Source organism: Hypomesus transpacificus, chromosome 21, assembly GCF_021917145.1.
Source record: "Hypomesus transpacificus isolate Combined female chromosome 21, fHypTra1, whole genome shotgun sequence".
In the NCBI taxonomy this organism is placed as follows: domain Eukaryota; kingdom Metazoa; phylum Chordata; class Actinopteri; order Osmeriformes; family Osmeridae; genus Hypomesus; species Hypomesus transpacificus.
Window position 1 is genome coordinate 7,989,442 of NC_061080.1, and position 123,911 is coordinate 8,113,352.

General features: G+C 41.1%; 2 protein-coding genes across 4 annotated transcripts; both read left to right on the top strand.

Annotated features, from left to right (window-relative positions):
* The first annotated feature begins 8,024 nt into the window (after positions 1-8,024).
* On the top strand, positions 8,025-76,902 carry LOC124483156 (spectrin beta chain, non-erythrocytic 1-like). 3 transcript variants are annotated; one of them, XM_047043444.1, is made up of 36 exons: positions 8,025-8,127; positions 40,969-41,170; positions 51,423-51,574; positions 53,392-53,565; positions 55,867-55,958; positions 57,575-57,655; positions 58,270-58,385; positions 58,502-58,614; positions 58,812-58,999; positions 59,125-59,242; positions 59,370-59,528; positions 59,895-60,197; positions 60,522-60,675; positions 60,912-61,782; positions 62,133-62,270; positions 62,518-63,274; positions 63,481-63,683; positions 63,847-63,937; positions 64,152-64,298; positions 64,600-64,863; positions 65,064-65,288; positions 65,429-65,518; positions 65,713-65,991; positions 66,674-66,804; positions 67,427-67,631; positions 67,753-68,127; positions 68,433-68,677; positions 69,048-69,186; positions 69,279-69,363; positions 69,998-70,194; positions 72,304-72,404; positions 72,618-72,669; positions 73,363-73,571; positions 74,632-74,805; positions 74,964-75,006; positions 75,549-76,902. In XM_047043444.1, exons 2-36 carry the CDS (start codon positions 41,026-41,028, stop codon positions 75,771-75,773), a joined length of 7,041 nt encoding a protein of 2,346 aa, XP_046899400.1. In that variant the 5' UTR covers positions 8,025-8,127; positions 40,969-41,025; the 3' UTR covers positions 75,774-76,902. The 3 variants fall into 3 exon arrangements, with proteins under 3 accessions (XP_046899400.1, XP_046899401.1, XP_046899402.1); XM_047043445.1 differs by lacking the exon at positions 8,025-8,127 and adding an exon at positions 44,469-44,597 and having other exon boundaries at positions 41,107-41,170; XM_047043446.1 differs by lacking the exons at positions 8,025-8,127; positions 40,969-41,170; positions 51,423-51,574 and adding an exon at positions 51,932-52,225.
* Positions 76,903-78,401: 1,499 nt separating this feature from the next.
* On the top strand, positions 78,402-111,191 carry LOC124483773 (echinoderm microtubule-associated protein-like 6). The gene is made up of 42 exons (XM_047044322.1): positions 78,402-79,397; positions 88,855-89,014; positions 89,135-89,233; positions 89,469-89,537; positions 89,879-90,064; positions 90,455-90,590; positions 91,669-91,870; positions 92,047-92,184; positions 92,457-92,713; positions 92,933-93,142; positions 93,368-93,535; positions 93,783-93,889; positions 94,040-94,140; positions 94,409-94,595; positions 96,900-97,005; positions 97,412-97,505; positions 97,974-98,074; positions 98,239-98,441; positions 98,654-98,765; positions 99,221-99,348; positions 99,519-99,660; positions 99,800-99,952; positions 100,105-100,236; positions 100,379-100,467; positions 100,570-100,737; positions 100,843-101,044; positions 101,172-101,298; positions 101,389-101,467; positions 102,045-102,174; positions 102,553-102,651; positions 102,985-103,005; positions 103,937-104,110; positions 106,535-106,743; positions 107,065-107,222; positions 107,422-107,536; positions 107,632-107,820; positions 108,180-108,352; positions 108,495-108,657; positions 108,778-108,881; positions 109,274-109,427; positions 109,660-109,760; positions 110,075-111,191. Exons 1-42 carry the CDS (start codon positions 79,201-79,203, stop codon positions 110,097-110,099), a joined length of 5,868 nt encoding a protein of 1,955 aa, XP_046900278.1. The 5' UTR covers positions 78,402-79,200; the 3' UTR covers positions 110,100-111,191.
* The last annotated feature ends 12,720 nt before the right edge of the window (positions 111,192-123,911 follow it).

Sequence of the window (123,911 nt, forward strand, 5' to 3'; positions counted from 1 at the left end):
TTGTGGGTCCAAATGCTGTGGGCTTGAAACATTGGTTCCTACTGAGTTCTAAAAGCTTGTCTAGGTCTGTCTACCACTTCATCCATGTTTGGCGTGGCTTGTCAAGGATTTCTTCATCCCAACCTTTCTTCTCTTTGCATAGATCTCTCAAATGAGCTTGGCAGATTAGAGCAGTGTTGCTAAAAAGCCCATCGGGTCATACACCGAACTGACAACGGATACCTAAATATGTCAGTGCTTGTGCACCATTGCACGCCTAAGGCCCGTTCCACTGGCACTTCATTGTGCTCCAAGTCTAGATTGTTGACTTCAGCTGCTCGTTCAGGGATGGAGCCCAGCAGGACTCGACTGTTGCTGACCCATTTGGTCAAATGGAAACCACCACTGGCACATAACGTCATTAGCTCCTACACAAGAACAACGGCTTGGTCTTCTGTAGCTACTGACTTCAGTTCTTCAGCACTGACTGTATGGCCTCTGTGCTTCTTGTTGTTGCATCTTCTGCTGTTCTTCTCAGTGCATATGACGCACAACTAGGGGATGATGTAGCTTCGAACAGATGCACACACATTCTATACTCCTCTACTTCCACATTCAGATTGCCGTCTTGCCACCAGAGAAAGTGTAGCAAATCTGCATCAGAGTCTGGAATCCGCACCTGGTAAAACATGGATTACATGTCCGCCATCATTGCGACAGGCTCCTGTCTGAATCTCAACAGTACTCCAATGAGGGTGTTTGTTAGGTCAGGTCCTTGCAACAACTGGTCATTCAGCGACACCCCTTGATACGTTTCCGCACAGTCAAAGACGACTTGCAATTTCGTATTTTTTGGATGGTATACCCCATGGTGTGGGATGAACCATACTCTTCCATCGCTGCGACTCAACTTCTCTTCTGGAACCCTCTTCTGGAACCCTTGTTGCATAACCTTTCTCCAGAATGTTGTTCATGAAAGTCTTGTACTCTTGAAAGAAGTCTGTATTCCTAATGAACGTACTTTTTAAGGAGGCAAGTCTCTGTTCAGCAATACCACGGTTGCATGGCATTTTCACCTTTTCATCTTTCAAAGGCAGCTTGAAACAAAAGTGACCATCCACGAGTTGCGCTGATGTAGTCACCGTATGCATGAACTGCTTGTCATGTTGAGAATGTTCTTGTCTTGTTTGAAAAATACACAAACTTTTTTCGGCCCCGGTATGATCATCTCTTCTACACTCTCCAGAGTTGACTTGTGACTTCTCTTGTGCCCTGTGAGCCATCATCTGCACCAATCTTCTCTGAGGCAGCATATTCCCTCACAATGTAGCTGGGTGCTTGAGTGAACAATCTGAGCATGACACTTTTTTCTTAAAGTCGTTGGACATATGACCTTCTGTCAGACCCCCACAGCAAAGGCCAATTGTTTTCAGGACCTGTATTCTTTCTTTCAGAGGCTGTTCTCGGATGTTGTTGCACATGTTCAGTGCATGGTTCTTCTGACAGTACAGACAAGCACTTTGGAAAACACGTACTGACTTAACTAAAAAAAGCTTTCTTCTCAGGCTGGTCTTTAATGACATATTTTTCGCTTGCAGACATGTTTACAGCGAAGCTGCTTTTCCTAGACACACCTTTTGTGCTGCTGAGTGGCTTCTTGAAGCTCTTCTGACTATCTGCAGGGGAGTCCAGGATGTCTCCAAACAATGGGTCAATTGCAACTGGCTTGATGATAGACAAACTCTACAAGATCAGGAAAGATCAGGAAATCTGGCTCTTCTTCCACTTTTTTCTTGGATGTTATATGCACAACTTCTCCATCTTTCCTTCAATTTGTATGGAAGTTTGGACAAGATGCACTTCATGTTGCTGGGATTGTTCATTTCGTACATGTTATCCACGTCATTCACTGTATTACTACATCCAATCAAGAACAATGCTGATTTTATCTGAGGCCATTCCATTGCTTTCTTGATGTAAGCTGTGGCGACGGTCAATTCATCTCCGTAGTGACAATCAAGCAAAGCTCTAGCTTCTTTGAAAGGTCTGTCAAGTCTCATGTGCTCACAGCTGCGAACGAGATCAAGTTGCTCCCCACTCGTGAACTGTTCGATGTAATACAACCGATCTTGATGGCTGTCTGTCTTACTGTCAATAGCATGCTTGAAGGCCCTTATGAAAGATCTGTAAGTCAGAGGATCTCCTGCAAACGTTGGTATGTCTCGGTGAGGCAATTGAGATAAACTGCTGTTTGATGAGGATCTCAGTGACTTCGTTCTGACGCTGTAGCACGTGTATGTGTATGAAACAGGCTGCCTGTTGATGTCTGTAGAATCATGACGATCAGGACGTGGAGTACTGCTGTCTGTGACGAGCGCTTCTATCTGAAGCATCAACTTGAACAAATGGCTTTCGATTTAACGTAGAAGAAGGCTTACCAGCTCCACGGCTGGCGTATCATCACTGTCAAGTTCTTCTTGTTTATGCATCACAGGTTCAGCTCTAGGTCTTGTAGTCATCTTTAACAAATCATCCACTGACTCATGAGGATCTTCAAATTCTTCATACACCCTTAGTTCTGTAGCAGCAAGCGCAGTTTCAATTTCCAATAGTTTCTTCTTTGACTTCAAGCAAATGTTTTGGACGCTTCACGTTCTGCTTTAATTCTCATCTTTGCAGAGTTAGTGCTTGAAGCACGACTCACTGCAGAAATAGCCTTTGAAACACTATCATGTGGACTAACTTCCTGAGGGTCTTTTATGACTTCTGCAATCCAATTATTAATTTCTTCAATAAACCTCTTGAATTCTGAATGTTTGCTGACGAAAACATCTTGATCCTCATTATTATCCACATCAATTATCAACTCACACAATTCTTCATGAATGCGGTCATACTCTCCTAAGCATCTTTCAAACATCAGTAATGCTTCATCTTTAATGACTTTAACGTTGTGTTCAATTTCCTTCAATATCTCTAAGTCATTCTTCTGTTTGGGTAACCGTGCTAACTTTCCCTTGCGTTCTCTTTTTAGCCATTTAATTTTCTCCTCTACAGCCTTTTCCGTGGGCTTTGGCCCCCTCTTTGAACGCGTAGCTCCACTACAATCTGCCATGTCATGTACTTCTAAAATCTTCACACACAAACTGTCACAATTCCTCGAATTATCCACAGCTTCTTACTCTTATGTAGTCAGATACACTTGTGAAGAGGGTTACTAGATGTGTAGGATTTCTTAAATTGAAGCTCCATGACTTTAACAGAAGATCTACTTTCCTTTTTAACGATGGCTAGCGTTAGCGTCGCCAAGAGGCTAATAGAGTCAAAAGAAAAATATCAGACCTGTTTCAGGAAAAGCTTCATTCATCCCACCGCTCACGCTGTAGTTTCACTTTTCTTGTAAAACTCCGATATCGTTTTAGCCGTCTCTTTATCTTCGCTAGCAACAGGTTTATCACAGTCGTTTCTTCACGAGTGTCGACAAGCAGCCCTTTCCAATATTCTACGACGTCTTCTAGCTTAACGCTAGCTAGGTTAGTCTTTTTACTTGAATGTGGGAGCAGCCTAGCTGACTCACTAGCCTAGGACCTAAAGTTATTTTGTACTCGATACAAATGTCAAAAATAAAAGTCCACAATCCAAAAAGTGTATATTATTGTTTGTTTACGTATTAATTTAGAAGAAACAAAAAGTCTGGTGCTTCAAGGTCCAAAAGCTTCTGACTGATTCTCGGGGATTCTTGGATTTTAAATGCAAATAAACAGCCAAACAAATTAGGTAGAAAATGGCTACAACAGTAGTGATACTCAGGCATATGTTGTATGCCCACGAGCACAAGCAAGCTAGCCTGACGTTGTCATACACATAATTCTAGTCAGAATATGAGTCTGAAAACTCTCCTTGGGCTGTGACTACGGGACGTGTTTCAACCGAACTCGTAAAACAAATGCCTCTTCGCTCAATTGGATAGACCTACAACCAATCAGAGCAACGTAATATGTTGTTTGTTGAAAACGAATTCAACCCAAGGGCTCTTTCGTGACGTTGTTGATTACGTTACTGTTGATCATCTGTCCATCATCGTATAAAGCCCGCCCTGGCAATTTCATTGGTCCGTCCGATCCTGGTTTTATGTAGTTGTTCCCAGAGCCATAGAAAAAGAGAGTTGCGACACGCTTTGATCTCGCCGACACGTGATCACGTGGTTCATGTAGCTCGCTGTAGTTCCAAAAAGCCCCACTGCTGTCAACTTTTTTGAATGGTTTTCAATGGAGCTGGCCAACGGAAGTCGCTTTCTCAGGCAAATTACGAATGAAACAGGCTCAGTTGAAGAAATCCGATATTCTGGCTATCTTCAGCTGACTCGTATCTACATAAGGCAGTCCTCGCTGATGTTTTTGGTGAAAAATGGAGTGAACTACAACATTGTGAACACTCACTGCCAGTGAAACGCAGGAAAAAAGCTAGAGCTTTTTTTTCACGCTGTTCCGGTAGCTCGCTGTAGTTAAAAGAAAACCCACTGCTGTCAACCTGTTTGAATGGTTTTCGGCGGGACCGATAGCAGCACCATCTCGATTCACGGATATTTTTGTAACACAATATCAATTGGTTACTGGTGTGTTGTATCATGTATGAATGCTACTTTATTAACATGTATGTATAACATTAACTTATAATGCATAACGCAATATTGTGAAGCAGAGCTGGAAATGGCTATGCTAGCCTATATTGTTCCACTTAACGTTTAACCTTCGACTGTTGAAGTAAGTGGGATTTGTTCAACTTTTTTTTTCTTCATCAGCCCACTTACAATTTACCACATTAACAATACGTTTGTAGTACTTGATGCAAGTTGAATCTAACCATGATCACCGACAACTGTTCAATAGAAAAAAATTGAACAGAATATACAAGGCAACCAACTGCAATTCAATAAAACATTTTATTGTACAATATGTCCAGTGTTCTTCCACTCCTTTTGTTTGTAGTGAGCAGGTGATCTTAATGTCTGCTTTTCACAAAACGTAGACAGCAGTAGTAGATGCATCTAGTTGAGCTAACTAACTAGCTAGCTATTGAGTGGACCTGAAATTCCTGCCAAGCGTTGCTGGACGATAGGGGACCCAAGGCTTTAATCTGCAATTCATTGTTGCTAGCTCTAATCAGATGTACTATAGGCTAATAAGAGCAGATTCTGTAAACTGTGTATGCCAAAGAACACCAATAACTAGAACTAATTTGACAGACTATAAACCAACGAACTTCTGGTTGATACACATGCTCTTTAGCTAGCTACAGTAAAAGTGCTGCATAGCTCTACTATAGTCTAGTGCAAACTGCATTTAGAATCTAACAAGCTATAATCTAACAAGCTATAATCTTACAATACATTTTCTCTACAGCTGGCTATATGAAATACTACTAATAACAATTGATATGTGGTGGTTGAAATATGAAAAAATGCTGGATTTTCATCAATTTACCAGCTCACTTGCTTCGGACCCCATATATGGCTCTAACAGCTCTAACTGCATTTAGAATCTAACAAGCTATAATCTTACGAAAATGTTTATCTTAAGTTGGCCATATGAAATACTACTCATAACAATTGATATGTGGTGGTTGAAATATGAAAAAATGCATGATTTTCATCAATTTACCAGCTAACTTACTTCGGAGACACTGAAAATAAATGGGGTTCAACGGTGGAAAATACAATGTTTGGAACTATAGGTTGCATGAGACACGCTTTACTTCCGCATTCCTCGATAACAATGGGAGTCTATGGAAGTGTCGCAACTCTCTTTTTCTATGGCTCTGGTTGTTCCCAATACGAGTAGCCTGGCTGCCAGCCCAACTTCTCCCCGCCCACAAAAAAATGTGGTCGGGAAGTTGGGTTTGGAGGGTCTAGTAATGGGGACAACTACAGAAAACCAGAATCGGGACGGACCAATGAAATTGCCAGGGCGGGCTTTATACGATGATGGACAGATGATCAACAGTAACGTAATCAACAACGTCACGAAAGAGCCCTCGGGTTGAATTCGTTTTCAACAAACAACATATTACGTTGCTCTGATTGGTTGTAGGTCTATCCAATTGAGCGAAGAGGCATTTGTTTTACGAGTTCGGTTGAAACACGTCCCGTAGTCACAGCCCAACAGAAAGTTTTCAGACTCATATTCTGACTAGAATTATGAGTATGACAACGTCAGGCTACAATACGAGACCCTCCAGACCCAACTTCCCGACCAAATTTCTTTGTGGGCGGGCGAGGTTGGGCTGGCAGCCAGGCTACAAGCAAGCCGAATATAAACACAAAATATTTTACATCTTGTTTTGTCCCTTTTTGTGAACATTAGAACCCTCATTTGCAATGGCATACCAAACACATAGCAACATAAAACAAAAATGTTGAATCAGAAGATACATCTTTGAAAACCACAAGGCTGATTGATCCAGGTCAGTCAGACAGGATTTAGTGTGGAACAAAAAGGCTTACACAAGGACATGAGTTTAAAGCCACTTTAGGGCCTGGCATTTCCCACTCAGTTGATTTGCTCCAAGTCATTTTGTGCCTTGCAGTGATTTTCAAGACTGTTGACCAAAAATATCACACAAAGAGGCCCTGCCTGACTTTGTAAGTACATTAAGTAAGGCAAATATCATGAAACAGTTGTTTTATTGACTAATCAAAAAACATTTAATTATTGATCCTGTATTCAAACAAAGAGGGAAGGGTCATTTATGAGTGCCATTTTGTCACAGACAGCAGATGCACACTGGAATATATACTGTCTTGGCAGCTTTTGAACCGTTCAGCAAACAAAAACAAAAGAACAGCTGCATCCGCCATCTTTACCCACCCTCTCCTTTTTTTCTCAAACCCTTTTTCCCCTCTTTCTCTCTAGCACCATGGAGCTTTTGTGTGGAGAGAAGTGAATCCTAAAGGAGCAAGCACATTCCTGAGCGTCTGAGGGTCACGTCCACCAGCAGAGGACGGAGGAAATGCTGTGACCTCACCCCAGCTTTCCACACTGTACCCCCAGCACACTGGGAATAGTGGTGGGGCCAGCTCAAGTTGGGATGAGTCCCAAAGTTAGAGGCCCCTTTGTCTGGGGGTCATCTCAGGGGAGTTAAAGCCAGCTGTTTCAAAGCTTAAAAAGATCCATTTCACCCAGAGTGGAGCACATTGTCCAGGGAGAAGTACCATGGATCTTCACAACCTTTAATGCAGTTGCCGAGGAGAGATAATGCATGCGGTAAGTGCATGTGAAAAGCAATGAAAATCATATCTAATGAGAGCAGGCGTTGAGCCACAGCACATCCAGTTGCTCCAAATCCAGATTTAATAAACCAAATGAGAAATATAATTTTGCACTGTGTATTTATTACCAATGGTAGAAATAAGAATATTATAGAATGCAACTTAAATCCCAGAAAACTTTTGAGAAACATCAGAAAAACATAATGGTTGATAATGGTTGAGAGGTCCCTCTTAATGGGGATCCAATATGATGTTCTTTGTACTTATGAATGGAATGCATTTTTGATAAGAACAAATATGCCTTGTATGGGCAACAAGAGGGATACTGCACTGTCCAGCAAAAAGTCAATTAAAATATTTTTTACGTGAAATGTATAACCTAGGTCTCTATAATGTAAGGCTCAGATACTTTGATGTCAGAACACGTCATTGTCATACCTTTACTTGTACCTATTCACCCTCACACTCACAGTCCATAGACATACACGTGTCACACAGTAGTCTATATGAATAAGATATACTTACAGTAATTAACTTAAAAAACGAGAGCACTTTTCTAACTGTGTGCAAAAAAATTGAAAGAAAATAAGTCAGATCTACCAATGGTCCCAATTTTTTTGATTTCTAATCTTCCGTATTACACATCAGAAGGAAGATGCCTTCTTAACGCGGTACACGCAGCTCAGACGATGTGCAAAGTGGGTTCGTGTTCTCTTCTTTAGTCTCCGCCCCTTTAAGGTTCAGTGCAGCAGTACGGCCTTTGTGGATTGGGGGGAGGCAGTGCGGATTCTTCCAGTCACTCCCAGCTTGTTGCCCGCCCAGCCTCTCGTTTGCCCATTGCGGACTCAAAGCGGTGAAGTTCGACACTTTCTAGTCGAGTGGTAAGTCCAATATGTGTCGTTTTAGAGAGAATTCGTTATTGGATATGTTTGCTGTGTTGAAGCGTATATGTTACAGTTAACCTTTGCGTAATCATGTGCCGAATGGGTAAAAGCACTGGTATTGTAATGCTGAAAGGTAAAAGGAACCAGGATGACGTGAACCAAGTCTATCGAATTAAGTCTGTGTTTGTTTTTAGTCGGATAGACGTATTTAATTAGTTATTTTCTAATTTATTGCAACTGCTTGTAGATTGATTTCAGAATAGCCTATAGTCCACATTTAATGTAAATTGCATAATAGAGGATAATAATTATATATGTCGATGTGATAGTATTGATTCCTTGACTACTTTCCTCAAATATGGATGGAGGTACCGGTACAGTGTAATGGATGCAAACAGGCGTGGTCGTGCAGTTCGGTGGTGCGGAGCGTTAAGGGTTGTGCTGATTTGACAGTCTAATATGACTTCTATTTTGCCCTTTCCTACACGAAAACCCACTGAAATGTCAAATGTTAATATTTTAAGTCAGGTTTACAAAAAAATGGGTGCTACTTGACACACTTTATATACCATTTGCAGGGTGCCCAATTGTTGATGCTTCGGGGATGTTGACATCCATGGTAGCGTTTTCCTCACATGATGAGAAACAGACTTATGGGCCCTGCTTCTGCCATTATATACAAACATTTGGGCCTCTATGCTTTGGCAGTGTCAATTTCCCATTTTAAGCAATTCACCTTAATTCATCAAATATTACCTCATAAATGTACGCATCTCAGCATTGTACATTCATTGTAATGTGTGAATAATAACATCATCAAAATATGCGTTGATTGCCTGTCCGTCGATATATTGTAACATTGTATTGAAATACTTTGATTTAAAGAGTTACGGTGATGCGGACCTTTCAACCTGAAAACATTTCAGCGCTGCAGTAATGCGGCCTAGTCGAGTCAAGTCCTCCCTTGTAGCATGTAAGATAAAATATGGGCAATATGACCGCGTTTACACGCCAACCATTTTAGCAGTTTGTCATAGAACAACGTTGATGCTACACTTCTGACACTCACAGTGCATGTGCCAGAAAAGATGCTCTTGAAGGATTTTCAAAAGGGACTCCACAGAGCCACTTCATATCCGACACAAATATAAGTGTTGAGGAAGTTAGAAAATTGATTGAATAGCATGTTATCATCCATTATATTATAGCATTATCTGTCTGTCTGTCTGTCCTAGTAAACTAGTAGAAAGTACAACCATATTGCTAAGTTGTGCAGTGCATGTAAATCTATGGTAAATCAAAGGTATTGGTCAAGACTAGACACGACACTGTACCTCAATGTATCCAGATTTGAGTATACTTATTTAAATGCACTTGCACACACACACAGAGACACCCATTACAGTACAAACAATACACAAAAACAGACAACTTAAACCCCACCGATGCCTCAATCAGCCAAGCGTCATCCAGCCAAACAATTTTCAGCCAAACACTGATTCCACGTAAATGGTCTTTCGCATCATTGTGTACGGTGTCTCTCACGTCACTAACCCCTCCCTGTAAGATGACTCCACCTTTTAGGTGCTTTCAGACATGTTAAGTGGGCAAGGCCAGACTGTGGGTCTCACTGAGGTAGTCTGGAGGGGGCTGATGCTACTGATAAAATAGATCCATCAAGCACTAATTGGAAAATGCTCTTGAGTGCCAAGCAGTTAGCACATACATATATGTTAGGGATGTTTAACTATCGATACTTTCATGTTTTAAAAGTACAAATGTTGCATTACCAGGGATAAGTGGATGTTAATGTAACATAATCTTCAACTGCCCCTGTACAACATCCTTCCTCCTTACTGTGCCTTTTGCAATTCTATGTACCTACAATGTTGTTACTATAGGTTTGCTATTTACACGGGAGTCAATGTAATCTTAATGTAAAGCCGATTTTGTACATGTTTTCAAATGTTTTACTGTCCGTGTGAACCCTAAACATGACTAACTTTACAGATTGTCAAACTGCCCTTTGAAATCATGACTGGTAATTTAGATTCGCACAACAGTGTGAACCTGTGTTACTATAGGTTAGGTGGTGGAGAGGGGTGGTATCCTAGGCATGGAAGGGAGGAGGACATTACAACTGTATGGGGTATGGGGGGCGGGCCAGGAAGCAGCTGTCACCAAAGGAGTGACAGGTGAGGGCCACATGGCCTTACTTTGCTGTGTGTGTGGATACACTTGTGTGAGTGTTTGTGTGAAGTGTAAAGTGTGAATGAGGAGGCTGTTTTGGGAGTGGTCAGCCATTTTGAGCATACCAGGGTCACCTCCCTCTTGCTGGACAGTCAAACATCTCAGCCATTGCAAGCATGTTTCCACAGCTGTGTCTTGTAGGCCAAGAGGAATTTATGGCCTTATTTCTGGGTCCAAGTGTCTGAGAATTCAAAGAAACCCAACTGTTTGTCTTGCAGCTATCTCAGTTAGGTCGATATCTACAAAATAATTGAATTACTAAGTGAGTGGATGGGAATTTATTTTACTGTAAGACTGCTTGCTTGTGTGTTGGTGTAATTCAACCACACAATGTGTCACCAAACCACTCAATATCTTTCAATCTTTCATCATATATACAGACGGTGTATTAAAAAGTATCTTTGACTAGAGAAGAATAAACATGGTGTTGAATAAAATCATAACAAAAATAAAATAAATAATCTTGTGCCTAAAAGTTGAGGCATAGGTTTTTTATTTAAAAAATTGATCTGACTGTAATTTTGCAAATCACAATATCCTCAAAGGCTGCTTTTTAATGGTCTACTGGAGTTCTAGTGGGAAGCACACAAATCTGCTAGCTCATGCCATGCTACTGGAGTTCTATAGTACACCTGAACTACAGTAGTAACAGCATGTTACAGTAAATTTAGGAATTTACATGAGTAGGATTAGACTCTTCATAACAAAATGTAACATATATTTCCAGCTACACAAGTTGACCCTTGATTAAAAAGTATTCAGAAACCACCACAGAAAAGCAGAGCAGAGAGAGAAAGAGAAATCGAAAGAGAGTGCTCCAATTGGAGAGTACTGTATGTTTTGCTCCGCTGAAGCACTTTTATTGTGCTCTCTGCTATCTAAACCCAAACAGAACATTTCAGCGGAAATGAGAGAGTGAGGAGCCCTTGGGACTGGGCGAGGGCACGGCCTCTCTTGAATACTTTTTCCTCTCTCTTCCCTCCTCTAACTTTTTCTCGATATTTGATACACTGTAGCTTGTGTGATATTCCCTCAGCTCGCTCTCTACGATACATGGCACAGTGCATAATGGAAGTCAGATGGCTGAGCGGTGAGGGAGTCGGGCTAGTATTCAGAAGGTTACCGGATCGATTCCCCAAATGTGTCAAATAATGTTGTGTCCTTGGGCAAGGCACTTCACCCTACTTGTCTCGGGGGTAATGTCCCTGTACTTACTGTAAGTCGCTCTGGATAAGACCGACTGCTAAATGACTAAATGTATAAAATAATAATGTAATGCAGGTGAAATGCACACTTTGTTGGGGTGATGTATCACTTTTGAGCCCACAGAGCAGCCCCAAAGCAATAGCCCTTCTCCACATAGTTTTTTAGTGAGAATGAGTTGCTGTGATATTTTAGCTTGCTATTCTGACACAGGCTCCCAGCTGTATTTGAGTCAGATCAATTACAGTTTCAACACATTAGTCATGGATGGGAACCAAAGGAATTTAGATGACCATGGCTACACAGCTGTGTCTCACACTCTGGAGTCTAACATTGCAGGGACAAGCCTGACAATTTTGGTAAAGAATTGGTTGGTTTGGAATGGTTGAATTTGAATTGACAGGAAAAAAAAATCTATATTTAGTTGATAAACAATGCATTCTTTTGGAAGTTCTTGATTCCCGATTTATCTACTTTTTCTTTGAGTGGAATTGAAGCAACCTATGTCCTATGTTGCAATATAGTATTGTAGTGGTTTTGGAAACAATGATGGAAAAGTAGACGGTTGAAGATGGTTCGGAGCCAAATACTTTATTATAAAGTATATAGCATTCAATATACTACTGTACATAGTTAATTACCTTCACATTCTTCTGTTTAACTTCAGGGGAAAATATTAGCATGAGTTGCTGGAAACGTTGAGCTCATGCTTTGTAAATACACTTCCAGTGCCATAGTACCATAAAAGCAGGAAGTGCTGACCTGATGTTGTTTACTTTTCATATGGCTTGTAACTCAGTTTGAAACATATTTCATATAAAAAACTAACAAAAAATATGTGTTGTGGACAAATTCATGTTTTATTACATTTCTAAACTGCTAAGTAAAGTATATAATCTACCAATCTATTGAGAGGAACAAGGTACATTTGTAATAGTAATGAGTAGTCAGAGGGGACTCAATGTGGCAGAATTATAGCCTGGCTGCCAGCCCAACTTATTCCCGCCCACAAAAAAGTTTGGTCGGGAAGTTGGGTCTGGGGTGGCTCGTTTGGGGAAAAACTATGTCCGAACAGGAGCTGTTCTGACCAATGAAATTGTCAGGGCGGGCTTTATACGATGATGGACAGATGATGAACAGTAACGTAATCAACCACGTCACCAAACAGCGCTTGGGTTGAATTCGTTTTCAACAAACAACATATTACGTTGCTCTGATTGGTTGTAGGTCTATCCAATTGAGCGAAGAGGCATTTGTTTGCCCCATACTCACAGCCCAACGGAGAGTTATCAGACTCATATTCTGACTACAATTGACAACGTCAGGCTAGCAGAATTAGGTATGACACTTAGTTTTGTAAGAATTGAATGACTGTGGGAGTGTTTTCTTGCCCTGTGTAAAACAGAGTGAGAGTATTATGACATCCAGACCTCAGCTCTGAGTACTGCACTTCAGTTTACACTGGTAGAATTCCAAGTGGATGTATTCTATTCTGGTTTTCACACCGCCAGATTGAGAATGAAAACAGGGATTTCGGTCCTTTCAAGGCCATGATTACACAAACATATTATTTTGGTGCCTGGCTATCTTTGAAAATGCCAAGACAAATACGAATGTGCCATTTCAAAAAAAAGAAATTCAGGTTTAACTCACACATTTATTGTATACCCATAGTTGCTTGACCTGGGTTAAATCGTTTTTCAGTTGTGTATACACAATGTTATGTAGCTATGGACCTCTTTTCACCTGTTAGCATTAATGTTTGGACGATAGATTATTCATCTGTTTTTGTCAGGAAGATGGGAGATCTGGGCTTCTACTTAGAATTGCTAGTACTCCACTTAGTATCGCTAGTTTATGTATCATTCCACTTAGTATTGCTAGTTTATATATCCTTAGTATAGTTAGACCACATTTAAATGTAAGATTCCTATATGTTTATTCTATGCACCTCCCTGCCATAGCAAATTCCTTGTCTGTGTAAACATTCATGGCGAATAAATCAATTTCTGATTCTGATTCTACATGAAAGTAGGATGAAAACTATCAATGGAAATTGTAAAGTGATTTCAAATTATGTGAAAGTGTACAGAACTGGTTAAGAATTGATAGTAGTGTTCAAGGGACACTTATTTGTCCTCTCAGTCAGGCCTAGCCCAATAGACTTCTCCCTGGTATGTGGTATATTCTCCTTGGGCTACTAATACCAGCCAGAGTAAGGAGGTGATAAGTCCATCTCTCTCCCTTCTCACACCACCATCATGTGGTCCAATAGGTTTCTCCACTCTGGCAGAGACAAGTGTGAAGCTCTGTAGCCTTTCACTGGAAGATACACTTTTTCGAGTTCAAGATTGTTATTCTTTTGATGTATTTATTACTTAACTTCTCTGGAAATGTCTGAAATGTTTACATTTGTTAAGTTTCAACTATTTATAAAGATTCACCTAAAGTTCAGACTTTAACCTTCCTTTAACTGGATAATGTCAAACTAAGAGTGCAGGACAATAGGGTGTGGAAAAGACATCTGTTTACTTGGTGAGAGCGACAAGTTTAAGGGAGGGACCCTGGCTAGAATTCTATTCTGCTCACAGTTGACCTCTTGCTGTCTGTGATGTCCCTCCAGGGCTGGCCTGCATGTGCACATACTCACAAAGCCTGCATGGGACTAGGAAAGAAAACGGCAGGCGTTTTCCAGGCTGTGGGTGCAGGAAATGAAGTAATGTTTCTCTGGAATGGTGACATTTTAAGCGCATGACATTGATGGGCCTCAACAGAAGACTGGAGTTGTCCCAGCCTCATTACTTATTGTCAGAGGCTGGTTGGACTGATTAGATTACAGTACAAATACACCCATAGAGGAGACACACTCTGCTTCATCTCAGTACAGTAGTCTCCAATGGCTTATTCTCCTTCCCGGACAGATTCTAGAGACCGCAGATAGAGTGCGGCCTGTCTGGGTTGTTATATGTGTGGAAACTGCAAGTGCAGCTCGGGTCTGAGACGGATTCGAGAGACCGCAGATAGAGTGCAGCTAGTCTGGTTTGTTATATGTTTTAGATCTATTACTTTTATCACTTGTATTATTGTTTTTGTTGATTTTATGTAAAGCACCTTGAGCTGCAATTCTTGTATGAAATGTGCTATATAAATAAAGTAGTGCTGTCAGTTTAACGCGTTAATTACGGCGTTGACGCAAACCCATTTTAACGGCGTCTGTTGCGAAGGACTGATGGTTTTGCCCCCTCAGACTGTACACGTGAATATCCCTTTTGCTGCTGTTGGGTCATGCCGTTAGTGCATGCACCCTTTATGGCTCTACGGGCACAGCCAATCGGAGTGCAGTTTTTGGGGATGCTCGCGCTGACGATACCCAGTGGCGGGAGTAGTGGACTGCCTTGTTTCTGGTGCGGACATTAGTTTATTGAGGAGAATACAATAATGTTGTATTGTGTGCGTTCATATACATGTAAGTATTTCTGATGCTTCTTGTTATGTCTAGTTATGTCATTATGAGTCTGTATTTGTAAGATACGGTATTGTAGCAGTTAAATGTGTTTTCTGATGCCGAAGTGGTGGTTACTGTAGCAAGGCTATGTAATCGTTGTTAGCCAGCAAACGACATGTTTACTTGCGCTGTTTAGCGGCTGATATTTACGTGATTGATACGTGGAACAACAGGCAGTATAGACAGTAGTGTCACTGCATTAACGTTGTTACAAGAATGTTATAATAATATGGCTATTATTGATGTGAGGTATTCACTAGCAATATATGTTGAAATGCCTATTATTGTATTATGCTAATCATCCGTTGTATGCTGTTTCTTTACAGAACCACATATACACACAGGCACACACAGGCACACACACACAGACACACACACACACGCAGAACCCATAAAGGCAAATATAACCAACACCATTTCTCTCAACTTTACAATAAAAAAACAACTTTGAATCTGTACATCATCTCCGGCATTTTAATCAGATGCACCACAGTGGCTTCTAAGCATTACTGACCAGAGAACATAGTCTCCACAACAAATAGGTGCCGAAACCCGGGAAGAGAAGTTGCTGTTGGGATAACCCAATGATGTACGCCGATCAGTCAAGCCACGCCGCCGATGCCCTGCCCAGCCGAGAGAGAAGGCCACCTGCCTGGTTCGCAGATTATGCTGTCTCACACCCCAACCACAATCAGTATCCTCCATCTGCTCAATCAGTGCCTTACCCAGTGGGAACCCAGGAGAGGGATTACAGGGCGGAGAGGTCAGCCGGGATGGTCCCTCTTGCCCTACAATCGCCTATACAGCAGTGGGCTGAAGATGCCAATGACGCATTAAGGAACCCAAGCCAGCCTGTGCCGTTCAGACCACAGTATCAAAGCACTCCTGCTCCCACTAGTGCACCAGCACCGGAGGTCACATCAGTCATTTTGGAGGCTATCAAGCAGCTCCAGGAGGACAATCAGAGACTGCACCTCACAGTCATACAGATGCAGAGACAGCTCAGCACCAGTGCTTCAGGACCAGTGTTGCACCATTCTGCCCCAGCAAGGCCACCTACCATGGACAGAAGCCCCTTGCTGCTTCCACCACCACCGCTGCAGCACCCAAGTATGCAGTATCGCGTGCCAAAGGAGGAGGAGGATGATTGGCCACTACCTCCACCCCACCTGCCGCAGCGTTCCAGTTCTCAGTATGGCCAGCCAAAGGAAGAGCAGGTTTATTTCCTACCACCGCCACCTCCACCAGAGTATGTAGTGCAGAGGCCAGCACATGCTGCAGTGGCACACAGTAACATGTTGGAGGAGCTCACAGAGCACATGAAGAGGATAGAAAAAACACCACAGAGCCATGGAGTGTCCACAGCCGAGTACTGCGAGCCATATGAAGGTTCTGAAAGCAATTCTGTCTTCAGCATCCCTGCCATACGCAGAGAGCCAGCGGCCCAACAGAACTCCAGAGGTTATCAGCAAGAGCGGGTGTATCGTGGACCTCAGCCCAATATTCCCCGCTTCACGAAAGCCGACCCAAGAGAGTTCGCCCGGCTAAAGATAGCGCTGGAAAACGTTTTGCCTGCTGATGCAACAGAGCGTTTTAAATATCAAATATTAGTGGACCATTTGAAGTTTGAAGAGGCTCTCTTGATTGCCGACTCCTACACCAACTCAAGGCAGCCATACACGGATACAATGGCGACCCTCACTGAACACTATGGGCAACCACATCAGCTGGCACTGAGACGCATCGCAGAACTGATGGAAGCCCCAAACATCCGCACCAATGACACTGGTGCCTTTAAGAGGTTTGCGCTGCAAGTGCGAGCGCTGGTGGGGATGCTCCACACATGGAAGCAGAATCTATCCATCCACTTGATGGCCAAGCACACAGCTGATACTAATTCTCCGCCCCCTTCTGATAGCCTACATCTCTTATTTTTGGGTGACATTTTCCTATCTACAAAGCACAAAAGGGTCAAAAATATAAATGCTGAGACCAAACGAAATACTAATATGAGGCTTTATTATTTCCTAGCGTATTTAGTAGTTTACCGTGTCAGACTACTGACAGCTCTCTTTCTGCAAGTCAAGATTGTTGTGTGTGGTGTTTCTGACTCTGCCACTTCAGCCAATTAAATGAACAAAATCTTGTCTCGCACGCTCGAGGGCGCATTGGTTAACTTTTTTCACTTTTTGGGCGACGGACAATAATAGGAAATTAGTTTTGAAAATATATTGTAAAAAATATTTTTTTGGAATACGCCCATGTTTGCCAAGTGTAACAGACGTGGCCACGCTCCATCACAAGGTCTACGAGCCGATGTTCGCCACTCGCTATGTTCAAACACGTTTCTGACTTGCCAAGCGCGACCACTACCAGCTACGCCAACGAAAAGCTAGCTCTTCGTTGTCGCAGGTGGCCTGTTATTTGAGGAGTGAGTTTCACCGATTCACACACAAGCATGCTCACAGCCGTATGTAAACATGTTGTTGGCGTGGGAGTTCTTCACTGTGAGTGAAGAAGACACGAAGTTCGCAATTTGTAAAAACTGTCAAGCTAAATTAACCCGTGGGGGAGCCACCTCAAAAACGTTAGACACAATAAAAAGTGGTTGAAGCTAGCCAGAGGCAGAGCTCAGAGGCAGCCGTAAGCAAGCAGCCTCGCTTATCTTTCCATGGTATGAGGGAGCGCCTAGCTCTAGTGATGTGTCGTTCGTGAACGATTCGTTCATTTTGAACGAATCCTTACAAGGACTCGGGAGTAATGAGTCCTCTCAAAGAGAGATTTTTTCATTTTCTCGTGGCCGCGCATCGGGAGAGGTAACCGTTTCCTCTACTAAACCAATGCAGGTCACGTTAAAAAGGACCCAAAGACTCATACAAAGACCCAGTCGGGAAATGGACAAATAATTTATGTTTCCTCTAGCTACCAGTGCAGGAGTCTCATTTATAAAACTGTGCGTAGGATTCTTACTAAAAGTGTATGTACGCCCAAAACAACCAGTATCTTTATTTTCGTTTGAAATGCGCCGACACAACTTCCCAAAGTTTTGTATGTCTGCGCCAAACATTTCAGCCACTACTGTATCCTCAACTTGAGCCAATACAAAGCTGGCCTTGCTGAAATAAAATTCTGGATCATTACTAACTGTCCTTGGTCAAGCTACAAACCTTGGACAAGTAAGTTAACTAACGCTATATCATTTTGTTGCTTTACTGTATATGGTTACCCAGCTTGCTACCCTTAGAATGTGGCTGTAACATTAGCTCTGCAGCTAACAGCTGAGTTACTGTTGCTAATGTAAAGGTAGATGGCATCAAGTGTGTGTGTGGATACAAACGCTGTAACGCCAGTGTTGTACACGTCTTTGTTATTTGGATAATCGTTCGGCTGTTGGTGTTATGGCGCGCGCGATATCCGCCTTTCCCCACATTGAAATTATTATGAGTGTGCACCTCTGCAAACCAGGGTGATCAGATGAGAATGGCTAAATTCGAGGCATCTTACAGCAACGGGGGCTACGAGCCACACATGCGACACATCCGTTGTAAACATTAGCGCATGTTTCCGCCCCTCTCCTCATTAGCATTTAAAGGTACAGACACAGAAACAGCGCGCTTTGAGGAAAGCTCATTGTGGGACTGCTCGTAGTGGCTGTATTTATGCACCAAGGCTGAATTTCTGGAAAGATACTTCAGATACAGTAAGAGGGAACCACTACGGCCTATATAAAAGCATCCAAAAACAGCATATCATGTGACCTTTAATATGGCGTACGCACACAAACATTTTATAAAAACGATTTATAAAACCGTGCGAACGCACACCTGTACGCCTTCATAAATCACAGATTACCCACAAGTGTGCATATGTGAGTCAGCATTGTACCCCGCCCTGAACACGCCCATTTTTAACCACAAATAGGCAATGCAAAGCACTTCATGAATGCTAATCTAGTATCTCATCATGACCCTGGCATGCGATTGTTATTTACAGTGAATCATAGCGCATGACAACTTCTTGGACACTGTTGGAGCTCGAAAATTCGGTGGCCGGTAGATCACCAATTAAAAAAAACTGTGCGAGTGGCGTCAACTGTGCCAGATAACGTGAGTCGAGATACAATTGGAAAACAAGTGTTTTGTTATGAACATTAATCTATTAAAGTCTGGACTGATAACGAGGACGTGGAGTGTAGCGATTGCGCAGGAGCTTAACGACTGTATTTCCAGTTTTTGACATATGATGATATATGCACAGTATTAAAGAAATATATTTAGTTATACACACTATTCTGCAGTTATTTCAAGGTAGGAAATGTGATGTTATCTGCATTCCATGCAGTTGGGCATTTCTCCCTCCTGCACTCTGGTAGTGGACAACATGATGGTGAGACAGCGCTAAATTTTGATACAAAATTTGAGTTGATAGTAAGGTGCTTATGGAACAATTATCACTCAGTACAAGCTAAAATAATACTGCTGTATTAAATCTTCATGATAATGATGAAATCGATTGAAAAAATCACAACCTTTGCGTGGAAAGTTGCGTACGCACAAAACGGGTCTGAAAATGTGTAAGCCTACGCACATTTTGGAAACAGTTGGAAGCTTTATAAATGAGACCCCTGGTCACGTGAAAAAGGATCGAAAGACTCGTACCCGGCAGATGAACGAATCATTGATCCGAAGACTCGGTTGGCAGAAGGACGAAACATTGATCCGAAAACACGGTCGGGAGGTGAACGATTCGTTCATCTGCCAGGTACGAGTCTTTGGATCGTTTTTCACGTGACCTGCATAGGCTCAGTGCTGGTAGCTACATAAAACAGAAATGATTCGTTCATTTTGACAGGGTCTTCGGATACGGATCTTTGGATCATTGTTGGAATGCTGCTTCAGCATTCCAAGTATTGTTCTTTGAATCTTTATTCAACTTCTTCCATGACACCATTCAGCGCCTTCAAATCTTCAGCTATTAAAACCGTTCAGCTATCAAAACATTCAGCAGTTTCAGGCCATGGGTGCTATGACTTTTCAGCTTTGTACCTCTTATGCTTGAATTAATATAAATCAATATTCATAAAAGAATTTAACATGGTTTTCCAATAGTTTTTTTTCAAATCCTCTCAAACTTCTTCAACTTCCGAATCCTTTTTTATTCCTCAATCTTTCAGCTATAGCCACCATTTAAACTTTAAGATGTTGACAAAAGCTTAAACAATCAAATACAAAAAAAGATACAGCTTTTTGATATCTATTCAAGTTTTTTTTAATATCACTGATTATGTTTCATGAGTTTTTCAAACTGTTCCTGAGATTTACATGGGTGTGTATGTGAGAGCCTAGAGTGCTGACTGAAACGCTTAGAGTGGAGGGGAGCTTCGAAATCTTCTTAAAAAAATATTTCTACTTTGCCACTATTGCCACAATTTTCGCTCTTCATGCTTCATTTTTGGATCAATAGATAGCTAATTTTGTGTTTGTCCTAGACAGTTGTCTCTGGAATCCAACAGACGTACACATTTGTTCAGAGCCCCACGAAAGCGAGACAAAGTCCAACTCTTGCCCCATAGAGTCCAATGCAAATCTGGTGACAAATTTGTCAGAGAAAGCAACAAGAACAAGATTTTGAAACTGCCGGTAGAGTCGTATTTCTGACCACACAGACATATAAAGGACAGAGTCTTGGGTCTCGGAAAATATCCTAATTTTTTGGATTGGACGTATAGTTTTGCGTCTAGGTTAACTTGTTTGAGGTGTGGATTCTGACTACATTTCTGTTATTCTCTGCCCTCAGCGAGTTTGCAATCATAGCTGCACCCTCACTGTGGCAACGACAGACTACTCAGTCTCTCACACAGGTGATTGGTATTAGCTGATTAGTGGTCACAAGACAGAGTTTGATAGTATTTCAACCTAATACAGTTTACAAGAGGTGACTCTGCAGGTGCTGCTAATATCTCTTTTACTACTATTGCTAATGTAACTTTTTTATTCTACTACGCCACTGAGTGCGTTTACTTTACCATGAGAAACCCGATTACTAGTAATTGTCGGTTTATGCCAATAATATGATTACTCCGTTTACATGTGTAGCTCTAATTAGTTATGCGATTACTCAATAAACGCGTCTGTTATTACTATCCCAACTATAATTTCAGCTGTTAAAACTATAATATTCTTGTTTCGACTAGCTAGATTACTTCTTCTGTTTAACAGTTCAGATTTCAGTTTCTCCCGCATTGTAGCCTATAGCTTTGTTAGATGATGCAGTTCAGCGTCCGCACTGCCTCTTGAAATTAAACTATTTATTTGATTACTTCACAACGTTCCAACTTATTCTCCCGCATTGTATTCTGTAGCCGCACGGCTACAGAAATGTAGCCGTGGCGGGCCGCATTCCTTTTCTAAATTAACTAAACTGTACAGTTCATGAAGCAGGGTACACAAGACTGTGCATTTTCCAGACTATAGACCGTAAAAATGGAATGTAAGGACTCAAGGAGCATTTTGGATTGTCAGCTCTGGGAATTCCTTAACTTGGATTTAAAGAACAGCCTAGATCTCAGGATCCCCTTAAAATCAGAAAATATTCTAAAACTTGTCCCCCTGTATGGTGCTTAGAGCCTATCGTGACTGATTGCCCCTGAAGGGGACGAGTGGTGGGGACTCCAGTTACATCATGACAAGCTCAGAGCTGGGGGGGGGGGCTTGTGTGAGCTTCTGTGTACATGTGTATTGGTTATGTGTAAAAATAAGATGTGAATTACAAAATACATTAAATACATTCAAAACTGGGCAAATTGTGGAGATTTTAAATCTATTCTATTCTTTTATAGTAGAATGTGCCACTTGGTTGGTAAATAATGTATGGTTCTCATGTGCAATCCTCTGCTCAACTTTAGTAAAGATAGTGTCAGAAAACTACCAAATCAAGCTAATGTTAAATGAAAGCTTGAAGTGTAATTAGTTAATGGCAGACGGTTGCTAGAAAAGGAACGTTTGTACCCCCTCTTCCAGACAGTTTTATGTGATATGGTGAAGAGATATGAAGCCTGGGTTCACACAGGCTGGGGCCACACAATAACGGCTACTGTTAGACAGCACAAAGGTTGCTGGGTACTCAAAGCTCCATGGTGATTTGCCAAGCTAGTATCCAAGCTGCTACAATTTCCGCTTTCACTTAGAGTGAGAGGGAGGATGAGGCAGACAGTAATAGCTGAACAAAAGGTTGTCTGCGAACTCTCCTTTTGGAGTCAAGTGTGAGCAGAGCGTTTTGTAAAAAAGTTGTATGTTCAGGTTCTGAACATGAACTTTCTCCAGATTCTTACCGAATTTGATTGATACCGTTTTGTTACAGAATTTTCTCCTAGAAGCCAGTCTGTTTTGTGTGTTTCTAAATGTTAAATGTATTGCCTCTGCAGTTCTGTTCCAAAACTGCACCTCAGGGCTAAAATTGTATTACTTTGGCCTTTGCTAAAGTAAGATGTATTATGACTACATCTCTCTAATAAAGCCAGGAATATCTGTGTGTGTGTGTACAAATTAGAATGGGTTTAGTTTACCATGATCAGTTCAAGAACCGGGCACTTTGCAAAGTTCATATTCAGCTTATGTTCTCTTTTTAATCCAACATTGTGCAGCGCTGCGATTGACGTTGTTTGGATAAGCATTTCGACATCAAATAATGAACAAATAATTTGCCGCCAGTTTGGCTTGCTCTCTTCGCATCCCAGCCCCTTAACTCTGATTGGTCCTGTAGTCTGGAGCGAGTTTCCTACGAAATATCAAGCACTCTTCTAAGTTAATATTTTGCAGGTGTCCTTCTTATAATCCATACAGAGTGAAGTACCGCAATTGAACTTTGATTAACAAAGGCATGTAATGTAATGACTTCTGTTATTAACTGTTAAGATGGACCAACTGGCTACTGGCTGGTGGACCCAAATGCACAACTCCACAGAAGGCACGGTTGACTGGTTTATTGGAATAAAGGTTAAGGAGAACGAAGGAAATCCGGTGGGGCAGGTGTGGCAGGCAGGCGAACAGGAGGATGTGGCACGGTCTGTAACAGGCAGAGACAAAACAGAATTATTAGGAGTGTACTAAGTTAGTTATATAAACATAGCATAGGAGCCAGTACTAACAACGTAGGAGAAGCGTTGAACTGGCGATAAGTGACTGGAAAACCAGGGTTGAAATACTGTGGTGCCGATGAGGGGATGAGGGGATGAGTTGCAGGTGTGTCAATTTCACAGGAGGGATGGAGTATGTGGCAAGAAACCTGGAGCCTGGAGCCAACACCTGTGACAACAGAACCTGGCCCGGATCAGGCCGGGGACATAACAATTAACTAGATGTTTGTGGTGGTAAGACAATTTAACACAGAACCAATATTGTACATTTTGATCAACATAACATAAGCAATTTATAATGTAGGAAACAGCAGACAAATTGAAACTATATAATCATATGCATGAATGTAGGCTACCACAGCATTGGCAATTTGATTAGAAATGTGGAGGTTGAACAAGTACTTCAGAGATGACAGAGTGATTTGTGATCTGAGAAATATAGGTACCAAAACCACTGAGAAGAACCGTCAGCACCAGCTGCATCACAGGCACTGCACTATCTATCTATAATTCCAGAAATCTGTGTGTGTCACTCACCGTGGTTACATGGATTCGAATTACTGGCTTATTTGGACTGAAATAGAATGATCCCTTTCTTGTAAACACCTTTGTTTGAATAATTGCGGTCCGACTACGATCCGATCGACACCCCGAGATGACTCGATCCGAGTCGGTTGATAATTCGGACATAGCATGCTTGTAAACGGTGAATTGGACTATAAACTGGGCTCTACGTCTTTGCGCATTCTTGAGATCCCGCCACCCTCTCTTCCAGGCCGTGACCTGGAAGTCGAAAAAGACGATAAGTTGTCGCTGCCGAGAGCCGGCCCGGCAGAAACAAACAAACAACGCGAGCCAATAGCGCAGTTTGCATCTGCAGTACTCCTATTGTCATCATGCACAAAATGTAGAGGGACGTAGCTTCACCTTGCTCTCCGTTCGCCGTCTTTCTCGAAATGTTGATGTTGTTGTTGTTGGTAGTGGTGAAGAGGTCAAGCGGAAATGGCTGTACCACCAGTAGTTGTAATGAAAACAGCGCCACGTATCGTACTGGGATATGACATGCTTTCGGCCAATGATTCGGTTTATTCACTGCCATATATATTAGGATAATAGCAGTTGCCCCAACAATTAGCATTATGCGAATAAAGCTAGATTTGAATTGATACCATCATCATGTAAACGTAGTGACTGACGTCATTGCGGGTACTGTGCCCTATCTATAATTCCAGGAATCTGTGTGCGTGTGCCACCTATTTTATCACGGGCAGTCGGCCACTATGCACTCTCTATAGTTCAAGGAATCTGTATTTGTGTGTTTCACTGACATCTTAATCACCAACTGCATCACGGCCACTGTGCACTAGTAATGTAAAGGCTAGACACTGAGATGTTGTTGTTATTGACATTGACAAAGTACAGCTTCTTTAATCCCCACACCAATCACTCCCATTCAGCTTGTTATAGTCATGGACTGGTAAACAACTGTGGGGAGGGTGGTGGCTCTATCTCAACAGCTGCAGCTTTAGCTTAAATCTTTTGGTGGAAAGGAAGTATCTAGCTAGGCACAAGGAAGCCAAGGAGATCTAGTGGTGAGGTGTAGTAGATGTTCCAAATGAAAAAAGGTGTTTACTGGAGAGCAGCAAACTTGAGACAAAACACATGGCATTAATGGCATTCAAATCCATTTTAATACCAATAATAAGGCAGTCTCTTCTAGGGTTGACTGTACACAGTTTTTATATTTTCAAGTAAAGCCTGGAGTTGCATAGATGGCTCATCTTACCTGATCCATTATAACTCATGTCCCTTAGGACTTCATTCCTTTCAAGGGAAAAAAGAACAACACTGTCCATATGCAAGCCTCCCCCATTTCCTTGTGGAGTAAATGATCTCAACACCACTCCTCTTACATCCAGTAAATGTTTGCACGGCTAATGCACCATAGCTTATCAACTTTCTGCTGAACCTGAAATACAAATTAGTAGTTTAGATGGACATGTTTTGATGACATTGCAAGTTTGACTGATTTGAAATGCGATTGGAACCATTTCCTTAGTTGGAGTGATTACTGAGTTACCTGAATCAGTTACCTGAATGACTTATCACTCTTCTGACTGATAAATTGTGACTCATATTTACGTGTTTTAACTGAAACTGACACCATGTAGAGCACATGTGTCAAACTCAAGGCCCGCAGGCCAAATGTGGCCCGCCACATCATGTTATGTGGCCCACGGAAGCTTAGATGGTGTGTTAAAATAAGGCCACGTTTACACATAGCCAGGTATTTACAGAAACAAATATTTCTGCCCCTCCGTTTTCTAAAATAACGTCGTACACACAAGTACGTTTTCAAAAATGTTTCTGTTTACATGAACCCGCATATACGCCCCCGAGCGCCATCATAACTATGCCAAACCTGTAGGCGGCAGTGTAATGTGAAGGATAAAGTACGGTGGCCCTGAAGTGCAAACCACACCCCCTAATATGATTACATCCCCCAAATGAAAATACTCCCCCCCAATACGAGTCAACTCCCCCCAAAACGGATGACTTGTTCACCTCCCCCCAATACAAAAACGCGCTCCCCCCCCAATACGAGTCAACTCCCCCCAAATCGGATGACTTGTTCACCTCCCCCCAATACAAAAACGCGCTCCCCCAAATGGAAAACGACATTACATTAACTCAAAAACACATTACATTAACTCTGAACGGAAAGGGTAGGTACTACACTTTAGCGCTGATTGGATGCAGTAGGCTAACAGTGCGTTCACACTGCAGCGACGCGATGCGAGCGACAACAGGTTTTCCATTCATTTTCTATGGAGCCAGGCGAATCGCTTGCGTGATTTTCGCTAGCGATGTCCAATCGGAGTGTTTGCTTGTTTCTCGTAACGTAGCAACCATGGTGAACATTTCTAGCTTTCTAGGTTTCAAGATGGAGGAGAAACTGATCGTTTGTGTGGCTGGGTACCCCGTACTGTAGGACTCGTCTCTGTATTCGTACAGAGATGTTAATATAAAAAATGATGCATGGCGCAAGGTTGCCGAAATTGTCGGTGCTCCTGGTGGGTATTTTGTACTTTCAAATTCAGTCTAGTCACATTACGTAACTTTGTTCTGTGATAACTAGAGCTAGCTAATTAGCCAGGCTGGGACTCCCTAGTTGTATCGACAGATTAGCAGACACTTCGAGTAATGTAATAGAACGTGTTTACACATGTCAACGTGTATGTCTATTAAACCGTTTTCAAATAATGTCTTTCTAGCTAAGGATTGCAAAAAAAAATGGAAAAATTTGAGAGACAGCTACAAGAGAGAGAAAACCAAGGAGAAAGAGTTGGGCAGGAGTGGAGCAGGCCTGAGTAATCACAAACCCTGGAAGTTTGCTGCTGTGATGGGGTTCCTGGCTCCATTTATGGAGTACAGGGACTCTAGCAGCAACTTCCCGAGGCCTGCTACCACATCCTCAGTCAGCCAGGTCAGTGAGGATGAAATAGGGCAGGCAGCCACACAGCCAGACAGCGAGCCAGGCGAGCCAGGAACACCTGCCAGTGAGGCCAGAGCAGCAGCAACCACCAGCCAGCCACCAGCATCCTCTGGCCGAAAGAGGGTGCGCAAAGAAAAGCTGTCGGCATTTGAGGAGAGGATGCTTGGTGCCTTGGAGCAGGCACAGACGCCTGCCGCAGCTCCTCTTCCACCACCTCAAGCAGAGGACGAGGATGAGCTTTTTTTTAAAAGCCTTCTCCCTGCCCTGAAAAGAGTGCCACCAACTAAGCGGGCAGAATTAAAACTTAATATTCACCGCTTGATTTTTGAGGCAGAGATGCAAGCCACACAGTGATGTAATAAACCAGAAATTGTCACTGACAGAACTTTGTGTTGCTTTTATTGAATTGGGCTGTTGGTGAATGGTTGGTAGTGAAAATTAATAATGATAAGAATTAAACATGACCACAGAAAGATTTAAGCTCATATTTTATGAAAAGAACATTCTGGAACTGTTTGCCTTTTGCTGATTAATGTGGGTGGCTCTTAAAAGAGCCTTTGTTTCTTGATGACATGGGCTACACAATTGATTGCTGCCAGGGCACTGCACCTTCTGCATTGAAATATGCAGTGAATGCATCCCTCACGTGAATTGCTGCACGCGCAGCGTTGTTGCAGCCCAGTCGTGGAGCCTCCTGGAGACCTGCTGACCTCTCCTGGCCAGGACTGGCTGCTGGAGATCCAGCGGCCCCTCTCCTGGACCTCCGGATGAAGTTGTGGAGGATGCAGGTGGCCTTCACACACGCCTCTGCTTTTGTCGGGTTGACACCGATGACACGCCGATACATTCTCCACTGGCTGGAGAGAATACCAAACGCACACTCGACTGTCAACCTGGCACGGCTGAGGCGGTAGTTGAACATCCTCTTCTCCCTGGCGAGGTTTGTCCCAGGGAAGGGGCGCATGAGGTTGCTCCGCAGAGGAAAGGCCTCATCACCTACGAAGACGTGTGGCAGTGGTCAACGTGGCTCTGCTCCAGGGATGATGGAGTTCTCTGGGAGGTCCAGGGTTCCATCTTTCAGGGCCTCACCAAATGCAGAGTTCCCCAGGGTCCCACCGTCACTGTTTCGTCCATAGCCACCGACATCGATGACCCGGAACATGCAGTCGGCGTCTACAACGGCAAGGAGGACGATGGAGAATGTCCCCTTGTAATTGTGGAACAGTGACCCTGAGTTGGAAGGGGCCTGGATGACTACATGCTTGCCATCGATGGAGCCCAGGCAGTTGGGGAAGTTCCACCTCTGAAGGAAACCTGCAGCAATGTCCCTCCAGTCCTGCTTGGTTGGCACAGGCATGTACTCCTCCACCAGGCAGTCCCAAATGGCCTGGGACACAGCCCCAACAACACCTGCCACAGTGCTTGCGCCCACACGGTAACTGAAGCTGATCGTCATGAACGAATCCCCCGTGGCAAGGTATCTACAAAGAAATACCATACATACAAACACTGAAATATTAACTGTTTACTATAAAGGCTATAAAAGCTTACCGTAGACAGGCGTTCAGCTGGGCTGATCGCCTCGCAGAAAGAGGTGTTTAGCCTCTTTATCCGGGGTCCCACTCTGGTCAGCAGGTCATCGAACTCGGCCCGGTTGAGCCTGAAGTACCGCTGGAACAAGTCGTCGTCCAGTCGCAGCTCCTGAACCAGGCGGTGATAAGCTCCGTTGGTTACCCGCAAACGGCGAATGGGATGAACCCAGCAGCGTCGGCGGGATCTTCTCCGGCAGTAGAGCAGGGCGACAAGAGCAATCCTCTGGACGTTATTCATGATGAATGAAAGAATATTGATGGAGAGCACCTGTATTTATACCAATGTATTCCCTCCAAAAATATATAAAGGGCGGGAGGGAATTTAATTTGTTTGTTCTGAATACAGGGTGTGGTTATCATTCAAAATCCAGCTAGGCCTATGCATACAATTATTTACAATGTTACTGGAAACATTATATATGGTGCTGGCTAGCTTGCAGAATTTGTACCTATTACAATAGCCTACATTAATAATACAAATTAGAGTAAACACTATAAATACAACATTGGACCATACTCTGTATTCCAGCCGGCACAATACCGGTTACATAGTGCGGGTGGCATTTAATCTTTCACTCTGCGTAAAACAAAGTGCTGAAAAAATAACATATTGTGTGCAATAGATAAGATCATGTCAGATCTAGAAAGCATATTGGATTTTTGCTTAATGTGTGTAAAAGTTGTATTTGTCTGCACACTTTGCCATGACATTATACGAACTACAGCAGTGACTTTAGAGAACTGCAACTCAGCATTATTCTGTCGACACGCCCCCGAGCGTGGTGCACTGTGGGAAGGCGAGCGATGGCAAGCGATTTGCGTCGCTGCAGTGTGAACGCACTGTAACTGACAAGAAATAAGAAATTGATTGACAGAAGCACAAAATGCAATAGCCTGACAGAGTTACGTGCACCAGAACATTTATTTGGGTATCGAAGCATGTAGCATAGGCTATGTATGCAAAAGCATAAATTGCAGTGTTAAACGTAAACATCGATAGCCAAACAACTAGTCCACGTAACTCTGTCATTATTATGAAATTAATCGTTTTGATTGGAAGGAAACATTAATGTTTACAATTCAGAGTCATTACACTACTCTTTATTTTAATCAGGGTCATTCCTATGATATAATCTTAGATCTGCTGTTAACGTTTCACAATATGTAGCTTATGTGCACGCTAAAAACGCAGTTGAAGGAAGCAGGACTTTTCAGAAGAAAAAACTAATAGTCCACTACAAAAGAATGAAATGCCACAATGACAGAGTAACATGGACCAGGATAGTTGTTTGGCTATCGATTTTTACATTTAACTCGAAATACTTTTGCCTAAGTAGCCTACTATTTGCTACATGCTTCGATAGCCAAACAAATGTTCTGGTGCACGTAACTCTGCCAGGCTATTGCATTTTATACTTCTGTCGATCAATTTCTTATTTCTTGTTAGTTAGCCTACTGCATCCAATCAGCGCTGAAGTGTAGTACCTACCCTTTCCGTTCAGAGTTAATGTAATGTGTTTTTGAGTTAATGTTATGTCGTTTTCCATTTGGGGGAGCGCGTTTTTGTATTTGGGGGAGGTGAACAAGTCATCCGATTTGGGGGGAGTTGACTCGTATTGGGGGGGAGCAGGTTTTTGTATTGCGGGAGCGCGTTTTTGTATTGGGGGGAGGTGAACAAGTCATCCGATTTGGGGGGAGTTGACTCGTATTGTGGGGGGAGTATTTTCATTTGGGGGATGTACTCATATTAGGGGGTGTGGTTTGCACTTCAGGGCCACCGTAATAAAGCCATGCAAACCAATCACAATTTTCAAAATCAACACCTACGAATAACACAACCAACTTCCTTTACCTTTCAGGCGCGAGGTTCATTTGTTTGAATGATTCACAAATGCGATGCACAAATGTATTTCGTGATTCAGAAATGTAACGCAATTTACAAATAAACGATCCCATTATGCTTGTTGTGTTCGACTTCATGCACCACCGGCGGTGCCGACAGCCGGCTGCGTTGAAGCTGAGAAAGCCATTGGCTGCTTCAAGTCAGCCGGGCAGCAGGCGACGCCGGCGCTGCATGAAGTCGAACGCACGTGTTACTATAAACAGGACGCTCTCATGACGTGATGCTTTTTTAGTCCCATACTGTGAGATTTGAGAACCTAAAACTCCGTTTGAGCTAGTGCACACGCAAACACAAAAACTGAGTTTTCAGAAATCTCCACTTTGGCCGGAGTTTTTAGAAATGATCTTTTTCCGTGATAAAACCTCCGTTTTCGTGTAAATGAAAGGCCAAACCGCATGAAAATATATGTTTCTCTTCCGTGTAAACGGGGCCTAAGTCTACGCTGCTTTACATCGTGCATTGACCATAAACTACAGCTCTCACAATGCATTTCGATTATGTTACGGCAAAGTGACGACATCCCACCTCTATCGTTCTCTATCGTTCTCGTTCTCTTGACTATTTGAATTTTTAGGTTAGATTGTAAATTTGGCTACTTATATTTTATATTGGCTACTTGCTATAGTAGCCAATATAGGAAATTGAAACTTAAATATGTGGACTAACTATAGTTAGTCCACATATTAGTCCACATATTTAAGTTTCAATTTCCTTTATGTTTAATGTATGCACCTCCCTGCCAAAGTAAATTCCTTGTTTGTGCAAACATTCATGGCGAAAAAAATCCCTTCTGACAGCACTCTAATGCAGCCGGTTCTGCAAACGTACCCCATGCGCATTTTCAGCCAAGGTCCCCGGGCATTCAACCCAAGTTGGTATCGCTATCGAACTTGGTTAGAGTACTCAGTCAAGCTAGCATGTTTCTGATTCCCCTGTCGACAATCTGGAGCCAAAAATTATGAAGACATCGCCTTCACGAGACACGGTTTTAACATTTGGAGAACGGCGATGTTTATTTTACATAGGCTAAAGCTCAAAAAGCTATTCCGCATTCAAATGAAGGTCAAAAAAATTAGCTCTCATTAAGCTTGCATTAAGTGTGTGAGTCCCAATCTAGCATCACAACAAACCCAGAATACGTTTTAGGTTTGGGCAAAATCCCCGAATGTTTACAACGCCTGGCTCCGTGAGTTTTTCTGGGAGTTTTTCCTTATCTTCTTTGAGGGTTTAGGTTGGTTGAGGAGTTCTATGGGCGTATGTGAAGCCCTCTGTGACATGCTTGCGTGTAAAAAGGCAGTAGGACCTAAATCTCTGAGAGCGTCATGGCCGTCCATATGGCCGTCCATAGACTGATGGCGATGGCTGCTGATCTGTGAATGGATGGACGGACGGCGATAATGTTCAGAGTGCCGTCCCTGATTAGCAGCGACGTCCAGCGATAGAGGGAGCATAGATCATGGACAGCAATGGATTAGCAGGGACGTATATATTTACGCCTTTATTTATTTATTTTTGTACATACAAAAGTAGGCCAGTCAATAAAATCTCATGACAATATAGATTTGAAAAACAATATATTTAGGGTTAGCCTAGATATAGCCTAGGCTACATATATTTTTATTATTTAGTGAATTGTTAATAAAGACTTATTTAAAGATTTAAACATTGTGTTATGACACTTTGATATACAGTGCCCTCCAAAAGTATTGGAACAGTGAGGCCAATTCCTTTATTTTTGCTGTAGACTGAAAACATTTGGGCTTGACATAAAACGATGAATGTGAAACCAGAGATCAACGTTTCAGCTTTTATTTCCAGGTATTTACATCAGGATCTGATGCACAAATTAGAAAATATCACCTTTTTGTTCGAACCCACCCATTTGTCACGTGAGCAAAAGTATTGGAACATGTGACTGACAGGTGTGTTTTGTTGCCCAGGTGTGTCCTATTACATACATTATTCAATCAATAAATACCACTGAATGTCTACACTCAGGTTCAGATTGGGTAAGATAGGTTTTGTCTATGCAGACTGTATTCAGAGGTGAAAACAACATGAAAACCAGAGCGCTGTCTTTGGGTGAAAAACAAGCAATTGTGAGTCTTAGAGAAGATGGAAAATCAATCAGAGCCATTGCAGAAACATTGGCCATAGCCAGTACAACCATTTGGAATGTCCTGAAGAAGAAGAAAACTACTGGTGTACTAAGTAACAGACGTCGAACAGGTAGACCAAGGAAAACATCAGCAGTTGATGACAGAAACATTGTAAGAGCTGTAAAGAAAGACCCTAAAACAACTGTTAGTGAGATCAGCAACAACCTCCAGATGGCAGGAGTGAAGGTATCACTATCTACTGTTCGCAGAAGACTTCATGAACAAAAGTACAAGGGCTACACCAGAAGATGCAAACCACTCATTAGCAAGAAGAATAGGAAGGCCAGGCTGGAATTTGCCAAAAAGTACAGAGATGAACCTCAAAAATTCTGGGACAAAGTTTTATGGACTGATGAGACAAAGATTAACTTTTACCAAAGTGATGGAAAGGCTAAAGTTTGGAGAAAGAAAGGAACTGCTCATGATCCCAAACACACAAGCTCATCTGTGAAACACGGTGGAGGTAATGTCATGGCTTGGGCTTGCATGGCTTCTTCTGGGACGGGCTCATTAATCTTCATTGAGGATGTAACACATGATGGCAGCAGCAAAATGAACTCGGAAGTCTACAGAAACATTTTGTCTGCCAATTTAAGGAAAGATGCAACCAAACTGATTGGCAGAGCCTTCATCATGCAGCAAGATAACGACCCAAAACACACTGCCAAAACAACAAAGGAGTTCATCAGGGGCAAGAAATGGAAGGTATTAGACTGGCCAAGTCAATCTCCAGACTTAAACCCTATAGAGCATGCATTTTACCTGCTTAAGAGGAGACTGAAGGGAGGAACCCCACAAAACAAACAACAACTGAAAGAGGCTGCAGTGAAAGCCTGGGAAAGCATCAAAAAGGAAGAATGCAAAAGTTTGGTGACGTCAATGGGTCACAGACTTGCTGCAGTTATTGAAAGCAAAGGATTTGCAACTAAATATTAAGTCTTATTCACTTAAATATGTTTTAAGTATATCTGTTCCAATACTTTTGATCACATGACAAATGGGTGGATTCAAACAAAATGTGATATTTTCTTAGTTGTGCATCAGATCCTGATGTAAATACCTGGAAATAAAAGCTGAAACGTTGATCTCTGGTCTCACGTTCATTATTTGATGTCAAGCCCAAATGTTTTCAGTCTACAGCAAAAATAAAGGAATTCGCCTCACTGTTCCAATACTTTTGGAGGGCACTGTACATTGCCCTTTAGGTCTTTTAAGCCGCCAATTTTTTGTTGTTGTGCGTTTTATTGTTTAATGGGTGGATTTGGAGCCACCAGTCAGTCGCTCCAATTTTGCGCACAAACCCCTAAAGCAGAAACAAATGCAATACCATGCTATGTGACAAGTCAAGTTTTGAAAATATTTATTTAGTCTTGTAGCACCAGCAAATGTCGTTTTTGACTATGGATCCGGCGACATGTTATCTTACACGGTAAAGTTAGCATTGAGCCAGAAGGTCTACAGTTATTAAAATATCATAAATTGACATGGCTGTTCAATTATGATAGTGCAGCATCCGAAGTGTAAGGCCTTAATATCTCGTAGCTTTAGACAAAAACTCATTGAACTGGTAACTCTTGGAGCTCATAACCATCTTCGTTTATTTTCTTTCTCCACACTTCTCCACTCCGTCCCTCTCTTCGCACGTCATCAACATGCCACCGGCCTTAGCAACAACTTAATAGACCAATTTTCACCATAGCCTGACCAAGTGATCGGGCAAAACCTAGCCTGGCTAACAAAGGTCGCTTTCTCAGGCAAATGACGAATGAAAAAGGCTTGGTAAAAAAAATCCAATATGCTGGCTATCTTCAGCAGGCTCGTATCTACAAAACTCAGTCCTCCCTGACGTTTCTGTTGTACAATGGAGTGAAGTACAACATTGTGCACATTGCCAGTGAGCGCCGAGTCTGACTGAGGCTAACGTCAAAAACAGTGTAACGGGGACGCAGTCTCACTCAGATTGCCAGTTTAAACAAATCACAAAAATTATCGGACCAGCTGGCTAAAAGCAGAATTCCCATATCTCTTGAAAGCTGTCCTGCTCAACTTTTTAGATGTAGAATTGACTGTAAAACTGTAAAATTATGAACTGTGACATGACGTGAAGACATGGCTGCCGCTCGACTATGCGGTCTCTACCGGGCAACAGTCTCACTCAAATTTCAAGACTTTCGTGACCCAAATCTAAATTTTTATGCGACAGATCAATGGGGAATCGCTTTCTCTCTTAAAGGCTGTCCTCCTCGACTTTTTTGGTCTTTTAAAATCTAACTATTTGTATGATCCGTGTGGTCCTTTTGCCTTTTAAATGCTATCCTTTCCCAGTTTTCTGCAGCCACATTGCGCGTGCATCCCGGATGTTTACAAACAAAAAATGGGTCTATTAATTCAGCAACAGTTGAATGACGGGAAGATAATACACTAGGTCGTTTTCAGAACTTCAATTTACAAATTAGTAAATACATTTAGGAATGCACCAAAATACTGCTTTCTGGTGTTGAGATAGCATTTTTTTCACGGGGGGGCATGCCCCCGGACCCCCCTAGCAAGGCTAGGATCTCGGAGCACAATACAGCCCCCCCTGGAAATAAATGCACCAGCCGCCACTGTCCCCTTCCATAATCATGAAAGGCTACCCACAAAAATGTTAACTGCACCCCCAGCCAAAGCAGGCTGCATCCGGCCCTGAATGGAAGGCCGTTTCAAAAAAGATGGGAAAGCGGATGTTTGTGCTTCAAGGAGAAAAAACAGTATGTATTTTGTGTTATAAGGCAATATCAGTCGTTAAAGAGTACAATGTCCGTCTGAATTTTGACACCATACACAGAGATAAATATGCCACATTTGTCCTCCAAGAAAAACAGCAGATTGTCCAATAACTAAAAGGCGGACTGGAATTGCAGTAGAATAGGCCCTATGTTCACAAAAGCTACAACTAAAACACTACGTTTTTACAGCGTTACTGACTTTACATCGTAGTTACAACTGGCCCTTTGAGGGCAACCATAATGCTGATGTGGCCCTCGGTGAAAATGAGTTTGACACCCCAGATGTAGAGCAATCTGAAAAGAGTTTATGACAGTATCAAAGAATGTCTGTTTAGTTGAGGCCTCCAACAACTTTAAAATAAACAGTATGACCAATAAATTCTAAGAAATTATCTTAAAAACATAACATAATTTTAAAAAGTAAGATAACACCAACATAAGATAATGCTATTGATAGCTTTATCTTATGATAATTCTTCAACAACTCAAAAAGAAAAGGTTGATATCCACTCTTTGCGAGCCAATGAAACAAAACAATTTTTTCAAAACATCAATAGCGATCAGAAATAGAAGCACTTTAGTGCCGTATTGACCAGCTAAGGAAGTAGGCAGGGGAGGAATACTTCCTGGCAGTAATGGTCCAGGAATGGGGGGGGGGGGGGTGATGCATCAGAAGGGGAGGAAATGTTGGCGTATGTTTCCACAGATAGATTTCTAAAGACATTAGCAACCTCACCTTTCTCTTATGCATGTGTATAGCCTTTGGTGAATACATAAAGCAGGGGTTCTCAAACTATTTGGGGCCAGGTATCCCTTACAGGGGAGAGAACCACTTTGAGAACCACTGACATAAAGGACACAAGTTCTGTGTCCTTGAGCATTTACAGCAATAACAATATTGTTGTTATTGTTGATATCTAAAATCTGTTATTTGCAATTGTGACGCAAATGCTTGATGATAAGATGGCACAGAATAACAAATTCATCTTTGAATATACAACTGCAACCTTATACAGTATTTTGGTCTGAATTTTCTTTAGTCAGCTGATATCGCTAACATAACAGTGTCTTTTGAAAGTTACTTGATTAGTGATTAGTGTTAAGGGGGGAGAGAGCAAGGGAGAGGGGGAGAGAGGAAGAGAAGGAGAGGTAGGTAAGGGTACACCCACATTGGTTCCAGTATTTGGTTGCAGTTTAAAATCAATAATGCTCCAGCAGACAAAGCTCTCAGGAACCTTTCATGGTTAATACGGTTCGGAGTCCTTCTCTCAATCTTTTGAAGTCATCAGTTTCTCGTTAAGAGTTAGAGTGGCCCTATGTAACTTCCTGTTTTCACAAATTGCATAGTCCCTCTGCCTTGGTAAACAGCCGGTCTGTGCATGTATTTCATATCACTGTAAAAAGTAACATCGTTGATGATATGGTAGCATAATCATTTAGTATGAAGTATGTCCTCTGTTGTTACTTTGTAGATAATGTATCCTTAATGTAAAGTGTTGCCACATTTAGTCAAGTTTGACAAATGTTTCATTTACAGCCAATAGCTAAGTCAGATCTGTTGTGTTTTCAGCAGGCAAGTTATGTTACTCAATGCATTGGCATAGTCTACCACTGTCTGCACATATATCTCATTAAATAAGCAACAGGATTAATGATCAAGTATTGGGCAGAATAATGGTTTATGGGTGATTTCTATACCTACAGAGCAATGCAATTCAATTTTCAACAATGAGACAGCAAATACGTTGTTATAAAGTTTGATCTAATCGCTGGCCATTGCCACTCAACATGTCTGTCTCCTTGAAAATCCTCTTGCCAGCAATATACTGTATCTATAACATTTCAATGCACTTAAAAAGCACTTAGGAACTGTAGCTCTTACGCGCACAGGTGCCCACATAACTGACTTAACCTCAGATTTAAAAGCAATCTGAGCAAGACGGTAAAGCTATTTATTGAAAAGGGTTGTTTTTACTTGCTCACAGATGGGTATGCTATTTAGTTAAGTGTATCATCTGTCTTGTTTTCACACATTTTAATACTGGGTTGTAGGGATGCTCCAATCCGATCGGCGCCAATCCATATCGGCCGATATTCCCATTATCGGTTTTGATTGGCGTTCTCAAAACGGCTGATCAAACATGGCTGATCAGATGACATAAAATCTGCGAGAACTAAACTACTATCAGAGACATTTCATAAAAACGTTATAGGCATTTCAAGCCGCCAATGGTTAGAAATTATTCTTTAACCTTTAGATGCGTGAGTTCTAAATATTTCCGACGCTTCCACAAGAGTTTTTTTTCCAAAACGGAAGCTAGCTAGCTTTAGTTAGCTTCCGTTACCTAGCAACCTAGCATAATACTCGTAGCAATGCTCCAACCTGCTAGTGTTACTTGTTAGCCTCCTAAATGTAAATTTGAAGCCATACTATAACGTTTGTCATAGTTTTTGTTTATCGGAAAATAGTCGGTTGGAATTTTCTCTCTGTTACTCTGTGAGACCCGCATTCGAACGAAAACAGTCACGGACAACCACTACTTTTTGGAAGGCCAATAAAGACCACTTTCCTGCTCTTGCACAAGCAGCACAAGTCTTCCTCTCCGCAACTTGTTTAAGTGTAGATAGCGAACAACTTTTCAGCACAGCAGGACATATTTTAGATGAGAAGAGGAACAGGTTGACTCCTCAAAATGCTGATATGCTTATATTTATCAAGGCAAATCTGCTAGTGATGCTGCTTAATCAGAAGTAAGGTTTGAATACTCTAGTATGCCCTTCTCCGAGTGAGTGAGTGAGTGAGTGCGTGCGTGAAGTGAGTGAAGTGAGTGAAGTGAGAGAGTGAGTGAAGAATGTGAGAGTGAGTGAGTGAGACACTATACAGATAGATATACATGTTTTGTTTTTTTGTTTAATTGCTAACTTCCTGTGCACCTTTAATCTTTATTCTGTGTGTTATCTCCTCCTAAATGCAGACAAATCGACTTGAAACTGACTGACTTGAAACATATTGGATATTTGGCTATAGCCTGTTTATGTTGCAGTTAAGTTTGTATTATTATTTTACCACAGGAAAGCTACTGTATAAGCTCCAAGTTCTCTTGAGAGTGGAATTTTGCACGTGATTCTAATGTTTGTTATTTTAATATGTATTATTATTTATACATTTTATAGTAAGCGAGGGAGCTTCAACACTGGAATGTTGCACGTTCCCTGCAATAGAACGGATGGTTGTCAATTCATGATACTCTATCGTCTCGTAATTTAAATACTTAAAATACAATACCAATGTTGTTAAGAATAATTAATTTCATAAATAAAGCATAAATAAAGCTGCACAATAAATAGAATCAACACAACAGGGAGTCAGGTGGCTGAGCGGTGGAGAATCGGACTAGTAATCAGAAGGTCGCCAGTTCGATTCCCGGCTGAGCCAAATGACGTTGTGTCCTTGGGCAAGGCACTTCCCCCTACTTGCCTCGGGGGGAATGTCCCTGTACTTACTGTAAGTCGCTCTGGATAAGAGCGTCTGCTAAATGACTAAATGTAATGTAAATGTAACACCATGATCGGTGATCGGTATTATCGGATCGGCAGATACTGATTTCAGTGATCGATGATCGGCAACAAAAATGATGGATGATTGGAGCATCCCTACTGGGTTGATACTGCCTTATTCATAGTTTTAACTTGTAGCCAAAAGACACATTTTATCTTTATACTTGCTGTTTTTGATGCCAAGCATAAGTGACATGGCACAGATTATTTCACTGGGGGAATTGTGGGTCCAGTATCTGCAACTGGAGTTGGGTGATAAATCCTTTTTTTATTACATATCTGTTCTAATTGTCAAAGATTTTACATGCAAAGCCCTGTGTTCTAAATCTACCCTATGTTCTAATTCTAACCTGTCTTAATGTAGATAATAATTACAGTTTTGTTTTTGACATACGTGTTCTGACTGTTTGCAAAAAGCCACCAGTGGATTGGAGGCATTTACATTCTGAAGCTTTCCTTGTTCAATTCCAAACGTTTTGGTGGAAACTAGAAATTAATACTCCCCATAGGAACCTTTTCTGTGCAATAAATCTGAATAAATGTTTCTTCTATAAACTCTATCTTACAAGATACAACATTCTTTTAGCGTTGTTGTGTGCTGCACATGAGACAGAATTAAGTTTTAGCATATCCGTCCCGTCCCATCCTTTTCTTGTGATGATTCAGTGTCTTTATGGACAGAGCTTAAAGAAAAACACCAGACCACACACACACACACACACAAATACATAATGTGATCCAATTTTGTGGATCAAATATTCTTGATAGAAAAATCAATAAAGACACTGTAGACAGACAGACAGTACTTTATTAATCTTCTAGGGGAAATTCCATTATTATAGCAATGTATCAAAAACAGTTAAACACAAATTATGCATATACACAAATTATACACAGCAGTGTGTCGAAACAATCTATTCAACAATTATACACAAAATATGTACAGAAGGACAAGTCTCATACATCAACCAATAATGAATCTGTTATATGATACAGGTGCGTGTGTGCAGTGTCAAAGCACTACAATGTACCTGGAATGTAGCTAAATTCAATAGCGCTGCAAGGACAGCAGTGCAATGTTCTGCTCACTGATTCGTTTTTTGTGAAACATTTTAAAGAAGGTAGAACCAGCAAGGTAGACATACAATATAATTACAATGTAGGCATAGTAATATTTCAACCCTTTCTTGGTTGCCTCTGATGTGTTTAGGGGACAGCAGAAACCTTGCAGATCTGAATGCCAAATTGTAACAGAAGATGGCGCTGTTTTTTAAATGTCATCCTCACAGAGGATTAAATGTCTTAACTCCTTGAAAAAATCAATGTCTTATTTCCTTAATGGTCTGAACTAATGTCAGAAATATTAATCTATCAAGCATTGCACAGTCAGTCGGTGAACAAGTTTAAAAACGTTTATTGCTTGCGGCCGGCCCACAAGGAGACAAAACATCACACGCCATTGTGCTACAAGTTTGTCTGCTAGCATGTTGTGCTAGCTAGCTATTTAAGCATCCCCACTCTTTACAGTCATTGGTTGAGACAAAGGCATGCAAATGTTCCATGGCTCTTCTTCATTGGCTCCTTGCGTAGACCTGGTGCGCGTGTGTGCATGCGTGTTTGAGTGTGTGCGTGTGTGTGCCTTTTGACCCCTGTAAGCTTGACCACATGATTCACCAAACACAGATAAGGCCAGACATCTTTTATGGCCTCTCCAGTAAGAGAGAGTGGTCAGCCCAGGTCACCTTGTTTACATATGCCTCATGTTACCTAAAGTTCAGATTTTGGGGTAGGCTTCTCTATACACACAAGGAATGCTGAACACAGAATCATTCTTATACAGGATAAATGTGTTACATCTAAATTTTTCAAGACAAGTGACACATTTCACGGTAGGTAGGTAGGTAGGTAGGTAGGTAGGTAGGTAGGTAGGTAGGTAGGTAGGTAGGTAGGTAGGAAAGTTCTTTAGTAATCCCAAAGAGAATAACAACAGAACAGAAGAGATTGAAGTGATTAGATCAGAGGTCTCCAACCCTGTTCCTGGAGAGCTACCTACCTATAGGTTTTTGCTCTAACCACACTAATTTGACCTGCTTCAACAATATTTCAACCAGCTAATTGTTAGAATCAGGTGTGCTAGATTAGTGTTGGAGCAAAAACCTAGACATTGCTCTCCTGGAACTGTATTGGAGACCTGGGACGTCTTGGTCTGCAGTCAATGCTCCACCACTGAGCTATAATTCTAAACGTGAATGTTCCTCCTTCCCTTTCAGGGCTTCAGTCGAAGCCGCTGATGTGGATGTGTCATCGGTGAAAGGTGAAAAGTCAGGATGACGACAGTAGCCGCTGAGTACGACCACATGGACCTCCAGCAGCAGTACAGTGAGACTGTCAACAACCGCTGGGATGACGAATGGGACAATGAGAACAGTTCAGCCCGCCTGTTTGAACGCTCACGTATCAAGGCACTGGCAGGTGAGGGAGAGGAACTTTGCTGTGAAAGCTGTGCGTGTGTGTTTGTGTGTGCGTGTGTGTGTGATTGTGTTCACATGCCTGAAAGAAGGAAATAAAACGTTAATATACAGACACAATGTCCATTTCACACAGGAAACTATTACAAATATAAATTAAAAGCAAATAAACCTCTGTCCATATGGTTCTTATATTGGCTACTGCTGAAAACTCCTATATAGAAATGGATTTAGCTTATGATCATTTAATAATGTATTTGTTTAGCAGACACTTTTTAAAACCTGTGATCTCTTGATTGTCAAGCAGTTGCTTTCGCACTGAGCTTTAACTATCCAGTTTCATGACAATCCATTCAGATTTATAAGACTGTGTAATCTCCAGTCAAACCTAATTTATGAATTTATTGCAGCCATCAAAATATTTGGTAAGGTATGTTTAAGCAATAAGCCCCGCGAGTCCGTGGTTTACGCTGATTTTAGAACAGGTAAGGGGAGTTGTTAGGCACGACGCGAAGCGGAGTTTCTAAAACTGTTACTACAAATATTTGATATGGTTTCATCAATAAAAACAAATAGAAAAACAAAATAGTTTAATAATAAACCGTCATTCTTCCACTACTACAAAGTATAGTTCCTACATAAATCATTGCCACGCAACAGCCAGATGGACATCTTTGCCGTCTTTTTCAATGAGAAATATTCGATGCGCAGTAATATGGAATGTTAAAGAATGTTATGAGGACAACCTGTGAGGTTATGCTGGATTTTACAACGGCATGGAATGATATATCCAATCACAATCAAGGATGGGAACAACCAGTTTTAGAAAATTGATTATGTACTGTAGTTTTAGACTACTGTGACCATTGAAATATTGAGCATACATTTACACGTAATTCTGTAGGAAAAAAAAGATTTTCTGCCCAACCAGCATTCTGTTCCAGAGTTTGGGAGTCAAATGAAAGAGAAAAAACTCAACAAAATTAAGATTGTAAAGTTTCGGCCTCTTTTTTTGTCAAAAACCACAAGCTTTGAGAGAACTCCCCCATAAAGCCCACAGCATTCCACAGTGCATCCTGCTTGTCACATGACTGTGTTTTTCTGCATACCTGACTTACGCCTCTACCCCAGCCTCTCTCATTGGCTGTCAGACTGGGGGATGAGAACAGTCAGTAGTGACTCAGATGAATGGAGAGTACCTTCTGCTCAGTAATGCTTGGGTAGGAGATCACTGTTTTTCAAATGTTTTTTAGGTCTTTATTTGAATTATATATGGGACACGTGCAGTAACAGTTGTTGCAGTTTACTCAAGAGCACTTGTGTGTGTGAGTTTTGAGTATTGTTTAGGGTAGGATTTCAACGTTTGTGTGTCATCCTCAAATTCAACAGGAAGTTTTTCTTGATATTACATTCCTATTTCCCAGTTGTCTTGTGAGTGTGCATTGGAGAAACAAGCTCCACACTACTACACACTCTTTCAACCCCTCATCCATGCTTAACCCATCGAATAAAGCAATATTTGCAGTGAGAATTTAGATTGGCGGTGGATTAATTAAAAAAAATGAATTGTTATGCGTTTACTGGTGTTTATAGAGTATTTTACATTGCCTTCGAGCCAATCAGAATCAGGGACTGGAACTTTCCATTTTATAAAAGCAGGTTAACTTATTTTGGTTATGTGTAAAACGTTCAATAGCAAAATAAATAAACTTACATTTCAGTCATAATGACTGTTTGTGTTGGTGTCGTTACATAGTTTTTGTGTTCAGAGGGACATTCCTTTTGCAGCTGTGTCCGTACTGTAGGGAGGAAGATGGGATAAAGAGGTTGTAGAAGAATGAGAGCCCTGAGGTCATGGCTACACCAATGTCCTGTGACAAACTCATGATATGAGTATCCATTCGTCTTTCAGTTTTTTTCAACACACACATACCACAAAGTCTTCTGCACATACACACATGTGCACACACACCCTGGTTGCAGTCATATAAAAACACCTAAAAACTAAAACAATGCCACAAAAATGTTGCTTTTTATACACTGAATATGACGTTTCACTCTCCATTCAGTTTTGTACTTATACAATGTGGATCAAAGCAGATGATGATGCATCATGATGTTTAATTAAATGATCATGAATCAAAAATTAAACATGAATGAAACATCTTTTGTAGTTTCAATGCATTCTATGGCTTCAGTTTAAATGGCACTTTCTTTTGGAGAAAAGAAAGTCAACTAACAAAATAAATTCCCAATACCACACCAGTCAAAATGTTCCAAAATACAGAATGAAAATAATAGTTTGGAGGACAATATGATGTCTAATAATGTTTGAATTTGTGTCACATGGAGCCTGCCCAAGGTTTTACAGGACTGGATGACTGTGCTCCCCTTTGTTAAGGAGGCAACCATAGAGGACACTGCATGCTTATCCAGCCCACTAAGCAATTGAAAATAAGGGGGGGAGGCAGCTGGATAGCCACTGAAACCATATGTTTGCAGACAGCTTTTGAAAGGAAGTTGGTTGTTCACATTATTTCAAAGCAGCATCTTAGGACTGGTAAATTTTTTTCTCTATCATTGAGTGAACAACAATGTGGGGAAATGGGGTGTTATCATGGTGGCTCCCTCCATACACCCCCCACTTCCTCTCTAGACTTGGTACAGCCCACCTCCTCCTCCCTTATTCTTCCCTACCGCTGTGGCCAACATGGAAATCAGGCGCTGACATCATCACTCAGCTCTCAGGCAGTGGCTATCCACTGATAAAATTACAACCTTGTGTTCCCCTCCCCTCTAGCCTCGCCTCCTCCCTCCAAACCGGAGAGAGGTGTACTGTGTGTGAGAGTTGCTTTCATTCTCTTTTTATTGCACAGCTCCATTCTCCTTGTTGTGCTGTTCCTGAGCTCTGGTGTTTTTGTACGGACCCATCAAATCCCATTCCTCAAAGTGTGCTCTGCTCAGTGTGAGCTCCCCTCCCCACCACTGGCAAGCAGAGGGAGGGGTGTGTTGGAGCGAGAGAGAAAAAAACCTGCTTTTGAATGGGATGGGAGGGAAAGACAATCAGCAAAAGAACCATGCGGAAAAAAAACTTTTCCTAGAGTTGCTGTTCTGGGCAAGGCTTCTTAAGATGAGAATTTCACTACTTATCTAAAGGCACAACATTCATTACTTTAAAGGATATTTTTGGTAGCCTGTGGTGAGGAGAGGGGGGAGGTAGAAAACCTTTCAACCCCTCTCTAACTTCCCTCCGTTTTTTCTTTGCGGTGTTCTCAGTGGATCTTTTTTTTTGCGTCTCCCAGTGCAGTAAATAAATATGGAGGTGGACTGGAACTCTGGTGCCCAGGATTCTTTTTACTTGGACCCTGGTTACCCTGCTCAGGTGCCTTTCAACTACAACCAGTTAGAAGGACGCTTTAAGCAGTTGCAAGGTAAGCCCAGGCTGGAAGGAAGAAGCCCATTGTTTATAGGCGTTGCTACGCTATGCACTGTCAGCAGACAGGCACACAGACGTCTGGTTAGGAGAGAAAAATTAAATCCACTGTGCTGAAGTTGGCAATATAGACTCTACTTTTTAATTTATTTATTTTATACAAAAAATAATTTAAGCAAAATCTGGCAAATATGGATGAAGTATTTTGGGGCAGAAATGATACAAAGATTATAATTTTTTATGGGTGGTTTCTGCATACCTATATCCTAAGCAACTGGCTCCCTCTATACAAAAACACAATTCACACTGCTATCTAAATGACATGGCTGCTGGCTCTTAATGGATAGTCATAGACAACAATAGCAAGAGGAATGGTAGGAGTGGTTGTTTTGTTCAGACATCTGTAGCCAAATGTGGTCTTGCAAGAAGTTGTGTAGTGAAGATTATTCAAAATCCTGTGAACTCTTGTGAAGATTATTCCAGAACAACGTATTTTCCCACACTCAAATAGGCTACTCTTATTATCTCTTATCTACATATTTTTGATGCTGACAAATAATTAAATGACCTGACATTATATGTGGTCTTAAATAATATTGTATTTGTTTACCTGATTAGCTTTTGGTTCATGTTTTTATTGTAAATAAACCTATGCTTAAGTCTAAAAAGGACAACCAGTAAACAAAACGTATAAAAAATATATTTCACCCATTTAAAGCATTATTTCATGTCGTTTTTTGCGGGATACCATTATTATTATTTTTATCTGCAGAACTCTACAGCAAGACAGTATGTAAATGACACTGCAATTTCAGTCATTTTCACAGTTTAAATGTGCTTGTGTTTGTTCATTTTTAAGACAATGGCCAAACTGACCCTTGGAACATGGTTGTCCTTTGTTAATATGTAGCATTTGAGTACACTACATCAACTGATGCAACCTAGACTAATGCTGTAAAAACACAAGTAAAAAGGATGTACCAGAAAAATACTCAACCTTTAACCTCATCTGAGGAATTACTCAGTACAAAAAAAAACCAAAGCAGCTGAGATTCAAATGGATGACGTTTGTTGTTTATTCATTGCTTTGAAAATATTCTGCAAGCATGGATAGTGTTATCCTTTGAACCATATTCTTATGTTGGCAAGAACTCTTTAGCTTAGGTCCATGTTTGCCATTCTTCCATGTTTTGAGCTTGAGCCTGACTGCTTTTCACCATTCAAACTGAATTGACGGATAAAAGCTGTTTCAGTGTTTAGCATTCTCAAATTCAACTGCCATGGTGACCTTGCAAACCCACGATGTATTCTATTTTTTCTTTTTGCTTCTGGAACCAGTCTGGGTTTCTCTGCACCACAGCAGCAGACAACTACTTCAGCTATGAGAGATCAGCATGCTGAAGTACTGCTTTTGTCTGTAACCAGAGTGGGCCCCTGCCAACCTCTACCCCCCACCGTCTGCCTCTAAATGACCCTCTGTTCAACTGCTGTCCAGAATAGGTTTCATGGGATGATGAAAGGGCAAGAGAAAGTCACACTTCCGAAAAATTATTTGAAGGGTACCATGAAAGAGTGTAGTTCTGGCCATTACAGGTCTGATTTACGTTACTTGATATACTATTCGACCCTCTAGTTGCCAGATACTATACATATGTATAAATGTACCGATGATCCACAACGATTGAGGGTATTTAGATGATTATTACATCCTGATTGTAATGACCAATTCTGGATATAGCTGGATTTAAAGGAAAGGATTGGTATTTTTCCTTTGTGTGAGTGTAACAGAACCAATCTTCAAAACCTCACACAATGTAATATTTACTGTAGACCCCCTCCAATTATGTTACAGTGATGGTGGAATTGGAGGTAGGGAGGTGAAAGAAAGTACAGTTTAGAGAAGGACAGGAAAAAAGATCCCCAAACCTTTCACATACTTCCTGGAATCATCCCTCTTATGTGTGATCAGACATTATCAAGTGTTGATTCAGGCTTCACTGGTGTGGCTGGGTTCTGCACACTGATCTATTGAATACACTGTGAAAAGCTAGCTTAACAGAGCTCAACCATATCAAATAATTATTTATTTATTTTTGTCAGAAGGGGAGTTTGCAAGGAGGTTGTTAACATTTTTGTTTTTATCATTAAAGTCCCCTCCCTTAACATGACTCTATGACCTCACCATGCAATCCACAAGGGACACACAGGAAGTCAGCAGAAATCTCATAATGTTAACTATACGCCACAGAATGTTAATTCAACAGAGAGGCAAGAAGGAAACAAGCTTTGTGCTGACTCGTTTGAAAGTCCAGTCGCAGAGTTGCATTATATTAAATAAAAATATAAGCTTTATGGATCCTCTCCATTGACTGCATGATTATAGGGCTGGCCTTGGTCAAGGACTGACACCATAGCTTGATGTTATAAAGTTATTTAAATATGTAGCTGCAAGGACGTAGCCATGGAGTCAACATTAGGGGAAATCTGCTGGGGAGTCTGAGGGTCCCCCCATGAAAACGTTATTTTCTTATTAATTATACATGGGATTCACTTTTTTAAAAATTGGACGGCGTGCGTGGTTGCAAAAAGGATCTTGAACTATGTTTGGGATGAAGGATGCTTTAATCAACTCTATTTTCCTGATACATCCTTGTCAAAACAAAATGATTTAAATTATATTGTGGTCTTTGTTAAATTGTATTGATATTGAGATCAGTGTTCACCCAACCCAGGAAATATGCTCACTCGATAGTAGATGGTGTTACAGAGCTACAAGGACGATCATTAAATCAATAGTTGCTAGTCTGACTGTCATTATGGTATACTCAAGTCCCATATTAGTCTCTTTGTTCCTGAAACTAAAGGCAAAGGACTGCGGTTAGTGGGTCAAGGTCATCGAATGTGAATGGTACTGAAATAAAATAATATCCTAGACATTTAACCCTGAAATACTGTATCTACATGAGGTAATTACCAGTGAATATTTTTTATTTCAAGAAATAATTTAAAAGTGGCCCTGTTCTTTTATTTAAGAGAGAGACCTCCTGTAGTTTGTATCAAAGCCAATAATTACCTCTGGTAAAATTACAATGGAAGCTCCAAATATTTTAAGTGTCAAAGTCACTTTGCACTATATTGTAGCATTTAAGTGAACACTGTGTAAATGGAAACTGTTTAAAAGCCTTGGAAGGGACATTCAGTGTTAACAGCGATATTATCATGCAGTTAAAAAAAAAAATTCATTTCCACAATAATTTGCATTTCACAATAATTTTCACTTGGGAGACATGCCTTTACTAATAATGACAATATATTTTTTTTAATACTTTTTACCCAATACCTCCCTCCCCCAAAAATATATTAATTAGTATTGATTGCATTTAACTTACTAAACGGCCTAAGGGTCCTAGAATTGACCTGCCAGAAATGGCATTGAGATGACTTTCTCATTTCTCAAAAAACACTACCATGAACAATCTTGGTTGTTATATTTTTCTCTCCTCCTCAACTTTTGTAGACTCCTTGCGGGATTTGTTTTGTGTCACCTCAGCTGTGAAAAGCTTTTAACACTTGCTCATATTCTGTTAATTGTTTGAGGCTTGTAGCCAGTTGCTTTATACAGTACACACCACACTTTTATCAATCCTACAATGTTCTCAAGGATGTCTGTGCTTTATAGTAAGGCCAAATGCTAGCTTTATGCAACATTCCTCAATCCTTCCCAAGATTCAGTTAGCTGGAAAGTTGTGGAAGACAGAAACACTGTTTCTATTGTTGCTTCGAGTTCTCCACTCCTCCTCTTCTCTCCTCAAATCCTAAAGGGGACTCTGAAAAGCAATCTAACGCTATGTTGCTCTGTTCATCTTTATGTTACCATGTTGCTATAAATCCACAGGAATGTATTGACAGATTAGATGTCTGTTCATAGTCCCTTCACCTACTGAAGTCAAAGGCAGGATGCAGGATCTGGAGCTAGGAAGAGGATATGAAGCAGGAAAAAGATTGTTAGCATTGATTGTTAGTGGGATTTGTGTTTAAACACATTGTTTAGGGCATTTAAGGGGCTAGACTGGCAATCATAGTTTGGTAAGATTTTTTTTTTGGGGTGATTCCAATTTTACCATACCATCTAATGGCAACAAATTACCAAAGGGTGGATGAGCTGATTGACAGCACAGTTGTTTGTGGTTGTAAAGATGGTTGTCTGTGTGCATTTACAGTGCCCTCCAAAAGTATTGGAACAGTGAGGCGAATTCCTTTATTTTTGCTGTAGACTGAAAACATTTGGGCTTGACATCAAATAATGAACGTGAGACCAGAGATCAACGTTTCAGCTTTTATTTCCAGGTATTTACATCAGGATCTGATGCACAACTAAGAAAATATCACATTTTGTTTGAATCCACCCATTTGTCATGTGAGCAAAAGTATTGGAACAGATATACTTAAAACATATTTAAGTGAATAAGACTTAATATTTAGTTGCAAATCCTTTGCTTTCAATAACTGCAGCAAGTCTGTGACCCATTGACGTCACCAAACTTTTGCATTCTTCCTTTTTGATGCTTTCCCAGGCTTTCACTGCAGCCTCTTTCAGTTGTTGTTTGTTTTGTGGGGTTCCTCCCTTCAGTCTCCTCTTAAGCAGGTAAAATGCATGCTCTATAGGGTTTAAGTCTGGAGATTGACTTGGCCAGTCTAATACCTTCCATTTCTTGCCCCTGATGAACTCCTTTGTTGTTTTGGCAGTGTGTTTTGGGTCGTTATCTTGCTGCATGATGAAGGCTCTGCCAATCAGTTTGGTTGCATCTTTCCTTAAATTGGCAGACAAAATGTTTCTGTAGACTTCCGAGGTCATTTTGCTGCTGCCATCATGTGTTACATCCTCAATGAAGATTAATGAGCCCGTCCCAGAAGAAGCCATGCAAGCCCAAGCCATGACATTACCTCCACCGTGTTTCACAGATGAGCTTGTGTGTTTGGGATCATGAGCAGTTCCTTTCTTTCTCCAAACTTTAGCCTTTCCATCACTTTGGTAAAAGTTAATCTTTGTCTCATCAGTCCATAAAACTTTGTCCCAGAATTTTTGAGGTTCATCTCTGTACTTTTTGGCAATTTCCAGCCTGGCCTTCCTATTCTTCTTGCTAATGAGTGGTTTGCATCTTCTGGTGTAGCCCTTGTACTTTTGTTCATGAAGTCTTCTGCGAACAGTAGATAGTGATACCTTCACTCCTGCCATCTGGAGGTTGTTGCTGATCTCACTCAACAGTTGTTTTAGGGTCTTTCTTTACAGCTCTCACAATGTTTCTGTCATCAACTGCTGATGTTTTCCTTGGTCTACCTGTTCGACGTCTGTTACTTAGTACACCAGTAGTTTTCTTCTTCTTCAGGACATTCCAAATGGTTGTACTGGCTATGGCCAATGTTTCTGCAATGGCTCTGATTGATTTTCCATCTTCTCTAAGACTCACAATTGCTTGTTTTTCACCCAAAGACAGCGCTCTGGTTTTCATGTTGTTTTCACCTCTGAATACAGTCTGCATAGACAAAACCTATCTTACCCAATCTGAACCTGAGTGTAGACATTCAGTGGTATTTATTGATTGAATAATGTATGTAATAGGACACACCTGGGCAACAAAACACACGTGTCAGTCACATGTTCCAATACTTTTGCTCACGTGACAAATGGGTGGGTTCGAACAAAAAGGTGATATTTTCTAATTTGTGCATCAGATCCTGATGTAAATACCTGGAAATAAAAGCTGAAACGTTGATCTCTGGTTTCACATTCATCGTTTGATGTCAAGCCCAAATGTTTTCAGTCTACAGCAAAAATAAAGGAATTGGCCTCACTGTTCCAATACTTTTGGAGGGCACTGTATGTGTGTACGTGTGGTATATAATTGTGTATGCGCATCTGTGATGTTCATTGTTTATTCTCACAATATTCAAATTGTTAATGTAGGGTTTCAAATTTGACACTACAGTATTCACTCTTCAATTCTTCAAACATGACTGTCCACAGTAAAAAGATGTATATCATTACTGAGATTACTAGACAAGCAGATCAGTAGAAACAGCCGTTTCTGAGAGTGACTAATCTGTCTTTACATGATCAGAATTACATTTATTTTTGTCATTTTGTTTAATTGGGTGTGTGTGTGAGAGAAAAAGACTGAGGTCAACTTTTTTATTATTTTAAATTGCTGATGGCTCTTCAGTCTTGTCAAACAAACCACTGTTAACTAAAAGTCCATGTGAAAAGCCTTGGAAGGGCACCCTTACACTCCTAGGCGTAGAAAAGTCTGCGTGCGGCCACCAAGGTCATTCTACAAGAGCGAAGCGAAGAACAATTGAATCCAATGCTTGCGTCTTTGTCTGGATAAGGAATGCAATAACAGGAAAATTGGGGAGGATTATAAATAAACCCATCATGTGTTCATGGAAGTGAACTCCAAGCCAGAGGGTGGGATATGCACTTCACCATGTGGCTGAATGTAAACAGGATAGCCCTTGCCCCCACTTAGATTTTTTAAACTTTGGACAAGTGTGAGAGCAGCCAAGAAGGTAGGGTATCAAAGTTTGATGCCAAATGTGGGCCTACTAATGGGGAGTAATGGGTATATTTGCAATAACTCAGATTTACGTAAAACTGTTGTTTTTTTATTATGTTGGTTAATGTATTCATGTGATCAATACCTATTCATCAACAATTATTTACTGATATCGGCACATTGATTTGTCTCTCGTTGAAAAAAGTTTTTAACAAAGATGATATCAAACAACATTTTAAAATGTAAAATTGTATTTTGTTTGCTTGCAGATGAGCGTGAGGCAGTGCAAAAGAAGACCTTCACCAAATGGGTCAACTCCCACCTGTCCAGGGTGTCCTGCCGCATCACGGACCTGTACATGGACCTGAGGGATGGACGCATGCTCATCAAACTACTGGAAGTGCTCTCCGGCGAGAGGCTGGTAGGTGCACATGCACATGCACACACAAACACACACACGTGGTCAGAGGGGATCTCTGAAGAGACTGGTGAGTATAGCACAGACTTGGGTTCAGTATTGATCACTTAGATGAGCATGATCCCTAACAGTTTTACTTTCAAAATGTCATGAAAAATAAAAATGTATGTGCATTCAAATCATAGCATCTGTTTTACCTGTATTTGCACAAGGCCTAATTTGAGGCTGTATAAATAGAAAATACCTAATTATCATATATATCTATTACGCAGTATTCAAAAACTATTGGTTCATGTGGTAGTGGCAACAGTTAAGTCAGCTTTTTGCTGTTTTTAGGTACTGCCTTTTCTGTTTCAGGGCAACCTGTCATGAAGAGCTGTGCCATCAGTCCACTATCATGGACAAGGCTCCTGATAAGATATCTCTCTCTATATATTCAAATACCCAACACAGAACTCATAGGCCCGTTTCCCCAAGGACACTCAAGTATTTGACTATGAGGTCATTGTTGTGTGGACCTTGAAACGAGTGTTTGTCAGTGTTGTATTCTGCTTGGCTGTATTTTCCTGTACAGTGTGCCCTCATTCTTCTTCCTCTTAGGAAAGAAACTCCTCTTTTGCATGAATTCCTTCTGACACACCTTCAGTGTGTAATGTGAGTTTGAGTTTCTGCACAGCAATTTGCCAGGTTGATGCAAAGTCCTCTACCAGATTAGGTTTCCAGGAAATTGTGAGAAACATGAGAATTGAGTGTACTATTCATGAACATTCTAATGTGTCTAGTATATCCCCCAGTGGACCCTAGTTTCATCTATTGGGATTTTTGGTCAGTACAGTACATTTAAATCGACTTAAAGATGTTAAGGATCATTCCAGTTAAATTGAGGTATTACACCCTGGTACAGTTGTGCTGTAATCATGCTTTACCAATATCCTAACAAATATTGATGTTCTCAATCAAGTGCCCCAAAAAATACTTTTAAATCCTTAGTACTATGGCCACAGGCATGCACACACACACACACACACACACACACACACACACACACAAACACACACACATACTCTTTTTACTACTTTTAGAGTACAGCCTTTTTCATAATGATATAAATCCAAAAGAGAAGTTTTATAACATGGCTGTGGGATCTGGTCATAGGACTGACAGCTGTAGCCAGCATCACCCTTTCCCCCTGCTGTAAAACCACACCTCAGTGCAAAGTCTCCACTCACACACCACAGGCCACACAGCTGCAAGTTATTCATTCACTTCCAACAGCATGAAATGGTGATAGGGAGACACTGTTCATAACAAACTGACAGTGACATGGACTGAGCACAAACCTGTTATCAATTAATTCAAACTGCGTACACCAGAGCAGAACTTGCAAATAAGTGTAATGCTCATAACTGTCCTTTCTATACCCATTGTCATTTATTAAGGAAACAGTTTAGAGAGTAAAAAAATAAATAATATATGATGTCATGAATAACTCCATTCCCACAACATGAAAGTGTACTTTAATTTGCTCACTTACTTTGGTTGTATTTATCTTTGAAACTCTTTGTGATAAATGAAAGGTAACCCCTTAACATAGTACATTGTATGGAATGTGAATGATATATACAGACACAGTTACTGATACAGTTCTTTTTTTTACATATCAATTTAATCAAATCATGTCATCCATAACATACCATACCAAGGCCATTCTGAAATGTTTTAATTGGACTATCAAGGCCATCATTCATCAACCATGTAAGGAGGCTGTAATATACATTTGTGTATATCTTAAGAAGTAAATATCTTTCTTCTCTCTCAAGCCCAAGCCCACCAAGGGGCGCATGCGCATCCACTGCCTGGAGAACGTGGACAAGGCCCTGCAGTTCCTCAAGGAGCAGAGAGTCCACCTGGAGAATATGGGCTCCCACGACATTGTGGACGGCAACCATCGCCTCACCCTGGGGCTCATCTGGACCATCATCCTCAGGTTCCAGGTACATAGGATTGAACACACTCACTTAACTGTAAGACAATCCATAACTGTTTCAAGCGCCTTTTATTATAACATACTTTTAGAGAACCAGAAAAAAAGACCAAAAACTTGCATGAAAGACCATATTCATAAAGTTTTTCCTAGTAACTTGGTATGTTGGGTTTTAATTTAAAATGATTTTAACTCTCATCAACATTAATTAATTGGAGATAAATGTACATAAAAGATCTAACGATTGAAAGTAGAAATCGCTACAATACCTTGAAGACTAAGGGCAACGGTTGAGGGGGACTTGGCATATTGGATACAATGTCCTGTCTTGATGTACTGTTGATGTGATAAGTTTCTTGATAAATAAGGAAATCTGTTGCCAAAATCTCCTAGATTCAATCAATCAATCTTTATTTATAAAGCACAACTAAACACAACTTTTGTTGACCAATGTGCTATACAGAGTGCTAAAATCAACATGACAACAGATACATACAGACATGATGTGACAACAAATACATACAGACAAACAACTGCATCAACACTCATCCCTATAGGACACATCAAATAAAAAACTCTTTAACCTCACTGAGTTTGGCTGCCAAGTATTGCATTTCAGATTGACCAGAAATGTCATAATTGAACATTGTATGTTAGTCTTAGTCAGTACTGTAGCGGGGTGTGGTCGTTTAAGAATAGATATACTTGATCTATAATCAAGTGTTGAATCATCGGGGCACCACCTTCATATCGTTTTCAGGAGATCAAGGAAACCTAGGTTATACATGTAATAATAATCAGTATTCTAAAGAAATTAATTTGTTCTAAGAGTAGAGTAGATCATAACAACAGTGAAAACGCACACGTCAAAATATATTTTACTAATAATTTATTAAATGGATATTATTAACAAGTTTATGAATCAAGATTATGAATGTGATATGAGAGATTGGTTTCAATGAACAGAATGAAATGGTCTAACTTAAAGAAAGACAACAATTGTACAGTCAATGATTACATCCTTACAAATCATAAACATAGCTCACGCCAATGCTACGGGGAGGAAAGAGCATTAGCCATAGTTAAGTTTGATCAGGGTTGATCAATGAGTTGAGGGCTCTTCGCAAATCCAAAGTCAAAACGCGGCTGCGCTGCAGGGATCATGAGACATAGTATGAGTATGCTTGATTTCAGTGAGGTCGCAATTAAAACTGTATTTTGGGTAGACTACATCTGCAGAGTCGTTCAGGTAATTGTTGCGATCACTAATCCTGTTAATCCCAGGAGAATCTTGGCGAGACCCTTTGGAACCCCAATCCTAATGTCGTTTACCATGCCATCGTTGGTATTGCTGGAATCAGAGACGATTGTCAACTTAGATTTTTATACAGTTCAGATTTAGGAGGAGTCCGTTTCTGAACTCAGAAGTTGATTGGGGGAAGCTGGGTTCTCAACTCCCCCTTCCTTCCTTCACAACTCCCAAAGGTTTGAAATGGTATCTGGCTGGTTCATAAGAGTGTACAAATATTGTTCTGGACATTTTTGTACAGTTACAAAATAGAATTGAATGATTGTTTAATAATGTCAGCTTTGTGTAGATACCATGGATTACTTGGTTATCTTTCAGGAAGAATAAGTAGGCCTAGTTACTAGAATCAAGATGACAGTAAACACAACATTATAACAAATTAGCAAACATTACACAAATATTCCTCTCATAATTTTCCACCTTCTTCTCTTGGGGTAAACTTTCTTAAAGTTCTGGTAAGGTATGTTCAGAGACGACAAATGCATGCTGGACATGTGTCATCTCAAGCAGACCCTTTGAAGTTTGCAAGCTAGCAGGAAGTCATCACATGCAGAGTGGGGAGGTCCCCCTCCAACTCTATGGTTAATTTGCATGAGCGTTTGGTCAGCACACTGAGGGTGTCCAGAAAGCTGATTAGGTTTGACTGATGTGGTTGGATCAGACTCTACAGGTGTGACAGGTTGTCGGCTCTGTGTGGTCTGGCTGACATTGCTACAGTACCTAATCATTATATATTACAATCTAAACATCAAAACATACAGTAATTTACATGTGTATCATTCCTCATTCATCACAAATCTTTAAGTCTGGACAGATGTAATAATAAAATGCAACCAATTTTTTGTACTAAGTTGTATCCTGTAGGCATTCGATTTATCAGTATTCTCTGATTAAAATATTTATGTGGTTAATGTGGTTATTTTCTCAACTGACTAATTACAAGAATTTAAGGATGTTTATGAAAGCTCACTGGTGGCTGCTGTGGTTTTGTCTGTGTCACAGATTCAAGATATCAGCGTAGAAACAGAGGACAACAAGGAGAAGAGATCGGCCAAAGATGCCCTTTTGCTCTGGTGTCAAATGAAAACTGCTGGGTAAGTGACTGTCAAAGAAAAAAATGGAGCTGACAGGATTTTTTGGGGGGATGGAAATGTCCAGTAGAATAATGATGGTATCTACCATTTATACATTCACCTTTAAACCCAGTTAAGCACTGTGTGTTGACTCCAGACTAACTTGTTGCCTTGGTTGCACTGGTGCGCCTAACTTTTTTATTTAGGTGCACCATATTTTATTTATCACGCTCCATATATATTCATATATATTATGTAAATGAAATTAAACAAGAATAAGGTGTAGGTAAATACCTTTTTTATTTGAAGCACAATTATACTGTTTATAAAAATACAAATCTTTTAAGTGCTTTTTTGAGCTGCCAAACTTAAACATTTTAAGCAAAATAAAACATTTCAAAATAGAAAGTGCTACTGTTTAAAAGTGCTTCCCTGAACTGAGACCAAACATTTCAGGGCTCAAAGTCTTATAGCGGGTCCCCCCTTGCTGTCGCATGCCCTTCAGATGGCCAACACCTGTAATTTGGCCTTCTTGCCCTTTGGCCTTGGCTAAACCAGCTTGCCACACTCTCCCTAGCATCAAAATCCTAGCTCCATGGGTTAGCTCCATGGCCCAGCTCTGTAACTCAGGCGTGGGCAATTCATTTTTACAAGGGGCCACATGAGAAACCAGAAATGTGTGGGAGGGCCGCATCAACGATAATTTGAGCTTAATTCTGCTCACTATTTATTTTCTCCCATTGGAAAAAGCTGTAAAGTATATATTTTGATAAGCTGCTACTGCTTATCAGAGGAATAAGGATATTCTGTAAATATTTATATAAATATTTAACATTTTGGTGTAGGTCAAATAGGAAAAGACTATAGATGTAATAAAGAGTAAAATCATTACATCAGTGTTTCATTTTATTTGTAACTAGTTAATCTTCACAAACACTGAAAAGTTTTTTTGCAGTATGTTAAAGATATGCAATTGATCAACGTTTTACAAAAAGCAATACCTTTTTTCTGGTCATTTTGTTCTGTGAGAGAAATCCAGTGGGCTTGAACAAGTGCATCGAAATCTGGATGAATGTTTGATATGGTTATGCAAAGGACAGCTGACAGGTGATGATCAGGGTCTGCAGCTTAACTAGCAAATCATCAGTGGCCCGTGCCCACTAAATCAGTCAAGTTCCTATTATGTCCGTGTTAGTTGTTTTCTTTAGTCCCTTATTGCCGATTCAAATTGTAATCTTCAACACAGCGACCTGTTCTCCACAAACTAAGAACACAGCTTTGACTTTGAACTCAGTAAACAGATACTTAGAAGTCCATGTATTGTTAAAAACTCTACATTCTGTATCAACCTTTCGTATTTCATTTCGCCTAATCACTGTAGTCTTTCAGGACTACATATTTACTACCGTTCAACACATTTATTTATTTTTTATTTACCTCAAGCGGGCCGGATGGGGCCCAAATTTAGTATTATGTTCCACCATTATTGAGCTACAAAACATTTGCTTTCAGGACTGTCTGTCACTAGCTCATAAACTATTTAATTACTGTTTTGTTCATAGATTCTGAGTTTCACGTAAGTATACAAAACCTTTCAGTCAAAATGTATTTTTTAACTTTACCATTTCTCTTTACAGCTATCAAAATGTGAACATTCGCAATTTCTCCACCAGTTGGAGAGATGGGATGGCTTTTAACGCACTCATTCACAAGCACAGGTATTCAGACACTTCCTATTTTATTTTAGAAAGACTTTTAGTTTATGGTTTCATTTTTGTTATCATTTCTGAAAAGCACTAGAGTGTTTAAATTCAAATGGAAAGCAGTATTTTGATAAATCTTTCAGGATCAGGATGGAATCCAGAATACAATATATACACTTTGTGTGCCAGAACGATTTATAGGTTGGCCAATTTCTTATCAGCCATTATGGGCTATCACAGATACACTCTGTATTGGTATCGGCGGATATGCGCCAATATTATTTTGTTGCTGTGATATTGTAAGCATTTTACGTTTATTTTCTTGCTTCGAGTTATATAGTTGTGTTTTATTTGTGTGTTTTTTTTTATTTATAGCTGGCATATATGTTATTATAATGTATAAAGAATATTCAATGTATTGGATAAGTAAGTATTGGAATTTTTCTACTCCCTAATATTGGCATTAATAATCCAGCATCTGTCAGGCTCTACTTTGTGTAATTAGTTTTTAATGTTTTCAGTCATTCCAAGAAATGTACAATTGACAAATGTATAATGACCTCAGATTTTGTGTTATACCAGCAAAGACTTGTTGTGCATTGGTATGTTTTTTTGAATCTTCTTTGCAGGCCAGACTTGATTGACTTTGACAAGTTAAAGAAATCCAATGCCAATCATAACCTACAAAACGCTTTCAACCTGGCAGAACAGCATCTAGGCCTAACCAAGCTCCTGGACCCAGAAGGTGAGAAAACAAATTACTATATTTCAGGCAGTAACAATAACCAAACAGTTCACCAAAGTCTCAGGCCTTGTTGGCAGGAATTGTTTTTGTTTATATGAATAATAATTGTTTTGTAGATATAAGCGTGGACCACCCTGATGAAAAGTCAGTCATCACCTACGTGGTGACATACTACCACTACTTCTCAAAGATGAAGGCTCTAAAAGTGGAGGGCAAGCGTATTGGGAAGGTAATTCAAGAACTAAAGACTGTTTCCAAATGTTCCTAGTAAATCTTAGTGTCACTTGCATTTTGGATACACTCGTATTCATGAAAAAGTGCTTGGTAGTTATTACTTTGCTCAAGTTGATTTACTAAGGTTTCAGAAAATGGTAATCTCTTATTTAAAATAATATATTGTACTGTTGTGCCTGCTTTGGTCACTAGGTGCTGGACAATGCCATTGAGACAGAGAAGATGATTGAGAAGTATGAGTCTCTTGCCTCTGATCTGCTGGAGTGGATTGAACAGACCATCCTTATCCTTAACAACCGCAAGTTTGCCAACTCTTTAATGGGGGTGCAGCAGCAGCTTCAGGCCTTCAACACCTACCGCACGGTGGAGAAACCCCCTAAGTAAATAACCTAAGAGCTAGTGGTGGATTAGGCCCTCATTTATATTAGTATTGTTAAAAGGTTAATAGCAATGTTATCAAAGTATCTCTAGAAGCTAAGAAACTAAATTACCTGTTATATTTTAGGTTTACTGAAAAAGGCAATCTGGAAGTACTTCTGTTTACCATCCAGAGTAAAATGAGGGCCAACAACCAGAAAGTATATATGCCAAGGGAGGGAAAACTCATCTCTGATATTAATAAGGTAAGGACAAGTTTTCTAAAAACCTTCTAATGGGAAAGTGGCATGCTGTTTCTTTTCAGAGTCCTGTGGATGTTTAAGATATGTTTGATGTGTGACGTGATGTGTTTAATGTCTGGATCATCTGCAGGCCTGGGAGCGACTGGAAAAGGCAGAGCATGAGCGAGAGTTGGCTCTGAGGACAGAGCTGATTCGCCAGGAGAAACTGGAGCAACTGGCTCGACGGTTTGACCGCAAGGCAGCCATGAGGGAGACCTGGCTGAGTGAGAACCAACGCCTTGTTTCACAGGTACACACACAAACACACACACACAATCATCTGAGGAAGAAATGATTGACATTTAATTCATGTTCAAACAATATACGGCATATTTTCCTTCAGTTGCAGACTGTTTTATTGCAAGTATCTTTGTTTTCAGAATTGTGTAAATTGGTTTCAGATTTGATGTCCTTAGAGGATATAGCATTTCAGTTGTCCCAAAACACTGAAATGATTGAAAGGACTAAGGAAAAAGTTAACACATTTTTATGTATGCACAGCAGAAATCAACGATTTTGTCACAGTGAATGCTGATCCAATATATTGTCATATTGGCATGTTGTCATCGATTAAGTGTACACTGATCCACGGTTTCTACCTCACTTCGTCTTTCAGGACAACTTTGGCTTTGACCTGCAGGCCGTGGAAGCCGCAACCAAGAAACACGAAGCCATCGAGACAGACATTGCAGCGTACGAGGAGCGCGTGCAGGCCGTGCTGGCTGTGGCCAGAGAGCTGGAGGCAGAGAACTATCACGACATCAAGCGCATCACGGCGAGGAAGGACAACGTGATCCGTCTTTGGGAGTACTTGCTGGAGCTGCTGAAGGCCAGACGCCAGCGCCTGGAGATGAACCTGGGCCTGCAGAGGGTCTTCCAAGAGATGCTTCACATCATGGACTGGATGGACGAGATGAAGGTAGGGAGAGAGGGTGGTGGGTGGAGTTTTAAGAGATGGGAATGTGAAGGTTTGACAGAGGCTGGAGGTAACATCTCATGTCATTCATATCATATTGGGGGAAACGGATAAACGGAGTATGAGGAATAGATGAAAAAATGGCCCTCTAGATAGAGACCGAATGAAACTTCAGACAGGTATGACAGAGATCTACCACCCTTTATAGTGCTTACCAGTACTTTAAATGGGATAGACCAAGATGCACAAAGAAATGCATCACAAAGCGTCATTTGAGAATGTGATTGTCAGTGTTGACGATGTTCTGAACCTGTCATTTCCGTCCAGATGCTTCTACTCTCTCAGGACTATGGGAAACATTTGCTGGGAGTGGAGGACCTTCTTCAAAAGCATGCTCTGGTGGAGGCTGATATTGCCATCCAGGCTGACAGAGTAAAAAATGTCAACGCTACAGCTCAAAAGTTTGCCATCGATGGTGATAGTAAGAAATATTTTTTTACATTCTATACAAATTTAAGACTTGCCAGCTTTCATTGTACCATATATTTTAAGATGCAGGTTGAACGCTTAATGCATTGTCAGAAAACTTGTGTCCATATTGCAATGAGACAATCAACTCATAACTAAACCTAAGTAGACTCAGTAAAGCAAACGGCATGTGCAAGACAGTGTAAGGTTGTTGATACTATGTGAACTGACCATATTTCTCCTCTCCAGGCTACAAGCCCTGTGACCCACAGGTGATCCGAGACCGGGTAGCTCATATGGAGTTCTGCTACCAGGAGCTGAGCCAGCTGGCCGCAGAACGCCGGGCTCGCCTTGAAGAATCCCGCCGCCTCTGGAAGTTCTTCTGGGAGATGGCGGAGGAGGAAGGCTGGATCCGTGAAAAGGAGCAGATCCTATCTTCATTTGAGCGTGGGAAGGACCTGACAGGCGCTTTGCGTCTGCTGAGCCAGCATCGCACCCTGGAGGACGAGATGAGCGGCCGTTGCGGGCACCTCCAGCACACTATCGCCGAGGGTGAAGCCATGGCGACCTCGGGCCACTTCGGCGCCATCAAGATCCGTGTGCGAATAGCCGACTTGCAGGCGCAGTGGGCGGCTCTGGAGTCTCTCGCGGGAGTGCGGAAGGCTCGTCTGGAGGAGGCCCTGGCACTGCACCAGTTCCAGTCAGACGCGGACGACGTGGACGCCTGGACCTTGGACGCCCTGCGTATTGTGTCCAGTTGCGAGGTGGGGCATGACGAGTTCTCCACCCAGGCACTGGTCAGGAAACACAAGGATGCGGCTGCCGAGGTCGCCAGCTACCGGCCTGTCATCGATGCTCTCCATGAGCAAGCAGCCGTCCTACCTAAAGACGAGGCAGAGTCAGAGGAGGTAAAGGGACGATTGGCGGGCATTGAGGAGCGATACAGGGAAGTAGCTGAGCTGACTCGGCTGAGAAAGCAGGCCCTGCAGGATGCACTGGCCCTGTACAAGATGTTTAGTGAGGCAGACGCCTGTGAGGTTTGGATTGACGAGAAGGAGCAGTGGCTCAATATTATGGAGATACCAGAGAAACTGGAAGACCTAGAAGTTATTCAGCACAGGTATGTGGTCCAAATATCTGTTTTGAGTTTGTGCAGGAGCCTAATGTTTATCTTCCTTTGTTTAGTGGGCTTTGTTGGCATAATCTAATAATGATACGGATTGATATTCCTGTGTTGTATTCTATTATACTATTTTGTAAAAAGTACCTTTTTACCTGACACCCCCATTTACATACAAGTACAGTAGTACATACAACAGTATTGTCATAAATAGAACATGAAGATGATGAACAAGATTAACTCAACGTTATTTAACATAAACAAAAATTGTCATATTTTTTTGTTTCCCTATTGTCTTTGAGTCCTTTTTCAATGTATGAAGCAATAAACATTTGGTCGTCCTTTTCCAGGTTTGAGAGTCTTGAGCCAGAGATGAATAACCAGGCCTCTCGTGTTGCTGTGGTCAACCAGATTGCGAGGCAGCTGATGCACAATGGCCACCCAAGCGAGAAGGATATCAAAGCTCAACAAGACAAGCTCAACAATAGGCAAGTTGCAATTGAGAGCAAGGCTTCAGTATGGCCTTTGTTATTTCACACAATACAATTTGTCTATGATACAGATTGTAAGATTGTTGACATCCAAGCATACAGTAGGTAAGATGTTAAATACGATATGACATTTAATAGTCAAGCGAAATATAGCGAGTTTAAATAAGAGAAATAAGAAAAAACATGAAAGATTATTTTTAATGTGATATTGCAATATTGGTTAGCATCTAATCTTATTTTGTAGATGGAGTCAGTTCAGAGATCTGGTGGACCAAAAGAAGGAGTCTCTCAATTCAGCGCTAGGCGTGCAAAACTACCACCTTGAGTGCAATGAGACAAAGTCCTGGATCCGTGAAAAGACCAAGGTCATCGAGTCCACTCAGGAGCTGGGGAACGACCTGACAGGCGTCATGGCGCTGCAGCGCAAGCTTACAGGCATGGAACGCGACCTGGCCGCCATCGAAGACAAGCTGGAAGACTTGCGAGGTGAGGCGGAGCGTCTGGCCGAGGAGCACCCAGACCAGGCCAAGGCCATCACGGGCCGCCTGGCAGAGATCAATGCCGTGTGGGAAGAGATGAAGAACACCTTGAAGAACCGCGAGGAGTCTCTTGGTGAGGCCAGCAAGCTACAGCAGTTCCTCCGCGAGCTGGATGATTTCCAGTCCTGGCTGTCGCGCACGCAAACGGCCATCGCCTCAGAGGACATGCCCAACACCCTTGCCGAAGCTGAGAAGCTTCTAGCGCAGCACGAGGGCATCAAGAACGAGATCCACAACTACGAGGAGGATTACCAGAAGATGCGGGACATGGGGGAGATGGTGACCCAAGGCCAGACGGACGCCCAGTACATGTTCCTCAGACAGAGGCTACAGGCACTGGACACGGGCTGGAACGAACTTCACAAGATGTGGGAAAACCGGCAGAACCTGCTGTCCCAGTCTCATGCCTACCAGCTGTTTCTCAGAGACACCAAGCAGGCAGAGGCCTTCCTCAACAACCAGGTGATTTGAGTCACTTATCGACTTTGGTTCCCACAGTACTTGCTAGCTGAAGTGTGTATACACAGACACAAACAAAACCAGATGTCAAACACATAATGAAAAACATGAACATTAGTATTTGATTTTGCATGCTACATTGAAAAGATCTTTTCCCTAGTTTTGCCACTGACTGACTGTGTCTCAAATTGTCTCTATCAAAATTCTAGGAGTATGTGTTGGCCCACACAGAGATGCCTACAACTTTGGATGGGGCCGAATGGGCCATCAAAAAACAAGAAGACTTCATGACAACCATGGATGCCAATGAAGAGAAGATCAATGGCGTGGTGGAGGCTGGCAGGAGACTGGCGAGCGATGGAAACATCAACATAGAGCGCATCCAGGAGAGGGCTAGCTCTATTGATGACAGGTAAACTCCTTTTCAAACTTCAAATTTGTCTGCAAACATTGGATCAAAACAATTCATACTGTGGGTGTTGAAAGCTAATTCACAGATAAGAAATGGTTGAGGCATGACGTGCCATGACAAGTCATTTCATATTGGGAAACGTAACCTTTTCTCCCATGTTCAGGCATAAGAAGAATCGTGAGGCAGCAGTGGAGCTCCTCATGAAGCTGAAGGACAACCGTGACCTTCAGAAGTTCCTGCAGGACTGTCAGGAGGTCAGCGACTCATTCACAAAACAGCTTTCAATCAGTCAATTTAAAATATACAGCTAATATTGGGATATTCTTTGTCTGATGTATTTTGTTAATGTTCCTAGATAAGAAAGACATTAGTAAGTTGCTAATGCATAAATATGAGGAAAACGTGACACTTATATACATAGTGTATTATATTTGCATTATTTTAATAACTCGCTTTCTGTGTGTGCAGCTTTTTCTATGGATTAATGAGAAGATGCTCACAGCGCAAGACATGTCGTACGATGAGGCCAGGAACCTCCACAGCAAGTGGCTCAAACACCAGGCCTTCATGGCTGAACTGCAGTCCAATAAGGAGTGGCTTGACAAGATTAAGAAGGTAGGTTGAAAAGGCCTTGATAATATACTGTAAATGAATAAGATAGTAGGTAGATAGAAGTGTAATTTCTTTGATTGGAATCTAGGTGAATATACCTCTGGTGAAGGTCATATAAATGCTCAACCTCTTCATGATCTTGCTAGTTTTCAGGGGGAAGCTAAAGCAGGAATTCCATGGGGGTGTTCACACATGTTTGTACTCTATGGAAGAAGAGCATAGATTGATCCCAGTTAAGAGGCTGGAGGTAACATTAACTTGTGACACATTTCTTTATTCATTGTTCCCTTCCATCTCCTTCCAGGATGGGTTGCAGCTAGTGTCGGAAAAGCCAGAGACCGAGGCTGTGGTGAAGGAAAAGCTCTCTGCTCTCCACAAAATGTGGGAGGAGCTGGAGTCCACCACCCAGACCAAGGCCCAATGTCTGTTTGATGCCAACAAGGCGGAGCTCTTCACCCAGAGCTGTGCTGACCTGGACAAATGGCTGGGCGGCCTGGAGGGCCAGATCCAATCAGACGACTACGGCAAAGACCTTACCAGCGTCAACATCCTGCTGAAGAAGCAGCAGGTACTGTTTAGATGGAAAGTGGAGGAGGGGGCTGTAGAGGTTCAGCAGATTACAGATGTAACAACTGGATAAAACAAAAATAGACTTATCTGCACACCAGTCCCTCAAATCCCTGATTTGTGGGAGGTTTACATATTTATATTTAGTTTAAGACTTGTGCAACACCCTGCTAATACAGCACATATTGTCCTGTCCTCCAGATGTTGGAGAAGCAGGTTGAAGTCCGACAGAGGGAGGTGGTGGAGCTCCAGAGCCAGGTGCAGGCCCTCAGCCTGGAGGGGAGGGACACGGATGAGGTGGACGGCCGCAGGCAGGTGGTGGAGAAGAAGTTCCAGGAGCTGCTGGATCCGCTGTCCAAGAGGAAGAACTTCCTGGTGGCCTCTCGTGAGATCCACCAGTTCAACCGGGACGTGGAGGATGAGATTGTGAGGGGCCCTTGACTTTTTACCTGAAAAGTCTTCCTTTACTAAATTGTAGTTTCAAACTAGTTTCTTAATAAGTTTTGTGGATATTGAAAGATAAGAATGAGGTGCAGTCATTTGAAACATCACATTGCTTCTTCCAGCTGTGGGTCCAAGAGAGAATGCCAATTGCAACTTCGACAGATCATGGCAACAACTTACAGACCGTTCAACTACTTATTAAGAAAAACCAAGTAAGAGACTTTCCAGTGTGCATTTTCACATTCAAACAAATTACTCACCTTTGTCTAATCTGTGTCCCTTTAATTAAGGAATCAAAGTTGTATCAATCAGTAAGACTGCTGAAATAAAATACCATTAAATGCAAAGATGTACGTTTGGGAGTACCATGTTTACTCACCCTCTGTTCCTCGTGTTTTCCCCACAGACCTTACAGAAGGAAATCCAGGGTCATCAGCCTCGCTGCGACGACATTTTTGAGAGGAGCCAGAGCCTCCTGACCGAGGACGGCCCCGACGTGGAGGCGATCCGCCAGCGCCTGGCCGACTTGCAGCAGCTGTGGAGCCTGGTCATCGAGGAGACAGGCAAGCGCCACGCCCGTCTGGAGGAGGCCCACAATGCTCAGCAGTACTACTTTGATGCGGCCGAGGCGGAGGCCTGGATGAGCGAGCAGGAGCTGTATATGATGTCTGAGGAAAAGGCCAAGGTACGGTGGTGTTAACATCGACACATCCACTTATTCAATTATATTTAGGTGAGTTTATGTGGGGAATATTGTATGTTGTTTTGTTCAATATACATTTTGGGCCTTTTTATGACTTTATTGGACAGAAACAGTTAGAAATATAGCTGCAAGCAGCAATGAAGGGGCCAAGCAGCATTCGATATGGAAATTCAGTAGTGAAACCTCACTTAAGAAAAACGGTCTGATGGTTCAAAAGTTATGGGCGTAAACACACCTCTAACTTTGACGCCTTGGTGGCGCTATAGTGCTTCAGTAATCGACATGAAACTTGGTGACGATAATCAGGAGACCATCCAAATCAGTGTGCCAAATTTCAAAACTTTGCACCAATTGGTTCTGTGGGCCCCTAATAATAATAATAAAACTAACAAAAACAATAGGTGCCACAGCAGCTTTGCTGCTGCTTGGCCCCTAAATAGAGAGGACATTTATGGGAAAGAGAGAGAGGCTGTGGCCTGTGCCGGAATCAAACCCCTGGCCGCTGTGTGTGGGCCTCAGCCCATATGTTACATGCCCTACCAATTGGCCTATGGGGGCGCCTAAATATATGTGTTTTTATATCTATGCAGTACTAGTAAATGGCTCATCGTCTTATATCTAAGCTGAATGTTGAACGACCATGCCCTTTTTCCTTTTGTCTTAGGACGAGCAGAGTTCGGTGGGCATGCTTAAGAAACACCAGATTGTGGAGCAGTCTGTGGAGGACTACGCTGAGACCGTCCACCAGCTCTCCAAGACAAGCAGAGGCCTGGTGGCTGATGGCCACCCAGAGAGGTCAGTGAGAGCCCACTCAATGGTCCGATAGACAGATGACCACTGGACATCTGTCTATCATCTGCGTGCTAGAACCATTCTGACCTACCTTCATTATAATCTTTATTCATAACAGAAACCATTATTACATTTACATTTACATTTAGCAAGTAGCAACCGAGGCAAGTAGGGTGAAGTGCCTTGCCCAAGGACACAACATCATGTGGCACGGCGGGGAATTGATCCAGCAACCTTCTGATTACTAGCCCAACTCCCTCACCGCTCAGCCATCTGACTCCCATTATGAATGGCAGTATAGCGCCGCCTACAGGCTTGTCACTTCTCTGCATGGTTCTGACTGCTGGTTAATTATACTGTATAGTGTGGCTTGGAATACAGCTTTCTAAGGTGGTTGCAATGGGAGTTGGTACAGTGTTAATGTATGTGTCTTTTCAATCCGCTTTTGTGAAGATCCACACTGATAGATGGATATACCTAACAAAATAAAAACACAACATTTAGATTCAGAGAACAATGCCAGTTCATCTTCATCTACTCACGCAACAAGGATCTGAGGCAGTATTGATATCTCGGAAGGATTTGGGCTTTCAGATTCTGACCATATTTCTAATTCTGTACGCAGTGAGAGAATAGGTATGCGTCAATCCCAGGTGGATAAACTGTACGCCGGGCTGAAGGACCTATCGGAGGAGAGGAGGGGGAAACTGGACGAGAGATTCCGCCTTTTCCAGCTGAACCGTGAGGTGGACGATCTGGAACAGTGGATTGCAGAGCGGGAGGTGGTGGCTGGCTCTCACGAGCTGGGACAGGACTACGAGCACGTCACTGTGAGTGTGGCCTCACTGTTCCTTATTTGCTCTCTTGAACTCACCCCTGTTTGAACACTCAAGGAATAGGTTCCGACATTTCCTCAAGCACCTAATTTTCCTCTCTTCGCCCCGGTCACAGATGCTCCAGGAGCGTTTCAGGGAGTTTGCCCGTGACACCGGCAACATCGGCCAGGAGCGCGTGGACGCCGTCAACCGCCTGGCCGACAAGCTGATCAACGCTGGTCACACAGACGCCGCCACGGTGGCCGAGTGGAAGGACGGCCTGAACGAGGCATGGGCCGACCTGCTGGAGCTGATCGACACTCGAACACAGATCCTCGCCGCCTCCTACGAGCTGCACAAGTTCTACCACGACGCTAAGGAGATCCTCGGACGCATCCTGGACAAGCAGAATAAACTTCCGGAAGAGGTGGGCCGGGACCAGAACACAGTGGAGACCCTGCAGAGGATGCACACCACCTTTGAGCACGACATCCAAGCCCTCGGAACACAGGTGCGTTCCGTCATATAATGTTGGGCCACTTCAGAATCAGGATCGGCTTCATTAGCCGAGTATGTGTACACATAGAAGGAATTTGGCTCCTGTTTTCACGTTTCCATTGAGATAGAAGACTGAGTTAGGTGTGATGTGCCATTGTTTTATGAAAGCTGTGGTCCTGTCTATGGTCCATGTCTGTGCTAAGTCTACTCTCTTTAAATCTACAACTACTGGAAATAAATGTACTGTAATGCAGCAGTTGTTTAAGCAACTCTCCCATCAAAAAAACATCTCAAAGCTTTGAACCTTTGATCCTTTAGGTAAGGCAGCTACAGGAAGATGCGGTCCGTCTTCAGTCGGCCTATGCCGGTGACAAGGCAGACGATATCCAGAGGCGGGAGTGCGAGGTGCTGGAGGCGTGGAAGAGCCTGTTGGAGGCGTGCGACGGCCGCAGGGTCCGTCTCCTGGACACAGGCGACAAATTCCGCTTCTTTAGCATGGTGCGCGACCTCATGTTGTGGATGGAGGACGTCATCCGTCTAATCGAGGCCCAGGAAAACCCAAGGTGTGAACAGTAGGGCCCAACTCTGCTTTCGAGTGTTAACATTAGGGCCCAGTTTTCCAGACATGGATCAAGCCTAGTCCTGAAGTAAGAGAAAAATTCAATGAAGATCTCCATTGAAAAGGTTTTTAGGAACTAGACTTAATCCATGTCTGGGAAACTGGGCCTAGAAGTTAGAGATGTTATTTAGAGACAGTTTGGCCAAAATATGAAACTGGAAAAAAAAAACATCTGGAACTCAAAGCATTTACAAACACACCGTAGACATGTCTGAATTTTTGGCCTAACAAATGAAGCTGTGTTGAAAAAATTTGGTGTGTTGGGAGAGGAGATCCAAATGAAAGTGTCTGTACTCGCCTTATGTTTTACACAGGGACGTGTCATCTGTGGAATTGTTGATGAACAACCACCAGGGCATAAAAGCAGAGATTGATGCCCGCAATGATAGTTTCACTGCCTGCATCGAGTTGGGCAAGTCTTTGTTGGCCAGAAAGCACTATGCATCAGAAGAGGTGGGTGGCACTATTAGTTCAATACGATAAACAAAAATACATTATTTCCCAAAAAGAGAACATCATATGAGACATGTTTCTTCCCTGTTTAGATAAAAGATAAGTTACTACAGCTGACGGACAAGAGGAAAGACATGATTGATAAGTGGGAGGACCGATGGGAGTGGTTAAGACTGAGTACGATTTACGTTTCATTTTATTCTATTCTATTGGTTATTCATTTTCATGTTTTGCATCATAGCCTTATGAGTCATGGGATTTGCGGTCATATAAAGCATTTTCCATGTACTTATGTACTTATTTCCTTATTACTTATTACTACACAATCATCAAGACTAATTATCATTAGCTGACAATGTGCATGAGATTACATAAATGTGCAATCCAGTGAAGAGGAAAGGCTTGACCTTTTGTCTCCTGTATGGAGAGCTTGACCTTGTGAGGAGCTTTTGGGCTTATGTGTGCTTAAACCATTCTGACTTTTTCTCTTAAGCCCTCATCCTTTGCTAATGCCTGAGGTAAGAGCATTGGGTATAGTGGTTGGTTTCCCAGATTTAGTCATGCATTTTAAAACGTAAAATGCCCTTAACAAACATATGACACTCCCCACAGGCATCTCATCACTGCTCTTCATTACAGTGGTCTTTAAATGTTTTTGGAACATTAAAACTCTAAAGTTAAAACTCTCATTTATTTTGGGGTGTACCGAGTAGATGGGTGAAATCATAGTATCATAGTATCATAGTATAATAGTATCATGGATGAAAACATGACCCTTGTCATCACCCCCCTACCATCTCCCCATCTCTAGTTTTGGAGGTTCACCAGTTTTCAAGGGACGCGGGCGTGGCTGAGGCCTGGCTACTGGGTCAGGAGCCCTACCTGTTCGGTCGAGAGATGGGCCAGAGTGTGGATGACGTGGAGAAACTGATCAAGAGGCACGAAGCGTTCGAGAAGTCGGCTGCCACTTGGGAGGAGCGCTTCTCCGCACTGGAGCGTCTGACAACGGTGAGGCCCACTGAAGAATAGGATGAATCTAGGAGGCTGTTTCTGAGCTGCAAGCTCCACGATGTCCACTATGTTGTTATAATTTGTTTTTGTTTGTCTAAAATAGAGCCGTAGTTTACTAAATTTTTATGATATGTGTGGCGGCCTGCGGAAACCCATCGGATGTCGCAACACCTCATTGTTGGCTATAAGCCATAAAATATCTAAAGTCGTTTTCTGTCTAAGTTTTGATTTTTAATGTTTTGTATAGTTAACACCCTAAACTTCATCGTAATGTCCGTCTGTCCGTCATCTGCCGCTTGTCCGGGGATCGGGTCGCGGGGGCAGCGACCTAAGCAGGGAGGCCCAGACTTCCCTCTCCCCGGCCACTTCCACCAGCTCTTCCTGGGGGACCCCGAGGCATTCCCAGGCCAGCCAAGAGACATAGTCCCTCCAGTGTGTCCTGGGTCTTCCCCGGGGCCTCTTCCCAGTGGGACGTGCCCGGAACACCTCACCAGGGAGGCGTCCAGGAGGTATCCTAATCAGATGCACAAGCCACCTCAGCTGGCTCCTCTCGACGCGGAGGAGCAGCGGTTCTACTCTGAGCCCCTCACGGATGACCGAGCTTCTCACCCTATCTCTAAGGGAGAGCCCCCTGCGGAGAAAGGGGAGAAAGCTCATTTCGGCCGCTTGTATTCGCAATCTCGTTCTTTCGGTCACTACCCATAGTTCGTGACCATAGGTGAGGGTAGGAACGTAGATCGACTGGTAAATAGAGCTTCGCCTTTCGACTCAACTCTTTCTTCACCACGACGGACCGATGCAGAGCCCGCATCACTGCGGACGCCGCACCGATCCGCCTGTCGACCTCGCGCTCCATTCTTCCCTCACTCGTGAACAAGACCCCGAGATACTTGAACTCCTCCGCTTGGTTCAGGATCTCCTCCCCGACCCGGAGATGGCACTCCACCCTTTTCCGGTCGATTACCATGGCCTCAGATTTGGAGGTGCTGATATGCATCCCAGCCGCATCACATTCGGTTGCGAACCGCTCCAGTGAGAGCTGAAGGTCACGGCCCGATGAAGCCAACAGGACCACATCATCCGCAAAAAGCAGCGACCCGATCCTGAGGTCACCAAACCGGACCCCCTTAACACCCTGGCTGCGCCTAGAAATTCTGTCCATATAGGTAATGAACAGAATCGGTGACATAGGGCAGCCCTGGCGGAGTCCAACCCTCACCGGAAACAAGTTCGACTTACTACCGGCAATACGGACCAAACTCTGGCACCGGTCGTACAGGGACCGGACAGCCCCGATCAGGGAATCCGGTACCCCATACTCTCGGAGCATCCCCCACATGAGCCCCCGAGGGACACGGTCGAACGCTTTTTCCAAATCCACAAAACATGTGTAGACTGGTTGGGCAAACTCCCATGTACCCTCCAGGACTCCGCGGAGGGTATAATGCATTGTCATTTACAAAAACTACATGATTTCTAATGAAAAACTGTTAATTTCAACAGGTTTTGGACAGCTAGCAAGATTTTCAAGCCATGTCAAATCAAATGCTCAGTTTGCCTGCTCTTCTGAGTGCTACAGTAACCCCAAACAACTGATCAATGAAGTCAGGCTGTTAAACTTAAAAATAACTTGCTGAGAAGTTATTAATGTAGCCTATAGTTAAACTGACATTTACATTCACAACTTGATTACGAACAAAGGATTTCCTTTCCATATTCGCCACAGTAAACTAGAATGAAACGGAGTGGAATCTTTGAATGCAGTTTTCTCCCTTATCACTTTTTGACACAGGTCAAATTAGATCATTTTAAAATGATGTAACCTCAGTTGTGATAAAGATTTAAGATTTAAACATATTTGTATTCAGGAGTTTGTAGTTTCCAAATATGTATAACCCAGAAAGTCAAATTTTCACCATGTGAGGGGTTTCCCCAGGCCGCCACACATATAGGTTTTCTAAAGTTCCATAGTTCTATAGTTTTTATGACATAGCTATCTTTCAATAGTTATATTGTCAACAGTGATACCTATCTTGCACAACTAGCAATGTGGGATCAGGTGGTTTCAGTGAAGTGGGATTGAGAGCAGGCTGTGTATTCTGGCAGTTGGAGTTATTGGAAGTAAGAAGATTGCAAGAGGAAGAAGAAAAAAGGAGGAAGCCCCCCACCCCAGAGCCTGTCCAGGAGTCTAACCCCCCACTGCACAGGCAAGATATCCTGTCTTAGTGTGTCCCACATGTCTGTAAAAGTGTGTCTATGTCTTTTGAAGACGGTGATGAGATGGGTTTTGGGGCATTGCATCAATGGGTATACATGCATATATGAGCCATTGGGTATATGGGTATATGCATATGTGAGCCATTTGATGTATGGATTATCATCCAGTTTGACTTTGCTGATTCTCTCTTTTTCTTTCTCAGGGAAGGGGAGCCGATTACTAATGGCCTGCCATCAGACCAGGACTCCCCACGAGTAAGTCACTGCTGTAAACCTCATAGCACCAGACCGGCACATTCACATTCTTTAGTCGTCATAAAACTGTCAGCCAACACTCCATGACAATGATGATGTTTATCTCTCTGACTCCCTAATATGTATCTGAGAAATATTGTATATGTCAGTTTTCAGTAATGAAATACATTCGCAATCACACAGAATCCATGTAATTACTTTTGAGGGGTTGGGTCCGTTAAGAGTTATAAGCTCATCTCAGATGTGTCATCCCATTATTTACTATTAGCACCTACTGCACTGTTAGCAACATTAATTAACCATTCATTTTAATTGACCACCTTTCAACTTATAGCCCAGTAACCCAGTCAAATAGTATTTGAAAAAAACAATATGCATATATGTTACTATGCGTCTATAAGCGATCCCTGGCACCAGCAGGAGGGTGTATTCCAGCTGTAAGCCAGGTGAATGAACGGTGACTAGTTTCAGATCTATGGTGCCCATATAATCTAAAATCTACTTTTATGTTGATACTCTTCAAAGTAATAGAACTACATTAGTACATGGTAATGCTCTGGTACCAAAATCTTTCTGATATCATATAAGATTTAAGCCAGTAAAGAGAACCTGCTACAATGTCAAGTGATTTGCAGCATTCCATAACCGTCACCATAACAGACCACTCTTCTTTTTATTTCCATCCCCTCTCAGGACGGAGTGGATGGTGAAATGGTAAATGGTGTTGCAGAGCAAAACTCCAAGGACCCGAGCCCCATTCCCTCCCCCACCTCCGGTATGAGGGCCAAGGGCAGCCAGTCAACTCTGCCCACCAAGAACCAAGACTCACCCACATCCCAGCTAGAGGGCTTCCTGCACCGCAAACATGAGTGGGAGGGGCATAACAAAAAGGCCTCAAGCAGGTATGATTTTTTAAAGCATGTGGGATTTGCATGTGAAAACATGAGGGAATACATGCTCTGACACAATGTCAGTTTTTTTAAACGATGGATCAACTATTCAATCAATCAACGACATGTCCCAGTCATTACACCGCACCACTGCTTTTTATCCATACGACCAACTACGTCGCTGTGTAGAATTTGTTATTATTAGTATTTGCATAGCCCTGTCACAGGGCTTCACAGATGCCCATAGATCGACACCTACAGGTGCATCTCAATGAATTAGAATATACTGAATTTTGGGTTTTCATTAGCTGTCAGTTATAATAATCAAAATGAAAAGAAACACCTTGAAATATATCAGTCTGTGTGTAATGAATCTATATAATATAGGAGTTTCACTTTTTGAATCAAATTACTGAAATAAATCAACTTTTTGATGATATTCTAATTTATTGAGATGCACCCATAACAAGCCTAAACCTCGAAGGATGTCAAGGGAAAACTCAGAGGTAAAAATGTAAGAAACGTTGGGAGCAGTGATTCAATTAGGAATCCCTTCCTCCAGAGAACGTTCAGTGATACAGAGAGGTACAGACTATAGGCTCTAAACAATTAGAAAATAAAAATGGAGATCAAAGGAAAATTGTGCAAGTGAATGGATGGTAAAGACACAGACACATTTCAGGGCTCTGAATCAGTAGTGTTTGCAGTATTCTCCATTAGTGTTTGTCAGTTTGGGCAGTTGTCAGCTACAAGGCTGGAAGGAACAGGATCAGCTGAGCACCACAAGACAGTCAGGTAGGCATCAGGGACTGATGTTCGCATTGTCATTAAGGTCCACAAAATGGTTTAGGATGTCTAGGACAACCAAGGTCAGGTAGGGACCGGGGAGTCTGCTTGGCCCAATCAGAGGGCAATGGAGACCGATGTCAACGTTGTCAACTAGGTCTGTTGACAAACCGGAAACTGGATGATGTTAACTTCTCTCAATCCCCACACCATTATTGACAATATATTATGTATATTGATTGTATATTATCAGGTTGTGAGCGACCTTTTGCACCTTCTGTTTCAGGTCCTGGCATAACGTGTACTGTGTAATAAATAACCATGAGATGGGCTTCTACAAAGACAACAAGAATGCCAGTCAAGGCATTCCCTACCACAATGAGATTCCCATCAGCCTGAAGGATGCTGTGTGTGATGTTGCCACTGATTACAAGAAAAAGAAGCATGTCTTCAAACTCAGGTAAAGACATACCAACATATTGGAATAACAAAGATAAGACCTTCTGTCGGAACGTAGTCTAGAAGCTCTTCAGAAGTATGCTACTGGAACATTTAAACCATCACAATTACAGAATTATTAAGTATAAATGTATTTCTTTTTTTTCTTATTTCTTACAGAGTTACAGATGGAAATGAGTTTCTCTTTCAAGCCAAAGAGGAAGTAAGTCTGTCGATGCTCTTCTTTGGACTTAATACTATCAATCTTAGCTGGCAAAATTGCAACAAAGGAAAACTCTAGAAAACAATGCAATGTTACAGAAGACAAGCTTGTCAAAACCAAATGATTATTGTTGATATTTGAGTCAATACTGAAAGGTCAAGGGGTCAACACTTATCTTACACTTGGTGTCAAGATGTCTTTGACAGGACACAAACAGATGTTGATGTAATGTTTGAAATGGTTTAGCATAAGTTATATTTGCAATAGTTAGCATAAAGTGATGCATTATCGACCTTTCAAATTCACAAACATCCCAGATACCTTTATTGTTCACTAAATGTTTCATACCGGAACGTTTTGAATCAATCAAAAATATTATATCAAAATGTTTGTAAAAGCCAAAGCCAATTGATAATGCAATATGATTTCAGATCAAGAAATCTGATACACAGGTTTCATACACAGACACTAGTTACACCTATCTCCTGAGACAGTGGTAGAGAAAAGTATTCACCCTGACCTCTTTATGACCTCCCGCTCAGGAGGAGATGAGTACATGGATCCAGGCCATCCTGAATGCAGGGTCGCTGGAAAAGGTAGAGATCACTCCCAGCAACCAGAGCACCCCAGCGTCGAGCCGAGCCCAGACCCTGCCCGCCACTGTCACCCTCACTACGGAGCCCAGCCCGGGCACCGGCAAGCGGGAGAAGGACAAGGAGAAGGACAAGGAGAAGCGCTTCAGCCTTTTCAGCAAGAAAAAACAATAGAGGATCTCTGTGAATTTTTTTTAAATTAGTATCAGTGAAATATGTTTTTTCTCTCTCCCCTTTTTTTCTTTTTTTTCCTGCCCATTTACAATCTATTTTATTCTAGCTGAAACAGAACCACACACCTTGTGCCTAACATTCTGAATGGTCAGATTAACTAACAGCCGTGAGGTGCAACTATAAGGAAAACACACATTATCTGGTGGAGGTTAGAAGGTGTGGGGCAGATTTCACCATGAAATTGTTTGATAATGTCAAATAGAGGACTGAATGCAGGTGTTTTTTGTTCATTTGATTGTTTTTCTTTGTTTTTAATTGTGGTTAGTAATGGGTCTGAGTATTTAAACATTTCCTCAATTTTGTGAGGGTGTCTTGAAGAGACGACCTGAATTCTCTTTTATTGTTGCGAAGGGAGGCAACAGTGCTTGAAATGATTCCTTATTTTGTGTATGCTTAGTGCTCACACACATTTTGGATCAAAATTTAACTTACACTCAACACACTTCTTAAACAGTTGGGCTCCTGAAGAACATAATCCTGTATATCTGCATGCTTTATCTGGTTTACAAAAGCCTCATGTCTCACTTACAATTGAAACTTGATGGATGGATCTCCAGACATGATTTCCTCAAGGTGGACAATTTTTTAACATAGTTGTTTTTTTTCTTTCATTATAATATATGTTTAAAATAATAATTATAGTACAGATTATAAAATAAGTATGTATTATAAACACTTAAAAGCATTGATGTTAAATGGAAAAGTGGAAATACAGCATTTTCTGCAAAAAAGTAATCCTGAAAAAAGTTTGCTTGCTTGTCCGCTATAGCACTGCGCATCATGATTTTTGCTGCGTTATCTTGCTATTTGATACATAGTGTGCATTTCTCTGTCACTACATCTATTGTATTGAAATAAATGCCATCTACAGCACAATCAGAAATTATGTAATAGGAATGAAATTCTTTGCAAGGTCTGGGTCTTTGGGGCATATATATAGAACATAGACCTGTCATTCTGATGTATGAAATTGTACCTGTAGACTCTCTCTCTCTCTCTCGATTTCACTCTGTCACTCACTCTATCTCTGTTAAATATGTGCTATGTCATTAAACTGCTTTTAAAAACATTACAGCTTTTGTGCATTTTGGTAGTGTGTGGACATGTGTTAGTATTTGAGTACTACATATTCAGATCTGAAAAACATAAAATAAGAGACCACTACAAGAGACCAGGAACAAAAGGGTAAACTTTAAGAGGCCACTGCAAATTTGACCCTTCTGTTCTTCTCTTAAAATTGTCCTTCTCAACTTTTATTTTTTTAAAGGAAAGACAAAGGTGCAATGGTCTCTTTTTTTTCCCAGAGCTGTATGTCACATTATTCATTTGTGTTCTTGTGCACGGTGAAAGTTTTCATTTTTATGGAGTCATAATGAATTACATGTGGTATTAAAGCAAAACCTAGGCCTATACCCATTATCCTGTGAGCGGGCGCTTGGAAGATAAGAAATCTATTACTGTCTAAATATATTTAGTTTCAATCTCAACACAAAAAGTTACTTCACTCTTAATGTTTTCCATGCCGGTAATTTGTCCAGAGATCTTCAACTTGTGTCTACAAAGGGAGATACGACTCATTGTATGCCTGCATTAACACAATGGTGAGTGGTGAACACAGGACTTTTGGCAGTCATGGAAGGGTCACCATATGGACACGCCATATGTTTCAGATTAAACCATAAAACCAGTGCTGTAGGCAAGGACATACTATTTTGCCTAACCATCTACATGCTTGTACAACATAAAGGGAGATAAAGTTGCTGTGGAGAATGTGGTTTACCTAAAATTACCTAGCTTCATTATCTGTAGTTATTGAAGGTGTCCATGCTATAAACGCATGGGTCTTCCAACATTGTAACATACAATAAATCAATTTGCTCAATGTAACATGTAGGCTATTGCGTATCAGTCAGATCCGTAATAGCATTAGTAGCCTGATGAGAGAACTATCAAGCACTACTTTTACTTAGGATGGTTACTCTCAGTCGTTAGTGAAAACGGAATAAAAAACATTCACTTTGGAGTTGATAGTCAGATTGTCCTATTACTTGTATCTCACTTATCAGTATCTCGGTTTCGCTAAGTGAGTGTGATTGTATTGCTGTTCTTGTGTTTCATAAGTTATGGATACTTTTGGTTCATATCAGCTCATCAGTACCATTTTATATTGGCATTTATTAGGCTACGCAAAGAATGTTTTATCAATGTATCTACACGGGGAATCAGTTTCAGCACCTAGGACAGCGCAATGCCCTAGCGGTTGCCGGTATATGTAGTTCTTGATGGCAAGCCATTTCATTGTGAATGACGGTAAAGATGTCAATAGAAACTTCAAGATCCACCATTCCTTGCTCTATCACGGGTATTTGTGCGTATCAAATAAGAGCCGCCCTAAAAGGCGTCGTGGTAACCAAGTTTTAAGCGTAGAAAGCGGCTGGAGCCCCGATTCTTAAACACGTTACGCTGAAAATGCTTCTGATTAGACAAGTCCCTACGCTTAAATCGTTAACTTCTGGATAATATCCACTGTGTAAGAATTGTGCATGTTTTCACCCGTTTCACTTTACATCAACCATGGAGCAGTCTCTTTATTATATTCCTAATTTATAACATCATCAATTAATAGAGAAACAACAGGGAAAGCCGACGTAAGTGGATACGAATCGGCTGCAGCCGCTCGCTTTGCAATTGGGAATATACATTGATATATCAGCACATTAATACCTTGATTTGTATAAGCACAAATCCATGCAAATATTTCACGGTCGATCGGGAATTGCCTAAAGGATTTTGCATGGCGTTGGAACATCGTAAGGTTTAGTGGTGTCAACGATGGAATTTAGCTTTCTGACAGATTCATACGGTCGTCTGATGTTGCACCCGACCTTTTCGGACACAGGATTGCTTTTCCAGGTTTGAGTTTTGAAAGCGGCAGATTGAGGATCCATGTTTAACATGATAAGAGCCGACTTGAAGCTGGCTATCTGAAATGTAGCTCAAATATTTTATGAACACTAAAGATTATTTATTTATTTTTACATCGTGCACAAGTCAGTTGATAGCCGAGTCAATGAAGAGCAACATCAATTCATTTAAGAGCTGTTCCAAACCCTTACAGACCTAAGGAATTGTAGGCTTAATGCATGCGTAGCCTTATTAAATAGTTGTGCACACCAAGATACGTTCAACAGGCCAAGAGCATTATTCATTTAAAGACAGGTCAACGAAGATCGATGTCTTTAATATATGCCTATCTACCAGTGGACCGCTCTTCTCTATGTTTAATCATTTGCACATTCAATCTGATCTGAAGCAGAAACTGACTTGTAAATAAAACCAGTACAGTTGTTTTTTGGTTTGAAAAGGCATGGCCGACAAAACTGCACCTCGTTGCCAATTGAGGTTGGAATGGATTCATGGATACAGGGGACATCAGTGCCGTAACAATTTGTATTACACTGCGGGGAAGGAGCTAGTTTACTTCGTGGCTGGAGTCGGCGTGGTTTATAATACGAGAGAACATACCCAGAAGTTTTTTCTTGGACACAATGATGACATTATCAGGTAAGCCAGCCCATACATTTAAAGGCCGGATCTAATTCAACGCAAATTAATTGTTACTTTGATGCTGACTCATAATATAAATCGATCTGTCACCAAGTGGTTTTCGGAACCATTAAGATAAGTGTCTGTGTACAGACCGTGTTACATTCAACCATGAACTCTAAACTCAGGATCATGGGAGATACCATTAGACATTACCTATTCTTTGAGTTACCAGACCTTGGCCGGGTTTCCCAGAATCGTTATGAAGCTCTTAACGCTAAGATCTTCTTAAGAACGTTCTAAGAGCGTTCGAGAGCGTCCTTGGAACGTTCTTAAGACGCTCTTAGCGTTAAGAGCTTCTTAACACATCTGGGAAACCCGGCTCTTATATGTTTCCGTCTCGCCCTTTTCAACAAGGAGAGCTACCATCATTTGAACCTGAGATTTAAACTCACTAGTGCTTTAGCCCAAATTGACTTACAAATGAAAGCCTTCAAACACAGGAAAGTAGACACAATGAAAAAGAAAAAATATATACCAGTGGCATATATACCGGTGGCAATATTTGAGGTATCTTCCATATTCCATAACATTTTCTCATCACATTTTATTTCTCTAGTCAGAAAACAGGCCTTTTCCACAGTTCGAATTTGAGATTTGAACTACCAATCTGTATGATGGACTAAACTTTAAATGTTAAATTAAAGAGAAATTATACATTTGAGCAAAATGGCATATTAAGTCACTGACCCGCTTCACCCAACCCTTATTCCAAACTATCTTTGAAGACTACCATTCCTCCTCATCTCGGATACAGGATCTATCGATAGTTCAAAGCTAACTTATCCATACACAAGAGATCAGTGAAATCCAAATTAAGAAAGGAAGGGAAAGAAATACATTGGAGAGCTGTCTCTGTTTTTCCACAAGCCATTGATCAAATGCTGATGGTTTTGTGTGAGTAGCATAGGGGATGCCCTTTAGGGCTGCAACAAATGATTATTTTGACTAAGCTAACGATTATAGTTAACGATTAATTGACTAATCGTCGAGACATTGTCATTCACCATTTAATTAACTGTATCAACAAGTGACTGACTGATGCAGCATTATGCCTAATATCTCCTTTTGTATTTTATATGAATATGGAACATAATAAAGGTGAGTGATGAGACGTTTTATTTTTGGATAAACTATTAAAAAAAGGATTCACAAAATGTCCTCTCTCATACCTTATATGAGACGTGTTGTCGACTATTTTTTATTGTCGACGTTGTCGATAACGTCTAGTTTTGGGGCTTGGCACTGGCTTAACAAGACCAATACTCTTTAAGTGATTGGGGTCACTCTCCAGCAAAGAGCCAATCAGTCGTTGACATTGTAAGAGTTGGGTAAATGAATTGCACAGCCAGTCTGGTATGGCCACCAGCTTTCAAGTACCTAGAGTACAACATTGTCACAGTGGATGTTTTGATAAAGGAGAAGTTAAGACAACAAGAAAACATCCATTCACCAGGAGATGTTGAGTATTTCCTGTATTTAGCTATGCTTCCTCCTCACCTGTCGGTCTCTCTTAGATTTCTTCCGGTCAAAAGCAGTTACAGTAAGGAAAAATACTGCCCACTTGACAAAATACAGTTAGCTTACTATGGTCATACATGGTCAAATTCAGAATTAGCCACATTGCTAATGCAACATAAAGTTAAAGTCTGCATCTCTGTATACTCCAAATAGCAGTCCACGGTTTGGTATAGATTTTGTAAAATAATAAACATAGGCACGCAATTAAGATTAGTTTATACACAAAAAAATGAATTCTGACGGATGAAAAACATTACATTTGCTTGTTAGTGACATTGGTAATATACATATTCTACTGTAGAATCACAGAGGTTTTAAAGATTTAATACGGTATCTGAAGTCTCTTTCCTGAAATTCAGCCTTGCTGCAGAATTTTAGCCACTATGAGCAGTCCCACAATGAGCTTTCCTCAGGACCCCAGCTAACAAAATGACGTCCCCAGGACGTCCCCTGAACGTCCCTGAATGTTATCAAGACGTCGCAAGGGAACGTCCCCATGACGTTCTTTGTAGGGTCCCCTGAAAGTCCCGGGGATGTTGCAGACAAATGTCCCTGGGACGTCCATGTAACGTCCTCATAACATTTAGGGGACGTTCAGGGGACGTTTGTCTGCAACGTCATGGGGACGTTCCCTTGCGATGTCTTGATAACTTTCGCATACCAAATGAAGAATCAACTTCTCACCTTAATTTATAGTCACATTTAGGCATTTAATGGATATTTTTTGTATACAAAGTATAAAATGCATATTAGCCTATAGTGCAAAACTAAACTGAATGTGTTCAATTTAACTCAACAATGTAATTTAACTTCTTATGTTTTTTTATCAACTTTAAGTAGAACAGGCTGCTGCTAAGTATTGTGTATTGTAACTTATTATGTGTATGCTTGTAGAAGAAAAAACACGATTTACAGTATAAGCAAACACTTTATTCAAATGCATTTTAAAAGCCAGAATTTATGTTCTTATATTTTTATTGTGTCAACCCTTTCTCATCCTCTCCCCCCTACTCCTCCTCCTCGTCCTCCACCAGTTCGTCCAGAATCAACACCTGCAACATGAATTAGCTACAGTTGGACAGCAGATCAAATGCAAAGAACATTAAGTGGAAGTGTATTTTATCCATATGCTCCTGGAGTTATTTTTAGGACCGTAACAAGTGAAACGGAAAGCTTCTCTGACCTTCGTATCCAGATATTTACAACCATCTAGCTAGTGCTAATCAACTTTCCTTCATCTACACGTCGTGAACATTTATCCGACGCAACGTAGCATATCATTATTATACTTTTCTTGCAAAACGTCTTGGTTTATTGTAGCTCTAGTCTAGATATAACTGTCCAAAAGTAGCTTGCTACTCTACAGTAGAGCTAACGCTACTTGACTTGCTAGAGCTGTAGCCTTCACCTGTCCAAAAGTAGCTTCGGCTGTTTTGTATTTTCTGTATCCTTAAAGACACGACACCACTAGTGTGTAGGCATCCGATTTAGAGCTAGCTAGTGCTATCGAGAACATTGTTAGCTACTGTACAAATTAAGACGATACTGTACGACGTCTCAATTTAGCCGACTTAGAAAACCAGTGCCAACTCAAATTGGCTAGAAATTAATATACATTGATTTTCGATATGGCTATTTCAAGCTAGCCTGGCTCTGCCGACCGACGTACTTCCGCTCAATTTGGATTTTGCTTCTGTACTCGGTCTAGCCGTTCAGTAGGTAAGTCAGATTTTTCAGGTTACTTTTTAACCGGCCAATCAGCGAACAGAGGGAGTGGCAGAGAACGATGACGTTGTGCGCTAGTTTGTGTTGTAGTTCCGTAATGGCGGAGAAAGATGCGAGCCAAGCCATTCAGTGCGTTGTGGCAACGCTGCCGAATATCCAACAGCTAAAGCCGGAGCAAGAACAAGTTTTGCTGAGTTATGTTGGTGGCCATGATGTTGTGGCCCTCCTCCCCACGGGGTTCGGGAAAAGTTTCCAGCTACGGCAGCTAGCTCTGTTACAGTAGTGGTAAAGGAATCGGCTAAGGCGAACGCTAGCGATTGGTTATGGCAGATCAGAGTGGCTCTGGGCAGAACCAATAGTTTTAAACTTCAACTGAGTACCCGCCTACAAGGAAGTCAACGCTTGTCAATGGAGCGAGGCCAGACTCTCTCTACAAATGAAATGTACGACAGTCTGGTTAGGACCAGGCTAATTTCACGTTGGATAAACATACAAATACATAGATAGTAGAGCTTAAGTTTTTATTAAAACATATTTACCTCAAATTCTGTCCTTCAGGTGGCCCACCTTCACAGGAGTGCGAAAATTACTCTAAACTAGCCAACTACACCAAAAACACTATTAAAAACACAATAACAAAGAACCAAACTATCAACACTAAAACTTAAGTTAAATATATATTCACACAAATTGATTATCAAACGGCATTATAGCTATAAATGAAGGATGCGGGATCAAAAAGTTTTGCTGTCTCTCAATGACTTCTTCACTCAACAACAGGGTTCACGTCACGAGCGGTGACGTCCGCAAGAGATGTGCTGTAATAGGCTAGTATGGAACATTTCTAGAGATGCAGCTGGTGCTTGGATAGGCTGGATCCAGCTTAGATTAGCTTTTTTTTAGCTTAGCTTTTGTTTCAGTGATGGTACATCCCCAAATTATTTATGACTATAATGTATTACTTCGCTCAAATGCAAGTTATTGGTACCATACATAAACAATTGATTTAATACTGTACAGTTTCCAGAGTGACAATAGGCTATAGCTCGAGCAATTCACATCACAGACTGACACACAAACGAAAATATCAGTTCGGAATTTAGATGGTTACGTCATGACCAACGAATGACGTTCTGGAACCCCCCGAAAGTTTTTAACATAATGTCATATAATAACCTACCAGGGACGTTGCTGGGACGTTCCTGGAACGTCCCGAATGTCCCCGAATTTTTTTTACATAACGTCTTATCATAACCAACCAGGGACGTTCCTGGAACGTCCCGTGAAAGTTTAAAATAAATGTCTATAACTGACTAAATTGTGACCTTTTAGGAACTTTAATAACGTCCTAAGGACGTCCTAGAGACGTCACGGTATAACATACAGGGGATCAAATAGGAACGTCACCGAACATCCCCAGGACGTCACTTGTTAGCTGGGACTTGCCGTTTCTGTGTCTGTAGCTTTAAATGCTATGAGGAACAAAGAGGCGGGGCTACCTGCCATGCTTCAGTCGTTTGGAAGCCATGATGTCTCGAGGAAAAACCAATATTGCGCTCGTACGGTCGTAGCTCATTTTCTCATTGGTGGGCCAAATTCTCTGTGCAGGCAAAGAAGAGAAAGGGGAGGTAACCTTTCCTATTGTGACGTCACAATAGGGACATTTTCAAAACCAAGCGTTTCAGCTTTCATTTTCTCAAAGGCAGAGAAGAATACCCAGGGCTTGGTTTACACCTATTGAAATTTCTAGCCACTGGGGGACCAAAGGCAGGCTCGGGGTCCTGAATTGAACATTTCATGTCAGGGGACCTTTAATAATAAAGCATGTGCACTGACAACACAGGACTAATTCGATTTTTGTTTTGCTCAGACTGTAGCCCCTCAGTTATGCATCAATAATGGAGAAGTTACAAGTAATAAAGAAGACGATACAAGTAATAAAATACAATAGCTAGGCCTACTCAACTAATTATTCTCACTTTTGACATGTAAGCAAGCATTGAGGTATTTACTTACACTCTAAATTTTTCATACACAACTACATAACTAAACAAACACACAAACAAAAGCACACTCTAATGTTTAATATTCATGAATCACTTCAACATATTTAACACCCATAGCCATTGATGAGTCAGGTGGCTGAGCGGTTAGGGAATTGGGTTAGGGAATTGGACTAGTAATCTGAAGGTCGCCAGTTCAATTCCCGGCCGTGCCAAATGACGTTGTGTCCTTGGGCAAGGCACTTCACCCTACTTGCCTCGGGGGAATGTCCCTGTACTTACTGTAAGTCGCTCTGGATAAGAGTGTTTGCTAAATGATTAAATGTAAATATGATGACCTACATACCTGAACATACGTTTTTTTTATTCAGATAGGAGAGATAAAATACATGCAATGAATCCTTAAATATTAATTTTATATTGCACTTGCTAAGTGTTTCATGCGATTTTACATTGTCTAGGGCTAAGCAGGCTTGATCTTGTTCAATGCTGACTAACTTCAGCAGTGAAAAGAGGGGATCACCAACCATTAGCAGAAGGAGCCACAGGCTCTCTGAGAATCGCTTAGATGAACCTCACATTAACCACATTTTGTTTGGGTTTAGTCACGCCAGAGCAGAATACCCAGTCTTATTCCATCATTTTTTGGGTCAGCAGACAAAGTCAAAGCGGTTTATTTGTTTCATGCACCAGATAGCATACCATCATCAGGACAGTGAAATTATTGTGACCTGGAGAGAAAAATCTATGCAGTAGCATAAAAAAATAAATATTTATTGCATTCATATTAAAACATTCACAACCCTCTACCTCCGTGTATTAGTGTATCAGTGGATCAGTGTATGCTAAACAATGCTTTCTATAGAAAACCTTTTTAAGTTCAGATAAGATGTTTCAAGAATATTGGGAATGCTCCTTTAGGATCTAGAAATCAGCAATGGATACAAATGTGTCCCTTGTCCACATGTAATCAAATTCAAAGTAATTCAAGAACTCAAAGTAATTCAAGAACTCAAACAAATTCCTGCTCTGGGCAAACTTCATGAAAATGATTGAAATAAGCGTGTGACAGTCAGAACAAGGGCAAATGAGCGAGTGGGATCCACATGTCCTCTCACAGCATGACTATGCCTGATGTAAACTGACAGAGGAAGATAACTGCTGAAAAAGAGTATGTGCAGAATGCTGATGCTGACATCGCACATAGATTTTCTTTTTGTTCTGCAGTAAGACATAATTTGCCAGATGTGTCGGTAAGCAGTAGGAATTAATGTTAGCATAGTTAAGTGAGGGGGCGTTGGGTGTCATGTTCATGCCCCACTTTACCTGTGTGTGTGTGTGTGTGTGTGTGTGTGTGTGTTTGTGTGTGTGTGTGTGTGTGTGTGAGTGAGTGAGTGAGTAAGAGAGTTCATCCATGTCAGGCACCACGTGGGCAGTTGGTCATGTCCTCCTGGGCACAATGGTTGGCTAGTCTGAATCATGGGTAGCCTTAGGGGTCAACCTACTCTGCCCACGTTCTACAGATGGCCAATGCCTGCTGTCCATCGGAGGAAACACAAGAGCCACCATACATCATTTTTTCAAGCCCCTGTAAGAAGTCTGCAAAAAACTACAAGTAATGCTGACATGGGTTGTCATGTAAGATTTTACTTCACCACTATTTGAGAATGCAAAAAAAATACTTAGCAAGCCTTCTCTGTGTATTGCATTCAAAGATGATATTACTTTGTATGGGAATGTTATTTATTTTATGTTTTAGGTATATTTTACAGTAATTTTTATTTGTCAGGCAAATTACACCACAAGGAGATCCACACTAGGATTCGCTCGCTTAGATAGGAATGTATCTATCGGATTGAAAAAATAGTGTAGACTAATGCTATGATAAATATGAATGTTCTATCACTAAACACAATGTAGACCCCATTTACTTATTTTACATAGAATTTGCAATAAATAGCCAGATTTGTAGCAGTGTGATAAGGACAGTGTGCAGGCATGCATCGCAAAATCCCACTGTCCTCCAATTATTGTTGCAGCCGTTTATGTCTGTACTGAATCAGAATCAGAAAGGGTTTTTATCGTCATGAAAGTTTGCACAGACAAGGAATTTACTTTGGCAGGCGGGTGCATACATTCAACATAGAGGAGTAAATCTTAAATAAGTGGTGTAAGTTTAAACAAGTCTAACTACACTATACAAAAGGTGAAAAGTCTAATAGCGGTTATGCGCAACATTCTTCCGGGTTCTACAAAACAGATGTAACTACTTCCGGCCGGCCGCTTTTGAGGTAAACACAGCGTAGTAAAGGCCACCTACAAGACAAGTTCATGAGCCGTTTCCGCTCTACTTCCTGAACTGCTCCCCTATATGCAATCCACTTCCGTTCTGGCGGGCAGGGTTTGTTTTGCTAGCTAGATCCGTTGTGCCGATAAAGCATTGATATTGCAGTGACATAGAGGATATAAAATGTACAACATAACCCTAACCCTATGTGTCAAAGGTACATCTCACCTTACATGTTTTACACTGAACAAATGCTCAAAGAAGGTTTGATTAAGCAAGAACAACAGGGCACCTCCACACCATCAACATACTTGTATTGGTGGATGTAACATCCTGTCTGTCTCATGGGTTGGAATACACAGCCACAGCAGATGCTCCCAGGCACAATACATCTATGGCTTCCGAGATGGTGATGCTGATACATTCATATTATTACTATTATATATATAGTGTATGGTACAGTATAACCTTGAGGTTTCAGAAAGAAACCTATTCAGATCCTTATAGCGTCGTTTGAAACCATTGTTTGACTTCGGTTGCAACAAACGATCGAGTTCCTAATGGCCTCTTTTGGCAATTTCAGTACAAGAATGTAAGGAGCTTCATGAAATATGTTTGCTGGACTAAAATCACCATGCTCAATGCCAAGTATTGACTGGCACCATTGAACTCGAGAGCTGTGGATTTTGTGTTCTCTTTACCGTCTGACGTACAGTGTACTGGTTGTTCGAGAATGGACTGGGGCTATTTTGTCACTGAGCTGGACCCCGACTGTAATTCTACTGAGGAAATCTTAATGCTAAACATAATGAAATTCTAGACAATTATATGCTCCAAACTTTTTTCTACAGCCGTGAAAGGACCAGTTCAGTCACCCTGTGTTCGTAGTCACCGGTGCATACTTCAGTAAACTGAAGTCTTACAATTCTTTCTGTATCTTGTTTGTTTACATTGTGTCTGTAGATGAGCTGACATTCAATCCAGTACACCCACTCAAGGGGCATGTACCACATGACTTTTGTAGTCGGGTCCCCAACAAAGGGTTCTAGAGCAAAACTTCCACAAAGTCAGACAGTCAAAGCTGTTCCAGAACCAAAAAACACATGCCAAAGTTAGGCAGATGTGTTACTACCATTAAGCATCTAAACCTGTGCCTGACTAACATTAAAGGCATGTCTCTCCATTAGTTTGTGCCACTGTATTGATGGGACAACACTTTAGGGATAACTGAAATCGTATTTAAAGATTCTTCTAGACATATGTAGCCTGACGTTGTCATACTCATAATTCTAGTCAGAATATGAGTCTGAAAACTTTCCGTTGGGCTGTGACTACGGGGCGTGTTTCAACCTAACTCGTAAAACAAATGCCTCTTCGCTCAATTGGATAGACCTACAACCAATCAGAGCAACGTAATATGTTGTTTGTTGAAAACAAATTTAACCCAAGCGCTCTTTGTTGTTGATTACGTTACTGTTGATCATCTGTCCATCATCGTATAAAGCCCGCCCTGGCAATTTCATTGGTCCGTCCCGATTCTGGTTTTCTGTAGTTGTCCCCAATACGAGACCCTCCAGACCCAACTTCCCGAGCAAATTTTTTTGTGGGCGGGGAGAAGTTGGGCTGGCAGCCAGGCTAAGACATATGGGAAATGTATTGCAATTTTACAATTACAGGTAAGAAGGATATATTAATACCCCCAAACTGTTGTTTCTACATATTTTGGGGGTGTCTAAGTCTCATTAGGGGAGTCAGTCCCCCTCCATTTCCACCTGTAATCCCCTGGGATTGCCTTGACATGGGGCTCTGTAAGGGGCACAAGGGACACACATTTTTTATTATTCACATTATTAACCTTATATTTTTTTCCTTTTGACAGCCTCGCTATGCATCCTGACAAGGTTCAAGTGGCCACAGGACAAGTAGGGAAGGATCCCTACATCTGCATTTGGGACACGTATGCTTTGCAGACGGTGTCCATCCTGAGAGACATGCACACACACGGGGTGGCGTCTCTGTCCTTTGACTCAGATGGACAGGTGAGCTCTCAATACAGTTTGACCAGAGCTTGTTGGAGGCTGTTCATGAAGTTGATTGGAATGTAATCACCACATCAGATGCTTCGGTTCAGTCTGATATTCATCGTGTTCCTTGTGCAGCGACTAGCCTCCGTTGGACTTGATGCAAAAAACACTGTGTGTGTTTGGGACTGGAAGAAAGGCAGAGTTCTGGCTGCAGCAACTGGACACTCAGACAGGGTAGGCAAGCTGGTGGTGCTTTCTGTTTTGCGGTGTGACCTTTGAGGATGTTAAAGTGGCAGGTTTCATCCATGCCAAATGTGTCTGAACTAATAATTTTTCCACACAGGTGAAGAACTAAAAAATTATCCTCATGATCATTTTAGAGTTAGCAAAAGTTTGCAAAAGACTGTGACGGTTTCAGTGTTTTAATCGTGTTTCTTGCTATTGTCATTGATTATTCTTTCCTTTCCAGATTTTTGACATTGCATGGGATCCTTTCCAGCTCAATAGGCTGGTAAGCTGTGGGGTGAAACATATCAAGGTAAGGCCTACAGTGACAGTGATATTATATTACATTGTGCCGTTGCACTGTAAATAACAGTTGGAGTCACAGTGGTTTACAAAGAGACCCCCCAACTGCTATAGTCAGCGTCAAACTAGTACAGACACCAAAAACTTCATAGAGGAGGTGGGGCCATTACAGAATGTATACCCAGAATGCCTCAGTGGTCAAATATGGCAGTGATCCATCCATTGTCCAGTGCTCCAATTCTCACAAAGATCTATGATGCAAAAGTTTGACCGACAGAACTTTAAGTTTATATTGTGGCATTTTATACCGAAAGATTGTACCTTTTAATTAGTGTTTCCTTCATTTCCCAGTTCTGGACTCTATGTGGAAATGCATTGACACCCAAGCGTGGGATCTTTGGCAAGACTGGGGACCTTCAAACCATATTGTGTCTAGCCACAGCCAAGGACGAAGTGACATACTCAGGGGCATTGAACGGAGACATTTATGTCTGGAAGGGGTTGAACTTGGCTCGCACTGTGCTAGCAGCGCATGGGGTTGGTGAAATGCACACACACTTACACATACGCACACACAAACAAAAAAGAAAAGCATACTTCTATGACTCCACATTGACCCTTGAGTGTGTATGTGTATGCTTGTATGTTAATGTATTTAAAACTGAGCATTGCTCAATTATACCAATAAAGGTCACATTTGAATTAACTCTTCTTGAAAATAAGTACACTGAAAAATATATACAATATAGAGTCCCTGTTTCCCTTGCATCCATTGGATGAGAAGCATGATGTACACTGTAAAGAATGCATGGATATATATCTTGAGGAAAGCTGCCTAATTATTGGGGGGGTGTTTGCTCTTCTCCGCCCTGTAAGTGGATTTGAAAAACTGTAGAAAAATCTGTCTGAAACATGAACTTTTCACAGGCAGGGATCTTCAGCATGCATGCCTGCGAGGAGGGATTTGCCACAGGGGGAAGGGACGGATGTGTGAGACTATGGGATGTAGACTTCAAACCCATTACCAAGATTGACCTCAGGGAGACAGAACAAGGATACAAAAGTAAGGAAACATTGAGCTGCTAACATTTCACTAAGTGGTTTGAGTCAGACCCTGTTCGTTAAAGGTCGAGTTCGCTGTTTGGTGCATTCATGCGTCTTTTTGCCCAGTGGATTTCCACGAAATGTCCCCCTTTCAGCTGACATTAAAGTGGGAAGAGGTTAAAAGTTCAGCAATTTAAGTTCAGACACTCAAGGTTCAGTAACATCCAGTATATTTTAAGTTGGTGACGATTTGGAAAAATAATAATTTGTATATTAAAAATAAATATACAAAAGTAGGAATAGAGGAGCATACTATACATAGCAGTGCAATACCATTTTTCTTTTGGATTATGTGCTTGATTCATGACGGACACCTTGTCATTTAGGTTAAGAATTGGAAATAGGTTTTGGACAGCTACTCTGTAGATTTGGAGTTGTTAATCAAATCTTCTACATCTTTTAGTGGTAGAAGCTATGGTAAGGCTTGGTTTAAAGAAAGGATTAGAGCCTAAACTATGGCAGAGGTAAAAGAGAAGTATTTTGCTAGGGTCCCAAAAATACTACTCTGCTCTCTCATCTGTATCTTTTCCCCTTTTCAATGTTATGAAATCTTATGCTTGGAATTTGAACATTTTGAACAATAATATTTGAAAACTATTTTACATTTAAATTAAGATTAGCCTGAATTGAGTCATTAATCAGACGTTAATCTAAACAGACGTTAATCTTCTTGATTAACCATTATGAATACAAATTTGTTTGTATACTCCTGAAAATTATATCAAGCCAAACTAACTTAGAATATTACAACTAGAAACAACAGTTACAATATGACTCAATTTACAGTCCAAGATAGCTACACTATACACAGCATGTGTATAATGTAGTCATTTTAATTACTAAGTCACAGTTAGTAATTTGTAATTATTACTAAACAAATATTTATTCATAATGGTTAGGAATCATCAAGATTAATATCTGTTAAGGACTGTAAAAGATGTTTCCAATGACTTGATTTATTATTTCTAAGAAACTGCCCACTTCTCTTTTCTTCCTTGTCTTTCCCGTCACCCACTTTCTTTTCCTGTTTTCCTCAGGCTTGTCTATCCGGAGCGTGTGTTGGAAGGCTGACCGTATCCTGGCAGGCACTCAGGACAGTGAGATTTTCGAGGTGATGGTGAGGGACAGGGATAAGCCTGTGCTGCTGATGCAGGGTCACTGTGAAGGAGAACTGTGGGCTCTAGATGTTCATCCCAAACAGCCAGTAGCTGTAACCGGCAGTGATGACCGTTCAGTAAGGTTTGTGGCATTCTGTATGAATGACTCAATCACTTTGATGTCCAAAAGTCACATTTTAAGTATTTTTAAAAATGTTTTTCTAAAAAGGGTGGAGGGTTTAGGGGGTGACATAGATGGATAACCTTCTTTCACAATATTCCTCTTGGTCAGCCCTCATGTTCTTGTTCTCTCTGCAGATTGTGGAGCCTCGGCGACCACACCCTCATTGCCCGCTGCAACATGGAGGAGGCGGTTCGTAGCGTGTCTTTCAACAACGACGGCTCTCAGCTCGCTCTCGGCATGAAGGACGGCTCTTTCACTGTGCTTCGTGTCAGGTGAGTTATTTCCTCAGCTTGTGAACTGAACAAGTTTTTCCCAATCCTTTCTAAATACATTTATCACTCTTTGACTTATCTAACTCAGTGCCATGTAACTGAATCAAAGTTTACAGATCAGTTAGTCCTCAACTGACCACACCACACCAACAACCGCACCAACTTGTTCAAGGAATTTATTAATAAAAGTGTCTCAGGTTGGCTTAGAACCAATATAGATCTACCTTACGTGACCTCACGTTCCATTTCTTTTGACACGGGTCTATTCTCAGGGACATGACAGAGGTGGTGCACATCAAGGACAGGAAGGAAGTCATTCACGAGCTCAAGTTCTCCCCGGATGGTTCTTTCCTGGCGGTGGGCTCCAATGATGGCCTGGTGGACATCTATGCCGTGGGGCAGCGCTACAAGAAGGTGGGCGAATGCAACCGTTCCACCTGCTTCATCACGCATCTGGATTGGTCGGTAGACAGCCGCTTCCTACAGACCAATGACGGGGCAGGAGAGAGACTCTTCTATAGGATGCCAGGTTGGTACACTCTCTTGTAAAAGTTTATTTGCAAGAGTTGATAACATTTTTGTGTTGATACTGTAATGATGCTAACAAGATAATAAGAATATTAGTAGCTGGGAATGGGAATAGTCATTAAAACCAGAATAGAGGAATATCTATCAAGTTTTATCATAAATGTTTGCATATACAGTTTTACATTCTTTTTACAAAATTTGATGTGCTTTGTTTCTGTAGCAGGCAAACAGCTGTCCAAAGAGGAATCTAAGGGTATCCACTGGATGACCTGGACGGGTATCATCGGACCTGAGGTTAACGGGATTTGGCCCAAATACTCAAACATCACAGACATTAACTCTGTGGACGCCAACTACAGCAGCGCTGTGCTGGTGACCGGTGACGATGTCGGCCTTGTCAAACTCTTCAGGTTTCCCTGCCTTAAAAAAGGTTGGTGGGACATTTACTGGATAAACGATTATGCCCCATACAGACACACCCGAAAACGCATATCCAGTAGGAAAGTTAACATGTAGATGCCTTCAGGTAGTTTTATCATACTTCGCTATGAAATTCTGGAACCTGTTGTATACTTCATGTATGTTCAGAAGTCTTCATTGATGTGGAACTCACGTATCTGGAATGCTAAAATTGATTTCTGTCTCTGTGAAACAGCGGCTAAGTTCAAAAAGTACATTGGCCACTCTGCTCACGTGACCAACGTGCGCTGGTCTCATGATCTCCAGTGGGTGATGAGCACCGGAGGAGCGGACCACGCTCTGTTCCAGTGGAGGTTTCTCCCAGAGGGAGTCATGAACGGGGTGCTGGAACCTCTTCTGCAAGGTGGTCATGGACCTACAATTACAAACACCTACAGCCTTCATATCTATACACTTTATTTACCAGACATACATAAAATAATTGTTTTACGGTACAGTAAACTAATTTATTGATCATAAATAACATAATAACTAACAAGTAATATCACATTTTGGTTTAACCTTTTTAATTACATGCCGGTAATCAGGTGATGGCACTCCTTAAGGTAATTTATTGTTAATGTGTGTGTTTCTGTTGTGTGTTTGTCCAGAGGGATATGCTGACTCAAACAGTGGGGAATCTGACTCTGATGTCTCAGATGTTCCGGAGCTAGACTCAGATATTGAGCAGGAGGCACAGATGAACTATGAAAGACAGGTAATTAATATGTATAATTTATATTAAGTAAAACATGTCATACATATTTTGATAACAAAATGTATTTAGTAATTTCTTTGAAGTTATAGAGTTGAGTACTTGAACAGTTATGTTCCATTATAATTGTAGGACTGTTAAACTATCTACTAGGTTTATAAAGAGGATCTACCTCAATTGCGAAAGAAGCTTGTGGGTTCGTTGAAGCGCCAGAAGGCACCAGATGAAGCGCTTCGACTGCAGTTTGTTCACGGGTAATCACCTTGCATGTCTGTATTTCTGTCTCTCTTTCTTTGACAGTATATTTTCTTCTTGCTGATTTTTGTAGGCCTTTTTTTGGAATGTTTGCCATTTTGATTCCTCTCCTTATATTTTTATACTCAACAATCAAATTGCTACTACATAAAATGTACTAACATTATCTAAAATAATGAAGCGAAGCCCTCCGTGTTTTCCAACCCTTCCAATGTTGTTGTGTTATAGTACTAAGAAGCACTTTCTCATATTTTTCTTACTCTGCAGTTACCGGGGCTGTGACTGCAGGAATAATCTGTTCTACACACAGGCTGGAGAGGTGGTTTACCATGTGGCAGCTGTCGCCGTGGTCTATAACCGAAAGCAGCATTCACAGCGATTCTACCTTGGCCACGACGATGACATTCTGAGTCTGACTGTCCATCCCTTGAAAGACTATGTGGCCACTGGACAGGTAGGTTCACAACCTGTTACATAAGTAGCTCATGGCAGCTGTTGATCCAATTCATAAGGTCTTTATAGTATCTGCTTAAGTAAAATGCTGTCTGTAGGGACTATGAAATCCTTTGTTGACCCTTTGCGTTAATCACCCTTGGGCTGACTGGGGGTTATTAGACCCTTGTAATGCTTGAGTAAAATAAAGTGAATGTTCAGATGAGATTGGAAAATGAAAAGATCTTCATTTATTGGTAATCCTTTTGCCATAACAAAGAATTGTTTCAACCAGGTATTCCAAAAATAAAGACTTGTTTTAAACAAGCAAACTGAGAATGCAAATTTTCGTCAAACAAGAAAGCAAGTAAACCAAGCAAACCTTTAAGGACAACTTGACCTATAGAGGGAGCACACATACTAAACAGCAATTAACAAAACACACACTGAAAATGGACACTAAATGCAAACAAAATAATTGGCTTCTACCAAGAGTGATACTTGACATAAAGCTCTACAGTGGCACAGGACCCTCATTACTCATTTCATTTTTCTTTCTTCCAAGCTAGAAGTGTGCAGCATAATGCACTATACAAACTTCCCTTGCTTAACCCAGTATACAGGATGTAAGTTTGATATCAGCTTTGGCAAGGACATCAATAGTTAAAGGGAGCACGCAATTTTTTCCACAATAATTTGAGCACACATGTTGTTTTTTGAGCTTCATGTAATTGAATACTTTGGACTCATGTTGTTATTATGTTTGACTCTAAATAAGATTATCGGTAGGCCTATTATTTAGAGTTTTTTTTCGTTTTCTTAGCCTACCTCAATTCTGACTTGTGTGCTGACACCTGGACTTCTGTGTGCCGCTTCAGTGGCTATTATATATGGAGTTAGATTAGTTTCATAATTCAAACAAACAAACGCAACACGATTCAAACAAATTTAACACGATCCAAACAAACGTAACACGATTCATACAAACATAACACGATTCAAACAAACAAACGTAACACGATTCAAACAAACGTAACACGATTCACAAATGTATTTCGTGATTCACAATTGTAACGCGATTCACAAATAAATGACCCTATTACATTCGTTTGCAACCTGACAAACACAAGTTACAAATCCCTGCATTCGTTGGTGTGAATCCTTGCATTTGTTCGTGTGGATTTTTGGAACTTTCCTGACGCGCTTTGATCCACAAATGCATTTTTTCTAAAAGATATCCTCAGCAGCCTATCAGATCGTCTCTTCCAATTTTAGCCAATCACCGGAGAATGTCTAATATGGGTGAACGGGCTCTGCGTTAGCCTAGGAAACACGGAAAATGACTAAACATGAATCCTGCCATTCTCAACAATATTTAATCAGGTATGATCATCGGTTTAATAAGATTAACAAGCAATATTTCACCTACATGCTACCAGACGACATTGCTCATGATCTGAAGGAGACGATGTCCGTCATTATGGCAGGTTGTTGAAGTCCACATAGACACGTTAATGTGATTGGCTAAAATTGGAAGAGACGATCTGATAGGCTGCTGAGGATATCTTTTAGAAAAAATGCATTTGTGGATCAAAGCGCGTCAGGAAAGTTCCAAAAATCCACACGAACGAATGCAAGGATTCACACCAACGAATGCAGGGATTTGTAACTTGTGTTTGTCAGGTTGCAAACGAATGTAATACGGTCATTTATTTGTGAATCGCGTTACAATTGTGAATCACGAAATACATTTGTGAATCGTGTTACGTTTGTTTGAATCGTGTTACGTTTGTTTGTTTGAATCGTGTCATGTTTGTATGAATCGTGTTACGTTTGTTTGGATCGTGTTAAGTTTGTTTGAATCGTGTTGCGTTTGTTTGTTTGAATTATGAAACTAATCTAACTCCATAATTATAGTACAGAAGGAATTCTGCGGACATGCATCAGTTTGTGTTTTCAGTTCAACTGTGTTGATTATACAAGCGTTGATTGGGATACTGCATTTCTTATTTTTAGGGGATTATCTAAATGAATGCATTGACTAATACAGTAAATTGTTAAAACACTAACTAGATATTTTACTGTGGCACATCAGAGGTCTAGCAAAAACCCTTGGCTCCTAGACTCTCGATGCTATGAATATAGACAACACAAAAAGTGACTAAATACTTCTTAGTATTGCTATACAACTACAACAGTAGAGGGGATTGAAATGCACAAGGGACCTTGTTTATATATTTTAAACAGTAGATTTTATGTATAAACCATTTGCTATTTTCTCATAAAATAAATTAATTTTGATTGATTGATTTGTCTCCATTCCTAGGTTGGCAGAGACCCAGCCATCCATGTGTGGGATATCCAAACGTTAAAGTGTCTGTCCTTACTGAAGGGGCATCACCTGAGGGGTGTGTGTGCTCTGGAGTTCACAGGTAGGTCATCACAGTGTACTGGGAGGAATGTTTATATGGCATTATCTACACACAACAGGGGAACCCTCTGTTGGAAGTCACTGTCCAAACCCAAAGTAAGGGTCAATGAAAGTGGTTTCAATAATTGTAGGGGTTTCAGTTATATATATAAGAATGTTCTGTATGATGATGAGTTTATCATAGTATCTCAAATAAATGTTGAGATTACTCGTACAGTAAATTTTGTTTGTTTGACAAAATTGTTTGCCTAGCTTAGCGCAGAGCTGCCTATAAAAAAATAATGAATTGACTTTTCTAGTACTCTAGAAACCTTCTCTGAGAGTCATTTTCCTCAATAACCTTGACTTCATGTGGCTGTATAGAAGGATAGCTTGATGAATGGCCCCTTTGTTCATTTGCCATGCAGTGGACGGGAAAAGCCTTGTTTCTTTGGGCATCGACGAATCTCATTCTATTGTGGTGTGGGACTGGAAGAAAGGCGAGAGGCTGGCCAAAGCAAGGTATGGATCAAGACAATCTGGCGCAGGCTAACAATTACATATTCATGTTTACACAATGAAGGAATACAAACAACATACACGTACTGTATGTACTGTATGTTTTGGAAACTGCAAAAGCAGCTCGAGTCTAAGACGGATTCGAGATACCGCAAAGACTGATGCTTGTATTTTGTTGAGTTACATTTTAATTTTAATTTTTTCATTTAATGTTATTATTTTTTATCACTTATTGTATTATCGTTTTTATTGATTTTATGGAAAGCACATTGAACTGCAATTCTTGTATGAAATGTGCTAAATAAATAAAGTCTTATTATTATCTTATTACTACTGTATATGAAAATGGTTTGATCAAACAGGAAAATATATATATAAATACATGATGAATACAACTAATATGAAATAAATAAAGTAACTTGAAACTGAACGAAAACATAGTGTGTGTGACTGGACCCATTTGTTCCCTAGGGGACACAAAGATAAACTGTTTGTCGTGAAGTGCAACCCTTTTCGTATGGACAAGCTAGTTACCGTGGGCATAAAGCACATCAAGTTCTGGCAACACACAGGTATTTCATGGTTACTTATCATACTTAAATGACCAATGACTTAAATACGGGTTAAATAACGTAAATACGTAAAAACGTGTTCTCCATTCACAAACTGGATTAACGGAATTAATTTGTTTATGAAGTTAAAGAGGCATTTGGATGAATGCATGTGTCTACTCCAGGTGGAGGCCTTACATTCAAAAGGGGCATCTTTGGGAACCTGGGGAAGCTGGAGACCATGATGTCTGTCTGCTACGGGCGCTCTGAGGAGCTGGTTTTCTCCGGGGCAACCACGGGGGATGTGTACATCTGGAGAGAGACGACACTAATGAAGACCATAAAGGCCCATGACGGTCCAGTGTTTGCCATGTGCTCGCTTGACAAGGTAGTCATGTCATCACATTTCTCTATTTCTACAAAACTATTTATCTATAATATCCATCCTAAAGATACAAAGGGATATAACCATGTTACTGTTTTACTTCCTATCCATCTTCCAGCAACACTGAGACAAATAGACAAATAATGTTACGTTCCTTGAAAACACAGAGCATGAAGATGTTCTGATTTCTGTTTGACACAAGTCTTCCTTTGCAGGGGTTTGTGACTGGTGGCAAGGATGGTGTGGTAGAACTTTGGGACGATATGTTTGACAGGTGCCTAAAGACCTATGCGATAAAAAGAGCGGTGCTGTCTGCTTCCTCTAAAGGTACTGTACTATGTAACAATTTTGACAAATTTACAAATCTTTTGAGAAAAATATTTTTTCCCCCCAATGTTAATATACTATATTTGTATTTATACATAATAGTAGTAAAATTATAAGGATTTCATAGTATGGTTTGGTTTGCACTTCCCTTCAAATCGCAAAGCCCTTTGGCAGATCAACTCACATTGTAAACACCCCGTTACTGCTTACAAAAATGATACCACTCTTTGGTAGTTTTCATGTCACACATTCCTTAAAATATATAAGTTACACTACATTATTTGTAAATACGTTGGTCATTAAACACCTCGTATATGCATTGGTAAAGTTAGGGTTGTAGTGATCATTAAAAAAAAAATCTTTTGAGGCTTTTCCCAAACCATAAAAACATCGTACTTTTACTGTGCGTGACTATAATTTGTATTAACTTTTTTTTTTTTTTACCACGTTATTAGGATTACTGCTGGAGGACAACCCATCTATCCGAGCCATCACTCTTGGACATGGACACATCCTTGTGGGAACCAAAAACGGCGAGATTTTGGAGATCGACAAAAGTGGCCCCATGACCTTGCTGGTTCAGGTGTGTGGGTTCCTCCAACCCTGGGATGAGCAGCTTCCACAACAGCTAAAGATAACAGGGACACACAGTACAACCATTTACACTGAGAGTGGAGGACAATAGCTCCTGTGAAGGATTTATTTTCCCGGGCAGTTCCCCATTGTCTCATTGTGTTTGTGTGCTTTCTTCAGGGTCATATGGAGGGTGAGGTCTGGGGTTTGGCTGCCCATCCCCTGCTGCCAGTATGTGCCACTGTTAGTGATGATAAAACTCTTCGCATCTGGGAGTTGTCTGCCAACCATCGCATGGTGGCTGTCCGCAAACTTAAGAAAGGTAACTTGAATGTTTCTTGTGCCTTTCTTTACCAGTACTGTTGAGTAACTACTTGAAATTGCATCCAACTTTGTGTTGTCCTTTGTGTGTGTGTGTGTGTGTGTGTATGTATGTGTGTGTGTGTATGTGTTTGCTTTAGGTGGAAGGTGTTGTGCCTTTTCTCCTGATGGGAAAGCCTTAGCCGTGGGTCTGAATGATGGTAGTTTCCTTGTTGTGAATGCTGACACCCTGGAAGACATGGTGACCTTTCATCACCGGAAAGAGGTTATCTCTGATATACGATTCTCCCAGGGTGTGTTATTTTTTTTTGCTATCTATTTTTCGATTGGTTTGTTTTGTTATTGAATGATTAGTGTAGTACATTTCTAAATACAGTATCTGTACAAATTCTACGTGGAATTGTGAGAACAATTTTCTCTTTGTTAATCTCTTAATGTGTGCCAGATGCTGGGAAGTATCTGGCAGTGGCTTCCCATGACACCTTTGTGGACATTTACAATGTTCTCACAAGCAAAAGAGTTGGCATTTGTAAAGGAGCCTCCAGCTACATCACCCACATAGACTGGGATACCCGTGGTAAGGGCCAGAAAAACAAATCGTCACGTCAAAACACATTTGAAAATCCATTACGCCAACAGTATTTTACCCGGGCATGGCAAAAGGACTGATTAATGTAATCAAGTTTACTACAATTTATCAATTTGTATTTTAATTACAGGTAAATTGCTGCAGGTCAACACTGGTACAAAAGAACAGTTATTCTTCGAAGCTCCTAGAGGAAGGAAACAAAACATTAACGTGGCAGAGGTCTGAAAATTTGATAAATTTTTTTCAAATTGTGTGACATACAGCACTTACTCTTACATACATATATTTTAACTCAGAAACACTGTGTGTGTGTCTGTAAAGTTTGAAAAGGTTGAATGGGCCACTTGGACGTCAGTTTTGGGCCCTACCTGTGAAGGGATCTGGCCAACACTGAGTTTTGTCAATGCTGCTTCTCTCACCAAAGACTGTAAACTCCTGGCCACAGGAGATGACTTTGGCTTTCTAAAGCTATTTGGCTTTCCTTCTAAGGTAAGTGCACTTCCATTAAAATAAGTCCAACTGTACAAATAGAACACACACATTATTTTGCAAGAGTTAGGTGTGCTTGTATCCTCATACACTCTTTTGCTCCAGGGCCAGTTTGCCAAGTTTAAGAAGTATGTGGGGCACAGTGCCAATGTGACCAACGTTCGCTGGTCCAGCGACGACACCATGTTGCTGTCAGTAGGGGGTTCAGACACGGCCCTCATGATCTGGGCCAGAGAAGCTTCCGGGCACAAAGAGAACAAGGCGGTGGATAGCGAGGAGTCTGACGACGACGCAGAGGAGGATGGAGGTCTGCAACACTTGAAATCTGGACAACTTATTCATTAAAGTTATGACAAAAAAATTCTATTAATAATCACAAAATAATATTGAAGGATTATCCCTGAAGCCAAACCTCATACTGTCTAGTTTTTCAGGATATGACAGCGATGTTGCACGAGAAAAGGGCATAGACTATGTCACCAAGATCTACGCTGTCAGCATTCGTGGCATGACTGGCACCAAGCCCCACCTGCAACAGAAAGAAGTGGCAGTGGAGGAAAGGTAGAGTGGAATTCCCCTTTTCTGACATGTATCTGAGGTCCACTGTATGCAGTTATCCATACTAATGTGTTCAGTGTTTGGTGTGTGCAGGCCTCCTGTTAGTCGAGCTGCTCCCTTGCCAGAGAAGCTTGTGAAGAACAATGTTAACAAGAAGAAGAAAGTAGTTGAGGTTTGTCATGCTTTCTAAATCTGTCCAGGAACCAATGTTCCCTCAAATTCTTTTCCACACTGAGCAAATAGAAATCTGTGTGAGCTTCACCAGCCTACCTGGACCATAGCTTGTGTCCGTTTGAACGATTTCATCAAGCCGTTTGTGTTTAAATGTAAAACTGCCCCTTATTTTGGGTGCCTGTAAGGTAACGTTCCTGATTTTCGTTGCTAGTCAAAGCTTGAGCTGAGCGCCAGGGTCGTCGTTTTGTTTAAAGCTTGCGTGTAGCTTAGAGTGACATTGAAACGTATAAAGTGGGCTTCGCTGCTTTTGACCGATCAACTGAACATTTATAGTTTTTATAAAATGATAATTTAAAAAATACTGATTTTATTTTGTGCGCAAATCTAGTGCGCAAGTCCTTCAACTGGTCTGCACGGCCGCGCAGGCGCGCAGCTTAGAGGGAACATTGCCAGGAACAGTTAGTTCAACTGTGTGGTTTAACATAGTGGTTGACTTTGTCATGTTGAATGATAACTGTAGTGGGAAAGTATGTGTGTGTATGTGTGGGTGTGTGTCTGTTTCTGTGTTTGTTTAGGAGCTGGCCTTGGAGCATGTGTTTGGTTACAGGGGCTTTGATTGTCGGAACAACCTTCATTACCTAAACGATGGTGCAGATATCATCTTCCATACTGCAGCAGCAGTTGTCATACAAAACCTCTCTGCAGGTGTGTATGGGGACAAAAGCATGGAACAACCTGCAATGTAGAATGCAAGTGGTGGTCAAAGTAGAAAATCAAACACTAGTATTTACAATATTTGAAATAATTGTTGATATATTTATCTCAGTGAGTCAATCAAGTCCTTCAAGTATTTAATCATACAAATAATTAGCTTTAGAAAGATTAAGTTATTGTTAGTTTGAGGTTGTTGTTTTTTGATTTAGGGCTAGTATTCATGGCATATGGGTGAAGTTAGGGTTAGGTAGTCAGTTATTGAAGACTATAAATAATTATCTACATTGTCAGCTCAATTGTTAGCCCACATCATGGGTGTTCAGAGAAAAGTAGATTTACTGTATATTGAACAGTGACCTCTCTTTATAGGGACGCAAAGTTTTTACCTTGAGCACACCGATGACATTCTTTGTCTCACTGTCAATCAACACCCAAAGTATCAAAATATCATCGCTACAGGGCAGATAGGTGAGTGAGAACACATTCACTCAAAAGTTGTGTGGCCTCCATTGATGTCATCCCCCATTCTACATTTGGCTTCTTTTAAAAGGAGATTGTCTGTACATACAATTCCTTCTTTTTGACATGTTATAATAAAGGTTTTGAAGGTACTTTACTTCCAATATCCCCATCCCTTTATTTCTCAATTGACAATAACAAGACAATAACAAGAGCAAGCCATCTAGAGCTTTTTAACTTGTAGCTTTTGATTGAGCACTGTGATGCAAGTTGACCCTTTTACTCATTGCACTGATTTTCTTTTGACGCTTCCTCATCCTGTTATTGTTCATCACATGACAGGCGATGTCACAGATCTTCCAGGTAAGACGTCGTTTTTTTCTTCTTCATGTCAGTTTTCTTTTGCCACACATCTTTTTTTTCTCCACGGTACTAACATTCATGGTTGTGACTGCTAAACAACATTCATGCATGCAACACACCCAAGTAACCCCATTTAAAGCTGCAATTTATTTCAACTTCAGGAGGATGTTTTTTAACAACTGGTATTATTTACTGCCCACGTTTTTTTGTGTAGATTCTGAAGTTTGTGGTGAGTATTTATTGTGCGAGCCCCCCTGTTCAGGTCATGTTAAGTGCATCTACGGTACCTTGTAATGTAGTGTGTAACCCCCCTAGCAGTGGTAGTGATATGATATTGAAGCAAGTCTGACTATGAATGAATCCTTGCTTGGCAAAGGAGACCTTTGTGTTTGGTATGACGAAGGTACGATTGAGGATTATTTTTACGTATAATTTTTTATATAGAATAAAATAGAATAAATAAAAACATGAAATTAAAATATTTACCAGCATTTGACTGAAGGATTTGGATAAATTGCCATATACTGTACTAGCGTGTGAAAAGCCAAGAGTCAAAACTGGATAAAACATTAGAAACATAAGTATAGTACTGTTGTAACCATAGAGAGTCTGAGTAGCAAAATACAAGATTGTCAGTGGTCTACAGTTTCAGATTTCCCTGCTCTCACATTAATGCTAAATCAGACCCTCAGTCACGTCTCAAGTACTGCACTTTCAAACAGGTGCTGCATGTTGATACCAACCCTTGACCAGTCTTAAATGAATACAATCAAGCCTGTATTAAACAAGCTAGGGGGGTTGTAAAGTTCAACATGCCAATATTCCCATCAGTTAAACCTCAAACCCTTTGCTATACACTGCCCTTGTCTAAATACATCTGTTCACCTTGGGTTACGATACTTTGAAACAACAAAGGATTTTGTGTGTGCAGGCCTTGCCCCCTCTATCCACGTGTGGGACGCTTTGACCAAGCAGACGCTGTCCGTCTTGCGATGTTCCCATGCCAAGGGGGTTGGCTATGTCAACTTCAGCGCCACGGGAAAGCTGCTGTTGTCTGTGGGAGTCGAGCCTGAGCACACTATCAGTGTGTGGCGCTGGCAGGAAGGTAAGACCACTTGGAGACTGTAAATGATTCCTTGCTACACATGAAATTGTCCGGTGTTTCATAGAGCAAGACACTTTATTTAAATAGCACATTTCATACACGAGGTAGACTCAGTGTGCATCACACAAAAACATGTCATATAATAAAACTAAATATACAAAAGAATGCATAATTATTTATTTTAATAATCTATATAATGTATTTCAAGAAGATAGATTGGCTAGCTCAGGGCAATCGTGGGGCAATCGGATAGCCCCCCACTCTACTTAATACCTTGTAGGTAGCGTACTTATACAGTACTGTGTTAGGGTGGAGATTTGGGGTGTAACGACACACACAGCTCACAATTTGATACGTATCACGATACTGGGTTCACGATACAATACGTATTGCGATATTTTGAACAAAATTGAAAATAAAATTTACAGAATCTATTTCCAAAACATTAAACATTTTCAATAACTTTCTTTGTTGTACATACAACTCAGTTCAAGCCATTTCTGTGAATGAGTGCATGATGCAGGTGCAGAGTACCCTTACGGAAAGAAAATATATTTACCAATATATGATTTGAAATACATTTTAATATATTGTAATATATTATTTTCCATTACATTGACCAATATATTATATATGGAAATACATGGGATAATATATTGATGATAAATATATTACTAATATATTATAAACTATAATATATATTCATGTAATATATTGCAATATATTGCAGAATACAGCAATGATTGCCGTTTTCCATATATTGCAATATATGGAACATGAATATATAATATATGTGGTTATATATCCCAAAATATATGCAATTATGTATTCATAAATAACCACCATAATCTATGCCACTTTATATGGGAAAATGTATGGGTAATATATGTAAAGATATGGTGTCACATGTATGCTTCATATATGGTAGAATATATTTTAAATATATGTAAAATTACATGGAAAGATATATTGTACAATGCATGTGTACATATACGAGAGCATGTCCATACAATGTACAGACATATATGGTGATATTTACAATTAGTCATTTAGCAGACGATCTTATCTAGTGACTTACAGTAAGTTACAGTAAGTACAGGGACATACCCCGAAGCAAGTAGGGTGAATTGCCTTGCCCAAGGACACAGCTTCATTTTGCGCTTCCAGGAATTGAACCAGCAACCTTCTGATTAATAGCCTGATTCCCTAACCGCTCAGCCATCTAGAAGGTATTCGAATAAGGTTGTCAACGGCAGTATTTCAAATGGAATCCCGATTCAAACAGTACCACCTGCTAACTGAAAATTTGCCCCCAAACACGTAAATACCGTAAGATTGACATTTATTTAGGGGGAAGTAGCTAATTCAAAAGAGGTTTGCTGGAAGCGATCATTGTCATATATTTCAAATATTTTTCCATATAATTTTACCCATATTTCAAATATATTCCACAATATATTGAACACATATCTGTACATTTATTTCATGTATATCTTTCCATATAATTAGGATTCCCCCGTCAGGAATAGGCTTTAAGGTGACTTCCCCCTGAAGTACCCTGCAAAGTTTCACCTTAATATGTGAAAATATGACTGAATTAGAGCTGTTTGAGCTTGGACCAAATGTGACCATGATTGCCATAGGAGAAACGTCTTATTTTATTATTGAGTAACTGAACACAGCAAAGTATAGATCTTGGAATGGCTCAATTGGATGAGAGGTTGTGCTGGTAACCGAAGGGTTCCAGGTTCAACTCCAGACATAGGCGTTTTTTTTTTTTTACAAAACAGTTTCTAGTTTTCTGGGTAATCCCGGTGTAACTATTATATCAATTTTACAATATTTTGCCATTTTGAAGGAGGAATTCGCCATTGCTGCTTACAGCTATATTTTTTTTACATATAATTCAAATATATTCGACCATATATTAAACATACATGTGACACTATATCTTTACATATATTACCAATACATTTTCCCATATAAATCAGAATACATTATGGTGGTATTTATAGATTTAAAATTGCATATATTTTGGGATATATAAACACATATATCATATATTCATGTTGAATTTGTTGCAATATATGGAAAACGGCAATCATTGCTGTATTCTGCAATATATTGCAACATATTACCTGAATATATATGATAGTTTATAATATATTAGTAATATATTTATTATCAATATATTAGCCCATGCATTTCCGTACAATATAATTATTAAATCACATATATGGACATATATTGCCTAATATATCACATCATATTTTCCAATATACTGCAATATATTTTCCTTCCGTAAGGGTGCATTGCTAGTGTAGTCAAACATCATCACTGATTGTTTTGTTACAATTTCAACATTGCTTTATATACTTGGTCAAAACTTAGATTTTAGTATTTTTATTTCTTTTTTGTCCATAGGCACCAAGGTGACCAGTAAAGGCAGCCATGCTGACAGAATCTTTGTGGTAGAGTTCCGGCCAGATTCAGACACTCAGTTTGTTTCTGTGGGGATCAAACATATCAAATTTTGGACCTTAGTCGGAGGCTCTCTCATGTATAAGAAAGGAGTGATTGGTGCTGTGGAAGATGGCAGAATGCAGACAATGTTATCTGTGGCTTTTGGAGCTGTGAGTATCACTGGTGTTTTTTTTCACCACTAGCTGATACAATTTATTACACCTAGGGACAGTTGAAAAAAGAACTGTATGATTGACATTTCACATTGAATAGTTTTTACCAATATATAACAAGTCACACATTATTACTCAGAAAACTGTACATAGAGAATAGCTTGTAATATTATAAATGTGATACCAGTAGTGTCATTGTCCAAGGAGTCAACAATGACAGTTAGAGCTACCCAGAGTCAAAACAAGGAACGGTGTGCATATATCTTACAAGAATGTTAAACACTCATACAGTTGCATTTTCAATTGCTCCCTTCACAGAATAACCTGACATTTACTGGTGCCATAAACGGTGACGTGTATGTGTGGAGAGAGCATTTCCTAGTGCGGGTGGTGGCCAAAGCACACACAGGACCAGTCTTTACCATGTACACTACCCTGAGGGACGGCCTCATTGTCACCGGAGGAAAGGAGAGGCCGTGAGTAAAACAGGGTGTTAATTGCACCTGGTCCGAATTCTCTTTTTAAATGCGGTCAAATAATTGGGATGGGCCTGATGTAGATTTGTCTTATGCTCGAGTGATGCTGTGTATTAGGCACAATACCATTTTGGCACAAACTGATGGCAATATCATAGGGGATGTCATGAGTAAAAAGCTGTTTGTTTTTGTTTAACAGAACCAAAGAAGGGGGAGCAGTGAAGCTGTGGGACCAAGAGATGAAGCGATGCAGGGCGTTCCAACTGGAGACGGGTCAGGCCGTGGAGAACGTTCGATCCGTGTGTCGGGGCAAGGTATGTATGTAGGATGTGTTGAAATCTGTCAATTCTGCTTCTGTTTATTGTTGTAAAATATTTTGTAAGCTTTCTTACTTTCATTTCTGATAAAGGGAAAAATTCTTGTGGGAACAAAAGATGGAGAAATCATTGAAGTGGGTGAAAAGAATGCAGCTTCCAACACCATGATAAATGGACATACTCAGGGGCGAATCTGGGGACTAGCAACACACCCCTCCAAAGACGTATTCATCTCAGCCAGTGATGACGGCACAATAAGAATATGGGACCTTGCTGATAAAGTGAGTGGTGAATCATGATGAAAATGAAACATGGCCTGAAATTCAATGTATGTGTTTGTTGTCATGGACAAGGCAGGGGGACTTACACATAATTGAGCTTATTAGACTGAGAAAAAGATCAGACAGGTTAGACCCCCTTGCTGGATTTTACACTGCTGTTGGGAAATGGGATTGCAACTCCTAGAGAATACAAAATGCATTCTGTCTGTCTGCTGTAGTGCCAGGTTAGTTTTGTACGGCCTTAATAACTCAAAAGTGCAATACATGACTGCAATATTGAACAAACCAACAATTTGACTTGAAATGTTTAGGTTGTCATTTTCATTGCTTCTAACTGTTTCTGTGCCTTCCATTGCTAGAAACTTCTTAATAAAGTGAGCTTGGGCCATCCAGCCAAGTGTACAGCGTTCAGCCCGAATGGAGAGATGGTGTCCATTGGCATGGAAAATGGAGAATTTATAGTCCTCCTAGTCAACTCCTTAACCGTGTGGGGCAAGAAGAGAGATAGAAGCGTAGGGATCCAAGATATTCGGTAAGCCCTACTACTAGCCCTACACTATTATCCATCTCTACACAAATTGTTCACATTTTTCAAAACCTTGAATAACAAAAAGATAATAAGATCTGAGTCCTGAGTTATGCACATAATGTGTGCACATCTGACTTTCCTTCAGGTTCAGCCCAGATAACTGTCTCCTCGCGGTTGGCTCAGTGGATAGTGCAGTGGACTTCTATGATCTGACTCTGGGTCCATCTCTGAACCGTATTGGTTACTGTAAGGACATTGCAGGCTTTGTCATTCAAATGGATTTCTCGGCTGACAGCAAGTATATTGAGGTAAGAGACAATTGTCAAATATGTATAGATGAGGTAGGGAGGATGGTGAAAAAGAACGTCTTACGCATGTTTACACAGGAGAAGTTCATGTGCAGGTTTTTTTTTCATTTGTCGTCACAGGTATCTACAGGTACATACAACCGTCAGGTTCATGAAGTTCCATCAGGGAAGATGGTAACAGAGCAAGCAATCATTGAAAGAATAACTTGGGCCACTTGGACAAGGTAAGGATAAGAACTTGTTTGGCTTGTCTCCATGAAGGATTCCTTTATGAAGTACTCAAGCATTTTCTTGTCAGTTTGCTGCTGGAAGCTCATATTTCCTAGTGAGAAGTTACAAATACATGCATTCAGGCACATTTCTAAGGTGTCACCTAAATCAAGTAATACTTTGTAAACTGTTGATTCCATGTAATTGTCTTTGTAACATTTATAAATATGCTGATTTCAAATAATTAAGAATTACATTTCCATTCTTGTACCTTTCATAAGCTTAGAGTTCAAAGCCTTCAATGACAAAGAAAAATTATCACAACATACACAGAGAAACTAAGCTTTACTAAAATAAAACAAGAATTCTGATGTTTAATTTTATGGATTTTTGTGCTTGTTTTCAGTGTATTAGGGGATGAAGTCATCGGTGTGTGGCCGAGAAATGCTGAAAAGGCAGATGTTAATTGTGCCTGCGTGTCTCACACTGGTCTCAATGTGGTCACCGGGGATGATTTTGGGCTTGTTAAGCTCTTTGACTTTCCATGCACAGAAAAATTTGTAAGTTCATGCTGTGTTAATTGCGTGATCCAGTTCACTTTAGGAAAAAATGACATGAGATTACAGTTACATTTGAAAAAGCGAGGTGATTACTTCGAAATTCACATCCATATCTTCTTGAAGAAGACAGAAAGAACATTTGTTTGATGGTGTCAAAGTACTACCTGGGTATCATGTTTAATTTATATTGCTTTTGGCTATGAAAATGTAATTATAATCTTCTGGTTTACAGGCCAAACACAAGCGCTACTTTGGTCACTCTGCCCATGTGACAAACATACGTTTCTCCTATGATGATAAATATATTGTAAGTGCAGGAGGCAATGACTGCAGGTAAGTCTGCAAACGTTTATTTATTATGTAAGGTCCCTGGTTATAAAACCTCTTTCACCTTTTTTCATTTTTTATAATAAGCCAAGTAGTTTTGGCATCACTGTAATAGTCAATTAGTTTATCTTTACTGGCAAATTACATATTGAATACTGCTTATCAAGCTGTAGTCTTTGAGAAGATCTCTTTATGGCCAAGAACCTCTTTATTCTCCTTCACATTGATTTAGTGGCTCCTATTACAATTTATTATTAATATTTTCCTCACATGTTCATCTTCGTCTTTTCATTTCTTTCTTTTAATTTTCTTGCATGCAGTTTGTTTGTATGGAAATGCTTGTGAAAAAGCATCACCAAAGTTCACTGGAAAATTCTCAAAGATGTTGAAAAAGGAACCAGGTGCCTGAAGAAAAAATCAGAGCTGCTGTACTCCTGAAATGCTGCATTTACAAATAGTGGATTGATCATTTCTATCAACCTCTGAAATGGCAGGGTAATTAAAGGGGATTCCAGTTTTTGATTCCGTACATTTTCACTTTTGCATACTAGTGGTGAAAAGTGAAAAATAAGCCAAAAAAGTCTGATTTTTTTTGTATAAGCAGACCTAAAAGAGTAACTAAACAGGCCATTTCTGTGTTAGACGTAATGCTCTGAGCATGCAGTTCATGTTATAATAATGCCAACTAAATGATGATAGTGAGTGCTAAATTTGAAATCTTTTTCACAGATTAAAACCAGATTCAACCTGTGCTGGCACCAAAATAGCTCTATAATTTCCCCACACCTGACTCCCCTTTCATTCCTCTTTTGCAAATAATCATTGCAATCAAGATCATCAGGATTTATGTGTTAAACCGTGCATGAGTGTTAAACAGGAAAATAATAATAATAATGGTTTTGGTGTTTAGTTACTCTTTCAGGCTTGGACAGTAAAAACATTAATATCTAGGATTGAGGTTTGGTGCTTTAATAAATATGTGTAGAGGGCTGTAAAGTATTCGTGAAAATATACATTTGGATAGAGAGAAAATAAACAGTTAGTTCATTACATAGAGTAAATAGACTGTTGTATGTTCAGCCATTAACTCAGATGTGTAAGTGCCTTCTAATTGTTATTAAATTATTTTATACAGTTATGGTGCTATAGATCGTGCAATTGTATTATTTTATGATGTATGTGTGTGATAAATATTATGTGTGTTTTTTATTCATGCCTAATGTAAAGGAATATACATTCTCTGTTTTACATGTTGTCTTCTGAAAAATATAAGGTGTGCAACTCAGGAGCAAAACATTTCTTGAAAAGTAAAAATTAAAAAATGGACATAGTGCTGTCATCTATAAAAAAAAGTTGAAAGCTATGTCTCAACTATAACAAAGAAAAAAAATATATATATGTATAATGTAGCGCAAAATAACTATTTGACAAACAAAGACCCAGATATGTTTAAGCATGGAAGTGTTATAAAAGTGTTGTTGTTTCTTAATGGTCAAATAAAGTAAAAGCATTGTTTGTGTAATGTAAAAAAAAAAACCCATCACATTAAACATTTTTCTTTTTTCATTTAAACATGGCAAAAATATCAGGATGAAGGTGATCATATTCACATAAGTTTGCACTCACCCTACGCTCTAAAACTCTGTACCTAGCACTTTTCAGAGGTGAATTTTGCCTTGCTGAATTTTAACCCAACCATTTTCCATGTTAATCACCTGGTGATGCACAGCAGGTGGAAAAGCAGTAGACAAAAGGAAGCAAATTCTACTCTATGTAAATGTCACACTATTTTCTTTATTGTGTCATTGAGCAGCTACCAATTGGTTAGTTAATGTGTCACCACCCCACCTTTATGTTGTCCTAAGTTTCTAGCTATCATAACTAGTGTTGGTGGACGGAAGTTTGAAGGAAGTGGACATAACGCCAAAAGTTGGGTACGAAGGGGAAGGTGTCTGCTGGAGTTGGAGTGCAAAATGCTTAAGAGGACCATGGACAATGCTGATAGTCAATTTGTCTTTTACAATGCAGAAGATGCAACAAGCGAGGCAAGCAGGCCACGATACTGCGCCTGGACGAAATAGAGCTTTTCAGGCACATGGGGGATCTAGCGCTGGGAGGAGATGCTGGCACTGTTTAGCTGGGTGTGGGTCTGGGACAGTCGCCTGCTGATTGGATTACCATGCAGTGGTAGTCCAGATTGTAAATTGTAGCCAGGGAAAGAGGCTATCGATCCAGGTTGACACTAGAGCACTCTGTTCTGGGGAGTAGGTTGGTGTTGATTGGGAAGCATGCAGATGCAAATTGTAAGGGGTGCAAAGTGTTTCAATTACTGCTTCACAGTGGAAGATATTCAGAAAAGCGGACGTGTGTTTTTTTTTTTTAGCTGACAGGACTTGGTATGGCTACCCATTTTTGGGGCTCAAGGAAGAGTGACAGTGATGTTTTTAAGGAGGTTGTCACCTTCCTATGCATCACTAGTTTATATCCACAGATCTAAACTTTGTTGAGCGAAGATCAAGAGCAGTGGCACTGCCTCACAATCTTCTGACATGCAAGATAAATTATATTTAGATGTTCGGTTATATTTGTAATAGTATGATGTAAATCTGCCCACACCTCCAAGGACAGCTTTATCTATGAATAAACTAAAATATGTAATATAACTTTATTGACATTTCAGGATTTTCAAGACAAGATTTAACTTGTTTTGAAACTTAACGTGTGCATTCAAATGTCGTCATGCTATTATGTAGGCCTACGAATATATATGTATTGTGTAAATGGAGTGGAAATATTATGTATGTATATGTATTAAAAGCAGGTCATTCAAATGACCACCACTACATTCAACGGGCAAGTAGAAGGAGGTGGGACGAAGAAGCTAAAAATCGTGCATTTGAACGATCCCCGACGATAGAGGAGCTGGATTTTTCCATATCGCTTTTAAACTTTTCTTCAACTGTTAAAAAAATTGTTGGTATGTCCAGTTCTTGCACAATTTTCAAGGAACAAACATTTTGTTTCTTTATCGACACAGGCATGTTTTCCGAACAACTATGGTCCGCATCCAATAAGAACTCATATACATGACACCTTCATAAAATACACCAATCGTATACCCCAATATTCAAGGCGAGTAAAGTAGGAAGTAAACATTCACGTGCATTTTGGTGAGCTGGTATATTGTCAGTGTGTGACTGACATATATGGAAAAAAGTAAAACAAATGGGTAATTCAGGTATTCTCTAGTGAAACATTGCAACATTCCACTTAAACAAGCATATTTGTTATACTATTGCGCTGCTATTAGTCATCAGAGCAAGTTAACAGTTAAGTGATAATGAAATGTGCAGAATATTGTTCAAATAAATGTCCAGTATTGTTTTAAGTGTGTGTCGCCTAGACATATAATAATGACAATAATGTCAATGACATACGTAATTATAATTAGCCAAGAGTAGGTATACCATATCAGTAACACTTATCAATACATATCGCAAGTTGGAAAACAAACCTCATTAGCATAATACACGCATGTGCACAATTAATTGTATTGCTTGCAGTGTATTCAAGGCCACAAGTAGTTGCAATCATGGAATGCTGTATGCATGTAGGTAGCAAACCAAAAAGTAATCTACCCATTTACTGAAGCTAGTTGTTTAGTCTAGTCCATTGCAATTGCAAAATGTTGACAGCAAAGAAAGCATTCTTGTAGAAAAAGCAGTGTAAAGATTAAACTTAAATTCAGCACCTCAGAACCATATGCTAGGTAATGTTGGATTTCACAAGGGGGCTACAGTAACTTCATTAACACAACAAATATCGCTAAAGCACGTGAGAGGTGTGAAAATGCAGCTCTGGAGAAGGTTTCCCGAACAGAAGGTGTGTATGAAATTCTGTATGGCAAGATGTACAGTGGGGTCAGTGTATACAAATAACCTACTGCAAAATCAATGTTGCTGTTACAATCTAAGTGCACCACATTTTATTTGAAAATGAGTTGACATACATTGCATGCTTATTAAAAGCACAGACGGCAGAGGGCGGGCAGGGCAGAGGACGGGCAGGACAAAGAAGACCTATAATCTTATGTGGAATACCATGCCCCTCTAGTCGTCCGAGTATCTGCTCCCATGTTTTTTTTTTTATATGATCAGATAAACTATGCAATAAGCCTTTCTTCTTATTGGCTGGAGATGAACAGTCTGGAGGACACACATGTTGCATATACCTACAGGTACAATGTGGAGATTTTGTTGCTCAGAGACAACAGGAGTATGGTTTTGCAAACACTGCCTGTAATTAGGTCATAGAAGCAAACAGCCAACAGAGACTCCAAAACTAAAGTTGGACTAACTGGATTCTCCCTAAACAAGGATGCAGTGCATAGATGCACCTCATAACTCAAACACAGTGAACTGCATGAATCGTGAAAAGACAAAAAGGATATTCAAAACATCATGTCAACAATCAAATGTATGATCAACCCATTTAACCAGACCTTGGAGGGAGGAAATCACATAACATCATGAAAACTAGCTTCAGGTGCTGTTATCAGTGACCTTTTTGAGGCTGAAGAGAGAGGAGACAATGCCTTTGTAGAGTTTGTACAATAAAGGCTATAGAGTGAAAAGATTAAAAAACAATCTTTAGATGTTTAAGGACAGAGCAAGAAAGACATTGACGAAGGTTAAAGGTCGGGAAATAATTTTTAGAGCAGACCGAGACCTATTGCTCGTTTGATTATGTTGACACCTCAGTCTCCCACCTCCAGCCAACTCAGTCTACAGTACACAACAAGAGGTAGACACAAGACAGCTTACAAGACAGCTTGTAGATACACCGTCTCCACTAAACACAACAAGAGGAAGACCCAAGACTACATAAACACTTTCAACATGCTATATATTATGGTATTTGTTGTATAAAAACGTCTCAATAATGTTGTCATATTTTTAAAGCCACTGATTTAAAAAATGACGAAAATAAGGTAAATTAAAGACAGACAGTGACACGGAAAACAAGTATTTAAATATAGCTGCAAGAAGCAATGACGTGGTCAAGCAGGTAAAATGAATGAAAAACATTTTAGACATCCTCAGAACAGGGTTCCGAGTAAATGCAGCTTTGAATCCATCAAAGATTTGTTGAGATACGACCCAACTTCCTGTTTGCAGGCTTTGCCGCAGATTTTGATGTACCGATCAAACCGTTTCAAAATTCTAAAATAATTTTGATAGTTTGTGTGAGGATTGCCATGACTATATACAGCTAGACTACAGGTAGCTAGCGACTGCATTGAACCTGGCTGCCTTTGCAGTGGCTTACAGTCTCGCTAAACAGAAAACCAGTGATATGGCAGGCTCGTAGGCTTTGGCTGGATTCGAACCTCTTACATTGCCCTTGCCAGGACACCAATTTATCCTAGTGAGCTATTCTCAGTGCTGGAAATGACCAAATTCACAACATTTAGTGAATATTGGATACATTTTGTTGGAGGAATAGGGAAACAACTTTTTATAAAACGTAAAATGGTGGCCGCATCAATTCATCTGGTATCACAAGTTAACATGTGTCAGACACAGGATCGCCCCCTAGCGGTTAGATGACACAACCTATGGTGGACCTCTTTGGAACAGGGTCCCGAGCACCTGTACCAAGTTTTATGTCAATTCAGCCAACATTTCCTGAGATATGATCTCACTTCCTGTTTTGGCGGCTTCATCGCCGACTTTGATCAGCTTTACTGGAAAAACAGTTTTGAAATCAAAAACCATGCAAAAACGTTTGAGGCTTGATCTGAAGATAATTGGTGCCGAATGTTTGTTTTTTGCAGCGCCACCTAGAGTTAAAATGGCATGACCCATTGGACCTCTTTAGAACAGGGTCCCTAGTCCTTATACCACATTTGGTGTCAAGGCAGTAAAGAGGTGCTGAGATGTGACCTCACTTATTTTATGGTGGCTTGGTTGATGGCTTTGATTGGCTGTTCCAGTTAAAAGGTTTAGAAAATCAAAAAAACATGTGATGTCTTTTGTGGTCTGAAGATGATCTGTGCCAAATTTGGTGAAGATGGGACAACTTTATAGGAGAGGTAGCGAAAAAACTTTATATTCTTCAAAATGGTGGCCACATCAATTTGGCTGGTATCACAAGTTAACATGTGTCAGGTATGGGATCTACTGAGATATCACAAGACAAAGGATTCACTTAAGACAAAAATCTACAGTTATTGGTCAACACACAATCATGCCTATTGTAGTGCCCCCTAGAGGTCAAATGACACTACCTGTCTCGGACCTCTTAATAAGAGGGCCCTGAGTCCATACACCAAGTTTGGAGTCAATGCATCAAAGATTGTCTAAGATATGACCTCACTTCTTATTTTCCGGATCAGTTGCTCAATTTCATTGGCTGTAACTAACAAACAGTTGCAAAAATCTAAACTTCATGTAATGTCTTTTGTGAGGCTTGGTCTGAAAATCATCTGTGGCAATTTTGAAAAAGATTCGACAAGAATTGTAGGAGGAGTAGCAAAAAAACGCTTTTGTATGACGTCATAGTTGAGGTCATGTTGGACTCTTCTTGATCCAGGGAATCCAACGGTACCATGGATGACGAGCTCTCCCTCACGGCCCACATTGCTGCAGTCTCCCGGTCGTGTAGATTCACCCTCTACAACATCTGGAAGATCAGGAGATAACTGTCTGAGCACTCCACCCAGCTGCTAGTCCAAGCACTGGTCCTCTCCAAGTTGGACTACTGCAACTCGCTGCTCGCTGTTCTCCCAGCATGTGCAACCCGCCCTCTTCAGAGGATTCAGAACGCAGCAGCCCGCCTGGTTTACAATCTACCCAGACGCTCCCATGTTACCCCCGTCCTCATCTCTCTCCACTGGCTACCCATAAACGCCCGAATCAGATTCAAGAAAAAGGCTCAAGACGCACTTGTTCCGGGAGTACAACGGCACTTAGGAATGCTTGGCTGGACCTGATGTTAGTTTCCTCCAGGATCACAATGACTTATTGAGAGACTTGTTGCCCTTGTAGGTTAGTTATAACGAAGTTAACTCTTGAACTCTTGTACTCGCTGTGAAATATTTTACTGTTGATTGTTCTTCTACAGGTACAATCTTGCACTTTTTGGGGTTCATGTTGTTTTAATTTGTAACTTGTATAACTGCATGCTCTTATGGGTCTTCCCTTTGGCACTTGTTTAGTTTTTCACAATGTATGCTTCATGTTTTGGCTGCTTGCAATGTTTGGGACTACCTTGTTGTTATGATCAATGACCTATGCTCTTTTGTAATGCTCTCTCTTGGAAGTCGCTTTGGATAAAAGTGTCTGCTAAATGCATAAATGTAAATTTAAAATACAAAGAATGAAGTGTAGAATGAATTAGTTGTCTTCTTATTTCCCCTGCAAGAGGGAATGGTGACCGCTAGTTGAATCAAAACTAATACATTTGGCAGACCGGTGTTAAAATGGACCTACGTTTTTCCCTCCTCGTGATATTTGCAGGCATTTAGCCTACTCATATTGCATTAATTCAATCATAAAGAACCCCCTTTGAAGCTTATTCTAACCACAACGTTACCGGCGGTAGTAAATGAAGAATTTCAGATGAAATCGTGATTCAAATGAAAATGTGCTCCTAAATGTAAATAAGATTGACATTTATTCAGGGGAAAATCGCTCATGGCAGGAAAGTACAAAAAAGAGAAGAAAAATGCAAAAGTACTGGCAGTTGGAAGGTACTGCTGTGAAAGGTATTTTTGAAAAGACCTGGAGCAAGATGAAGGCAGAAAACAGAAGAAAAGAAGAAGAAAAATGCAAAATTTCAGTAAGATGAGCTGCAGAAAGGTGAGTCACCACCTTACCGCGGTGGAGGGGTTTGCGTGTCCTAGTGATCCTGGAAGCTATGTTGTCGGGGGCTTTATGCCCCTGGTAGGGTCACCCAAGGCAAACAGGTTACAGGCGAAGGACCAGACAAAGCGTGACTCAAAAACCTACCATGAAGAAAACTAACAATGGTTCTCAGTTGCCCCTGCCCGGAAGCGGGTCACCGGGGCCCCCCCCCCCTGGAGCCAGGCCCGGGTGTGGGGCTCGATGGCGAGCGCCTGGTGGCCAGGCCTTTTCCCATGGGGCCCGGTCGGGCACAGCCCGAAGAGACAACGTGAGGGTCCCACGTTCCCGTTCACGTTCACGTTCCAGTGGGCTCACCATCCGAAGGAGGGGTCATGGGGGTCGGGTGCAGTGTGAGACGGGTGGCAGCCGAAGGCCTTGGCTGTCCGATCCTTGGCTGCAGAAGCTAGCTCTAGGGACGTGGAACGTCACCTCGCTGGCGGGAAAGGAGCCTGAGCTGGTGCGCGAGGTAGAAAGATTCCGGCCTGGACTCCACGCACAGCATAGGCTTCGGAACCAGTCTCCTTGAGGGGGGCTGGACTCTCTTCCACTCTGGAGTTGCCTTTGGTGAGAGGCGTCGAGCTGGGGTGGGAATACTTGTTTCCCCTCGGTTTGGTGCCTGTACATTGGGGTTCACCCCGGTGGACGAGAGGGTAACCTCCCTCCGCCTTCGGGTGGGGGGACGGGTCCTCACTTTTGGTTGTGCTTACTTACCAAACGGCAGCTCAGAGTACCCACCGTTTTTGGAGTCTGTGGGGGGGGGTGCTGGAAAGCAATCCTCCCGGGGATTCCCTCGTCCTCCTGGGGGACTTCAATGCTCATGTGGGCAATGACAGTGACACCTGGAGGGGTGTGATTGGGAGGAACGGCCCCCCCGATCTGAACCCGAGCGGTGTTTTGTTGTTGGACTTCTGTGCTAGACACGGCTTGTCCATAACAAACACCATGTTCAGGCATAAGGGTGTCCATATGTGCACCTGGCACCAGGACACCCGAGGTCCCAGTTCGATGATCGACTTTGTAGTCGTGTCGTCGGACTTGGGGCCGAAAGTTTTGGACACTCGGGTGAGGAGAGGGGCGAAGCTGTCAACGATCACCACCTGGTGGTGAGTTGGCTTCGATGGTGGGGGAGGACGCCGGTCAGGCCTGGCAGGCCTAAACGTAATGTAAGGGTCTGCTGGGAACGGCTGGCAGAACCCCCTGTCAGAAGGAGCTTCAACTCCCACCTCCGGGAGAGCTTTGATCATGTCTCTGGGGAGGCCGGGGACATTGAGTCCGAATGGGCCATGTTCCGGGCCTCCATTGTTGAAGCGGTTGACCGGAGCTGCGGCCGCAAGGCGGTCGGTGCATGTCGTGGCGGTAACCCTCGAACCCGGTGGTGGACTCCAGAGGCAGCTGATGTGTACCGGCAGGCCCAGCGGAACGCGGCTTTGGCGGTCGCGGAGGCAAAAACCCGGGCATGGGAGAAGTTCGGCGAGGCCATGGAGAATGACTTCCGAACGGCTTCAAAAAGGTTCTGGACCACCATCCGGCGACTCAGGAGGGGGAAGCAGTGCACTATCAACACTGTATACGGTGGGGATGGTTCGCTGCTGACCTCGACGGGGGACATCCTGGATCAGTTGAAGGAATACTTCGAAGACCTCCTTAATTCCACCTACACGCTTTCCGACGTGGAGGCAGAGTCTGGGGACATCGGGGGGGGCCCTTCTATCTCCGGGGCTGAGGTCGCCGAGCTGGTTAAAAAGCTCCACGGTGGCAGGGCCCCTGGGGTGGATGAGGTCCGCCCGGAGTTCCTTGACACGACTGCAAAATCGCGTGGACAGTGCCTCTGGACTAGCAGACCGGGGTGGTGGTTCCCCTTTTTAAAAAGGGGGACCGGAGTTCGACCGTGTCCCTCGGGGCTCATGTGGAGAGTGCTCCGAGAGTATGGGGTACCGGATTCCCTGATCGGGGCTGTCCGGTCCCTGTACAACCGGTGCCAGAGTTTGGTCCGCATTGCCGGTAGTAAGTCAAACTTGTTCCCGGTGAGGGTTGGACTCCGCCAGGGCTGCCCTTCTGTTCATTACTTATATGGACAGGATTTCTAGGCGCAGCCAGGGCGTTGAGGGGGTCCGGTTTGGTGACCTCAGGATCGGGTCGCTGCTTTTTGCAGATGTGGTCCTGTTGGCTTCATCGGGCCGCGACCTTCAGCTCTCACTTCGCAACCAAATGCGAAGCGGCTGGGATGCGAATCATTGCCTCCAAATCTGAGGCTATGGTTATCGACCAGAAAAGGGTGGAGTGCAATCTCCATGTCGGGGAAGAGATCTTGACCCAAGCGGAGGAGTTCAAGTATCTTGGGGTCTTGTTCACGAGTGAGGGAAGAATGGAGCGCAAGATCGACAGGCGGATCGGTGCGGCGTCCGCAGTGATGCGGGCTCTGCATCGTTCCGTGGTGATGAAGAAGGAGCTGAGTCGAAAGGCGAAGCTCTCTATTTACCAGTCGATCTACGTTCCTACCCTCACCTCGCCGAAATGAGCTTTTTCCGCAGGGTGTGAGATAGGGTGAGAAGCTCGGTCATCCGGGAGGGGCTCAGAGTAGAACCGCTGCTCCTCCACGTTGAGAGGAGCCAGCTGAGGTGGCTCGGGCATCTGATCAGGACGCCTCCCTGGTGAGGTGTTCTGGGCCGGGGGGTGGCAGGGGAGAGGGAAGTCTGGGCCTCCCTGCTTAGGTTGCTGCCCCTGCGACCTGACCCCCTGATAAGCGGTAGATAACGACAACGAGCTGTAGGAAAATGTGAAAATTTAGCAAAAAAACTGTTGCTGAAGTCTGGGTTGAACGAATTTGAAGGTAAAAGGACAACACTGGAATGACTTGAACTTGCTGGAAAAACGTAGCAACCGTTGGTCATAGGCAACAGACTGGCAACATTTTTAACCTAGAATCTAGGTTTCAGGTTCAAGACGGAGGAGAAACTAATCATGCGTGCCTGCACACCCAGTCCTGTTCAGACACTTCATTTAAGATTACAACAAAATAATAATCCATAGTGCAGGGTTGCCGATGTTGTCGTTGTCCCTGGTGAGTTTTTTATACGTAAATAATAAGATCATGCTACATCCAACCAGCGGATCATTTCTTGCAAGTGTGTCAAAGTGGTATGTATTAACAACGTAGGCTTGAATAATAACCAAAGGCGTGAAGCTAGAGAAGATGCAATGGAAGATTTCCTTCATAAGCTAGATCTACTTCTTCAAATGGAAAACAAAGAAGATGTGTTCAATATCGTCAATTAAAAGTAAAAACTTCCCAGTTACGAAGCGTTTGTTCGGAGGACTAACGCCAGCTGCAGCAAACACTTACCCCAGCCCCGGTTTGGCTGTTTGTGACAGTCAGCTATGAAAGTCGAGCCTCGATTTTTGCAAGATTTCTGTGAAACTTGCTAAAATAAAAACGCTAGAGCGTGCAAGATCTAGCTAGATTATGTACACTTTAAGCTTAATGTACATACCTTGTTTGGCCAATTTGGTCGATTGTGGAAAAAAAGTCGAACCGTTTTTAGTTATGGAGAGCCATCGCGCTAGCTCGATTATAAGAATAACAGAAATGTAGCTAGAATCCACACCTCAAACAAGTTAACCTAGATGCAAAACTGTATGTACAATCCTCAAAATAAGGATATTTTCCGAGACCCAAGACTCTGCCAAAACCCGATATGTCCTTGTCTGTGCGGTCAGAAATACGACCCTACCGGCAGTTTCTAAATCTTGTTGTTTTTGCTTTCTCAGACGAATTTGTCACCAGATTTGCATTGGACTCTATGGGGGCGAAAGTTGGTCTTTGTCTCGCTTTCGTGGGGAACAAATATGTAAGTCTGTTGGATTCCACAGACAACTGTCTACGACCAGCACGAAATTAGCTATCTATTGATCCAAAAACGAAGCATGAAGAGTGAAAATTGTAGCAATGCTGGCAAACTAGAAATAATTTTTAAACGACATCCGAAGCTCCCCTCCCCTCTAAGCGTCTCAGTCTGCACTCTAGGCTTTCACTTACACACTCATGTAAAACTCATGAAACATAATCAGTGATATTGAAAAAAGTTGAATAGATATCAAAAAGCTGAATAATAAAAAACATTTTAGGGTTTTGTCAACATTTTTACGTTTAAATGGTGGCTCGAGCTGAAAGATTGAGGAAGAAGAAGGATTTGGAAGTTGAAGAAGTTTTAAGAAGTTTGAGAGGATTTGAAAGAAAACTCCATTGGATACCCATGTAAAAAACATGCTGAAGCAGCATTCCAACAATAAGTTGAACTAGAAAAGGCTGTTCCTGCGAAACAGCAGTGAGAATGCTGAAAACCTGAATGGGGATAGCTGATTATGCAAAAAAAGCTGAAAATAGTGAACATTTAGTAGAAAGTTAAAAGCTGAATGTCAAGTGAACATTTTAAAGGTTGAATGGTGTCTCTAGCTGAAAGTAGTTAAGTTTGAAAGAGGAGGAAGCTTTTTTATTGATTCGAAAAGATTAACCATTACTTTTAAAGGGAGAATAATTTGCACAAAAACCTTAAAGGGGCGATTGACTGGGTTTTTTGGGGTATTTCACACTGTTCCTTAAGGTCTCCGAATTGGGTATGTAACATTGGTTGGGTTGAAAATGGCCCGGGTGCTGTTCTACGCCCCCTGATAGATCCTCTGAAATGTTCCCGGGTGAAAAACCTAGCTTTTGTCCTTTTTTGGTATGCACATTAATATTTAGATAAGCTGCGCGTTGATTGGTTGGTTTTCAATGAGTGAAGCTGGGGAGCAAAAACGCAACACGGCCAACAGCAGCACTCACTGAAACACCAAAGGTGGACACTTGAAATATAAACGCGCAAATGAATCTATTGTGTCTACACAACACGTTTTCAACAGATTGACCAAATATAATTTGAAATGATAACATTACTAGTTTCCACTTCTGTTGTTGAAGCAAACTGGATTAAATTAGGTGGGTAGAACGTTAGGCTACAGCTTAGCACCAAACCATATCGTGATTCAACTCGGCTTCAGTTAACTAGCTCCAGATATCTTGCTGAAAAATAACCTGACAAAGATCTGGACAAACGTGCATCGTGAATTGTAGTTTTACATAAGGGTTATTTATTTGAATGAAACACAGTCAGGAACATGAAACATCGTTAGCCCCATTGCCAATAAACTAGGCTAAATTATGAAATAAGAAAGAGAAAATGATTACAATGTACTTTTATTTGAATTTGATTGTAATATGGTTTTAAGTTTTATTTGGGTGTTTTATCAGAGCCTGTCACAATATTTTGGGATGAAAAGGTAGGCTTTGATGAAGTTGTTTTATTATGGTATTGGTGCATAAAGAGGGTTATTATAACTTTTGGGTTTGAAATAATTTGGGAAGACTCATTACGTCTGATAAATTGTGGTTATGATGGTTTGTGCTAATTAGCTTGTTTTGGACTGCAGCCAAATCAGGATATGAAGTTCTACCTATCTAACTTATATAGAAATATAGAGGTGCTATACATTTGGTTAATGGCTACATAAGAACATTTTATGGTATGTTTCATTTTGGAATCATACAGAATAAATTCTGATTTGGGGTAGTGGATGGTTTTCCTCATTTGTTGGACAAAGAGAGATTTGATTTGGTGAAATTAAATACAAAAATAGAAGAGAATCTAAAATATAAAGGTATTGATTTGAACTGTTCCTAAAGTGTTTTTAAGAAAAGATAATAAGAGATTAAAAGTTGAGGTTTACAGGAAGTGATGAGATGGTGTTGTCATGTCTGGATAAGCTTAACTTAACAAATTTGGGTTAACGGGGGTCTTTTGAGGAAAATTGTTGTGACTTTGTTGCAATATTTGTCACAGATTCTTTAAGGGAAGCACAGGCTTCTTAGAGAGGAAGAGATGACGTTTAGTAATTTATGACTGACTGATGACTGACTGATCAAAACAGAAAGTGACTATGGAGGTTGTATGGTCTGCATAAAACATTTATCTTGAGATTTTGCTCAGTTAACACATGGAAAGATCATGCCTCTACAGTTTGTGTGATATCAAGTATGCATTAATTTTAACATACAAGGGGATTTTTAATGATTGCATAGTCATTTTGTCAGACTCATATGTGGAACAAGTAATATGGGAAAAGGAATTTAACACTTTAAGCTTCACGGTTAAGGTTAGAGAAACTATTTGAGTATTGATAGATGGATTTTAGGGTTCAATTTTGGAGATGTGAT

What these genes read in the sequence shown, in the direction of transcription:
- LOC124483156 (XM_047043444.1), top strand. Translation starts at nt 41,026, where the DNA reads ATGACGACAGTAGCCGCTGAGTACGACCACATGGACCTCCAGCAGCAG. An exon ending in AAGCATGTCTTCAAACTCAG is followed by an intron (nt 74,806 to 74,963) that starts GTAAAGACATAC and finishes TATTTCTTACAG; the next exon opens with AGTTACAGATGGAAATGAGT. An exon ending in TCTTTCAAGCCAAAGAGGAA is followed by an intron (nt 75,007 to 75,548) that starts GTAAGTCTGTCG and finishes CCTCCCGCTCAG; the next exon opens with GAGGAGATGAGTACATGGAT.
- LOC124483773 (XM_047044322.1), top strand. Translation starts at nt 79,201, where the DNA reads ATGGCCGACAAAACTGCACCTCGTTGCCAATTGAGGTTGGAATGGATT. An exon ending in GTGGGGTGAAACATATCAAG is followed by an intron (nt 89,538 to 89,878) that starts GTAAGGCCTACA and finishes TTCATTTCCCAG; the next exon opens with TTCTGGACTCTATGTGGAAA. An exon ending in GAAGTGGCAGTGGAGGAAAG is followed by an intron (nt 101,299 to 101,388) that starts GTAGAGTGGAAT and finishes TGGTGTGTGCAG; the next exon opens with GCCTCCTGTTAGTCGAGCTG.